Source organism: Eubalaena glacialis, chromosome 12 (genome assembly GCF_028564815.1).
Source record: "Eubalaena glacialis isolate mEubGla1 chromosome 12, mEubGla1.1.hap2.+ XY, whole genome shotgun sequence".
In the NCBI taxonomy this organism is placed as follows: Eukaryota; Metazoa; Chordata; class Mammalia; order Artiodactyla; family Balaenidae; genus Eubalaena; species Eubalaena glacialis.
Genome location: NC_083727.1, coordinates 32,665,520 through 32,809,698, shown reverse-complemented (window position 1 = coordinate 32,809,698; position 144,179 = coordinate 32,665,520). Strand labels below are relative to the sequence as shown.

At 39.0% G+C, this 144,179-nt stretch overlaps 1 protein-coding gene across 1 annotated transcript; it reads left to right on the top strand.

The window, feature by feature from the left end:
- Nucleotides 1-65,104: 65,104 nt before the first annotated feature.
- Nucleotides 65,105-135,253, top strand: TMEM200A (transmembrane protein 200A). The gene is made up of 2 exons (XM_061207347.1): nucleotides 65,105-65,993; nucleotides 133,694-135,253. Exon 2 carries the CDS (start codon nucleotides 133,710-133,712, stop codon nucleotides 135,183-135,185), a length of 1,476 nt encoding a protein of 491 aa, XP_061063330.1. The 5' UTR covers nucleotides 65,105-65,993; nucleotides 133,694-133,709; the 3' UTR covers nucleotides 135,186-135,253.
- Nucleotides 135,254-144,179: the final 8,926 nt, after the last annotated feature.

Genomic DNA, 144,179 nt, shown 5'->3' with positions numbered 1-144,179 from the left:
CCCACCTGATCCTTCCTTTGGCTTTTGAGTCCTTGATATCAAGTATCTGTCCCTGACACTCTTTCTCTTCATCCCTTCCCTTCCTTGACATTATCTGCTCCCAGATGACTCTTTATGGCATGGGGAAAAGACACATGGATTAGTGCCAGAGTCTCTTGTTGCCCTGCATCTGTTCTTCATATTGGCTCTCTATAGAGGAAATCTAATCATGTCACTCTTCTGCTTGAAATCCTTCAAGGGCATTCAATTGTCTTTAGGATAAAATCTAAGCTTCTTGGCATGGAATTAAAATGAATTTACATCATGCATCCCTAAAGTTTGACCATTTCCCCATGTTCAGCTTGTGCTTTTATTGAATGGACCTACTTACAGATCACCAAATAATCCATGTTCCCTTAAGTCTTTGTGCACTTACAAATGCTGTGTCCTCTGCCTGGAACAGTACTCCTGTGCCTCTTTAGCAAATTTTTCTTCTCCCCACTCCTCAGGAAAGTCTTCTCTGATGGAGGCTTATTTTCACACACTTATCGCATTCATACAGCCATACTTGTGTCTACTTATACACACACACACACGCACGCACAGCCTTTACCTTCCTCTTTGCCCTAATGTTGGCTTCTATACCTGGGGAAATGGCCTTGTTTTCCAGCCTTACAGAGGTTGCAGCAGCTTTAAAGAGATTTGACAGATGGAGAACAAAGAGAAGCAGAAATTCTCCCACTACCAGCACCTATTAAATGCTGGATACATGTTATAAAGAAAAAGTTTTAAATGCATAGTTGAGCATACAAGGAAGAACAGACTACTCTGGTGGCAGAGTGAAGTGTGTGAGACCACGAGCTACTGTGGCTGCCCTGAGGTATTCCTGGTCTCCGTAATCCAGAGTCTCAGAGTTTAACATCCTCAGAGGGACAGAAATTGAAGCTTTGTATTCAAAGGAAGAAGGGGATTGAAATTGAGACCTTTGAATAAATATTGGACCCTCAAAGTACTAAATCTCAGGAAAACTCTCAGAGAAAGAGTATTCTTTTTTTTTTTTTAATTAATTAATTAATTTATTTATTTTTTATTTTTGGGTGTGTTGGGTCTTCGTTTATGTGCGAGGGCTTTCTCTAGTTGCGGCAAGCGGGGGCCACGCTTCATCGCGGTGCGCGGGCCTCTCACTGTCGCGGCCTCTCTTGTTGCGGAGCACAGGCTCCAGACGCGCAGGCTCAGTAGTTGTGGCTCACGGGCCCAGTTGCTCCGCGGCATGTGGGATCTTCCCAGACCAGGGCTCGAACCCGTGTCCCCTGCATTGGCAGGCAGATTCTCAACCACTGCGCCACCAGGGAAGCCCAGAGTATTCTTTTAAAAAAAAAAAAAAAAAAAAAAAAAATCCACACATTGGTGTAGAAAGAAGATAAAGAAGCTGAAACGAAAGAGAATTTTCTGCGACGCCAAACCCTAAACTTGCATTTCATGCAGGGTTAGGGTTCAAAATAATATTTCTCACAAAGCTTGGAACTCTCAAAGGAAAGAAGTTTGCATAAAAATTGGAGCCAGCAGGGTGGTACCCTTGGGGGCACCTGGAAGAAAGAAGCAAATGCAAAACTGCTCTAGAGACAATCCTCAACCCATGCTATAGAGATACAATTCATCTTGAGCAAAAGACAGCAGATGCCACAATGAGGAGTGCTGAAACCCCAAGAATTTCAGCTCCTGGAACACTCAGGTAGAACCTATAAAATAAGTTTGTTTGAAAAGGATATAGCAAAACCTGTGGAATATAAATCCTAAGAAAACAAGAGGGCACCATGAAAAATGGCACATTTGTAAAAGAAGAAATAGAATTTCTAGGAAAAAAAGTCAATAGGTACACTAGATAGAAAATAAAATACAACTAAAAAGAGGATTAGTGAACAGAGAGTTAGATTGGAGAACATTACACAGACTATAGTACTGAGAGATAAAGAATTGGAAAACAGAAAGGAGAAATTAGGAGACGGATGAGAACACCAGATGGTAGGAGTTGTAGGAGATGATTGAGAGAAAGAGAGAGGAAAAGTGTTGAAGTAATGACTGAGAGTTTTCCAGAACTGGTGAAAGATATGAATCCTTTGATTAAAGAAACACTATGAGTCATGAGCAGGTTAAATAAATGTAAATCATACCTGAAACCTTATTGTAAAACTGTAGAAAACCATAGACAAAGAGAGGATCTTGAAGTGATCACAGAGACAGGATATATTATTTAAAAAGAAACAAAACTTATTCTGGCACAAACTTTCAAGAGCAAGAATAAAAGCTAAAAGACAATGGTATTTTAGAATACCATTTTTAAAAAGAATATATATATATATTCTTTTTTCTGATTTTTTTCCATTATAGGTTATTACAAGATTTTGAATATAGTATCCTGTGCTATAGAATTATTAATTTTAGTCCCTGTTTAATCAAGTATATATGTTAACAATTTCAACATAATTAAATAATAAAAAATTGATTGTATAATATCTAAATGCTTAGAGGATAAAAAGGAATAAAGATACCTTGGTCAATATTATAGAAGGCAGGGAAAGATAAAAGAATTTTAAAGGAAAGAAAAAGAATGAGAAGATAGAGATAAACCTCCCAAATTTCATTAATCACAAGAAATATCAAAATTCTCCAGGTAAAGGACAGAGGCTATAAATTGGGTTTTAAACATCCAATAAAATTCTCTTTATAAGGGAACATAAATATATTGATGCTGAATAATTCAATGTAAAAGGATGAAAAAAAGGAGACCAGGTAAATAATAATCATAAATAAGTTAGTGTTGCTATATTAATATAAAAAATGCACTTTGAGGGGAAAAGCATTATGAGGGATAAAGATGTTTACTACACATTGGTATATTTCAGGTCACAAGTAAGTAATAACATTTCAAAATATATATGCCTCCACAACATATACAGAGAACATTTTACACAATTAGAAGGAGAAATGGGCAAACCCACAATTATACTGGGAAGTAAATGCTCCTTATTCCACAGTAGCAGACATGTGAAATCTCTTTATTTGCAGCTCTGTAATAGGAATGTAGGAACAACTGCCCCAAGTCAAGGAAATAGATAGCTAACCTGTGGTTTATTTCTACATTAAATTAGCATTCAGCGGTTGAAAACGGACTAGATCTCATGGATAACAGAGATGGTTCTCTAAAACATGACACAAGATGACAAAAGATAGTTGAAAAATATCACATACAGTATGATGCCAAGTGGAGATATGAGTTGGTTATGTGGACAATGGAACTTGGAGATGAGATTTGGGTTGGAATAGTATAAGGTTGACAGTTGTCTGCATTTATCTCTTTAAAGCATGAGAAAGCATAAACTTGTCAAGGAGAGTTAAGTAGAGAAGGTCCCTAGAGCCAGGCTTCCCAACTTTTACAGAGCAAATTGAGAGGAGGAGACTCAAGCAAATGAAATCCAGAAAAGCAGCCTCACTGATAAGGTAAAGAGAGAGACAAATAAGGAAAGCTCTCTTGTTGCTTGTCCTCACGGCTTCCTGCTTTGAAAGTGGTCCTATGAGGTCACAGGATGCCCAAGGCTACAGTAGCCATTTGGCATCGTGAAGGAGAAAAGCTTGAAGGTGAGAAGTCAGCACACTGGGGATGGTGGATTAGGAGAGAAAGAACTTGACATCACAGAGTCACTTGACTCATCTGGAAACTTACTACCTCTAGAATTCTGTTACATGAGATAAGCATCTATTTTGTAAAGTCACTGCTAGTTATATTTTCTGCAACATGAGGCCAAATGCATCTTATTCTATCCTAGTGGCAATGTAACAATTGCATCTATTTCCTAAATAAAGAAAGTTTGTGTTGAATAAATGTATTAAGCTATTCACTGGGGTTACAGAGATGACTACGACAGTCCCTGGTCCAGGGGAGACATAGTCTAGGAGAGAGAAATTTATGTTTAAAGTAGTAAGAAATAGTAGGGCCTTGAAGGCTTTTGGTCATGGATATAGAATAATAAAGGCTGTGTTCTAGGAACATTAGCTTGGTATCACAATAAAAATGATTGAGCACCTTGTGTGCATACAGGTGTCTATATCACACATTTTATTTCATTCGGACATTATAACAAACCAAGAAGGAAGTCTTGTCTATGTTTTAGGGATGAAGAAACTGAGGGCCATGGAATTTAAATAATTGGCTCAAGACCAGACAGCAATAAGATTGAAGCCAGCCTTCTTCACCTCCAGAGACCAGGCTCTTATCCACTTTCTTTCATGTTACCCTGTCCCTCCTGTGGCACCTGCTGCCTTTAAACTCCTCATTTCATCATCCACACAGGATGGCCTCAAGGGAGGAGGAATGGGAGTCGAGGTGACAGATTAAAGCAGGACAGAGGCAGGTATAGAAAGGGAAAGGAAGGGTCAAGACAGATGGCATCTGTAAGAGGAATAATGAGCCTTAGCGACGGACGTGGGATGGAGGGAGTGAAGCATCCCAGGGACATCAGAGGTCCTTCTCAGTACCCTTCTTCCTTGAAAGAAGACTTAGTATTCCTTGCTTCCATTACTTCACACATTTCTTTACACATGAGAATCTAACTTCTGCCTCAACTATTTTTTTGGAAACTGTTCTCTATATATTCACCCTTTGCCTAAAACATTGAAGATATATACATACATATTTTTTCTTTTTTTTTTTTCTATTCTTCTCGACACATCTTTACTTTCTTTAAATGTTCTTCATAGGTCTCTCCACAAAACTGGATTTATCCCTAGAGAAACTCATTGTCTCTTTTAAAAATCTCTCCATCCTCCACCTTTTGCCTTCCAGAATTATTGGTGGTTGCCTCATATCTTATCTATCTTCTTACTTGGCTCCAATTTTTTTCTTTTGTCCTCTAAATGAGCTCTTGGAATATGTCCTTTACTACAACAATCTTTATCTAGGTTTTGTCTCCTCCTGGAAAACTTCTAAAGAATCCCAACCGTTTGATGCCCTATCTCCATACCTCCTTGCCTATAACTATCACATGGCTTTATATATGTTTATATGTACATGTTTATGTGTACCAATATATGTTTTGTTTAAGGAGTAATTTTTATATTTTTCAGTAGCCTTCATAGTGCCTCGCATTTTTGCATCTAGAAGACTCTCCATTCATTCATTTCTTCACTCATTTGAACAAGTATAAGAATAGGAGGCACAGAAAGGAGAAGAACAGAATAAATAATTATAAAAAGTGTGAAACAGAGAAGAGAAATAAGGTGGTAATCTGAAGATGCTACAGAAATTCATATTCTATTTTTTTTAACCTGATGGCTTAGGCTTATTTGAAAGCCAAGGAGAAGTAGAACATACAAGGGAGAGAAGTAAGCAAAGAGGTAGGTGGGCAGGGCCTCCCTCGAGGAGTGTACAGCTAAAAATTACAGATGTGCAGATTTTTAGTACAGCTAAAAAGTCATGGTGTCTTCAGCTCCAGGTAGGAGGAGCTTCCAGCCATGAGCAGCCAGCGTGTTATAGAAATATTATTGTTTTTATACAAGCCATTTTGTAGACGGTAGATGGGGACTTTTGTATTAGTCAGAGTTCTCCAGAGGGACAGAACTAATAGGAAGGGTGAGGGGGCGGATTTTAAGGCATCAGCTCATGGGATTGTGGGAGCTGGCAAGTTTGAAATTTGCAGGGCAAGCTGGCGGGCTGGAAATTCTGGCAAAAGCTGATGGTCTAGTCCTGATTCTGAAGGCAGAATTTCTTCCTCATCTGGGGCGCTCAGTCTTTTCTATTAAGGCCTTCAACTTCAGTTGGATAAGGCTCACCAGAATATGGAAGGTAATCTGTTTTGACTCAAAGTCTACTGATTTAAACGCTAATCACTTCTAAAAACGACTTTCACAGCAACATGAAAACTGGCATTTGACCAAAAACTGGGTACCGTAGCCTAGCCAAGAGATATAAAATTCACCATCACAGGATGGAAGCCGAGGAACCAGGGGAAGGTTTAGCTCTGGATAGGAGAAGGGTCAGCTCCTCCAATGTAAATGGGAAATGAGGATGTGTACTGATGTGGGGTTAGGGAGTTCGCATCAGATGGCTTCTATTTTGCTATGAAGTAGTTGAGATCTGGGATTGGAGGAAGGGACTGAAGGTTTGAAGGTAGTAGATCGGGTTTGCAAAATTCAATGAAGTAAGTGGGAGAGTGAGTTTCCAAGTGAAATATATTGCTGAGCAGAACTAAGGGCTGGTAATCACAATCTTATGTGTGGTACAGTCTTCTTAATAAATACTCATGGCATAACTATTTCACAGAAGATGACATATTTATGAGTGTTTACACCGTGTTGCTCTTTCTGCTGGCAAACACCACTCTTCAGTTAAGTACTCTGCACTATAATCTCTTATTCCATCTATTAGACCTAAGTAGTGTCAAGGTCTGCTTCTTTGGCGACCTTATTATTGTTTGCCTTGTAACACTAGGCGTATAATAAATATTAAAATTTAATATTTTAAACAGGTGACATGGTGTATCAGCTTAAGGAGAAGGATGCAACTATCGGCACTATTTAAATGCTAGAAGTATTTTATAGGCTTTTAGCATAGACCCACTGCCCTGTAACTCAATACTAATACACTCCTCTTGCCATCTTTCAAAGGACAAGCTTACATACTGTGTAATAGGCACTCCATAAGTATTTAAATAAACAAATGAAGATATTAGTTTTCTGGATTCTATTTTCTACATCTTTGCCTTTTTGCATATCATGCCCCAGAAACTGGCTAGGAGGCAAAGTATATCTAAAGCTTTTGATTCAGTGTTCTCTTCTGCCTCTGTCTGAATTATCTGGTAAGTGGTACTTGTTTATTCGAGAGGTAGTGTGAGGTAGAGGAAATATTTTTAAACCATGGAGTAGGAAGACCTAGGTAGGTGGTGGAAAACTCAAATCCCTACAGAAATATAACACATCTGCTGCAGCCAGACATAACACATCTGCGGGCAGATCTTGTAATCTTTGACTCACGTTTTAGTTCAGGCTTTATTACTTACTAGTGCTATGATTTAGAGAAGTAATTCACCTTCTGCTGGCTTCATTTTCTTTATCTGTAACATGTTAATATTACTTGTTTTACCTAGGGCATACGGTTATAGTGCGGGTTAAATACAATTATATAACACAACTTTCAGGTTATAACAATACACATCTATTAGTTCAAGACAGAGAGAGAGATTGATTATAAGGAATTGGCTCATGCATTTATGAAGGCTGGCAAGTCTGAAATCTGTAGAGCAGCCTGGCAGCGTGGAAACTCGAAGAGTTGATGTTGCAGTCCTGAGTCTCATACCTGCAGGTTGGAAACTCACACACGGTTTCTACGTTGCAGTCTTGAGGCAGAATTCCTTTTTCTTCGGGAAACCTCTGTCTTTGCTCTTTGGGCCTTCAACTGATTAGATAAGGCCCACCCACATTATGGGTGATAATCTGCTTTACTTAAAGTGTACTGATTTAAATGTTAGTTACATCTAAAAATTACCTTCACAGCAACATTTAGACTGGTGTCTGACCAAACAACGGTGTACAATAGCCCAGCCAGGTTGACACACCAAATTAATCATCACAATACAGCGCTACAACTAATACTTGGCTCTTGAGTTAAGTTGCTTAGATTTAATTCTAGTGTCACCTTTTGGGGGCTGAGTTCCCTTGAGCAAATACTGTATTCTCTCTGTAAGTCACTCTCCTTTCCTGTTAAAGCACCTTACAGGGTTGTTATGAGATTAGATGATACACATAATGTGTTCAGAATAGGGTAGCACAGACTAAATGTGCAGGAAATTATGGCTATTATTATTAAACATACATCACTATTACCACTGTTTTTTAAAAATATTTATTTATTTATTTTTGTCTACTCTTCTTTGCGGTGCGCCGGCTTCTCATTGTGGTGGCTTCTCTTGTTGCGGAGCATGGGCTCTAGACACGCGGACTTCAGTAGTTTGTGGCACTCGGGCTCAGTAGTTGTGGCGCACGGGCTTAGTTGCTCCGTGGCATGTGGGATCTTCCCAGACCAGGGCTCGAACCCGTGTCCCCTGCATTGGAAGGCAGATTCTTAACCACTGCGCCACCCAGGAAGCCCATCACTGTTTTAAAATATAGAAATATACCAATACAAAACTCTGAAATGGAAAATAATATTTCACGTTTATTAATCCTATTGCTTTCCTTCCCCAGTAACCAATCATCCTAGATTTATTGGAACAATCAAAATTTCAATATTCTGCTCTAATATCTCCTTTAGCACACTCTGTTTTTCAGAACTTTCATTCTGATGTTTGGCTTACAAAATATTTGTGCTATAAAAAACAATTGACCTTTATAAGATGGTAGTTAAGCCTGGCTACTCAGACTCATGGTTTATTCTATAGTTTAATAGAGAACCAGCAAATTAGTTAGCCATCTGCCAGATAAGAAGCCTCATTGCTTTGTAGGCAGTATCTTAGTAATTGATTCTTAATTTCATGCAAAGTTATTCATTAATTTTTTGCCATAAGCTCAGAGGGTTATAGTTTATTTATTTCTCTGCATCTGAACATACCAGCATCATCTAAAACAATTTATTGATATGTGATTTTATTTGCTAATACTCATGTGGATTTACCATTTCCAACTCTTATTGGTTTTTCAGAGTTACTTAATTAACTTTGAGATTTCCTTCTGTCACATAAGTGTATATTCAATAAGTTCCCCATTCCATTAGAGTAACTGTATGTAGGCAGATCTATGGATTCTTAATGTGTCTCTAAACCAGTTCTCTTTAGATGAAAAATAATTTAGCTTAGAAAAAGAAACTAGAAATTAAGAAAGGAATTCAAAATTTTAAAAGGTCAGTTAAATGACCCTTATTATTAGAACTAATCTAATACTTACCTGTTTTTGAGAAAAAACTTTAACATGGATTTACTAAGTTATGAATGAATAAGAAGTCATTTTCTGTTGCACTTACAGAACTGAGATCAAGAACTGGCCACCAAGGAAGGCTATCACAGGCTGGCAGTGAGTTGGCAATGCCACTCTGACCCAGGGCCTGGATCCTGGATTTTATGTTTAGAGCCTCAATTTCATCAGGTCCTCAGTCGACTTGATTCTCAGGAACAACCCTTAAAAATCAAGCTCATAAATGATTGCTATATAATTTAGAACGCTGGTTTATCTATTTACACTGGAGGCTGTTTCTATCGAAAGATTAATCTAAGGTACTGTCCTCTTCTGGTATCAAAGTCCCTGAAAACCTGAATTAGCATTTAATATATTTAGAGAATCCACGGTTAGGGTAAAAGGACGTGGATAGTCGCATCTATGTTAGAGGAGCAGTTTAGTTTTATGTTATGACCCATCTCTATTTCCTTGGTGTGATGGGTTGAAAAGTATTTTGAGACAACATTTGATGCCAGTGAAAAAAGAATGCTATGCTTGAACGACAGTGCCTTACATCTGGCCAAGATTTCTGGTGTGAGCCGAGCGTGCCATGTATCTGTCAACTTTGATCTAAGCTATTTTTTTTTAAACATCTTTATTGGAGTATAATTGCTTCACAATGGTGTGCCAGCTGCCACCTTACAACAAAGTGAATCAGCTATACATATACACATATCCCCATATCTCCTCTCTCTTGTGTCTCCCTCCCACCCTCCCTATCCCACCCCTCTAGGTGGTCACAAAGCACTGAGCTGATCCCTGTGCTATGTGGCTGCTTCCCACTAGCCATCTATTTTACATTTGGTAGTGTATATATGTCAATGCCACTCGCTCACTTCGTCCCAGCTTACCCTTCCCCCTCCCCATGTCCTCAAGTCCATTCTCTACATCTGCATCTTTGTTCCTGTCCTGTCCCTAAGTTTTTCAGAACCTTTTTTTTTTTAGATTCCACATGTATGTGTTAGCATACGGTATTTGTTTTTCTCTTTCTGACTTACTTCACTCTGTATGACAGGCTCCAGGTCCATCCACCTCACTACAAATAACTCAATTTCATTTCTTTTTATGGCTGAGTAATATTCCATTGTATATATGTGCCACATCTTCTTTATCCATTCATCTGTCGATGGACACTTAGGTTGCTTCCATGTCCTGGCTACTGTAAATACAGCTGCAATGAACATTGTGGTACATGACTCTTTTTGAATTATGGTTTTCTTAGGGTATATGCCCAGTAGTGGGATTACTGGGTCATATGGTAGTTCTATTTTTAGTTTTTTAAGGAACCTCCATACTGTTCTCCATAGTGGCTATATCAATTTACATTCCCACCAACAGTGCAAGAGGGCTCCCTTTTCTCCACACCCTCTCCAGCATTTATTGTTTGTAGATTTTTGGATGATGGTCATTCTGACTGATGTGAGGTGATACCTCATTGTAGTTTTGATTTGCATTTCTCTAATGATTAGTGATGTTGAGCATCCTTTCATGTGTTTGTTGGCAATCTGTATATCTTCTTTGGAGAAATGTCTATTTAGGTCTTCTGCCCATTTTTGGATTGGGTTGTTTGTTTTTTTGATATTGAGCTGCATGAGCTGCTTGTAAATTTTGGAGATTAATCCTTTGTCAGTTGCAAATATTTTCTCCCATTCTGAGGGTTGTCTTTTAGTCTTGTTTATGGTTTCCTTTGCTGTGCAAAAGCTTTTAAGTTTCATTGATCTAAGCTATTGAAAATGGCTCCCAAATATCCTCGACCCATAATAAAATGCCCCACTCTACTCATTTCACTCTAGTCATTAGAATGCAGATATCTTCCAGATGCATTGCCCGTTTCCCTTAGGCAAATATTGAAAAAAATCTTATTATCCAACTAAGTACTCTCTTTCACAGAAAACAATATGACCACATTTTTCTGGCAGGTGACAATATCCTTAAGTAGGATATAGTTTTCTTTAGTTATATCAGAGTCCTAAGAATAGCCCAGAATTGTGATGTTTCCATGGTCTCCATAAACAACATTTAAAAAATCACATTCTTTAAAGATTAATATATGATATAGACATATTATTAATTCAATGTGGATTGACTCTGTCATTAGAAGTGAGTTTGCTCTAACCAAGTTTAAGGATACTCCATGCCTCCTTATGCGGACAACTTGTTTTCAGTGCTTCATACTACAAAAGACTTCATAGTTTGTCTCTTAAGTCTCCCAACTTTCCTGGATAAGGATTGAATTTGTTTTCCCTAAGTTTTCTGCTAGGTAGACAAGGAGAGAAGCTCACAGCCTCGGCTTTGAGTTTGGCTGAGCATGGTTTGGCTTCAAGACTGACCAGAAGAGGGCAGGCAACCTCTTGGGTTGCCTTAATTTAAATGATCTTTCATATTCTGTAAGGAACACAGATTTCACTCCCAAGACATTTTTTTGGGGGGGGCGGGAGTAGACATTGAGGGATACGGATTTGAAGACCTGGTGTGTAAGAGTAAACTATTTATTTTTAAGTTGGAGTTCATTTTTTTTTTAAAGAAACTGACTGCTTAAGAGAATACTTTTTTTCTTTTTGGTGTTTCAATTGGGATTAGCCTAAAGATGACATATAATATATATACACTAGACTTCAAAAGGGTTTACACATTCTGCATGACTCTAGAAATTACTTCAGAGAGTTGTGAATAAATTTTTCTTCAGGGTATTTCAGGCTAATCTAAGAAAATCTTTGCCTGAACAGTCCTTTGTGTGTATTTTTTCAGAAAGAATTCTACTCTGTCTCCAGTTATTAATGTTTATTTCTTTTGTGAAGTTCTTTAGATGCTTCAAAAAGAAAGATTAATGATTAAGTACCAAGGTAGAATGTTATTATTCCTTTTTCATTCGTACATTGCATTTTCTAATAACATATTAATCATTATTATTACATATTTATTAATGTTTCTACTTCCAAGAATTTATTTTCATTTTTCCGATGACATTTATTTTTCAATATGACTGTGAGGATGGTCTCAAAATTATATAACTCCCTGATTTTTGGTTCTTCAGAAGATTGTACACTTTTGAGTATCCTGACTGTCCCAAACATCTCCAAGTCCTTCATCTCTAAGGTCAATTTTCTCTTCCATATCTAACAAACACAGTCCAATCATTCATCTAGATTCTTTGCAGGTAGTTCATCTCTTGTTACTGGAGTTTTTTCCTTTCATATTTTTGAGCTCCGAGAATATTTAATTTTCCCATAAATCCTTCTGATTATTGTGTACCTACATTAGTTTCAATTAAAATGTTTTCAGCTTCAACCAGCATGAAATCCAACCTAAACTGGGCTCAAAAAAGTAAGGGATGTGTTGACTCATATCAGACTATCTCCAGAGTAAGGCATGTCTCAGAGCCAGTTGTTTGATGAGAAGGACTGAGTTCTTGCTGTCTTTCCCCACTACATCCTCTGGATCAATTTCATCCCAAATTTTTCTTGTGATCATAGGATGGGGGTTGATAACAATTGAAACTACAGAGTGCCATTTTCAACCCTAGGAAGAAGGATGTTAACATTTTATAGCTTTCTCTTAAGAAGCAAGACACTTCTTTCCCAGGAGCCTATAGCAAAACTCTCCTCACTTCTCATTGGTATAAACTGGCTAAAGCATTTCCACCAACAACCTCCAGCAGGGAAGATAAAATAAACGTAATGGGCGCATATTAATCAGTGAGTCTTGCTGCCTCCCCCAGCCCCTGCCTCAGACAGAAAATGGATACTGAGCAGTCAATCATTCCACAGCATGCTGCTATGGACTAATGTTCTAGGCTTTTCTACTGGTTTCCACTTACTACATTATACCTACTTTCCCCGACTGCCGCTACTTCTCTCTCTGCTTGGCCCTGGCCATGGACACAACAACAAGCTTAGTTATCCCCTACATAGGCATTCAGTGAAGACATTAGCAGACTACTGCTTGGGTAATAAAACTTAATACTATCATATATTACTGTTCCTGGAGCTGATCAACTCAGTGCCATCCCTGCCCATTGAACATTACTGTCTTTAATACCTTTCTTGTCTTCATCATCTGGGGAAGCATGTCTCCTCCAAGGAGGGGTCCTTTTCACTTTGTCTTCTTTCCCAAAGTCAAAAACCACAAAATTCTGTCTTTCAGGTCACATTCGGGGTGGGGGGAGGAAAAGGTACACTTATACCATATACGGCCATTGACATCCAAATTAATATTTTAAGTTTGATCTCTCTGTTGTGTTCTGAGCTAAAGCAGCCAATGTCTATTTTAATGGAGCCACTGTCTCCATTTAGATAGCTAATGAGCAACTCAAACTTGACATGGCCGAAAGTGAACTCTTGATTGCTTCTCAACCCTACACTTTTCCTCCCTCAGACATCTTCATAAATAGAAAGACAATTTCTTATTTATAGAACCCCATTTATCCAGTTGAAGAAGCCCAAAATCAAAGTAGAATCATATAAGTTTGTTTTTTCTTTTTCTTCCACACACACATGCAGTTTGTCAGCAAGTTCTATTGGCCATATAGGCAAAAACATATCTTGAATCTGTCTACTTCTCTTTTCTTCACTGCTACTACCCGAGTCAAAAATTCCATCATTATTCACCTAACTTGCCTCTAAACCATTCTCCCAGTTTTCACTTTCGCACCTATACAATTAATTGAACAAACAATGGCCTAGTGAGCTTTGAAAACCATGTGTAAAATCATGTCACTTCTCTCCTGAATATACTCTAGATTTTAATTCTTACTATTTATATGTGTTGCAACTATACACTCCCAGTTTCTGTCCAGCTTTTCATCTTCTAAAAATGTTTTGATAACATAAAACTTTAATTTTAAAGTGGTTGAATATATCCATATTTTCCATTAAAGTTTGTCATCTCTGTTTTTGCTTAACAAATTCTAACTTGACTGTCTTAGCATAGTTCTCCATATTTTCTCCTGAACATTCTTAATGTTTTCCCTTTCAAATTTAAGTTTTTAAACCTCCTGGGATGGATTTTTGTGTATCATGTGAGTTACATATCAATTTTCTTTTTTCGACTCCCTCTTGCAAGAGCACCGGAACCACAACTAACTGCTGAACAATCATCAACAGGAAGACACTGGAACTCACCAAAAAAGATACCCCACATCCAAAGACAAAGGAGAAGACACAATGAGACGGTAGGAAGGGCGCAATCACAGCAAAATCAAATCCCATAACTGCTGGGTGGGTGACTCACAAACTGGAGAACACTTATACCACAGAAGTCCACCCACTGGAGTGAAGGCTCTGAGCCCCACATCAGGCTTCCCAACCTGGGGGTCCGGCAATGGGAGGAGGAATTCCTAGAGAATCAGACTATGAAGGCTAGCGGGATCTGATTGCAGGACTTCAACAGGACTGGGGGAAACAGAGACTCCACTCTTGGAAGGCACACACAAAGTAGTGTGCGCATCGGGACCCAGGGGAAGGAGCAGTGACCCCATAGGAGACTGAACCAGAACTACCTGCTAGTGTTGGAGGGTCTCCTGCAGCGGTGGCTGTGTCTTACTGTGAGGACAAGGACACTGGCAGCAGAAGTTCTGGGAAGTACTCCTTGGCATGAGCCCTCCCAGAGTCTGCCACTAGTGCCACCAAAGAGCCTAGGTAGGCTCCAGTGTTGGGTCACCTCAGGCCAAACAACCAACAGGGAGGGAACCCAACCCCACCCATCAGCAGACAAACAGATTAAAGCTTTACTGAGCTCTGCCCACAAGAGCAACAGCCAGCTCTACCCACCACCAATCCCTCCCATCAGGAAACTTGCACAAGCCTCTTAGATAGCCTCATCCACCAGAGGGCAGACAGCAGAAGCAAGAAGAATGACAATCCTGCAGCCTGTGGACAAAAAACCACATTCAAAGAAAGATAGACAAGATGAAAAGGCAGAGGGCTATGTACCAGATGAAAAAACAAGGTAGAACCCAAGAAAAAAAACTAAATGAAGTGGACATAGGCAACGTTCCAGAAAAAGAATTCAGAATAATGATAGTGAAAATGATCCAGGACCTTGGAAAAAGAATGGAGGCAAAGATCGAGAAGATGCAAGAAATGTTTAACAAAGACCTAGAAGAATTAAAGAACAAGCAAACAGAGATGAACAATACAATAACGGAAATGAAAAATGTGCTACAAGGGATCAATAGCAGAATAACTGAGGCAGAAGAACGGATAAGAGACCTGGAAGACAGAATGGTGGAATTCACTGCTGCAGAACAGAATAAAGAAAAAAGAATGAAAAGAAATGAAGACAGCCTAAGAGACCTCTGGGACAACATTAAATGCAACAACATTCGCATTATAGCAGTCCCAGAAGGAGAAGAGAGAGAGAAAGGACCAGAGAAAATATTTGAAGAGATTAGAGTCAAAAAATTCCTTAACATGGGAAAGGAAATAGCCACCCAAGTCCAGGAAGTGCAGAGAGTCCCAGGCAGGGTAAACCCAAGGAGAAACATGCCAAGACACACAGTAATCAAACTGACAAAAATTAAAGCCAAAGAAAAATTATTGAAAGCAGCAAGGGAAAAACGACAGATAACACACAAGGGAACTCCCATAAAAATAACAGCTGATTTATCAGCAGAAACTCTACAAGCCAGAAGGGAGTGGCATGACATATTTAAGGTGATGAAAGGGAAGAACTTACAACCAAGAAAACTCTATCCGGCAAGGATCTCATTCAGATTTGATGGAGAAAGCAAAAGCTATACAGACAAGCAAAAGCTAAGAGAATTCAGCACCACCAAACCAGCTCTACAACAAATGCTAAAGGAACTTCTCTAAGTGGGAAACACAAGAGAAGAAAAGGACCTACAAAAACAAACCCAAAACAATTAAGAAAATGGTAGTAGGTACATACATATCAATAATTACCTTAAACGTGAATGGATTAAATGCTCCAACCAAAAGACACAGGCCCACTGAATGGATACAAAAACAAGACCCATATATATGCTGTCTACAAGAGACCCACTTCAGACCTAGGGACACATACAGACTGAAAGGGAGGGGATGGAAAAAGATATTCCATGCAAATGGAAACCAAAATAAAGCTGCAGTAGCAATACTCAGAGAAAATAGACTTTAAAATAAAGAATGTTACAAGAGACAAGGAAGGACACTACATAATGACCAAGGGATCAACCCAAGAAGAAGTTATAACAATTATTAATATATATGCACCCAACATAGGAGCACCTCAATACATAAGGCAACTGCTAACAGCTCTAAAAGAGGAAATCGACAGTAACACAATAATAGTGGGGGACTTTAACACCTCACTTACGCCAATGGACAGATCATCCAAAATGAAAATTAATAAGGAAACACAACCTTTAAATGACACAATAGACCAGATAGATTTAATTGATATTTATAGGACATTCCATCCAAAAGCAGCAGATTACACTTTCTTCTCAAGTGCGCACAGAACATTCTGCAGGATAGATCATATCTTGGGTCACAAATCAAGCCTCAATAAATTTAAGAAAATTGAAATCATATCAAGCATCTTTTCTGACCACAATGCTATGAGATTAGAAATCAATTACAGGGAAAAAAATGTAAAAAGCACAAACACATGGAGGGTAAACAATACGTTACTAAATAACTAAGAAATCACTAAAGAAATCAAAGAGGAAATTTAAAAATACCTAGAAACAAAGGACAATGAAAGCACAATGACCCAAAACCTATGGGAAGTAGCAAAGGCAGTTCTAAGAGGGAATTTTATAGCTATACAAGCCTACCTCAAGAAACAAGAAAAATCTCAAATAAACAATCTAACCTTACACCTAAAGGAACTAGAGAAAGAAGAACAAAGAAAACCCTAAGTTAGTAGAAGGAAAGAAATCATAAAGATCAGAGCAGAAATAAATGAAATAGAAACAAAGACAACAATAGGAAAGATCAAGAAAACTAAAAGCTGGTTCTTTGAGAAGATAAACAAAATTGATAAACCATTAGCCAGACACATCAAGAAAAAGAGGGAGAGGACTCAAATCAATAAAATTAGAAATGAAAAAGGAGAAGTTACAACAGACACCGCAGAAATACAAAGCATTCGCAGAGACTACTACAAGCATCTCTATGCCAATAAAATGGACAACCTGGAAGAAACGGACAAATGCTTAGAAAGGTATAACCTTCCAAGACTGAACCAGGAAGAAACAGAAAATATGAACAGACTAATCACAGGTAATGAAATTGAAACTGTGATTAAAAATCTTCCAACAAACAAAAGTCCAGGACCAGATGGCTTCACAGGTGAATTCTATCAAACATTTAGAGAAGAGCTAATGCCCATCCTTCTCAAACTCTTCCAAAAAATTGCAGAGGAAGGAACACTCCCAAACTCATTCTATGAGGCCACCATCACCCTGATACCAAAACCAGACAAAGATACTACAAAAAAAGAAAATTACAGTCCAATATCACTGATGAATATAGATGCAAAAATCCTCAACAAAATACTAGTAAACAGATTCCAACAACACATTAAAAGGATCATACACATTGATCAAGTGGGATTTATCCCAGGGATGCAAGGATTCTTCAATATACGCAAATCAATCAATATGATACACCATATTAACAAATTGAAGAAGAAAAACCATATGATCATCTCAATAGATGCAGGAAAAGCTTTTGACAAAATTCAACACCCATTTATGATAAAAGCTCTCCAGAAAGTGGGCATAGAGGGAACCTACCTTAACATAATAAAGGTCATATATGACAAACCCACAGCAAACATTATTCTCAATGGTGAAAAACTGAAAGCATTTCCTCTAAGATCAGGAACAAGACAAGGATGTCCACTCTCACCATTATTATTCAACATAGTTTGGAAGTCCTAGCTGCGGCAATCAGAGAAGAAAAAGAAATAAAAGGAATCCAAATTGGAAATGTGGAAGTAAAACTGTCACTGTCTGCAGATGACATGATATTATACGTAGAGAATCCTAAAGATGCCACCAGAAAACTACTAGAGCTAATCAATGAATTTGGTAAAGTAGCAGGATACAAAATTAATGCACAGAAATCTCTTGCATTCCTATACACTAGTGATAAAATATCTGAAAGAGAATTTAAAGAATCACTCCCATTTACCATTGCAACAAAAAGAATAAAATACCTAGGAATAAACTTACCTAAGGAGAGAAAAGACCTGTATGCAGAAAACTATAAGACACTGATGAGATGGAGAGATATACCATGTTCTTGGATTGGAAGAATCAACATTGTGAAAATGACTATACTATCCAAAGCAATCTACAGATTCAATGCAATACCTATCAAATTACCAATGGCATTTTTTACAGAACTAGAACAAAAAATCTGAAAATCTGTATGGAGACCCAAAGACCCCGCATAGCCTAAGTGGTCTTGAGTGAAAAAAACGGAGCTGGAGGAATCAGACTCCCTGACTTCAGACTATGCTACAGAGCTACAGTAATCAAGACAATACAGTACTGGCACAAAAACAGAAATACAGATCAATGCAACAGGAGAGAAAGCCCAGAGATAAACCCATGCACCTATGGTCAACTAATCTATGACAAAGGAGGCAAGGATATACAATGGAGAAAAGACAGCCTCTCCAATAAGTGGTGCTGGGAAAACTGGACAGCTACATGTAAAAGAATGAAATTAGACCACTCCCTAACACCATACACAAATATAAACTCAAAATGGATTAAAGACCTAAATGTAAGACCAAACACTATAAAACTCGTAGAGGAAAACATAGGAAGAACACTCTTTGACATAAATCACAGCAAGATCTTTTTTGATCCACCTCCTAGAGTAATGGAAATGAAAACAAAAATAAACAAATGGGACCTAATGCAACTTAAAATCTTTTGCACAGCAAGGGAAACTACAAACAAGAAGAAAAGGGGGGCTTCCCTGGTGGTGCAGTGGTTGAGAATCTGCCTGCTAATGCAGGGGACACGGGTTCGAGCCTTGGTCTGGGAAGATCCCACATGCTGTGGAGCAACTGGGCCTGTGAGCCACAACTACTGAGCCTGAGCGTCTGGAGCCTGTGCTCCGCAACAAGAGAGGCCACGATAGTGAGAGGCCCGTGCACCGCGATGAAGAGTGGCCCCCGCTTGCCGCAACTGGAGAAAGCTCTCGCACAGAAACGAAGACCCAACACAGTCAAAAATAATTAAATAAATTAAAAAAACAAAAACAAAAAAAAAACAAGACGAAAAGACAACCCTCAGAATGGGAGAAAATATTTGCAGATGAAGCAACTGACAAAGGATTAATCTCCAAAATTTACAAGCAGCTCATGCAGCTCTATATCAAAAAACCAAACAACCCAATCCTAAAATGGGCAGAAGACCTAAATAGACATTTCTCCAAAGAAGATATACAGATTACCAACAAACACCTGAAAGGATGCTCAACATCACTAATCATTAAAGAAATGCAAATCAAAACTACAATGAGGTATCACCTCATACCAGTTAGAAAGGGCATCATCAGAAAATCTACAAACAACAAATGCTGGAGAGGGTGTGGAGAAAAGGGAACCCTCTTGCAATGTTGGTGGAATGTAAATTCATACAGCCACTATGGAGAACAGTATGGAGGTTCCTTAAAAAACTAAAAATAGAAGCACCATACAACCCAGGAATCCCCCTACTCTGGGCATATACCCAGAGAAAACCATAATTCAAAAAGACACATGCACCCCAATGTTCATTGCAGCACGATTTACAATAGCAAGGACATGGAAGCAGCCTAAATGCCCATCGACAGACGAATGGATAAAGAAGATGTGGTACATATATACAATGGACTATTACTCAGCCATAAAAAGGAACGAAATTGAGTCATTTGTAGAGATGGGGATGGATCTAGAGACTGTCATACAGAGTGAAGTAAGTCAGTAAGAGAAAAACAAATATCGTATATTAACGCATATATGTGGAACCTAGAAATATGGTACAGATGAACCAGTTTGCAGGGCAGAAATTGAGACACAGATGTAGAGAAGAAACGTAGGGACACCAAAGAGGGAAAGCGGCGGGTGGGGGGTGGTGGTGGTGGTGGGATGAATTGGGAGATTGGGATTTACATATATCCACTAATATGTATAACATGGATAACTAATAAGAACTGGCTGTATAAAAAAATAAATAAATAAAATTCAAAGAAAAAATAATGAAAAAAAATTTTTTCTTTTTTCCCACGTGGTTACACAATTGTTCTGTCAACATTATTGAATATTCCCTTATTTCCCCTCTGATCTAAAATGCTAAATTTGTTCATAAATCAAGTTTCCATAAATGTGTGGATTAGTGGTAGGGGCTCTCTTTTTAGTTCCTCAGCCAAATTCTCTATCTCTGTGCTAATATAATATTTATATCTTAATTAATAGACCTTTATACATTTTACTGCAGTTAAAGCAAATCTCCCCGACTTATTCTTTTGCCTCAGAAGAATTTTGGCTCTTCTCAGGACTCTTTGATCTTCAGTGCATAGAATCACCTTGCAAAGTTCCACACACAAAAAAATCATGCTGAAGTTTTAATTGGAATTCCATCCAAACTTTAAGTCAATGAGAGTAAAATTGATATATGTTTTTGATTATGTTGAATCTTTCTTTCCAAGAACATGGTATGTTGATCTATTTATTCAGGCATTTAAAAATATCTTTCAATAAAATTTTATTATTTTTCTACAGTGCTTACACATTTTTATAGTTTTTTTTTTGGTTGCCATCATAAATAGTAAAATTGCATTGTCTCTTTGTTGCTGGTGTAAAAAAATAAATAAGTCTTGTTTTCAGCAACTCTGGTAAACTCTTAATCCTAATAATTTTTCTATAGCTTCTTGGGTTTTCTGAGTAGACAATTAACTATATCATCCATGTCATCTAAATAATGACAGTATTCATTCCTTATTTTCAATACTCTATCCTTTTACTTGCCTTATTTTCCTGACTGTGATCTCTAGAAAAATGTTAAATAGAAATTGTGATAGTGGGAATCATTGTGACTACTTTAGAATCCTGATTCTAAAGAGAAGGTTTATAGCATTTCAACATTAAGAAAAATGATAGCTATGTAGGCCTTTGTAGATTCCCTTTATCAGGTTACAGATATCCCTTCTATTCCTAGTTAGATAACAATTTTAACCATGAATGGATACTAAATTCCATTAAACGTTTTTCCTGAGTCTATAAAGAAGATCATATGGTTTTTCTACTTTCGGATATTACTGGTGTGGAATGTGTTGATTGATCAGCCCATATTCAACCAACCTTGAAATTTTGGAATTAACACAACTTGGCAATCACATATTATCTTTTTAAATACATTGCTAAATTGATTTGCTAATTTTTTTTTAGAACCTTTGCACTCATACAAAAATGTTTAATTCTTTCTCAAACTATTCTTGGATGATTTAAGCACTAAGTCAGTATTCAAGCAGGAGAATACAGGACTATTCTAGATATTTCAAGAAGTGGAAACATAATATAGGGAATTAAATTCGTTACAAAGTTATTGGGTGGGTTAGAGGAGCACAAAAGGAAAAACTAGTTACTCAACGATACTTAGTACCTATGATTGCTATGATTCTGAGGCTGCTGCAGTTGAAAGGGAGTTGACAAATCACAACCCACTCTTATAGGTGGCTGCCACTGCCCAGCTGAAGCTGCCATTGCTGGAGGAACTGCCAGAAATGAGAAATCACTTCATTTTTCTCATCTTTCAATCTCTTGTCAGTGCCTCAAATCAGCAGAAATTAACAGAAAGCCAGATGACAAGGAGACTATGAGATATAGTTTGCAAGCTTCTAACCCTGAGAAAAGTATAAAGGGCAAGTACTGAGTAGAGGGAGAACATTATCCAAAACAGGTATCAAGATTCATACTAACCTCATAAAATGAGCCAGGAAATGTTCTTTCTTCTATTCTCTGGAAGAGTTCATTGAATATTTGGTAGAACTAGCTGATACCATCTGAGCTTGTTTCTTTTTTGTAAAGATTCGAAACTACTGATTAAGTTTTAACTACGGATTCACTACTGGGGTTCTATTTCTATAATGTGACAAAGGATATGCATGATCTAACTATTGATCTGACTTTCTCACTTTCTCTGTCTCCTAACTTCTTTGAATTATCTTAATCTATTTTCCCTGTATTTTCTGTGCTTTTGAACACACTTTCATGTATCTAAAATATTTTGTAATATTTATAAAATCACAAAGCCCAAATTTTATACACATATCTAAACTTACACATGCAGTGAAAAAGGAAGCATTGACTGACTATGAGAGACCGTATATGGGGTGAATACAGCTGTGAGCAGGGCTGGCTTCATGCACATGTGAACTGTGCATTGCACAGAGCCCCATGTTTGAAGGGCCCAGTCTTGGTTTATTGCTCTGCTGTTGCTGTCTTGAAATTCTTAATTTTTGAAGGTGGTGAGTATTGGTGAGTATTGGAGGATAGGTTTGGAGTTAAGCTTTCTTTTTTGTTTTTGTATTTTTCTGTTTTTGGTAATTGCTAAAAAGTATTCAATAACCATGAAAATAAGTATTCTTCTAAGGCCTTATTAAAAATATAACTCAAATATTCTTTAAGGGAGGAATTAGAGTATTAATTTAGGAAACCCAGGTTTACAATTTAACGAGGGAAAAATGGCTTAATATTCAGTTGGATTGTTCCACAAACAGTGGGAAGAACAGAGAATTTACTTTTGAAAACTGAATAACTGTGATCCTCAATGTATTTTTGTAGGATTTTATTACAGAGTTAATTTAGGTCATTTGGCTGTTAATGATTAGTCCACAAGTTAGAATAAGTTTTAAATAGCTTTGGTTATAAAATTAAGTAAGCCAATACTTTATTTAATTTGATCATTCTAATCAATTTTTAAAATATGAGTAGACAGATGCTGGCCTAAAAGGGCTTAGCATCTATCAAATATGAACTAGTTGTTTAGAAATGAAGATCTGTAAAAAGTCCATTTCCACATTGCCAATTGAGACCTGTACTTTCATAATGTATTTTGACATTGACATAAGTGGCTGACCATGAGGGAGATGAGTTTCATCTCATAGGGAGCCAAGGGCTTCCCATCCAATATTTTAAATTTAAGTTTTTAGGGAACAAAGAATTTGTTGAGTTATATGTGATAAATTCCTAGGAGAAGAATGTGAGAAGTCTCATATTCTGCTCCACATTAGGCCTCTCCAGGCAAACAAGGTTTTGTTTGGTTTTTACTTTATTCCTTTGGGTTTGCTTGGTTTAGCTCTATGCTAGTCTTGATCAAACTAGGAACTGGAGTGCATGACCAACAAATTCCTGGGGAGTCTCCTTCAGAAAGTGAAGATAAAGTCCCAGAGGATTTTGAGATGTCTATAAATTCTGGAAAGGGCCAAGAGGCCTTCTTTCCATCTCAGCTTCCTTGATTCGGCAAGTTCAAAGATTCATGCTACTTTATATATATATATATATATATACACACACACATACATATATATATATAGTAGAAAAGGTCCTAGGAGAGAAATTTCATCTGTAAACTGACCTGGAAGGATTCCAAGATCCCAATTTTGATGGTGCCAGAGCATACCTTGTAAAAGATATAGGTAGATTAAATTTGGGGGCTGGTGGGTAGGTCCTAGATAACTAGATTAAGACTCTGGAACAAGAGAATGATACTGTCTGCTTCAAATCAAGGCAAAAATTCCTTTTCAAAGAAGCAGAGTTACTCTGATGTAAAAGAAAATCAAGGTGCTGAAAATTCTTCCTAGATACTGATTCACAATGGCCATTTGACCTAGATCCAAGTAAAGATGTCCCAATGTACTTGGGAGAGAAATTTGTGAGGCTATCTTTCAGGAGAAAAATACCAATATTAATATTAGAATAGCCAACATTTATTGAGAAATTAAAATGAGTATATGTTGTTCTTTACATGTTATAATTCTTAATTCTCTTAATAACTCTTGAAACAGATATAACTATTATCTTTATTTTAATGATGAAGAATCATAGGCTTAGAGAGTTTAAATAACTTTACAAAATTAGTGAGTGGCAAAATCAAGACTCATATTCTAATCTCTGGTGGTAAGACTTGGCTACTACTACAGCAGTCTTTTTATGTAATTTTGACCTCAGTGGGAAGAGATCCTTCTGCAAATCCACTGAAGGAGGGTCAGAGTATTTTAAGCACTGTGGTCACCAATGGGCAGATGCAGGTGGAGTACTTGATATCCTGCCTGGCATTTTGTAAACTGTCAGAAAATATTATTTCTTATGATACAGGAAATTAGAATGTGAGGGATAAGAGGTTAGGTGTGAGATTCTAAATTCTGGGTTTGTAACCCAGCTTGCTGTGTGACTTTCAGAAAGTTTCACATTTCTTACTTGTAAAATAGGGACAATAGTATTCTCCATTTTGTAGGGTTGTTGTGGTCATCAGAGAAGTTGGTGCTAGTGTTAGCACTCTGCCTGGCACACACACACACGCACAAATGCTCAAGAAATGGTAGCTATTGTTGTTGAATGTTGTTGTTGTTTCTTTTAATATTGGAGCTACAAAGTCAGTGTTAGTGCTTTTAAGATCGTTGACATCAGAAGCCACAGAGTCAATAAATCAGACCGAGAGGCACAGGTGAAGTCCTCACAAGCAGCTAGGCTATAGCTCACGTAGCCACCAGGCAGTGGAATTGAAACAGAGTAGCAAGAAATCTAAAAGTCACCAAGAAGTATGAGCTTCCTGGCACCCTCCCAGAGGAAGGAGGAGACTCATGGAATTTGGGGCACCAATTATTGTGTGGAGTGGGGAGTCAGAATCCAGACCGTTTTCACGGCCATCGTGTGTGTTACGACGTCCTTGCTTGTTCTCTTCTAAGCTCCTGTACCATTGGAAAGTAAAAGCTCCATACCTGACTCCTTTTTAATTGTATACTTCACCCTTCCCAGTTTTCTCCTTCCGACTCAGAAAGCAATCACCTAATAATATCATATGAGGAGAAAAACCTTTCTGCAATTTAAAATTGCACGTAATTCTGTTGTTCAATTAAGATAATACCGTTTCTGAGCATAACCTCCTGTCCTAAATTGAAACCCTAAATAGGCTGCAGACATATAGAAAAATGAGAGTAGTGTACCCATAGTTTCTCTCTTCTTCTTTTTTTATTAAACATCTTTATTGGAGTATAATTGCTTTACAATGGTGTGTTAGTTTCTGCTTTATAACACAGTGAATCAGCTATACATATACATGTGTCCCCATATCTCCTCCCTCTAGCATCTCCCTCCCACCTTCCCTATCCCACCTTTCTAGGTGGTCACAAGGCATCGCGCTGATCTCCGTGTGCTATGTGGCTACTTCCCACTAGCTAGCTATTTTACATTTGGTAGTATATATATGTCCATGCCACTCTCTCACTTCGTCCCAGCTTACCATTCTCCCTCCCCATGTCCTCAGGTCCATTCGCTACATCTGCATCTTTATTCCTGTGCTGCCCCTAGGTTTTCCAGAAACTTTTTTTCTGTTTTGTTTTTTTTTTTTAGATTCCACATACATGTGGAATACAGTATTTGTTTTTCTCTTTCTGACTTACTTCACTCTGTATGACAGACTCTAGGTCCATCCACCTTACTACAAATAACTCAATTTCATTTCTTTTTATGGCTGAGTAATATTCCATTGTATATATGTGCCACATCTTCTTTATCCATTCATCTGTCGATGGACACTTAGGTTGCTTCCATGTCCTGGCTACTGTAAATACAGCTGCAATGAACATTGTGGTACATGACTCTGTTTGAATTATGGTTTTCTCAGGGTATATGCCCAGTAGTGGGATTGCTGGGTCGTATGGTACTTCTATTTTTAGTTTTTTAAGGAACCTCCGTACTCTTCTCCATAGTGGCTGTATCAATTTACATTCCCACCAACAGTGCAAGAGGGTTTCCTTTTCTCCACACCCTCTCCAGCATTTATTGTTTGTAGATTTTTTGATGATGGCCATTCTGACCGGTGTGAGGTGATACCTCATTGTAGTTTTGATTTGCATTTCTCTAATGATTAGTGACGTTGAGCATTCTTTCATGTGTTTGTTGGCAATCTGTATATCTTTTTTGGAGAAATGTCTATTTAGGTCTTCTGCCCATTTTAGGATTGGGTTGTTTGTTTTTTTGATTTTGAGCTGCATGAGCTCCTTGTAAATTTTGGAGATTAATCCTTTGTCAGTTGCTTCATTTGCAACCACTTTCTCCCATTCTGAGGGTTGTCTTTTCGTCTGGTTTATGGTTTCTTTTGCTGTGCAAAAGCTTTGAAGTTTCATTGGGTCCCATTTGTTTATTTTTGTTTTTATTTCCATTTCTCTAGGAGGTGAGTCAAAAAGGATCTTGCTGTGATTTATGTCAGAGAGTGTTCTGCCTATGTTTTCCTCTAAGAGTTTTATAGTGTCTGGTCTTACATTTAGGTCTTTAATCCATTTGGAGTTTATTTTTGTGTATGGTGTTAGGGAGTGTTCTAATTTCATTCTTTTACATGTAGCTGTCCAGTTTTCCCAGCACCACTTATTGAAGAGGCTGTCTTTTCTCCATTGTATATCCTTGCCTCCTTTGTCATAGATTAGTTGACCATAGGTGCATGGGTTTATCTCTGGGCTTTCTCTCCTGTTGCATTGATCTATATTTCTGTTTTTGTGCCAGTACCATACTTTCTTGATTACTGTAGCTTTGTAGTATAGTGTGAAGTCCAGGAGCCTGATTCCTCCAGCTCCATTTTTCCTTCTCAATATTGTTTTGGCTATTTGGAGTCTTTTGTGTTTCCATACAAATTGTGAAATTTTTTGTTCTAGTTCTGTGAAAAATGCCAGTGGTAGTTTGATAAGGATTGTATTGAAGGTGTAGATTGCTTTGGGTAGTATAGCCATTTTTACAATGTTGATTCTTCCAATCCAAGAACATGGTATATCTCTCCATCTGTTTGTATCACCTTTAATTTCTTTCATCAGTGTCTTATAGTTTTCTGCATACAGGTTTTTTTTCTCCTTAGGTAGGTTTATTCCTAGGTATTTTATTCTTTTTGTTGCAGTGGTAAATGGGAGTGCTTCCTTAATTTCTATTTCAGATTTTTCATCATTACTGTACAGGAATGCAAGAGATTTCTGTGCATTAATTTTGTATCTTGCTACTTTACCAAATTCATTGATTAGGTCTAGTAGTTTTCTGGTAGCATCTTTAGGATTCTCCATGTATAGTATCATGTCATCTGCAAACAGTGACAGCTTTACTTCTTCTTTTCCAGTTTGGATTCCTTTTATTTCTTTTTCTCCCTGATTGCTATGGCTAAAACTTCCAAAACTACGTTGAATAATAGTGGTGGGAGTGGACAACCTTGTCTTTTTCCTGATCTTAGAGGAAATGGTTTCAGTTTTTCACCTTTAGAACAATGTTGGCTGCGTTTGTCATATATTGCCTTTATTATGTTGAGGTAAGTTCCCTCTATGCCTACTTTCTGGAGGGTTTTTTATCATAAATAGGTGTTGACTTTTGTCGAAATCTTTCTCTGCATCTATTGAGATGATCATATGGTTTTTCTCCTTCAATTTGTTAATATGTTTTATCACATTTATTGATATGCGTATATTGAAGAATCCTTGCATTCCTGGGATAAACCCCACTTGATCATGGTGTATGATCCTTTTAATGTGCTGTTGGATTCTGTTTGCTAGTATTTTGTTGAGGATTTTTGCATCTATGTTCATCAGCGATATTGGCCTGTAGTTTTCTTTCTTTGTGACATCTTTGTCTGGTTTTGCTATCAGGGTGATTGTGGCTTTGTAGAATGAGTTTGGGAGTGTTCCTCCCTCTGCTATATTTTGGAAGAGTTTGAGAAGGATAGGTGTTAGCTCTTCTCTAAATGTTTGATAGAATTTGCCTGTGAAGCCATCTGGTCCTAGGCTTTTGTTTGTTGGAAGATTTTTAATCACAGTCTCAATTTCAGTGCTTGTGATTGGTCTGTTTATATTTTCTCTTTCTTCCTGGCTAAGTCTCGGAAGGCTGTGCTTTTCTAAGAATCTGACCATTTCTTCCAGGTTGTCCATTTTATTGGCATAGAGTTGCTTGTAGTAATCTCTCATGATCCTTTGTATTTCTGCAGTGTGAGTTGTTACTTCTTCTTTTTCATTTCTAATTCTATTGATGTGAGTCTTCTCCCTGTTTTTCTTGACGAGTCTGGCTAATGGTTTATCAATTTTGTTTATCTTCCAAAGAATCAGCTTTTAGTTTTATCGATGTTTGCTATTGTTTCCTTTATTTTTTTTCATTTATTTCTGATCTGATTTTTATGATTTCTTTCCTTCTGCTAACTTTAGGGTTTTTTGTTCTTATTTCTCTAATTGCTTTAGGTGTAAGGTTAGGTTGTTTATTTGAGATGTTTCCTATTTCTTGAGGTAGGATTGTATTGCTATAAACTTCCCCCTTAGAACTGCTTTTGCTGCATCCCATAGGTTTTGGGTCATCGTGTTTTCATTGTCCTTTGTTTCTAGGTATTTTTTGATTTCCTCTTTGATTTCTTCAGTGATCTCTTGGTTATTAAGTAGTGTATTGTTTAGCCTCCATGTGTTTGTATTTTTTACATTTTTTTTTCCTGTAATTGATATCAAGTCTCATAGAGTTGTGGTTGGAAAATATACTTGATACAATTTCAATTTTCTTAAATTTACCAAGGCTTGATTTGTCACCCAAGATATGATCTATCCTGGAGAATGTTCCATGAGCACTTGAGAAGAAAGTGTATTCTGTTGTTTTTGGATGGAATGTCCTAAAAATATTAATTAAGTCCATCTTCTTTTATGTATAATTTAAAGCTTGTGTTTCCTTATTTATTTTCATTTTGGATGATCTGTCCATTGGTGAAAGTGGGGTGTTAAAATCCCCTACTATGATTGTGTTACTGTCGATTTCCCCTTTTATGGCTCTTAGCATTTGCCTTATGTATTGAGGTGCTACTATGTTGGGTGCATGATTATTTACAATTGTTATATCTTCTTCTTGGATTGATCTCTTGATCATTATGTAGTCTCCTTCTTTGTCTCTTGTAATAGTGTTTGTTTTAAAGTCTATTTTGTCTTATATGAGAATTGCTACTCCAGCTTTCTTTTGATTTCCATTTGCATGGAATATCTTTTTCCATCCCCTCACTTTAAGTCTGTGTGTGTCCCTAGATCTGAAGTGGGTCACTTGTAGATAGCATATATATGGGTCTTGTTTTTGTATCCATTCAGCCAGTCTATGTCTTTTGGTTGGAGCATTTAATCCATTTACATCTAAGGTAATTATTGATATGTATGTTCCTATTACCATTTTCTTAATAGTTTTGGGTTTGTTATTGTAGGTCTTTTCCTTCTCTTGTGTTTCCTGCTTAGAGAAGTTCCTTTAGTATTTGTTGTAAAGATGGTTTGGTGCTGAATTCTCTTAGCTTTTGCTTGTGTGTAAAGGTTTTAATTTCTCCGTCCAATCTGAATGAGATCCTTGCTGGGTAGAGTAATCTTGGTTGTAGTTTTTTCCCTTTCATCACTTTAAATATGTCCTACCACTCCCTTCTGGCTTGCAGAGTTTCTGCTGAAAAATCAGCTGTTAACCTTATGGGGATTCCCTTGTATGTTATTTGTTGTTTTTCCCTTGCTGCTTTTAATATTTTTTCTTTGTATTTAATTTTTTATAGTTTGATTAATATATGTCTTGGCATGTTTCTCCCTGGATTTATCCTGTATGGGACTCTCTGTGCCTCCTGGACTTGACTATTTCCTTTCCCATATTAGGGAAGTTTTCAACTATAATCTCTTCAAATATTTTCTCAGTCCCTTTCTTTTTCTCTTCTTCTTCTGGGACCCCTATAATTTGAATGTAGGTGTGTTTAATGTTTTCCCAAAGGTCTCTGAGACTGTCCTCAATTCTTGTCATTCTTTTCTTTTTTATTCTGCTCTGTGGTAGTTATTTCCACTATTCTATCTTCCAGGTCACTTATCCGTTCTTCTGCCTCAGTTATTCTGCTATTGATTCCTCGTAGAGAATTTTAAATTTCATTTATTGTGTTGTTCATTATTGTTTGTTTGCTCTTTAGTTCTTCTAGGTCCTTGTTAAACGTTTCTTGTATTTTCTCCATTCTATTTCCAAGATTTTGGATCATCTTTACTATCATTACTCTGAATTCTTTTTCAGGTGGACTGCCTATTTCCTCTTCATTTGTTTGGTCTGGTGGCTTTTCCCCTTGCTCCTTTATCTGCTGTGTGTTTCTCTGTCTTCTCATTTTGCTTAACTTACTGTGTTTGGGGTCTCCTTTTTGTAGGCTGCAGGTTCGTAGTTCCCATTGTTTTTGGTGTCTGCCCCCAGTGGCTAAGGTTGGTTCAATGGGTTCTGTAGGCTTCCTGGTGGAGGGGACTGGTGCCTGTGTTCTTGTGGATGAGGTTGGATCTTGTCTTACTGGTGGGCAGGACTGCATCCCGTGGTGCGTTTTGGGGTGTCTGTGACCTTACTATGATTTTAGGCAGCCTCTCTGCTAATGGGTGGGATTGTGTTCCTGTCTTTCTAGTTGTTTGGCCTAGGGTGTCCAGCACTGTAGCTTGCTGGTCGTTGAGTGGAGCTGGGTCTTAGTGTTGAGATGGAGATCTCTGGGAGAGCTTTCGCCATTTGATATTACATGGAGCCAGGAGGTATCTGGTGGACCAATGTCTTGAACTCAGCTCTCCCACCTCAGAGGCACAGGCCTGACCCCTGGCTGGAGCACCAAGACACTGTTAGCCACATGGCTCAGAAGAAATGGGAGAAAAAAAGAAAAAAGAAAGAAAGAAAGAAAGAAAGAAAGGAAGGAAGAAAGAAAAGAAAGTTATAAAAAAATTAATAAAAATTAAAAAATTAAAAAGTAAAAAAAAAAGAAGATAGAGAGAAAGAAAGAAGAGAGCAACCAAACCAAAAATCAAATCCACCAATGATAACAAGCGCTGAAAACTATATTAAAAAAAAAACCCCAAAAATGGCCCGACTGAGCCCTAGGATAAATGGTAAAAGCAAAGCTATACAGACAAAATTATACAAAGAGGCATACACACACACACTCACAAAAAAAGAAAAAGGAAAAAATATATATACTATTTATATTAAAAAAAGAAAGGAAAAGAGCATCCAAATCAATAAACAAATCTACCAGTGTTAATAAACGCTAAATTCTAAACTAAGATAAACATAAAACCAGAAACAAATTTGATGCAGAAAGCAAACCCCAAGTCTACAGTTGCTCCCAAAGTCCACCACCTCAATTTGGGATGATTCGTTGTCTATTCAGGTATTCAACAGATGCAGGCACATCAAGTTGTTTGTGGAGCTTTAATCCGCTGCTCCTGAGGCTGCTGGGAGAGATTTCCCTTTCTCTTCTTTGTTTGCACAGCTCCTGGGGTTCAGCTTTGGATTTGGCCCCGTCTCTGCGTGTAGGTTGCCTGAGGGCATCTGTTCTTTGTTCAGACTGGACGGGGTTAAAGGAGCAGCTGCTTCGGGGGCTCTGGCTCACTCAGGCCCGGGGGAGGGAGGGGTACGGAATGCGGGGTGAGCCTGCGGCGGCAGAGGCCGGCATGACATTGCACCAGCCTGAGACGCGCCGTGCGTTCTCCCGGGGAAGTTGTCCCTGGATCACGGGACCCTAGCAGTGGCGGGCTGCACAGGCTCCCGGGAGGGGTGGTGTGGATAGTGACCTGTGCTTGCACACAGGCTTCATAGTGGCTGCAGCAGCAGCCTTAGCATCTCATGCCTGTCTCTGGTGTCCGCGCTGATAGCCGCAGCTTGCACCCGTCTCTGGAGCTCGTTTAGGTGGTGCTCTGAATCCCCTCTCCTCATGCACCCGGAAACAATGGTCTCTTGCCTCTTAGGCAAGTCCAGACTTTTTCCCAGACTCCCTCCTGGCCAGCTGTGGCGCACTAGCCCCCTTCAGGCTGTGTTCACGCCGCCAGCCCCAGTCCTCTCCCTGGGATCCGACCGAAGCCCGAGCCTCAGCTCCCAGCCCCCGCCCCGGCGGGTGAGCAGACAAGCCTCTCGGGCTGGTGAGTGCTGCTCAGCACCGATCCTCTGTGTGGGAATCTCTCCGCTTTGCCCTCCGCACCCCCGTTGCTGCGCTCTCCTCTGTGGCTCTGAAGCTTCCCCCCCGCCACCTCCCATCTCTGCCAGTGAAGGGGCTTCCTAGTGTGTGGAAACCTTTTCCTCCTTCACAGCTCCCTCCCAGAGGTGCAGGTCCCGTCCCTATTCTTTTGTCTCTGTTTTTTCTTTTTTTCTTTTGCCCTACCCAGGTACGTGGGGAGTTTCTTGCCTTTTGGGAGGTCTGAGGTCTTCTGCCAGCGTTCAGTAGGTGTTCTGTGGGAGTTGTTCCACATGTAGATGTATTTCTGATGTATTTGTGGGGAGGAAGGTGATCTCCACGTCTTACTCTTCTGCCGTCTTGAAGGTCTGCCCCTGTCTTCTTCTATTAGGGAATAACATTCTATGAGAGTTTTCTGGCAGGCCTTTCCACGTGAGTCACAGAATCAGGTTCAGTGTGTTTCTAAGAAGGTAAAACACCATCACCATAATTGCCTCCCTACCTTTATAAATATTGGAACTTCTTTAATATGAATGTAATCTTAGTAAAACCTATATTGCCTTTTGAGAAGACTTCATTTCATATGCAAAGCATTTTAGAACCCTTCATGGGTAGAATTTGTTTTAGTAGAAATATTTCATATATTTTATCTCATTATTGGCCAAAGGAATGATTTATTTTACAAGGTTAATTATCTTTGTTTTCTAAAAATACTTGTTGGTTAATAAAACTATTTAAATTCTTTTTGTTTAAAAATTAAGTCACAATATACCACACTGTAACAAAATTCTTATACATTGTATATACATAGTTCTGGTTTTGATCTAGGGAACACAATTTCCTTGAATGTTATAGTTTTCTATTCTATTTTAGTATTATAATTTTTCCTGGCAATAAATAATGTGCTTCTATTGAATTCAAAATTACAGTAAATGTGCTCTGTGCAGATAATGTAACACGTGTAAATTCCCAAGCCCTACAATTGTAGATTGCATATCTCAAAGGCTTAAGGAATTCTGAATTCTATTGCAAAAGTAATGAGCTGAAGATTGATTGCAAATGTGTATCTGTTAAGACAGCCACTAAGTTTTTCTACTGCTTTGGATAGATCTGAGCATGAGGCATTCAAAAGCTACAACAATGTTTTGGATTTAGCAGGTTTAGATCTTTAAAAAATAAACTAAAATCATAGCTAATACTCTTCTCCCAGGGATTGAGAAGGGAGAGTCGGTCAGTGGTAAACCCAATGGTAGGTACTAGTCAGGAGTACCTTAGGTATATGATCTCACATGGAGCAGTGCAGGGAGGATGGAATAAAGGCTGAAGCAGAGCCAGGAAACCCTGACAAAGAACCACACATTCTGTGCTCCATCTCACCTCTCCTGCCAAATCACACAGCTACAGAGAGGAGGAGCTATATTTAAAAAGGAAAACCAATAGAATAAGCAAACAGAATCGACCTCCTCCCCATTCTTCTGTTTTTCATACTTTCAGAAGTGATGTTAGAATTATTTGAATCGAATCTTTTCTTGTAACTGAGTCTTTTCTACCGTGAGTATTGATTTTATTCATCCAGCTACCAAAAGGGTGTTTTATTTAATTGTCAGAATCACAACATATTAGCGGTGGAAGTTTATTTAGAAATCATTTACATTTGATTAAAGATGCATTTGACAAGACATGAGGGAACTGGGGCTTGGAGAAGCTATGTGCTCAGCCAAAGGCCAGAGGGACCCATACCAGATCTGCAACATGAACTGCAGAATTTGCATTTCTATCAAGTTCCCAGTCATTGGAGATGCTGTTGATCTGGGGACCACACTTTGAAAATCACTGCCTTGGTACAGAGTTTCTCAAACTCAGCACTATGGACATTTTATGCCACATAATACCTCGTTGTGTGGGGCTGACCTGTGCATTTGTAGGATGCTTAGCAGCATCCCTGGCTTCTACCACTAAGATGCCAGTACCAAACATGTCTCCAGACATAGCCAAAAGTCCCCAAAGGGGCAAATCATCCTGGACTGAGAACCACTGGCTACCTTATGTTTTTCTGTCCCCTGCCTGGAAAAGAAAAGCCCAGCTATAAGCAACCTGGGAGACAACGGGAGCCTTGAGAGTCTTACCATTCAGTTAGGACATTCAGTTAAGACATTCTGTTTAATTCCCTTATTTTTGGTTTTGCCTTTCATCAATACCAACACACTTTCCATTTTCAACTGTAAGTCTCTCCAAAGATAAATCTCTTCAGTAGAGGTAGAAAAGGGCCAGACTCTTGGAGAGGGAACCTGGGGGTCTAACTGACTCTCACACAAACTTTCTACTTATCCTCCAGGTTGCAGTTTTGCTCTCAAGTTCTGCTTTCAGAAATATCTACTGTCTCTAGAATTTGTACCTTTCTGAGGTTTAGCAGAGCTAAGCAACTTTCTCTCTGGCAAGCTCACGGTTCCGTTATCTCTGATCTGCTGAATCAATTACTTTTCATCCCTCTGCTTCCCTGAGCCCAAAGTTTTGTTGACATCTTTCATCTGCTGTTATCTGTTCTTCCATTCTTTTTGTTTTTGTAGATTTATGCCCTTTTATGCATTTATTTTCATTTTGCAGTATTACAAAGGATCGACAGTAAATGCGTGTGTTTAATTCACTCTGTATAACCAGAATTCCCAGCTGCTTTTTTGATATTAGCTTTTGGTGAGAGGGAGGGTGGAAAGGGCATAAAAGTATGTGAATTGGGGCGGTATTATTAATGATTTTGCTTAAAGATGAAGAAAAGAAATTTAAAGGTACAAAATACATTCTTTTCACATTTTTTTGGCCTAAAGCACTTAGTGTTATCATCTGTTCAATAAAAACAGCATTCGAAGTGGAAAATATAGGCCTTATGATATTCTGAAATGGCGAAACCCAAAGAGCAAATATCTTTGAGCAAGACAATATTTATTAAAAACCTTTTATAAATTTCAAATATACACCTATGTTAGGCTATAATTCCTCGTTTAAGAATATAAAGATTAAAAATAGACAAATTGGACCTAATGCAACTTAAAAGCTTTTGCACAGCAAAGGAAACTACAAACAAGATGAAAAGACATATAGCAGGTCTTCAAGAAATACTTGTATGTATGTTCAGCGAGCTCTAATTCTTCTTGGGAAGATGCTTGTGGACTGACCACCAATTCATCTACATCTGGACCATTACTTTCCCATCAACATTTCAAGGTTCTAGGAAGAGGTTGTACTCTGCCACTGTCTTCTTTCTCCCATTCCCTTGTCATCTCATTGCTTACAGTTGCTAGGGAAAATGACAACCCATAGAAACAGTAAGAACAGTAAGGCAGACGGTAGCTGTGAGGTTTTTAGTTGTTTTTCTGGGGTTTTATCTTGTTCCTTCACCTTGTACAAAGTCCTCTGCTTTTTCATTTTGTCTATCGTTCTGTGAATAGAAACCAGCCATGAAATCAATGTCATAAGGCTAGTAGCAACATAATGAAAAGACAACCCTCAGAATGGGAGAAAATATTTGCAAATGAATCAATGGACAAAGGATTAATCTCCAAAATATATAAACAGCTCATGCAGCTCAATATTAAAAAAACAAACAACCCAATCAAAAAATAAGCAGAAGAGCTAAATAGACATTTCTCCAAAGAAGACATACTGATGGCCAAGAAACACATGAAAAGCTGCTCAACATCACTAATTATTAGAGAAATGCAAATCAAAACTACAATGAGGTATCACCTCACACCAGTTAGAAAGGGCATCATCAGAAAATCCACAAACAACAAATGCTGGAGAGGGTGTGGAGAAAAGGGAACCCTCTTGCACTGTTGGTGGGAATGTAAATTGATACAGCCACTATGGAGAACAGTATGGAGGTTCCTCAAAAAACTAAATAGAATTACCATATGACCCAGCAATCCCACTACTGGGCATATACCCAGAGAAAACCATAATTCAAAAAGACACATGCACCCCAATGTTCATTGCAGCACTATTTACAATAGCCAGGTCATGGAAGCAGCCTAAATGCCCATCGACAGACGAATGGATAAAGACGATGTGGTACATATATACAATGGAATATTACTCAGCTGTAAAAAGGAACGAAATTGGGTCATATGTAGAGACATGGATGGATCTAGAGACTGTCATACAGAGTGAAGTAAGTGAGAAAGAGAAAAACAAATATCGTATATTAACGCATATATGTGGAACCTAGACAAATGGTACAGATGAACTTGTTTGCAGGGCAGAAATAGAGACACAGTTGTAGAGAACAAACATATGGACACCAAGGGGGGAAAGTGGCAGGGTGGTGGTGCTGGTGTGATGAATTGAGAGATTGGGATTGACATATATACACTAATATGTATAAAGTGGATAACTAATAAGAACCTGCTGTATAAAAAATAAAATAAAATAAAATTCAAAAAAAAAAAAAAGACACTGTTAAAAAAAAAAAAGAAGACTCCTTGAACCTGTGACTGCAGATGGATCAACATAACTGGAAAGTGTTCATTCAAAGTACATTATGGGATGAATGATTTTGTGAACAAGCTGGAAATCTAACAACCACTCATGATATCATTTCTATATTCAAAGGAGTTTTGTATTCCAAGCAATTAATGTATAAACAGAAATTGTAAAGAAGTGTGGGCTTGAGATACTTGAATTACAATTTGTCAATCATGGCGGCTGCTGCTAAGACCCACTAGGTGGCAGTGTGTTCGTGATTTGCTGGTAAACACAGAAAATGGAATAACTAGAGTTGAATCTCAAGCTACTATTTCTTTCTGACATTTATAAGTTTACAATAGAAAATGTTCCCGGAATAGTAGATGGAAAGTCAAACAATGACTATCATGCCAACAGCCATTGACATATGAAATAAAACTGTTTTACAAGTAGTTAACAATGAAGCATTTTATAAAAGTCAAAACAGCAAAGAATGTTGCCTGCTATGTTCTTTAGTGATTCTTCTGATAGATGAATGTTAGACATATCTGAAATATAGACAGGTGAGAGAATAGGATGATGAGTACCTCTTTGCCAACCGTTACAAAAGCCAGGTTGCCTAGCTGTGCCTAGCAGGCTTCAAGGGTTTTTTGTCCCCAGGCCACACTTCCTCTTTATCAATCCACATTCCCTGTTTCCTTTCGAAATGCTATTGGAGACAAATCCCTGACAAGTCACTTCATCTGACTATTTTACTTCATTCTCTCCATTTGCATTTCTCTGAAGTTATGTACAAAGACACTCTAACATTTTGCACTGTTAATTTTCTCTATTCCTTTCTGTTTCTGGGACCACTACTTAACTAGCTAGCTGTGTGACCTTGGACAAATTACTTAACCCCTCTGAGCCTCATTTTCTTTATCTGTAAAATAGGATAGCAATAGTACTAACTTCATAGGATTGTTGTAGGGCTTACATGAGTTAATATGAGCGCTTAAAATAGTGGGGCACATGGTAAACACCACACAATAGTTTGTTCCCCAACTGTTACTGAATCAAACTTGGGTCTGCTTGCCCGATGTACAGTAAAGCCAATCTACTGACACCAGGTTGTGTTGAAGGAAAGTACAGTGCATATTGCAGGACTAAGCAAGGAGAATGGACAGCTCATGCTCAAAGGACCTAAACTCCACAATAGCTTTCTGGGAAGGGTTTTTAAAGGCAAGATGAGGGAGCTCCTTCTCAAGGGCTATAGATAATATACTGAGCCATATCCTTGCATTGTTTTGCAGATACTAAAACCCCCACCAGGTGGAAGAAGTTAGCTGCATGCTTACCATAAGCACATAGACCCCAGACTGGTTGGAACCAGAAGGTTGATGATGTTGACTCCAGAAATATCACCTAGTTGCCTCACCACCAACCAGTCAGAAGAATGTCCACAAGCTGATCACAAGCCTTGCAGGGTCCTGCTCAGTTTCACAACCAGAACATAAGGGAAAAGGGGAAAAAAACTGCATTCTTGTTCCCTTCTATTTGTGCCTTATAAGTGCTGGATATGCAGCATATGCTCAATAAATACTTAAATCAATGAATGAATAAATGAATGGCTAAAATATGATGGTGCATGTGAGATACACAAGGGAGGACTTAATAAATACAATCTGGCATTTAACTTTGGAATCTTTTTATGAATATATTATTCTTGCATGATTTTTAAAAATATTATTTATTAATTTATTATTTATTTATTTATTTTTGGATGCGCTGGGTCTTAGTTGCAGCATGCAGGATCTTCGTTGCAGCATGCGGCTTGTTAGTTGTGGCATGTGAACTCTTAGGTGCGGCATGCATGTGGGATCTAGTTCCCTGACCAGGGATTGAACCCGGGCCCCCTGCATTGGGAGCACAGAGTCTTAACCACTGGACCACCAGGGAAGTCCCTTTTGTGATTAAAAAATAGAACATTTTAAAATGTTTTTTTTTAACATTTAAAATATTGTAAAATATTTTTTTACATTTTATATAGATCAAATGTTATTAAACATTAGGATAATAGCTAAGAAAGATTAGTTGAATCCCAAAATATTGATTTAGTAGACTTTATTAGTTAGAAACTAATTTTGAGATAATTAGGTGAACTCTCTCAAAACAAGGCCTTTAAATTCAATAAATTTTTTTTTCCTTTTTAACCCATATTGCTGCCCCAATCTGGCAAAAGCCATAAGTATGATGAGTATGTTAAGTGTGGTTGATTTTATTGTTTAAACATATATGTGAGGAATACTCTTGGCATCTTATGTTTTTGTATGGTTGTATCCATTTATGGAGTATCGAAACATAATTAATTTTGGAACTGGCTTCTTTATCATAAAAGTATAAAATTTTATTCTTGGATCTGTCTTAGACTGTTTCAAATTATGAAGCACTTTCTGGATGTTTGCACCAATTTACTGTGGCTTTCCTCTTCCTTGAAACTCTCTTCCCTTGAGGAAACTAGGTTAAAACTCTGCTTATCAGGAAAATTAGGCTTGGAGGAAGACAAATGATCTTTTAAATATATCAAGTAAATTCCTTAGTTCAAAAGATTTGAACATTATTCTTGAAAATAACTGGAACTAAAATAACAAAAGTTACATTTTGGAGAAAATTTCTTGGAACAGAAAAATGTTAATTCATGCATAAAACTTGCCCAGACGCCATCACCTAATCTGGTCTGGGTGCAGCCTTCACACAAGAACTAATCCTTTCCTTGTGTCTCACACCGGAACACAACCTGGCAAGCTTGCCAAGGAGTTAGGGCGTCTTGTGGGGTTTTTTTGTTTTTTGTTTTTTTTACCATTTTAAATGATAATCTTGCCATTTTTATTGAGTATCTTTTTATTGCCATAAATATCAGTGTAGCATTAAATGAAATTTTGCAGGTGCGATTCGGCCCTGGAGAATTGTATCCATTTGCAAACAAAAGCTGTACCAAGCAGGTTTTTAGTTTAGCAGAAATCTCACTGCTGTTCATTTAGAATTTATATATTTCTTTGTATTCTTGGCGTAGTTCAGTACTGAGATTAAACCTTAAATGTCATGGTTGAAGTGCCTCAAATTCAATGTGTCCTTTATGGAATTTGTCATTGCCCTTCTCCTTTCCAGTATTACTGATTTCAGGGAATGCACCTGAAATCTATCCAGTTGTCCATTCAGAAATCCAGAAACCAGGCTGCATTGCTTTTACTTGCTCGCTTCCACATTTCTCAGGCACCTAATCCTTGAGTTTGTCTCTTGTGTGTCTCCCCTGTGTGACTGCAGCTGCCGCGTGGGCAGGGACTTGGTCTATGAACTCAGAGAGGCTATCACAGTCCCTGATGCTCAATAAATATTTGAGGAATGAATGAATGATGAACATTTATCTAATCTATTCCCTCTTCTCCATTTCTGCCATATTGACCCTAGTTTCAGCATTCACCATAGTCTTATCTGGATTATTGTAATAACCTCTAATTTGGACTCTCTGACTCTATTCACATCTCGTTGCATCTGCCTTAAGTCTAGCCTCTTCTTTCCTTACTCCTGACCTTATCTTATTAACTTAAATAGTATTGAGCTGGCTATAGCTCTTATATACCCTCATATTTCTTGCCTCTATGACTTTACCCATGATGTTTCTCTCTCTAGAAATGCTTGGTTATTTTTTTTTATTTGCAAACTTGGTCACACGCATTGCTCAGTCCATGTGACAAACTTCCCAGTAATTCTTTTCTGCAGTTCCAGCTTTTATTAAATGTCCCTTTTCTTTTGTCCCATTGTACCTTGTGCATTTCTCTAACTGAATAGATGTCTTATAGTCTATTTTTGCCTTTAGCTGCATTTCCCTAACTAACTGAATACACATATTATAGTCTATTTTTCTGTTTATCTGTCTGGCTTTCCTTCTATGCTCCTTTTGGGTGGGAATTCTCTCTTAGGCATTGTAATAAGTTCAGTGGTACACAAAAGTCAGTCCATAAATGTTCATTAATTTGAAATGTAGGTATTTTTCTTTTTGTGGAATGAATAAACAGGAATTTAACATTGTTCCTAATTTTAAATGTGTCTACCATATCTTAAGGCCACTGAGTACATTGTATACGTTGTGCACTGCACAACTCAAGGGGTGCGTACTAGTGCCATAGATTATAATGTGAATGTCCACTCTACCCCCCCTTGAATTGTATGTAAACTATACAAGTTACCCAACTACAGGCAGTCGCCCTGATGGAGACAGAGGAAACAATGCAGCAACTATAATTAACTGCAAGATGATTATATTTTAAACTGAAATTTACTTTGGGTTTTTAAATATCAGATCTATATTCACTAAACAAATAATTTGGTGATAATTTTTCTGATACTGTCTCTTTTCATAGGAAAACATTTGTCTTAACACGATCTATTTCCTTCCAGTATGCACCTCATAAATTGTGAAATGTTTTACCTTTCTTTCCTGGACCATAGTCTCATTTCTTTGATTGAATTTGCAACCCCTGGAACATAAAGTTTGTATAAAGGGACAGATATAAGCCAATTGATTTCACTATGAAAAATAAACATTGGCTTGTAAAATAGTTATTTCCATCAAACGAATCAGTCAGAATTAGAACATTATTTTTTTAATCAGAAGATAAGGAGTTGATTCTAAAAAAGCTGCCAGTAGAAAGATATTACCTTCCTCCAGATTCTAGAATTAGACTTAGTAATTGAATTTATCATTAAATTTCAAATTTATAGCTTTAAAAGAGACATTACTTTTCTCTAGGAAATAGAAAAGCTTAACTCTTAGAGAATTTAGGACTAAAAAACATGAAATTCCATATTTAGTAGCTAGCAAATTATAAATTAATGGACAATAAACCAGATAGCTATTTCAAGAAAATAAATTTAGTAAAAATAGCCATTAAACTTGTGCATCAAGAAAGTATCAAAATAAAAACTGGATAAATGGTCAACTTGGCATAAGGCCTAGTGCAGACTTATTAAATGAACAGTTGGTATTTATAATCTGTATGGAACAGATACAGATATTAATATTTATAACAACCACCATATTGAGGGTTATATAACAAGCACTCTGCTCCATGTTATGTACTTTTAATTTTGTCATTTTAATACTCAAAAGAATTTATAAGATAAAGATGATTACAATGTCCATATTATGATGGAGAAAACATATGTGTGGAGAGGTAAATAAATAAAATAAGGAAGAATTGAATGAAAAATTAATCAAAAGGTAAATATTTTCAAATCGACAGTTAACATTAACGAGCCCATCATTGTCTATCCTTAGAAATGAGGTTAAATATAGACAAGCCAAGGAGGCTATAACTCTCCACATATGGTCCATTCAGCCCCTGTCTGTCCCTGCCTGTCTTCTATCCACTTTCTGAGTTTTCCACAGAAACTGAGCTTCGAAATTCACCTGCAGTTCATGTTGCAGATCTGGTATGGGTCCCTGGAAGTAGACTCATGGGCCAATTGACTGGTACCCTTCCCACAATTGCTACTAGTAGGCCTAACTGTGGGAAGGACTCATGCCCAATTCTGACTCATATTACAGGACCTTCTGGGCCTGGAGCTATGTGCCCTGAACCCTGACTGCTGGCTACAGCCAAACGGTCTGGCCCTTGCCAACACTCACTTCCTGGTGGGCTGAACTCTGTCTCCTACCTAGAGGCACTGACTGGGGTTCTACTTTAGTCCCAAATTCCCTTTTTCCCCCACCTCTCGTAGGATCCAGATGCTGTCACTTACGTGTCCTCAATGCCCAGGAAATACTGATTCCACACATCATCTAAAAGAGTAGACCTGGATATTCACATTAGCCCAGAAGGGAACTGAGTTTGCCAAGTCATCTTGGACTTTGAGCTTTTTACTACCAGACAACTACACACAAGATCAACCCCAAAGCAAGTTTGGTCCTCTCAGTTTCTATCCAGCATACTTCCAACTCACCTCCCTCAGCCCACCATGCTGCTGCTAGGATCACAGAATGCCTTGAGGCCAAACCTGCTTAGCCAATAACAATCCTCGAACCTTGAAAATATTTTTCATTTGTTCCAGTCATCCAAATATTGACCCAGTTTGCTAGAACTCTCTATTCATGGCATCTATCTATTGTCAACTTTAAGGAATACTCAGGATAAAACATGGAAAATCATTTGGGATCCCAAGTAGATGGACATAATGTAGAGACATTTAAGTGGAGAGAAAATAAGTAAAGTTTAAGAGTACAAAGGAGAGATGGTAGATTTGCCAAGATCAGGTTGATAGTTTCAGAGGGAAATTAGAACATAAGAGATTGATTTGAGGTGGGCACATTTATATGTATTGATCACTGGATTAACCACTTCTGTTTTCTGTTTTTAATCAGGTAGACCATATCTTTAACAATTGTCTTTGGTATGGTGGCTGCTATCATTACCACTGCCTTGTTTATAATAGCTAAATAGATGGCACCAACAACAAATCTCAAAAAAAATGTCTGGTAGAGTTTAGCACTACTGATTAGGCTTGCTTCTATTACTGAAACTACATTCATTTTGGGGAACAATGACATCTGCCTGACATCTTTACCAACCACTTTCAGATACACAGCACCCAAAGTGAGGTCCTAAAGGGTGGTAGAATGAAACAGCCCAGTGACTCTGTTAAATGTGTGAACAATGAATAATTGCAGGATAATACATCTCATGTATCATGGAGTAAGGATAGTTATCTAAAAGTTAGATAGCCCCAGAGAATGGGAGGATATTGCCTGGGCTTGAGATGGATGCAAGAAGGGGACTTGTAGGATATGGGGACGTAATATAAGGATGAAATGACATGTTAGGGTATTGGTGTAGTATTGGCATGGTATTGGAATGCAGTTAAAATGGCTATATTTTGTATTAAAAACTTTCCACTTAAACAGTATTTATGAGTTTATGTTGCTACCAAAGTTTTAATCTACATAACCAATCAAGAAATTACCAATATCAGGACTTCAATAGGGTAGAAAACAGTGAGATTCAGTCATGTAGCTATGTTTTTAAGGATGGTTTACAGCTTAGAAGAGGGAAAGGGAAAAAATTTGTTATGTGAATAAAGTGTTCATGTGCATCTGCTATGGTCTGAATGTTTGTGTCCCCCCCAAATTCATATGTTGAAATCTCAGTGCCCTGTGTGATATTAGTAGGTATGGCCTTTGAGAGGTGCTTAAATCATGAGGGCAAAGCCCTTATGAGTGGAATTACTGCTCTTATGAAAGAGGCTCCAGAGAGATATATTGACTCTTCCACCACATGAGGACACAGTGAAACTGCACTGATTAGGAATCTGAAGGCGGACCCTCACCTAACCATGCTGGTGCCGTAATCTTGGACTCCCAGCCTCCAGAACTGTGAACAATAAATTCCTATTGTTTTCAAGCTGGTCAGTCTTGGTATTTTATTACAGCAGCCCAAAGGGACCAAGATGGCTTCCATGACCACTGAGTTGGGGGAACATACAAATATTTTACTGAGCAAGTGCAGTTAAAGTGGGAGAATTATGTAATAGATACTCCCAAGCTAAAAGAACTTAAAAAAAAAGCCAGAACTAAAAAATCCAGAAATTGGAAGTGACAAGTGAGAAGATGGAGGAAGAGGATTTGGGGGTACCAGATTTCATTGGTGGAAAGGGTAGATTTAAAATGTCTTAGGCTCTCTTCCTAGTGAACTGGATAGGTGTTGGCTCTGAGGGTGCTACCTGCTCCTTCAATCAGGCTTGGAAGAACTGGGAAAAGAAACTGCTCTGAAATATCAACATCAAAATCTCTGTCACTTATGTAACCTCCAGATTACTGGGTACCAGAATTATTTCCCTGCACTCTTTCTCCCTCTTAAGAGTATGAAAATAAGATTATTTGTTGAGGGGCTTCCCTGGTGGCGCAGTGGTTGAGAATCTGCCTGCCAATGCAGGGGACACAGATTTGATCCCTGGTCCAGGATGATCCCACATGCCACGGAGAAACTGGGCCCGTGCGCCACAACTGCTGAGCCTGTGCTCTGGAGCTCGCGAGCCACAGCTACTGGGCCTGCGTGCCACAACTACTGAAGCCTGCTCACCTAGAGCCCGTGCTCCGCAACAAGAGAAGCCACCACAATGAGAAGCCCGCGCACGGCAAGGAAGAGTAGCCCCAGCAACTAGAGAAAGCCCCCGCGCAGCAGTCAAAAATAAATAAAATAAATAAACTTATTTTAAAAAAAGAAAGTTTATTTGTTGACATTGATGCTGAAAAAAATTAACACAATATGGATGAGTTCAGCTATCTGCAGAAGTCATTTAAAAGGATAGGATATTTCTTAGAATATGAGCTGAAGTAAAAGGGAATAGAAATCAAATTAAGCCATGATTGAATATGAAACATATTTGTAACTCAATCAAAGATATTGACATATTCAATCAATGAGCAGGAAAAAATTGGGTTTTCGTGGAGACTCTAAATAACGATATCACCAGTTGTTTCTATTAAAATCAGAACCATGAGACTGCTGTCTACTGTCATCATTAAAATCCAACATTGTTTTGGATTTTCTGTCTGATGCAATAATACAAGTAAGGCAAAGAAGACATACAACAATGATAAAGGAAAAGATGATATTACTAATATTACATCCAGAAAAATGATTGTATAATAGAAAATTCAAGAGAATTTACTTTAAAAAGTCTTAGACTTGATGAGAGAATTCTTGAGAGTGGCTGGATACAAAATAATTATACAAAATTCATTAGTTTTTACTATGTACCAATACTAACCAACTAAAAAATAAAATGGTAAAATGAAAGATCCACTTATAGTAGCAAAAGCAAGTCATGAAATGACTAGAAATAATTTAACCAGAAATGTGAGGCCGTATAACCATATAGTTTTGGAATATCTACCATTCCCTTATTCAATAAGTCTTTACTGAGTGCCTGCTATTCATTAGGCAACTATTTCAGGCCCTGGGAAATGGAGTGAGGAGCAAGTCAAAGAAAGCTCCTGATATCATGACAGGGGGTGATTGTTGTATGTGTATACACATGTGTATGTGTTTACAGCTTTACATGGTGTGGCAAAGTATGTCCTCTCCTAGCATGTGACATTTGAGACAAGACCTGAACATCAAGGTGAAGTAGGGCCTGCAATGATTAGGGGCCAATCCTGCCAGGTGGAGAAAATAGCAAGAGCAAAGACCTACAGGTTAAAAAAGTTTAGCAAGCTTAAGAAATGGGAAAAAAAAGGAAACAAACACCAGGGGAAGAGTGGATGGGGATGAAGTTGCAGAGATTGTCAGGAGTAGATCACAAAGCCTTGACAGTGATGTGACCTGATTTATGCTTTAAAGTATGTGGAGGGTGGTTTATGGGGATGTCAAAGTGGAAGCAAGAAACCAGTTAGGGGGCTCCTGCAGTAGCCAAGACAAAATATGATGATGATTGGGTTAGGATGGTACTGGTAGAAATGGAGCAAAGTTGCCAGTTTGGGGGTAATTTTTTAGGAGATAGAATTGACAGAATGTGAGAATTCAGAGGTGGAAGGGGAAGGAGGGGACAATGAAGTACAGCTCCTAATTTTTTTGTTTTGAGTGACTGAGGCTGTAGAAGGTGGCGCTATTTACTGAGAAGGAAAAGACTGGGTAAAAAACACTTTTTGGGGGAAAGCAGGAGTTACATTTTGGACATGTTAAGTTTGAGAGATATATTACATATCCAAATGAAGATGTCAATCCCTAGATCTTGCTGAAGGTTTTCAGCACTAAAAAATATTTTAATGTATATTTGTTGCATGCAAAAGAGTATTTGCTATGCATGTGTAAGTTATGAAATATACATAATAAAAGGAAGCCTTGTGCTCTTACTGCCCACTTGAGATCTAGACTTTAGAACTTGATCTCAACCACCCACACCCTTGCGCACTCTTCTCTGATCCCATTGCTTCGCCTCCTCCCCAAAAGTAACCAAGATTCTGAAGTGTGTGTTGTAGCCTAAGATGAATTAGTGATCTAATGCATCCTAACCCCTTCCCACCTGATAGTTTCGTGAGTGACTACTAGCCATTATATTGTTAAATAGACCTGGATCAACTAGCAATTCTAATGGAAGCCCAGTATAATTTAGCATAGAATTTTGAGTAAACTTATATTTAATTCAAGTACACCGTGAAAAGGGGACATTATGACAGATTATAAACAACAGGAAGATGAGTTTGAATAAAGCTTCCATATGCACTTGACTCATGTTTGAGTCACATCCAGTACTGTAGAGCAGGGGTGATTCAGTCTATAAACTCTGGTGGCAGGAAATATCACCTATTTCTTATTTTAAATTCATATAAAATCTATTCTAAGCTCCCATACAGACAGAGGAGAAATTCAGTCTTAGTCATTAAGGCTGCATGAGAATCAAGGAAGTGTATGTGGTACTGACAAACTGAGAGAAGACTGTTTCATCTCCAGTTTGCCGTGGTCATCTTATCCTCATGGTTTACGCCCATGTGCTCTGTTTCTATGCCACACAGAGGCTGCAAAGCCTATGCTTGAGGCCCAGCCACAATGGGACCAGAGGACAGCCAGACCCCCTGTGGAGCTGCCACTTCTCTGGGGCTCTGAGATGGAGCTACACTCAGGTTCTTGCACACAAATCTCCATTCTTTTCCTTCTGTGTTGAAATCTTTCCACCTCCCTCTGTTAACCTCAAAGGCACTGCTTTCTCTTTCATCTATCCTTGGAGGACTTATCATAATAACGTCAAGGAGTTTAGTCTTTTACAAAAGCTAGGAAAGTTCTCTTTTTTTTGTTTAATTTTTTAAAAAAATTTATTTATTTATCTTTGGCTGATTGGGTCTTCATTGCTGCTTGCGGGCTTTCTCTAGTTGCGGCGAGTGGGGACTACTCTTCATTGCGGTGCACGGGCTTCTCGTTGTGGTGGCTTCTCTTGTTTTGCAGCATGGGCTCAGTAGTTGTGGTTCACGGGCTCTAGAGTGCAGGCTCAGTAGTTGTGGTGTACGGGCTTAGTTGCTCTGCAGCATGTGGAATCTTCCTGGACCAGGGATCGAACCGGTGGCCCCTGCATTGGCAGGCAGATTCTCAACCACTGCGCCACCAGGGAAGTCCCTAGGAAAGTTCTCTGATTTCAAGTAGCTTCTGCTTTCCAACCTGCCACACATATCCTCTGAGTCCAGGGAGCATAGCCTTGAAACTGGCAGTAGGAGAAAAGGGGAGGAGGGAAACACATTTAAACAAATTACTATCTCAGTGAATAATCCTGCAACACTTCTACATAATGCATGGGCATGTCATTAAAGAAAATGTTTTAGGGACTTCTCTGGTGGCGCAGTGGTTAAGAATCCGCCCGACAATGCAGGGGACATGGGTTCGAGCCCTGGTCCAGGAAGATCTCATATGCCGCAGAGCAACTAAGCCTGTGCACCACAACTACTGAGCCTGCGCTCTAGAGCCCTCGAGCCACAACTACTGAAGCCCATGCTTCTAGAGCCCGTGCTCCGCAACAAGAGAAACCACTGCAATGAGAAGCCCGCACATGGCAAGGAAGAGTAGCCCCTGCTCGCCGCAACTAGAGAAAGCCCACGCGCAGCAGTGTAGACCCATAGCAGCCAAAAATAAATAAATAAATAATAGTATGTTAACTTAAAAAAAAAAAAAGAAAATGTTTTAAAAAGAAAAGGAAGAAGAAGAAAAAAAAGAAAGACGGTGGCCTACATGGCCCTGGATTTTGATTTTGTGTGATTCTCTACTGAGGAAATGTGGATGCTCCGTCTAGTTCATCTCTTCTATTTTATGGATGAGATGACTAAGTTCCAGAAGCAACATGGTGTGGAAGAAACAGCAAAGGCTTTGCAATAAGCAAAAGTAAGTTAGTTTTCTAATTCTGTTACTTATTAGTTCAATGATCTTGGGCAAGTTATACAGTCTCTCTGAGGTTTAACTTCTTCATCTGCAAAACGGGGATCATTGTACCTACCTTACAGAGTTGTTGGGCGATTTAAAGAGCTTATATGCACACATGGTATCTTACCTCAGTTACTGGCACATAGAAGACATTCAACAATGCTAGCTTCTCCCGTCTTGCTCAAAGCCATATATGCAATGTGTGGCAGATCCAGAATGAAAGCCCAGTTCCCCTACTCCCAGAGCATATTGCACCATCAGTGTGGTCATTGGAGAAACGCAGTGACATGTCGACAACCAAGCCATATTAACAGTAGACAAGTCTGTTACCAGCAGAAAGGCAGTATGCATGCTCAGTGTAAAAAGGACATCATGTCGTCTATCACTCAACCCTTTTTATTTAAAAGATTCATAACATTTTCGAAAATGCCTGGCAACGCCAATCACCTTTGTCTCTGAGCTGTAGGCGACGGGCCAAGGCCCGACAGTAGCAAAGGGTCAGGTCTCCAGCTGCTAGTTTTCTCAGGTTGGCTTTCGTATTCTCACAGTCGAGCCAAGTGGTCAGCAAGCAGTTGATTAGCAGCCTTTGTTATGTTCTGGGGGGAATGGAAAGGAGGCCAAGGTTATGAGTTCTCGCCCCTCATGGGCAGGTATATTCCAAATGGGGAAAATAATGTACCAAGACTGATGAGTCCAGCCCTGAACCTGACCGAGCAACTCTCCAATATGTGTGACCTGTCACCAAGACAAACATATCAGGGAAGGTGATGGCTCAGCCCAAGCCAATCACCACCAAGGAGACAATTCCATTAGTGAAACTTCCTGAGAGAGGACCATCACCTACAGCCTGCTAGTAAAGAACAGTGTGCTGATTACATGTTATAGACTTTTAAGCAAACCAGATACACAATCATTAATTCATTTATTCACTCAAACATTATCCAACCTGGGGCTTCGTAACCAACATTATCAACAAAGACCTCGTCTTAGTAGATTTCTATGCTTCAGGTATTAAACTGAAAGTTAACATTTTTTAATATAATTTATTAAGGACTTTACATGAATTATCTCTTTAATAATTAAAAAAAAAACTTTGAAATATTTTCTAGTATCCCAGCTTTACAGAGGTTGAAAGTGAGGTTCAGGTTGCTAGGGTCACACACAGCGGTAGAGCTGGGATTTGAATCCTGATTTGTCTATATTTAATCACTGTATCATACTGTTTTCAAGGGCTACCACCCAGTACATAGGACTGTTTCTGGGAAATTTTCATTCTTAACGAAGGAGGAAAACTAATTACAATTATAGAGGATATACCAGGTGAGTGGAAGTAACATTTTTGATAACTGATTCTGTATTTGTGTATTTTCCATAAGTAAAACAGGTATCTCACAGTGATTTCTGTTCAGAAATATTCAGAGGAAAAATTCACCACGTTTTCCTACATGCTGCAAAGTAGTAGTCTTATGCGAACACTTATCATAATACAGTCATTTCCTACCTGAAAATGTAGTAATCAATCTTGCTACAGCAGGTAGTGTTCCATAAGTGCTTTAAAATGCAAGTGTATTGAATCCTAAGCTGGAAAACTTATTCTCTAAAATGCTGGTCATTGTCAAGTTAGAGTTGCACCTAAAAATTCAGCTGTTCACATTAATAATGGTGGAGCAACTGCCATCACTGTGCACATCTGTATATTGTGCCCAAACGTCTGACAAAAAAGCTCTTTGATGATTCTTTGAGTCTCTATGCCAGAGGGAAAGATAATTGTCATAAATTGGGACGCTTTTAGGGGGAGGTAGCACTTCATGGTACTTATGTCACAATCTGGATGTGCAATGCACTCTTTTTCAAATCTCAACCCCTATGTGCAAGTTAAGGAACTTACACCTTGCTAGACAATCCTGTGATGGACTTTGCACTGGATTGGTTTCCAGCCACCTCAGATGTGAGGCACTGTTTATACTCCTGAAGGGTTTATATGTGTTATGACTGAGCTATAAAGTCCTGAACGTACATTATAATAAACCTCAGCTAGACCATCAGGTGCTTAACACCACCAGCAAAGACCATCAGACTAGCTTGAAGCAAACCATAAGTGGGCACTGTTGACTTTCAGTGCCACCAGCATTCACCACCTGCCACTTGCACTGAGGACACTTGGGCACCTGAATCCACAATTATACTTTCTCCTTTCCAAACCCATCACTCAGAAAATAGGACTTCTAAGAATTAATTCACACTGTTAGCTTCTGCAGCAGGTTGTTGGGTGTAGAAGAAAGAATATTACTAGTTTGGATATTTGTCCCAATTCAATGTAAGATGTTGGCCTTTCCCATCCAAATATTCTACATAATTTTCTAAGTCTATTTCTCTCATTTTACCTGATCAAATTTATCCTCCTAATGTAGTCCCTCAAAAGTCAGAAGACTCTTAATACCTTGAAAGCTCCCCCATAGGACTTAATATGTGATAAAGTAGAGGAGATATTTTGTAAATATAATCTTATTCTCCACTAAACTTATTGAGGGTGTCGGACCATGACTTATACCTCAGTATGTACCCTATCTTTAATGCAGAGATGGTCAAACAATATGTGTTCAATAATACTTTATTTGTTATCTATTGCTGCTATAACAAATCACCACATAGTAGTTTAAACAACACAAATTTATTATCTTATAATTCTGGAGGGCAGAAGTCCAAAATGAGTTTGCCTGGGCTAAAGTAAAGGTATTGACAGGGCTGGTTCCTTCTGGAGACTCTAGAGGAAAATCAGTTTCCTTGCCTTTTCCAACATTTCTTGGCTTGTAGCCCCTTCCATCTTCAAAGCCAGAAGCATAGCATCTTCGAATTTCTCTCTGACTCTCAATCTCTTATCCTCTCTTTCACTTACAAGGACACTGTGATTACATTGGGTTTACCTGGATAATCCAGGATAAAGTCCCCACATCAAGGCCAGCTAATAAGTAACCTTAACTCCATCACAACCTTAATGCTTCATTACTATGTAACATAATATATTCACAGTTTCTAGGGCATTGGGGCATGGATATCTTTAAGGAGCCATTACTCTGCTGACCACAAACGCTAATCATTTAAGTAAAAATAAGAAGGGTTAAGGTAAAATCAGGATGGATTCTCCAAACCTCATCTTTTAATTCTACAAGAATTCCTAGGAATCTCTAAAAAAAAAAAAAAAAAAAAGAAGAAGAAGAAGAAGAAGAAGAAAATACTAGATACAATCAAATTTGATATTCTGATCATATTTATATAATCTTGAGACTTTTTTCCACAAACACCTTAGTTTCCTGCTATTGTAGCCAGCCATCTGGCATCTGTTATGATTAAGTTCAAGGTTATGTTGCTTCAAATTGTGTTCAATCTCTTCTTGAAACTTTTTTCTTTCTGATGATGTTTAATTTCCCTGATGCAGTCAAGCCTCCAGACAAGGTGTGTTATCTTTGAGTGAAATCTGTCTGGAAGCAAAAACTGATGCCAGAAGCATTAAAAGGTTTCCAATATATTTGGACCACACAAAGTTTTAGGTGCCTCTAATGATTGAGCTTTACTGACATTAGATTCCACAGACTCTCAGTGTTAAGGTTTGTTTGTGTATTGTTTGACGGTTTGCTGTCAAGAAATAAAGAAAAGCTAAGTGGTAATAACTAATATGGTCTGTCACTCTACCTTGCTTTAACACCAGCATTCGTCAACTAATTGACAACGTAGTCTATTCTATGGACAATGCAAAATGGTCAAACATGAATGACTTTTAGAATAAAGATGCAGTAGGAATGCCTAGTTCTTGCTTTTAATTCAGATTTTAGTTTTGTTTATTTGTTGTTTATTTTCTCACTTAAGAACCTACTGAGGGGCTTCCCTGGTGGCGCAGTGGTTGAGAGTCTGCCTGCCAATGCAGGGGACACCGGTTCGAGCCCTGGTCTGGGAAGATCCCACATGCCGCGGAGCAGCTGGGCCCGTGAGCCACAATTACTGAGCCTGCGCGTCTGGAGCCTGTGCTCCGCAGCAAGAGAGGCCGCGACAGTGAGAGGCCCGCGCACCGCGATGAAGAGTGGCCCCCGCTTGCCACAACTAGAGAAAGCCCTCGCCCAGAAACGAAGACCCAACACAGCCAAAAATAAATAAATAATTAAATAATTAAAAAAAAAAAAAAAAGAACCTACTGAGACTTGTTAAATAAGAAATGGAATAAAATCAGGCTTCACTTGCCTCAAAAACAAATGAAGTCCATTGAAGCCCACTCTGGCTTAAAAATTCCATTGACAAGTAGATTATAAATACAGGTGAATGAGGATATTCTGGGGCTGTAGATTCCATGACCCAGGCGATAGGGGTGTGTCTGTAGTCAGAGCTTTGCGTCGGTGTGGCGTGACTTTCATCTGTCCATGAACAAGGACCCGGAGGGCGTCTTGGCATTGGTGCACTACATGTGGTGTTGATGGCAGCACGTGTGAGTGGGAAGTTGTTGGTATCATAGCACCTTGTTAAACACACTGAAGCATGCTCTTTTGGGAGCCTTTCAGGAAATAAATGGTGAAAGGATGGCATTTCATTATGTCTTCTCTACTTTTTCTAAGCCTACTGACTGGCTGAAAGATTAAAATGCATAATTATGTGCTTTCTACACCCAAACACCTTCACAAATTCAGCTCAATAAATTTTAACTATTCATAAACTATTCTAATGGATTAAACTTGGCAGGGAAGTAGTTCTTACAAAGCAAAGACATAGGCATGTCTCTTGACCTTGACATAAAACCTTGACCTAGCCTTTGGACAGGGGTTCTTAACCTCAGGTTTATGGATAACTGAATGATCCTAAAGGATATCAGGCCAACTGTGAATTCTCTCTAAGCATAGGAAAACATTTTGGATATGATTGCATGTGTATTTTTCTGGGATGAGAAACCACAGCTCTCATTTGATCCTCAAATGGCTCTCTGTGTCTAATAAATCATAAGGAAGAAAATAAAATGTTTAAGAATCAGAGATTTAGAATCTGTTTTTCAACAAAACATTGCTTACAAACCTCAGAAAAAAATGGTTTTAGAATCCATAATGGGCAGTTTTGGGCTATCATGCATAAACTGAGCAGCCGCTTCGGAAAATTAATATGAAAACACAAAAATGTAATTGCTAAGCAACCTGTGCATTAAGCATCATTTTCAATTAATTTTAGCTAAGAATTGGGCTATTAATTTTAATATCTTACAATCACATTTATAATTAATTGAAGTTAATCGCTTTAAAACTCACTTTAGAGGCTCTGCAAACCATAGCATGTTTTGATTTTTGCAAGGATTTCTCTTTTTAAAAATAGGAAACCCCATATCATCTTGACAGAGTCCCACAATACTGGAAATGTATGGATCTTTTTCTTTAATGACAGCTTAAAACGTGAGACTCTATCGTTCAAAAATAAAAAAGAAAATTATTTAACCCAATTCTTAATCAATATAACGTTTCGCATGTAACTCAATATTTTAGTTGATTTTTAACTGTTCTTGATCTACTCTGAGAAGCTAACTAGCTTTCTTGAAAGGTAGCAGTAACAAAATTATTAAAATGTTATAAAGTTATCAAAGTCTTTATCTCTAGTATGTAAAAGAAAAGGAAGTGTTGACAATGTTTTGGTAAGCAGTGTAGCTGGTGAACCTAGAAAATTCAGACCATGTTGGAGGGCCTTGATTCAAAGCTACTAGGAACAAAACCTGACTCTTCTAGAATGGAATCAAATAAGAAATTTTAGAAAACTTCTGGAAGAAGACAACTTTTTGGAAAAGATGATGGAATTTAATTACTTTGGGGATTATTGTTATTGATTTTTATGTACTTTGGGTTTTTTGTGTAATTTCGTATTGAATCTGGCATAAAAGGCTATTTCAGGGATGCATTATCAACAGCTCTCAGAATCTTGTCAAATAAACTTTTTACTTAGAAAAGATTTCATTTCACTGAACATTCATTCTCCCTGACATCCCTCGAGTCAGCCCCAAATCTCCACAGCCTGGGGTCTTAAATGAATTGCCTGTATTATAAGTCATGACCAAGAGATGAAAGGATGCTTTCTAGTCACACAGAACTTCGTTGGAAAGTTTTGGCCAGCGCAAAAATAACATGCCAATGTATGGGTGGAGAAATAATTAATAAAAGGCAGGTCTCAGCAGTATTGTTGCAAAGCTAAATGTATCCTATAGCCCTAATTCTCCAGTATTGTCCTGTTTCAAACATTGTCCACATGTTCCTCTCCTAGGGGTCAGAGGATGAATGCTGATTCACTACGAGGAGAGTTCAGTGTCAAGGGCAAAGGACAGTAGCACAGTAGGATCTGGGCAAGTTAGAGGCTGGGAGTTCTGAGGGAAATAGCAGGAGACAAAGTGCCAGTCAGTCCAAGAAGAAATCACTGACAAAGAGTAATGGACACCTCTTCACCTCAGTAAATCCCCTGAGAGAGGACCTTGCTGGAGTCCCCAAGCCAAGAGGCAACCCTCAGGGAGGAAACTATTTCTGGTTTTTGTTTTCCTTGTCTTATTAACAATTTATTTTTCTTATTATAGAGTAGCAAATGTTCATTGTAGAAAATTTGGTCATACATATATAAGTGTATCCCTAACCAGTAAGAACAACTACTGACATTTTGTTATTTTTCCTCCCAGTGGTTTGCTACGTGTCTATTGCTTTCCATCCATGTGTTTGCACACTGACAAAATCCCAAAATCTAATTGGTAATCCAACTTTATTCGTTTAATGTGTTATGTGTAAATATTTCTCCAGAGACACTTGTTTCTGACTCTCCCTGGTTCTGATAGGCAGTCCCTCCCCACTGACACCCCACCCCCCATATATACATATACTTTTCTAAATTATCTGATTTTTAAAAAAAAATATATATATTTATTTATTTTGGCTGTGCTGGGTCTCAGTTGCAGCATGCGGGATCTTCATTGCGGCATGTGGGATCTTTAGTTGTGGCATGTGGGATTATCTGATTTGTTTTTTAAGAGAAAAGTTGAGTATTATCTTCACAAAACCAAAAACAGGAAGGAAAGGAAGGGGAAAGGAAAAGGGGAAAGAAAAGACAGGGGCTGGTGCGGGGAGAGAGAGAGAGAGAGAGAGAGGGAGAGAGGGAGAGAGACTGTGTTAGTTTTACTTTGGCCTAGGAAATGTTCTTTCTGCCATTTCAGGACACCTGCCCCCGCTATGCCCAACTCACCCCCTCCATCTCTTCTGTCAATATTTCTGCACCCTTTCTTTGAGCCCCAAACACAGAACAGTACACAAGTGGAGGAAAGGGGGACCATTTATTGACCTAATATTGTGCTATGAATAAATTTCTGTCAAATTAACCAGTCAATTTGCTCTAAACCCCTTAAGGTGGGGCAATGATCAAGTGGCCCAATAGCTAATGAGCACTTAATGAATGAGTGCTGAATTGAGGTGAATGTTTTGAGCTGGGAGAGGGCAGGGAAAGGTGGAAGAAGCCTGAAGGCAACAGGAAGGCATTAGGTGCCTGCATGGAAGTGGAGCTAGTAGGGTCCCACTCAAGGGAGAGAGGTGTTGTAAAAGGGGGCCTCGGGATGAAAAAGACAAAATTGCAAAACCTCACCATCTCTTTTCATCAATCAATCAGGAATGAGCATACGCTGCCATCCACTGAGGCATTTCCTGTCTGGCAGCTGTGGAAACCACTCCTCCGCTTCTGCTGCCTGGGAGGGTGTTCCGCATCCTGAAAGGGGTGCTTTGCATGGAGCAGGAAGAGCTGTGTTAGTGTAGATTGAACTGTATTCGCATTGGTGTGTAAGAATCCCCTAGACTAAGACAAGCCTTAGGCAAAATCATGAGGGAGGCTGGTTTTGAGGAGGTGGGGATAGGGAGAGAATCCAGGTCTCCAGAAAGCCCCTCAGAGACAGCAGCATTCAGAGCGCTTTCAAGACCTTGTACCTGGCACATGGCAAGCTCTCGGCACATGTTCTTCGAACGAGTAAACACGGAAAGCGAGCTTTAAGCTCCCTCCCAGCAGGGAAGTGAGAATTCATCAGCTGTCCCCAACTGGCATAAAAGAAGTTGGGCTGCTTGACTTCACATATGAGCGCAGGGAGCTCAAGAATAAAAAAAAACCCCAAAAACAGGGAACCGACCCTCATAACTGGGACTAGAAAATTCTCAGTATCTGTCCTGGGTCATGGATCGTGCCCTGTTCCCAAGTTGAATGTTAGGACAACATGTAAGGCAGTTCTATTAGTGTCCTGAGAGGGGTTATAGAGAAGTCTAGAAAGGTCCAAAAACACACTAGGCTGCTATGGCAAGCTGAATATTTTGTATCTTATCTTTCTGTAAGAGGCAGCCATAGAAGTTTTTAGGCAAGAAAATGACCTGATTAAAAATTAATGTGGTCATTTTGAGAAAGAAAGGAAGGTCAACTCCAGTTAAGGAGCTATGTTAATGAACAAAGATATTAAGTCTTTATGAGTAAAAGTCCATTAAAATGGACTTAGATTAAAACTCAAGTGTGACTCACAACTTAAGGAGTTTGAATTGAAACCTCTTCACTTTATGACTTTTCTTACTATAAATAGAACCCTCACCCTTGCCAATAGTAACCACCAATTCTCATATTTATGATTACAAATTACTTCCAATGAAAAGGGCCCCAACTACCCATCCTTTCAACACCAATGCTAATGTAAAATCAAGGATAAGGCAATATAGCTGCACTTAAAGATCATCGAAGAATATGAAAATTTCTTCTCAGAACTTATCATTGCAAGATGTCTGGGATCTTCATGCTCACTGAGTTAGAAATTAGACATTTTGAAGAGTAGACTTTTATTTTCAGTGGAACACATGGTTTCTGTGAGCAGCAAAGAAAGTATACACTGCTCTAGGGAGACATGTGTAACAGCATGTCTTCATTCTGAGATTCTTAGAGCTTTGATATTAATGGGTCTCAGCCAAAAGGATCAATTGTGATATAGCTTATGTATTTTTGGTTTATAATTGTATTTTTGGTTTCTAATTGTTGAAAAACTGTACTGTGGGAGGTGGTTGAAACATTTGTTTTCCATTTCCTCATGTTTCTATGGGTAAAAAGCATAGTCAGGTACTGGAGTACATACTTTTCTCTTGACTCCCTTTGGGGTCTCTGATGGACAGGAAAATTGTATTCTTGTTCTAGGCCTGACATTTATTAGGTGTCAGAATCTGGGCAAGTTAAACTCTTTGTTCCAACATTCCAGTGTGTATCTTCTCTCTCAAGGTTAAAAAAGTAATTTCAAATTCTCTATTGGGTAATTAATCAATCTGTGAAGGAAAACCTTCTGGCACACTATACACTTAAACACTGTAAAAGAGCATTGTTCATGATTATATTTGGTAAACTTTGTGAAAGCACTGTTTTCAATTTTTTGTTGGCACTTGTCAACTTTCGTTTAAGTAATTAATGAGGAAGCCTATAGGAAGACAAAAGAGCTGATTTGACAAACGCTTGAAGAATGGGGACTTATCTTGTCAGTAGGAAAAGAAATTCTACATTTCCTATTCACTGGTATATGGCCAGTGAATAGGATTAATTTCTCTAAAAGCAATAATGTATCACTTTGTTTTTTTAAAAATTATTTGATGGTTGCTAATCAAATATACTACAGCAAAAAGTTGCATTCTCCCATAGAAGCAGAAGAGTATAAGTAGATAATGTTCTTGCTAGCAAGATAGCAGAAAATCAGGCAACCATTACCTTGCCTTTTTCCACATTTTGAAGTAAATTATTTTTTCACACATCTAAAAGAAAGAAATACAATGAAGCTGCAGATTGATTGCATTTGCTAAAGATTCCTTGGGACTTTCTTTTAGATACAACGAATGTTCAGGACGCTTTCAATTCAGTTTGAAGATCTCAGGAAGAATTTCAGAAATTTTGTATTTTAGATGATGAATTATAAGGTGAAACCTGGTTCTTAAATTTGTGGTTGCTTGTATATGTCAGTTTTGGAGAAAAACTCTGAAAATATGAAGGTGAACTTCCTAAATCTGTCATTATAAGTAAGATCCATCCTGTTGCTAGGTCCAGAGTTACAGAGGAGAGAAATGTCTCCAAGGTTGTTGTTGTCATTTTTTGAATGTTCATTATAAAAGTAACATGATGTCACTATAAAACAATTAAAAAAAACAAAATTGTATAAAATAAAAATTAGAAGAATCCTCTCACTGTTTAATTTTATTCCCCATTGGTAGTTTCTGCTAATATTTTAGTATATATCCTTCCATGCCTTACACACGCACAGACACACACACACACACACACTTTTTAGCAAAGATGGGATCACACTATTCAAGTTGTTCTACAACTTCTTTTCTCACTTAACAGTGTCTCTTTGACATCTACCCACATCACTGGTTATAGATCTCTTCTGTTTAATGCTGCATGGTATTCCATTGTATGAACATCATAATTTAACTAGTGATGAGCACAGGGTGATTTCCAGTTTTCACTGAGAGACAGTTAACATAGTTCTTGACAGCCCAGACTCTGGCAGCAGGCTGCATGGGCTCATAAGCCCAGTTCCTCCACTTACTAACTTATGCAAATTACTTAACTTCCTAGTTCTCAGTTATTTCAGCTGTAAAATGGGAAGAAATTAGCACTTACTCTAGAAAGTTGTTGTGAAGAGTTAATAAGTATAAAATGCTTAAATAGTGCCTTCCTCACAGTAAGTACTATGTGAAGGTTCACCATGATATTTTTGTTGCTAGGGACAATACTGCAATCTATTGCTTTCATATATATATCTGAATTTTAACTCTTGAACAGATCATATGTTTTTAAGGACACAGAATTAGGCTGTGGTGAAAATAGCCAATGAACTCTTAGCCTTCATTTCTTATGTAGCAGAAATAGTATGAATGGAAAAGGCAATACATTGCTCTGTTCATGGAACACCAGTGCTAGAAACCATAAATAAAGACATTTATTTTCTGAATTTCTCCAATTTATCCCTATTTCCAAAGTCCTAGTTCAGTCCATCATCTTCCCTTACCTGGGCTGTTACAAAAATGTTCTAACATCTTTGCCTGCCTGCATGTGAGTCCCCCATCCCTTCCAACCAACCTCTACCACTGCTGCCAAAGGGACATTTTAATGTTCCTTAATTTCTCGAGGTTAAAATGTAAACTCTTTGACCTGGAATGCAAGGCCCTTTGTGAGCTTGTCCCTGCCTATCTCTCCAAACTCCTTTTTACAGCTCTGGCTTACTTCCATACTCCAGCCACACTGGCTTTACCAACACACCTCTGAATGTACCACACTGTTTCATCCTCTGGAAATTGCATGCACAGTCCTCCTTCTTTGAATTCTGTACCCCCTTTGTCGATCTTTTGAAGCCTCCTTTTCTTTTAAGACCAGGATCTTGTATCTCCATATCTTTGATATCTCCTTTGAACTATAGCTTCTGAAAGGATTTCTGATGACGTTAACTTTATATCACCATTTCCTACCGTAATTAGGCACTTTTCACACTGCAACTATATGCTTATGGAAGTGCCAAACATACCAGGCCACAAATATGAAGAAAAGAGCTCGAACTCTGATTTTTATAAGATCCTAACTGAATATAATGTTCAATACATTATGTGAATGCTTTCTGAATTAATGAATGAACAATCTAACACTGAAGCTCTACGTATTTTATCATAAGGCTGTTTCCTTAGGTGTGGAGGCATGGTAAGGCTGGGGAAATGCATAGACTTCCAGGGATATGTTGAAATCTCTCAATCGCCTGAGGATTTTAAAACAGCCTTTCACTAGTCATGTTTTACAAGTGTTGAATAAGCACTGAATAGGAATAGGAAGACTTGGGTTCTGATCATGGTCGTACCACTCTCTGGTTATATGATCCTGAGACAGGCACTTACCCTGTGTTCATAAATTTAAAAATGAGGGAGCTGAAAGGAATGACAGCTAAGGTATTTTAAAGGTTGCTCTCCAGCAACTTTAAAAACTGAATGTAGTGCCTAAAAGAAGATTTGACCTGCTCAAGTTCATTACAGCTCATTCCCTTATAGAAACAGGTGCTTTCAGATCAGCAATGGCACAATAAGCAGAGATCCTAAGTGTCAAAACTCATCAAATGACTATTGTAATAGAACAGATGATCAGGTTTGACATTTCTTTTGAAAAATGAATATTTCAACATTTCCTAATGTTCTAAAATAAATGTGGGAAAGGGTACTCCCAGGGCTTCTAAATAGCACAGTTAAAGCTGCATTCTATTTTACCAACATCATGGCTTAATTAAGGTCTATACATAAGTGTAAATGATTACTGTTTACAAAGTCAGCTGTGTGAGGTACAGATTTCCGTAGGTAGTATAATTAAGACTTCCAGATATTTATAAACATTTTTTATTTCAAAATGACAAGTCATCTTGTACTAAATTAATAAAAAAGAGCTTATATAACTGTCAAGGAAGACATTATCTTTCTTTACCCCAGATCATAAATTATGGGTGGAATATTCATTACCTCAAAAGGGAAACCCTGAATTCATTTAGCAGTCACACCCCATTCCCTCTCCCACAGATCCTGGTAACCACTAAACTGCTTCCTATATCCAAGGCTTTATCTTTTCTGGATATTTCATATAAAAGGAATCATACAACATGTGGAAAAAATTAAATTATGGGTGGAGAAACACTAAACTGAAAGATTTGGTAGGTTTTAAATTTTTGTTTTATTGCATATTATTAATTTAATGTGTATGTGATGTGCTATTGATTTGATTGAGCAGGAACTGGTGATTAAACTTTTTTACAATAAGTTTTCACCATGCCTGACAATGTTATGTAAAGAGGGCCTCCCTCCTGGTTAGAGGATGTAGCATTCACACAATGGTTGAGAGACATGTTGAACATCTGCTATGTACCAGGCTACTATTTTATTATCATTGAGTCATTAAAACAGCATCATAAGGACATACTATAATTATTGACACTTTATGAATGAGAACGATGAAGCTCAGAATGGTCAGTACAAGTTGTTTGATTCAAAGGCTATGCTCTCTGGGTAACACCACACGACCATCACCAAATAAAATGTAGCTAAAAGGGCAACATTTGGGGTATGCCTCTGGAGGGGCCTGAATTGAGGGGGGATATAAGCAGAGAACTAGGGAAGTCACAAGGCAATGAGAATTGTGTCCTTGTGCAACACTTCTCAAATTTCAACAAGCAGACTAGTCACTTGAGGATGTTGTTAATTGCAGAATATCATTCAGTAGGTTTGGGCTGGGATTGAGATCCTGCTATTCTAACAACTCCTCAGTGATGCCAATGTCGCCGAACCTCAGACCACACTTTGAGTAGCCAGGTGTTAATGCGCCTTGACTGGTTCAGTACCATGGACAGTAGAACAGGTGGGCCACCACCACCATCTTCTCTGCCATTTCTCTCAAACCTCTAATATCTTCTGTGGGTAGATTCTTGTAACAAAACACACAGTCAGAAATTTTTAAAGTACTTCTTGGATTGCTAGCAGCTATGTGGTGATCCTTCCCTTTATATAAGTAGGTACAAATCTGTCCAGAGGAAAGAACTGGGGTTTTAGAAGGGAGAGAGGGTGCATTTTAAAAGTATATGCCACTAGTGCTACTCAGGTAGAAAGAATCTAATCAGGTTTATTATCAAATAGGGAATTCATAAAATATTTAAGTAATATTATCAGCCTCAACATTATAAAATATCTATTTGAGATATCTAAGTTGCACATTTGATGAACAGAAACTAGCAACATCTTTCTGCTGCTAAATCTACTCAACTATTAGCCAGTTGTACATAATGAGAGAGAAAAATTTTAAATATGGCAAAATGCTACTCAAAATAACAGTGAAATTAAAATGATTTAAAATTTTTATTTTAAATGTATTTCTGCTACCTTTTACTTTCTTCTGGATTCTTTCCACCTAATTCCATATTTTAACGATGAGCTCAGACAGATAATTTTCTTTGACTTTGTCCTTCTTTACCCCTTACTTTGAAACAGCAACTCTGGGTGCCGGCAAAGCTTCCTCAGGGGATTTATGACTATCAATCTATTTCACAGCTGGAACAAAGCAATTCAGATAAGAGTCTGGCAAACAATTCTATTTGTTTGCCATTAAAGATATTTTTATTTTCTGGTTGAGGAATATTTTTCTTAGGTTTGGAGATGCTATGGGCTACATTTATGGCAAAAGCAGATGACTACCATCCCACATAAACCTTCTAATAAGCCTTCCCTTAGCCTTGTTACAGGATCTACTTAGGAATACTTGTTCTTTTTCATTTTAATATATGTTTTCAAAATGAATTCATTCAAAATGTTTTGCCATCCATCAGGCTTATATTTGTAGTGTACCAAGAATGAAAATGTTGAACTTCATATTTCAACATTTTTTCTCAAGTCAATTCTTGATTCCAGAGGAAGAGTCTTCTTTCTTACTATGTTAATAGCATTAAAACAAGTTTGTGGTGTGTGTGTGTGTGTGTAATTAAATATGTGTTGAGGAACTGTGTCACAGGTGAAAAGAGTCTTACATGTATTATTTCATTTAATTTGTGCAAAAATACTTTGAAATAGGTTTGTTCCTACTTAAGGGATGGGAGAAATGAAGTTTCAAGTCCTTCTGTAGTACGTAGTTGAGCTTGAATTATAGGGAATGTTCTCTTCCCACTATGCACTCTTGTAAGATGGGTTTGTTCTAGTGGAAATTTACACATCTCAGAAGGACACTGCAAAAAATATTATATGTGAAGTGCAGTGCAGCTTGATGGTGAGAGCTTCCATCCATTACCTCAAAAGAAGATATGGAGCTAAATTCAAAATCCATTACTGGCATGGTATTTTTGCTGCGCTTTTCCCAGATGGAGGGATACTGGTCATTAGCAGAGATTAAATAATTTACCTGAGTTTGAGCACTCAATGCCAGGGAAGAATTTATAACTAATATCTTGGGAGTTGCTTGGTCTACTGAATTGCAGATAATCCTCTATTTATAGAATATTTTACCCCGTTTTTTCTGAGACTAATAGTAATTATTTTTAACAGAAATGTAAATAATTCCCCTTTTGTGATCTTATGTAGTCCATTTTTCTGCTTCTTTTTTGAAATCTAAGTTCAGAAATGAATCATCAATATTTGTCGCCAAAAGAATGTGCTTATTCCTTATTTCATGGCCTTCATCTTTGAGGGAAGCTCAGTCTTTCACTGTGTAACAAGGCTAGATGACCATTTAAAATGTGTCACTACTTGTCTTAGGATGTCATGTTCCTGATGGACACCATAAGCCCATTCTTCATTTCCTAGGAAGCTACTGAACACAATCAGGAGATATCCTCTCTCAGGAGCTTTACAGAGAAATGTGGTTTCAAGATATTTTGTCATAAAATGTAGAGGCTACAACTAGAAGGAAGGCACCATGGAATCACACTCCTTTAATAGGATGCCTGGACAAATGTGTAAGAACACCTAAGTGAGTTGAGCAGTTGGGTGTGGGCTAAAGATTATAGAAACAGGTGGGGCAAAAATAAAACCACAGATGGTTTACAGGGGTGACTCATTTCTCCACCCCCTTCCAACTTCCAACCCCTTTAGTTTTTAGTTTTGTTTTTAACATTTCGATTGTGAAATTTTTACTAAAAGTGCCAAATATCCAAGTTCTTCTAGTCGAGACAGGAAGATTGTACCAAAGAAATCCATTTCTACAGCAGTCTCTCTTCACCGCCATATCTGATTTCCAAGATTTTTTTTAATGTTAAAGTTTTGCATGGAATTCTATTCTCTCTCTCTCTCCCTCTCGCATACATTTTCCACATCCAGAAACAAACCCTTCTTGAAAATGAGATCATCAGATTGCACATTGAAAGACACAAATACACTGCACTAGAATGCCATACTTGCCCTCTAGTTACCAGCTCAAATACATTCAGGAGACACATAGGTACAACCCACTCCCTGCGCTGGGGGATTGTATGCTCTGTACATGCCAGGGTTGTGGTTGGAATATCTGGTAATCCAGAGTTTTACATAAAACTTTATTTACTGAATTGACCGGCATATATACAATCATCAGTTCTGTCTCTGCGGAATAGGAGGTAACTATCATTAACATTTTACTCTATGAATAGGGCACAGTCCCCACTCACAGGATGTTTGGGGGCAAGGAGGATTAACCTACACCCCTCCTTGACTGTGATGTTTGGAGTTGAACCTAAGCACTGCTCATCGAAGCCCTCAACGATCCGGTTCGCCCTCGTCCTCCCTGCCCATGACCCTCGCCCCCGAGCCGCTCTCCCGGAGCCCCTTTCCGGGCTAGATCTGGTGGGCGCTCCAGAGCGGTGTAGATAGCGGACGTTCGCGGTGTCCGCTCCGCGCGGGGTTTGGCTCCGCTTGTGCAGCGCCCGCGCAGCCCGCCAGGGGGACCCCGACCCGCCCAGGCGGCGTCTGATAAGAAAGAGTCCGAGGGGCGTGGAGCCAGGGTCCTGCAGCGCCTGCTCCGGGAAAACCGGGAATCAGCCGCGTCTTCTCCGCTCCTCCGGGGGCTGGCAGGACCCCGGCTCCGAGACCGGGGGTTCCAGCGAGAGGCTCGCCCCGAGGGTGGGAGTGTCCGTTTCCACTCTCTGGCCTTCCAGCCCGGAGAAGAGCTCCTGGAAGCGGGTATTTTGTTCTCAAAGATAGGTTTTTGTCTGCGGTGATTCCCTGTTCTGGAAGTGCAACTTTGCGGCCGCGGCACGGGTCTTGGGGGCTGGGGGTCCTGGAGGGAGAAGATTGGATTTTGTCTGCATCCTCGAGGAGGAGGCTGGCGGCGAGATTGGGGGCGGCCGGGCCGGGGGAGTTCCCACGGGTCGTGGACGGCGTGGCCACGCTCCTGGTAGCCCGCCCGGCCCCCTGCACCCCGTCCCCAGCCTCCTCTTCGGCGCTTGGGGCGTGAGGTTTGGTGGGCATCTTTCGGGAGCCGAGCGGAAAACTTTTCCCTTCCCAGCCCCGGTCCCTTTTGTCTTTCTTGCGCGGCGGCGGCGACGACTGAGCAGCGATTCCCTGTCCCCTGCCCGGCTCACCGCGCCGGGTGACCTCCGAGGGCGGGAGCGCTCGGACTCCGTGCGCCCTACGGCTGCGGCCGGCGTCCCGGCGACCCACGGCGGGCACACACAGCGACGCGCCCCCCGCCCAGAGGCCGCCGCCGCCACTCCCCTCCGCCGGCCCGCACCCCTCGCCGCCCGCCCCCTCGCCTGACTCATCCGCCTGCCGTGGCAGCGCCGCGCCCGCTGCCCGAGCCCCGCCGGGATGGGGAGGGAGACCGCGGCTGCCCGCGGCTGCCGAGCTTCCTGCTGACGCCCCCGACCCCGCCGCCTCCTTCGCTCGGCTCCGGAGGCGCCCGACGTCCCACCAGCTCCGGGAGTGAGAGCCGCGACAGGCGACCGGACCCCCGAGGCCCCGAGCTCAGGACAGGTGAGGGGGAAGGAAAGGGTGCTGCCGGCGGTGGGGAGGTGGGTGGGCAGTCGGTGCAGTTGAAACGGGGCGCTGCTTTATTCCCCCTCCCCCGCCCCGCTTGGGACCCCGGAGTCAGGGTAAACACTGTCTCCTGAAGTTTGGGAAATAAACCAAGCCCGCCGTCAGTTCCGGACTCCCCAGTCCTCAGAGCGCAAGAGGAGCCGTGCGGGGCAGCCTCCCGGAACCCGGAGCCTTGGAGCGCCTGGCTGGGTTTCTCCAAGCTACACCCTCCTTTGTCTCCGTTCCAGAGAGTCAGCATTCTCTGTAAAGATGTCCACAGCGTAATTTATAGTAGTCCTTGGCAAGAGCAAAGTGTGGTCAGGGTTTTCTAAAGCAATATCTGTATGTGGTAGTATCTTCGTAGGCGAAATGGAGACGCGAAGCAATTGTTTGCCAAGTTCAGCACTATTCTTCTCCCTATGGAGTCTGTCCTTAAGAGAAAGGGCTGAGGGTTTGAAAGATTTTCTCCATTAATCATTCTTTTGCTATAATTAATTGCCCAAGCCAGCATTTCACATTTTGTACGTACAAGCTCTCTGTGTGTATTTACTGCCGCTAGATTTCGACTGAGAAGTATGTGTATGTGTGTGTGAGGTGATATTTGTAATAAGAACAGTTCACTATTTCAGTACCAGTTTCAGGCATTGGTAATGCCAGAAAGTCAGATGCTTCACATTTATGTAATTTACTCATTGAAGTCAGACCAAGTACACCTTAGTCTGGTGTTGGACTAAGTATGTTGGGCTAAAGTGTCTCTTACCCGGATTTTTCTTCTAAAGACCTTCGGAAGTACTTGTGGACAACTGTATATACAGAAAACATTTCAAGAATCAACAACTATTCTTATTTGTCAGTAAGAATATCGAACTCTTAGGTTTTGCTGTCAAACCGAGTTCTGAGATACACTTTCTGTAGTGCTTTATGAATAAATTATTACCAGCTCCTATGAAAGCTATTTACTTTGCTGGTTTGTCATGTCTTGTGTTATGGAAACACTTATAAAATGACCTTCAAGTTTGTTATTTGGCTGCTGATACTCGAATATATTACCATTTTGTAAAAAGTAGGCTAAATTTCAAAACTTCTCAAATCTTTATTTTTCCACTACTTTTTCCCCATACAGAAGCATCTGCTTTAGTTTCATGCTTTTCAAACAGCTTAAGTGAAGAATAGGCATTCTTCTTAACAGAAAGTAATGCTTCTATTAAGTAGAAACTATAGTTAAATGCTTTAGTAATGTTATGAGATATTTTTTACTCAAAGTATATATACTGAAGGGTTAGGAATTATTTTCTCTAATGAAGTCCTACTACAGAGCTCATAATTGTGAGATGATTTAAGTATAATTTGTAACCCTGGTTATAATTAGCTTTGTATCCTAGGCTGGGGAATCTTTCAGTGAAACAGAGTTGTGTGGGGAGCTTCTGTATGCAATTCCCAGGCAGCTGGCACATAGAGATTTACCTGTTGCTTCTGAGTCAGGTCCAGAGAAACACATGTAGTATTCCAAAGGCACCCATAAGCAGAATGGATTCTTCAGGAAAGATCATTGTAAAGAATGATGGCTGCACTTGTATTCCAACTTGGAGGAATTATTAGTGAAGCTTTTGAATCTTCCCAGAGTTAGATCGCTATACTTGGACTTTCGTAGTTTCAGAATTTTGACAACAGCTCATTGGACAGAGAAAGATAACTACTGACATACAGGGGGAGTGGATTTGAACGGTTTGTTTAAATTCTCTTATCCCCATGATAATTCTCAGCATAAAGGAAAAGAAATTCATTTTAATTTAGGAAAATAGATAAGAACAAAAATAAAAGCAGATGTCACTTTTTACATTTCTTAAACAAAATTAGTAGAAGATAAAATAGTCTTCATGGTAATGCATATTACTTATCAATAGAATGTACAGTCTAAAAGAGGAGGCAGTTTTAAAATAAATTTCATTTAGTGTTGCTCTCCCTAAATGGGAGACTGCATGGGGAGTTCGGTCAAGCAGAACACATTGGCAAAAAGAACTTGCGTAGAGATGGAAAAAACAAATCTGCAGTGAGATGGACCCCTCATTTTATGATGGAAGATATGATTTGCAGTTTTATCAAGTGTATTCATTTCAGGACTTAAGATATGTTTTGTCTGCTAAGGTCTGATATGTGCCCAAGCATTCAGAAAACATGGGTGAACCCTTGTTATGGTGCCAGGCTTGCTGAAGGACAGCAAAGTAGCCTCTCCTATGGGAGCTTACAGGCTGGCGGGGAGGGGACTGGAAAATGTGCCATAGATCGCTGAGCACCTGGAATAGTCCTTGAGCATCAGGGGACTGGTTCACACTGGGGAGCAGGATGGTGGATTTCCAAGGACACTGGATGGGGAGTTGGAAAACCCAAGTTGTTGTCCTGGCTGAGACACTAATGATGTGGCCCTGGGTATGTTTCTAGGCTTTTCTGAGCCTCTCTGCTTTCATCGACAGACCAAGGACTTTGGACTGTGATCTTTTCATCCTCTTTTTAGAATGCTGCCTGATGAGGAGAAATCAGGATGAGGTGTGGGTGGTGGTGGGGTGGTGAGTAGAGTTTGGGTTGGGGGAAGACGGGCTGGAGAAGACAGGCTGTGCTGGACACAGGGAAAGAATAATGACCATGATAATAGAAGGTCGAGGAGATCCGACCTGGGGCATCTGGCCCATCATTGATTATATGAGTTTAAAATACATAACAAAGTAATAAATAGCAACATTCACTTAGTACTTGATGGTTTTTGATGAATTTTCACACATAATGCCAATTGATTTTCATTACAACCACAAGAGTTTATTCAAGCAGAAAGGTGGTGAAACCAGGAGTAATTTCTCAAAGCACGTTTGCACCAGTACACTCCATTGCCTTTCTGTAGAAACAGGAAAAGCTAGAACACACTTCGGAAACCCTGTGTAAATGGGAGAGAGATATAAGGGTGGCATCAGATTTTAGTGGGGTTTCAAATTTCTGAGTAAAAATTTAGGTTACATTCTGGAAGATAAGAATCTCCAATTGTGAGATCAAGACCTGACACATCTGGAATTCTGATTGTTAATCTTTAGTTTGATTACTCCTGTTCTGGGCTTCCTCCTCATCTCATCTCCCTCCCCAACCCCAGCAGGAGTTCTGGTGATTTGATTATTACAGTCATTGATAAGACTTTTCCAAGAGTTTTGAGTGCAATTGGAAAAAGGAAATTCTCATATAAAGGTGGAGATTCTTGGACCATTGTACTGTTAATTAATGGGATATGTTCCAATAGGAAATTGTGCTTTGGAAACTGTCAACAGAGGTGAAATTACACAAAAGTTCATGGGAATGTGAGCAAAGTGTGAAGATGTGGATCTGTGCATTCCTTCCTACAGTGCCCTTGTCACTCTGCTCCAAGCACTAAAGGGGGGTCAAGTGCACTAAAGGGGGTCAAGTCCCCTCCCCCTCCCCCTGTGTTCCTGTGGAAGGGAGCTGATCAGGATTCATCTGGTTATACACTCGAGGGACCTACATTTAACTGCGTTCGGCAGAAAAAGTAGATTTATTGGCTCATGTGACTGGAAAGTCCAAACGTGGACTTTGCTTTAGTCATGGCTAGAACCCAGAGCCTCACATGACTTTGTTAAGGTTCTTTCTCTCTCTCCCCATTTCTCAGCTTCTCTTCTTTCTGAATCAGCTTCATTCTGAGGCCTCTTTCTACGTGCTAAGAAAGGTGACCATTGGTAGTTCCAAACCTGCATCCTTGGGCTTTTGATCCATAGGAAAGAGAGGTCTTGTCTCTTCCAGGTCCCATTTATAGAAATCTCCTGAAAGGGCTATGGTTGGCCCTGCTATGGAGGTCATTGAATCAGTCTCTGTGTCCAGCAGAGAGCGCTACTGTGATAGTCTTGGACTGGATCATGTGCCCAACCCTGTATATATGTGATGCTAGTGGTGGGATGGGGAAAAGGAGACCGGTAGAGGCACCATGATTGACATGATCTTCTATTAAGATCGTATAGATCTCCCAAGACAATGAGGCTGCCAATCAAAAACAACATGTCTATTATTGCGGAGAATTGCCCCCTCCATTTTGAGACAGCCACTTGCACAACGATGTGAAGTTTGCACATGGAAGCAACTCAGGTGACCACGGCCATGCAAATTCCAGAAGTGGGACCTTCCTCCCAGCCAAGGCAAAGCTAGGTGATGAAATAATTCCCTCCATGTCTAGACTTTGCTAAGAGGACCCAGAATATTGTTGAATGAGGAGCCCACCATTTATCCATGTCCATGTGCTTTTAGCAAATACCCCTGTGCCTTATTTCCAGCCTAGGGATTTTATTTCCAGAAGCCCTGGTCTTCTAGGGATCATTTGATTAGAGACCCCTACTTTGGGCATTATGAGATTAGAGACCCAGTGACACAGTGACAGTTTGAACAAGGAAGTAAAGTGATGAACACAGAACTATTGTTTATACAAGTTTATTGAGTTTGTGGGAAATGGGCAGAGGGGAGGCAGCAGGCACAGATTAGGGTTACCACTTAGGAGACCTAAGGTAATAGGTCCCAAATTAGAATATTGGCATGTGCGAGCAACATTATTAAGGTCTGGTGAGGATGAAGGAGCATCTGTGTTGACAAAAACATTGGTAGGATGAAACAGATCAAGGGGAACCAAACCAGGAAGGTAGGCTGGGCCAGTAGGTGAAGTGGCTGGGTGTTATAGGTAGATTCATAGCAACTGGACTGTATCGAAAGGAGGCCTGTGGCCACCACGTGTCCTAGGGGCAAAACCTTTATATGTGTAGCACTGACATTTATTAAAGACCTACCTAGTATGCCAAGTCCCATGTTAAATGCTTTACATTCATTATGTTATTGAAATCTCATAAAAGCCCTCTACTGTGAGAAAGCTGAAAGTTAGGGAGGTAAATAAGTTGCTCAAGGTTATGTGGTCATTAAGTGGTAGACCCGGGATTCAAACCCTGGCAGTCGGAAACAAAAGCCTGTGCTTAAACTATGCAACACCACCTCTCAAGGTCAAGGTCAGAATCTAGTATATCAGGCCAAATTGAAGGATGGACCCCAAATTGGGCCTCCCAGTAGGCAACCAGAGTGCCAGAAGTGCAGGTCAGACAGAGGGGATGGAATAGAGGCTATCAGGGTGAAGGTGTAGAGCATTCGTGCTCAGCGGCAAGCTGGACAAGAGTGCCACAGGAAGAATAGAACAGGCGTAGATTCTTGGTTTGGGGTTTGGGTACAGGGAGGAAAGTGAGTGGGGGCAGCATCAGGAAGTTGAATAGGTGGGCAGATCAATAGAACTAGAGCTTGATGGTTAATCTGAGAACAGGAACTCTGCCATCTGCCCTGCGTTAAATATCCTTCGTGGTGTAAGTCAATAAGAATACGGCATGGGCAGCTCCTTAGAGAGAGACAGAGTTCTATTAGTTGTCAGGCACTCTTAGGGGAAAAAAGAGTTAACATTTGTAGAGCATCTGCCATGTGCCTTAGATATATAATCTCACCAAGTCTTCATTAGACTCCTGGGAGGAGATATATTTCGGCTTTTTTTTTTTTTTTTTTTTTTTTTGAGCAAGGAAATGAAGGCTTAGAGAAGTTAAATTACTTGCCTGAGCTCCTGGAGCCAGACTGGAAAATGAAGGAGCTGTCATGGAAACCAAGATATACCTGTATCTCCACCCCATCCTGGATCTTCAGGGAGTCATCCTGGTCCTGGCAGGGCAAGGTCAATTTCAAGTCTGGGCCATAGACATGGGGAAGTCAACAGGGGTGTATGGTTGGGAAGGGAGATCGTGAGTGAACGTTTAGACATCTGAATGTGAGCTGAGAGCAGGTCACCTGAACAGCGTTGTCCAGCAGGACTGTATCCGGCTTTGGCAGAAAACTTAATAACTTAGTAGGTTTTCCCCCCTCAGTGCAGGATCGCTATCATCATGCAGGATAGATACGTCAGCAAGTCAGATGTTTGGAGGGCTTAATTTTAGTCACTGACTTCAGTTGAAGAGAAGGGACCTCTGCCAGCTGCCATGGCCTGAATTTACCTTTATACACAAAGGTACTTTTCCGAGAAATATGATAAATAAGAAATAGATACATACATGGAGAGAGTTGGAGAGAGAGGAAGAGCATTAGCACATACTGAATGTAGCAGGTATGTGGAATACACTCCAGCTATAAAGGTCTATACTTGAAGATGCTCTAAATGAAACTATTTACTGATGAAATATGAGTGATATATCATTCCCCAACAAATGCAAGGTCAAATTGGTCTCTGTAAATTTATGACTGGATGTAGATGTTCGCTGTGTGCAGTGAACTGTGTATACATATGATAAGAAGAAGGGGAATGAAAAGGTAAGTGAAAAGAAATATTTGAGACATAGTTTTGAGAATTCATAGCCTATTTGGGGAGGTAAGACAACCATGCGTGAACTTTTAAAGCAGCACAATGGAATAATATGATTTCAGAATTGGCAGGATCTTTCAGAGAGTAATCAGGATCACAGTGTTAGCCAGTATTATGAAATACAAACTGAATAGTAGCAGATGAACATAAATGTTATGGAAACTAAAAGGAGTGGGACCATCTGAAACGTGGAAGGCTGATCAGGGGAAGCTTCTGGGAGTTCTGATAAGTATGCGCAGAAAGAAGAGACAAGCGTATTCCAGGTAGGATGACTAAACTTCTCAATGAGCCAGAGACCACTGGGAAATGACTTGTAGTTGAACAGGTTGGGTTTGCTATTTGTTACAGTGAGGGAAAAGGTACACCACAGGAAAACATGGGGTGTCGCAGTAAAAGGGTGTTAGAAATGCGTGATTATAGGATTTGGTCTTGTAAGTGATTCGGGAGAGGGTTTAAAGAAGCAGGACTTTGCTCTGCATTGAAGCAGGGATAATGCTATGAGTTTGTATCTTAATAAGTCTTATCTAGAAGGAGCAAGACTAAAGAAGCTGACATTATAATTGGCAAAGATGCAGCAAATACTCATTAGCCAGATTAGGGGAATATTGGTCATTTTGGGATAATATTTGTGTTTTTGTTTGGGTTCAGATAGGATTACACAGTGGTCTTGTTTCTGTCCTGATTCATCACGGTCACAGAGTGGCCTCGTCTGGTGTGGATGCTCTGTGAAATCATTTCCATCCAACAGGAGAACCCCAGGGCCAGCTCCCGAACGTCAGGTCTACTGTGCTCTTTCATAAACTGGAAATTATATTCCAAAGTGTGTCTGATTTCATGCACCAACTGAGATTCCCATTACAATATGATCCTGTTAGTGAATTCTTCTCTTGGAGTTATTGAGGTGATTTTCTTCCTATTTTGTAAAATTTTATTTAATAGCATTTATTAAGTTCCCACTGTTTACCAGGTACCCTGTTAGATTCTGGGGAGGTCAGGATGACAAGGGTCTCAAGAATCTCATAATCTAATGAGAGAACTGCATGCAAGCCAGTGACTATGATGCCTTGAAATAAAGCTGGTAGAGATATGAGAATAGGTAAAGAAGAATAGGGGCTCCTGGGATGAAAGTGATGCTGAGAAAGAGTAGGCTCTTTTACAAACAGCGAGCTAATCACAGAGGTGCTGATAGGTTGGCAGCTGCTAAGGTATGTTTGCAGTTTTGAGAATCAGCATCTTTGGGCTGAAATGCAGTATGAATCGAAAGATTCTCAGTCCTTTCTCTAAGATCTTGGTATAGAAGAGGCATGCATTTTTGGCTCACTTGGCAAAGCACGTATCAGATCAGCTCAGTGCAAGTATGAGAACATACATGTGCAAGTATTTGTGATACAGTAGACTTAGCATTTCTGAAGGGGTGTTATTATTTCTAATAAAAGCAATACATGCTTCTAATGAAAACTTTGGAAAATACAGTAACTATAAAAAAAATCAGGGAGAAAATCTGTCTATAATCCCATGACTCAAAAGCACCCATAACAGTTTGGCATTTTTCTTCCCCTTTATATTTAATGAAGTTTTTCCATAGTTAATAACATATTACAATGTGCTCTGTTTGCTTAACCTTGTGTCCTAAATATTTTCCAGCTTCTCGGCAAGCTTTATTAATGTTGTATAATATTTGATTGTATGATTTACCGTAATTTATTAACTATTCCCTTAAGATTGGACTGTTAGGCTGTTTCCAAATAACTGGTCTTATAACTGTCATTTTGATGAAATCTTTGTTCATATTTCAGATTACTTCTTTAAGCAAGATCCATGGAAAAGTAATTCCTGGGTCAAAGAGTATAAATATTTTAAGACCTTTGGTACTTAATGCCAGACTGATTTTCAGAATAAGTGAACTTGTGATTGACAGTGCAGGGGAATCCGCTTCCCCCTCATCGTGCCTGCCCTAGGGGTTTATTTATTTTTTTCTTAAATGAGAAAAGCTACCATTTCAAAATGAGTAACAGTTACGCCAACTGCTGATTTTGTTCCTTTGTACCAAAACCTCTCTTTTAGAGTGGAGGTTGGTCAAATGTTGTGATGAACCACTCGATTTAAAAAAACTTACTCACAAAGTGGTCCTGAATATTCAGATAGGGACCCATGACAGAGAGAAAATTAGCTTGTGAATGACTTTTTAAAAAAATTAATTAATTAATTAATTAATTTATGGCTGTGTTGGGTCTTCGTTTCTGTGCGAGGGCTTTCTCTAGTTGCGGCAAGCGGGGGCCACTCTTCATCGCGGTGCGCGGGCTTCTCATTATCGCGGCCTCTCTTGTTGCGGAGCACAGGCTCCAGATGCGCAGGCTCAGCAGTTGTGGCTCACGGGCCTGGTTGCTCCGCGGCATGTGGGATCTTCCCAGACCAGGGCTCGAACCCGAGTCCCCTGCATTGGCGGGCAGATTCTCAACCACTGCGCCACCAGGGAAGCCGGTGAATGACTTTTTAAAGCCAATGACAGGCAGGCACATCGTGCGAGGGCACACTTCAGACCGGTGTGGAGAACCTGCGAGTGAAGGTGATGCTGGACAAAGGCCCCACTTTTTGGAGCAAACGCTCTGCCAGCCTCGCCTCTGTAGCTTGGCAGTCAGGTCCTCGCAGTCCTGGAATTGTGGAACATTTGGAACTGTTGCGCTCGTGGTCCCTACACCGTTTGAAGGGGCTGTCACCCAGGGAGCATGGTCTGTTTCGTTCAGGGCTGTGCTCTCAGCAGGCGACCCAGGAGCAGTTAGTGCTGATGGGTAGAATTTGAGGTCGGCTGTGCCCTAAGGTAGGATGTGAACACCTGAGGGATAGCTCCTTCCCGAGGCCCTCTGCCCTCTTAGTCACTGATCCCGCCAAAACGAGCCAAACAAAGATTCTGAATTTGGAACCTTCTGGTTTTACCCCCTTTTCCAAAGACAAGCCAACCATATCGAAGTGTCCAGTTTTCAGAGAGATAAACCTTGCCTTATTCCACAAGAAGGAGGAACTTGGAGTTTATTCAGACCTCGGTAGGGTATTTATTGCCCCAAAACATTGCTTGAGACTACAAAGGAACTGTTGAACTTTACCATAGCAGTCAATTTGAGGTGGTTTTTGAGTGCCTGTTTCAATGTTTCCACAACTGCTCTTTTGCTGCAGAAATAATTCACAACTACAATAAAAATACTTCTGGTTTTCTTCTAAAAGTTGGAGAATATTATTATAGTGTTATGACTCCATTTTCTTCTGTGGATCTCAGTCAATAATTTTGAGCAAAATTATTTTCATTCATTTGTTCACCAAATCATTATTTACTGAGATTCATTCAGTAGTTGCTGTTGAATTATATTTATGACCCATTTTGTCAAATGTTAGGTGTGCCTTACACCATGATAGTGTAGAAAACCAGGTAGGAAAGTATGACCTATACATTTATTATTTGCTCTCTGATGAAACATATAAAAGTTCTCATATCATCATGCATAACGTAGTAAATGCAAGCTCTGTAGGAAGTTCATTCTTTAATAATTGAATCAATAAATGTTATGTGCCGGGAGCTGGGGATAGGGTAAAGATCAAAAGAAAGGTTGTGGTGGAGTGTACATCCTAAATGAGGAAGACAAGTCAGTTTCAGGAAGTAGAAAGTCCTATGAGAAAAGGAAGGAACCGGATGTAACAGAGTGCCTGGGGTTCTGTAGATCAGAAGGTCAGGAAAGACCTCTCTGGGCTTGTCATTTGAACTAAGACCAGCCTTGCATATTGGGGAGGGGAGGTAGGCTTTATTTTCAGGGCACTGGGAAGCCATTAGAAGGTTTTTCTTCTGGAGCATGATGTTTGAGGTCATTTATTAAAAATAGTGGTTGAGGTTTAGAATGCTAAGCAATATTGTGATGATGGTGTTGGAGCCGGGAACAAAAGCAACGTTCGCGTTAGAAACTCCCTGTGTAGTTCTGCTCAAGATGTGCCCTACATCATTACGTGGCTGAAGGCATCCCATAAATAGTATATCCACCTTCAAAGGGTTTTTAATATGACTACAAATATTCTATATTAATATAAGTATAGTTCTGTCCATAAAATATAAACGGCTTAGTCAGTCCACTGTGAAGTTTTTATGTAAAGCTTATATTTTTTTAACTGTGCCTAGCATAGTGACTTGTGTATTGTATGCATTCAGTAAATGTTTGCTGAATTAATTATATTGAATCTTCTATACTGTCAGTAAAATATCACCCTACGATATAAAATCACATTTAAGACAGAGTACTTTTATGAAAAGACCAAATCATTTCTTAGAAAAAAATTTAGATAAAATTTAGGTAAAATGTTAACTGTACTCTGAATATTAATAATAATTTTCAATTATAGTCAAAATTAAAAGTTGAAATATTGAAAATAAAAATCTAATACACAGCTATAATTATCTTCTTTATATGCAGTATAGGTGGAAGTCTCTGGAAAGTTCATATGTTAGATAAAGGTTTCATTAGCATCAATTGGTTTTATCACACTCTATGTAACACATGTGGAAATTCCTTATTTTATGAGTCTCCCAATCGTTGAACCAACCTCTATTCAGAACTCTTCTGCCAACACCGGCGTAGTGGAATATAGATGATAATAGCATATAATTAGTGATGTTTGTGAAGCTCATTGTCTTCCGGGAGACCGAGTTCAAAATATACTTATTGAGTCATCAGACATTTATGGAGAGTGGGCCAAGTGCCATCCACTGTGGTCAGTTCTGGAAGTTAACAGGCTTCTCGCGAGGAACTCACAGTGCAGAGAGCAATCTGGTACGAACTTAGAGCAAGGGTGAGAGTTTTGAAAGATGATCTTTGGGTCTCCCTGAGTCTATGCTTGGGGAAAGGAGATGGTAGTGAGTGAAACTGTGCATTATTTCACAGAAGCCTTCAATGTGGAATTTGGTTAGGTTTTTTTTTTTAAAAGACAGATTACAAAAAGAAGACAAAGATAAAAAAGGCAGCACGTGCCATCCATCTTTCGGTAACAAGGCCACCTGCGTCCCGATTCTCATTTCTACTGATATGACCCTGGGGGTTCCCCAGCTGCCAGTGACTCGGTGTTCATTTGGCAGGAGACCCAGGGACTGGCAACATCCCCCTGCCTCCCCCAACACACAACCCCATGAACCCTGCCCCCTTGGCTCACCAGCCTTGGGGTCTAGGGACCTAAGCTCCCCCTCCACGTCCTCATGGGCACCACTCCTCCAGACCTTCATATACTCCTGCAGCTTTAGATCTGCTGTCTTCTCGGTTGCTAATAGAGCATCACTTATTCATTGCTTTATTCATTCACTCATTCAATAAATATTTTCTGAGTACCTACTAATTTAGGCACTAGATGTATAACAGGAAACAAAATGAAGTTCCTCAGGAGACAGACGATACATGTATACTTTCTTGTGACAAGTAATATGAAGAATGAAGCACAGCTCAGGGACGGAGAGCGCTGGGATGGGGGTAGTGTGGCCTAGTCACGGAAAGCCCCTGTGATTAGGTCTGATGTTTGAGCAGAGACCTGAATGAAAGGGAGGGAAGGACTCATTAGAAGGTCTGGGGGAGAGGCGAGTGCCAGGCAGAGAGCAGGAAGTGCAAAGGCCGGAGGAAGCAGCAGGAGAGGTGGGGGTTGGCTTGGAATGTTTGAATAGCAAAGAGGCCAGTGTGATTAAAACAGAGCAGGGGCTTACAGAGGGCCTTGGGGCCACGAGGGAACTTTGGACTTTACTCTGAGTAGCATAAGAGGCATCTGCCAGGATCCTAACCTACAGTGGGGGCTTTGCTGGGCCCAGTCCTCGTGGTCATTAACTAGTCTCAGAAGGGAATATGCAGCGAGTGGAGGCCTGGGTGTTCTGCCTCATCACCTGTAGGCCCTACCTGATGGGCCTGAACTCCAGTTCAGGATTCTCAGAAGTGATGTGATCAAATGAAAGTGACACTGATAAAGACTTTGAAGCAAGAATAACCCAGAGAATTCCAAAGGAGATGTTTTACTTTGGGTGTGAGCAAAATTTTGCTGTGGAGTGGAAACTGTGCATTCACCGATTCAGAGTGTGAGAGCCATGAGGAGACTTTTTCATACAACAGTAAGAAATCTGAAGTCTGGAGAAGCAGTCCGCTTTTGCTAAAGTTCACTTACTAAGTATTAGGTGCAGATACAGGATTAAAATCCAGGCCTTTCTCCTCCTGATCTTGGCTCTTGAAGAATGGGGTGACATACATGGGTTAAGGGAGAGAAACACTGTGAAATTTGGCCAGAGATTAGCTACCTAATAAGAACCAGGACTGTCAGGGTTAATGGCTTGGAGCATGCCCAGAAAACCTCCTTAAATATCAGCATTCATTTGGTCGAGAGATGATCATGGAGCAACTGCTGTGTGTGTGGTGCAGGGGGAGCAGCGAGCTGTGTTCACAGGGTGCACATGGAGCTTACGCTCTAGTAACGGGGGCAAAAACTTACGTCATAAATAATAAGTGTGGGACTTCCCTGGTGGCACAGTGGTTAAGAATCTGCCTGCCAATGCAGGGGACATGGGTTCAAGCCCTGGTCCGGGAAGATCCCACATGCCGCGGAGCAACTAAGCACGTGTGCCACAACTACTGAGCCTGTGCTCTAGAGCCCGTGAGCCACAACTACTGAGCCCGCGTGCCACAACTACTGAAGCCTGTGTGCCTTGAGCCCGTGCTCCACAACAAGAGGAGCCACTGCAATTAGAAGCCCATGCACCGCAACGAAGAGTAGCCCCCGCTCGCCTCAACTAGAGAAAGCCCGCGCACAGCAAAGAAGACCCAACACGGCCAAAAATAAATAAATAAATAAAATTAATTTATATTAAAAAAAATAAGTGTGATTCGTGGCATAAAGACACACAGGTTGCTAGGAGAGAGGGTCGTACGTCAGAGGGTCAGTGAAGGCTCCCCTGAGAAATGTCTTGTAAGATGCAGAGACGAGAGGAGCTTGTCTGGAGAAGATGCTTGCCAGAAAGGAAAACCCAAGCAGGGAGGTTGAGGAAGGAAGGAGTTGGGTTGGTTTTGAAGGACAGAAAGCAAGCCCTGTTATTGGTCAAAGTGAGCAGGGGAGAGACGGTGGAAGGAAAAGCTGTAAGCTGGGCCAGCCATTATGCAGTGCCCTGAGGGAAATGGTAAGGGTTTGATACTTGATCCAAAGAGCAGGCTTTGAAGAAAAGAGGAATGACATGAACTGATTTGCATTTAGGTATCATGCTAGGAGTTTCCTGGTGAAGGAGTTGGAAGAAGCAAGAATGCATAAAGGAAGAGATAACAGGGCCTTCGATCGCGTGGTGGCAGTGATGTTCGAGAGAAGTGGACAAAGTAAAGACAGGTTTTGAAGGCAGAACCAACAGACGTTGGTAACTGAGAGCATGTGGGAAAATGTGGGCCAGGATCCTCCAAGATTTTAGCATGGATGGTGGTAGAATTCATACAGGTGAGGAAGACTTTTCCTAAGTTCCGTTCATGAGTTCAGTTTTGGACATGTTACATTTGAGTTGCAGGTGAGATATCCCAGGGGAAAGGGGAAGTAGGCTTTTGGACAGATGGGTGTGGAGCTCAGATGATAAATTTAGAATGGAGACGTAAATTTGAGAGTCCTTAACTTGTAGTTGGTAATAAAGTCATGGAGAGAATAGAGACCAAACAAAGAAGGTGACTTAGGAGCATGCTTTGGGGATTTCCACATTTAAGGGTGGTTAGAGAAACATACAGAGAAGTAGCAACCCTGGAGGTAGGAGAAAAGCCAAGGGTGTGATGCCATTCATGAAAAGTACGTGGTATTAGCAAGAAAGCTTTGTTTGCCTGCTCTGTACTGAGCCCTTTCTGAAGATTTAGGTTCAATTTCTTTCTCCAATTAAACTTACAAGTGCAACGGTGATGTAGTTTAACCTATAAACTTTTGGGTGAAATGGAATTAGAAATTGCTGAAAATCTTTTTTTGAATTCCATGTCATAGTTGTTGATGCTAAATTAGAACAGAATAAATGCACGAATCATACCTTCACAAAAAAATCATGATAGAATAGCATATCTGAAGGTCATTTTCATTATCATGCTGGTTACTCATCTATTCCTACTATCAGTTCCACTGCTGCCTTCCAATTTGGTAGGTCTTTGAACTTTTTAAAGCATTTGCATATACACTTCTTATTTAAATTTTTTTTTAAATTTTTAATTTATTTTTAAAATTTTATTTATTTATTTTTTAAAAGATTTATTTATTATTTATTTATTTTATTTATTTTTGGCTGCATCGGGTCTTAGTTGCAGCATGCGGGAGCTTTGTTGTGGCATGTAGGATCTTTCACCATGGCACGCAGGTTTCTCTCTAGTTGCGGCGTGCGGGCTTCTCTCTAGTTGTGGTGCACGGGTTTTTCTCTTCTCTGGTTGTGGCACGTAGGCTCCAGGGCGCGTGGGCTTTGTAGTTGTGGCGTGTGGGTTCCAGAGTGCGTGGGCTCTGTAGTTTGCAGCAGGCAGGCTCTCTAGTTGAGGTGCGTGATCTCAGTAGTTGTGGCACACAGGCTTAGTTGCCCTGCAGCATGTGGGATCTTAGTTCCCTGACCAGGGATCAGATCCACATCCCCTGCATTGTAAGGTGGATTCTTTACCACTGGACTACCAGGGAAGTCCCCATATATACTTTTTAAAAATTGAGACATAATTGATGTATAATATATTAGTTTCAGGTGTACAACATAATGATTTAATATATGTATGTATTGTGAAATGCTTACCACAATAAGTCTACTTAAATTAACATCCATCAAATTAACGCATAGTTACAATTTTTTTTTCTTGTGATGAGACTTTTTGAGATCTACTCTCAGCTACTTTCAAATATACAATACAGTATTATTAACTATAGTCAACATGCTGTACATTACATTCCCCAGGACTTATTTATTTTATAACTTTATTTTAAAGCATTACTAGGTCATATGTTATCTATGTGACAGGCATTTTAAAGCTATTTTCTTTTCCAGGACACTATAAGGAAAGTATATAATTTAAAAGAGAGTTGCTTGGATAGCTAGCAGAAGACTCAGAGGATTACCCTGGCTCTTATTACAATTGCATCTTAGCTCATTAAAATTGAAGAGAAAAGACACCTGTTATTTGAGGTTGCCTTTAGCCTCCCCACTTGGGAGCTTAGCTTAGCCCATTCTGTGTGTGACAGTGGACCCTGAGGGAGCATCACATCCTTGTTCTTGTATTTTCCTACAGGAAAAGACACAGTGGAAAGTCACCAGTAGTACATGAAACTAATGTGCAAAAATAAAAATCATCCTTGTGTGCGCATTGTCAAATTAGAGGGGATTAACTACATTTACATTTTCTCTAATCTTCTAATGTAGTCTTTTCATTTTTTAATATTTTTCGTCATATTAAAAGATTATTTAAGATTCAGGAATAACCTTATTTATAGTATGAAGTTATCAAATCACTTAATAGTGCTATTATGTCCATAGTACTTAAGTTATGATTGAAAAGTATATAATAAAAAACTCTCCTGGACTTTGAGTCCTTTGGGAGTTTGCACCTTGCTGCCCAGGGTCCCCTGTGTCAATGAGAATCCTCCAGACCTCCTTTGGCACCTTTCTTTTGTTATTTGAATGCTTAGAAGGTGAGCTTACCACTGGTTTTATCCGTCCTGGCATAAGTGTCCATCAGTTACATAAGACCTTCACAGCGATGTGTCCTAAGAAGTAGTGCCAGATACTGCTGGCTATATTTGATGATCCGTCTTCTTGCTTGCTCCCAACCAAAAAACAATTTTTTTTTTTTTTCCAAATCTGTGCCTCTGCGTGAACCATTTCTGAAGATAACCTTTGAGGAGAGAGGTGGGGCCGTTTTCCTGTTCAGAGAGGACTTTTTATAACTAGTCGTGGAAGTTGACTTCCCGGTGGATAACTATGTCTGGTGTAGAAGATGAATGAGAAATAACTGTCAGCCCTGGATTACTGTGCTGGGGACTCCAGTAACTTCTCTGCAAGTGCAGTTCTTTTAGGATGTCAGCCATCTTTCTGTACAACTGCAGTACATTGAATGACTGTCCCTAAGCTGCCTTGTGCTATGTCAGACACACATTATAGCATGATATTATTCCTGCAGAGTGGGAGAAAGCCTTTTTTTTTTTTCTTTTCTGTCGAGGTGCACATATAAAAAGCAGTTTGTGGAAAGAGGCAGAGTGCCATTTTAAAATTTAAGTGTAGGCACCAAAAAGGTTTATATGGGTCTTATCCTTTAGCTCTATAGTTTAGCCGATGAGATTTGAGGAATTGCTAATTAAAGGTTAACTTTTGAAAGGCTAGTTCCCGGACCTGCTGGACCATCTCTGAGTGGGATCCCATCTCTTACCTGCATTTTCTCTTCCATTCATTCCAGAATCCCTATCACCTGGCTGTCTAGCTGAAGTGGCTCCCCTTCAAAGATACTTTTTAAATATAGAGTCAACTTTTGATTATCTGGGCTATTTATGATTTAAGTGAGATTTTGTTTGAAAAAAAGAGTCCCATTGCCAGGGATAATTTGAAAATCACTGGAGAATTCGAGCTTTACACCCTAAAAGCTGTGTGATCTTGGTCAAGTTACTTAACCTCTCTGAGCCTTAGTTCACTCTCCCTAGCGTGGGACAGCATGACCTCCTTGGAAGCATGGTTGGGTTATAAAAGGTCATGTAAGTAAAGGGTCTGGCACAGTGTGAGGCACGAAGTGGAAACAGTATGAGGCAGCAAGTCTGGGCGTCCTGTCATTCCAGAACATAGCCAGAGGGGGAGTGTTCAATGACAGTAGATAATCTAGTCCTTTTCTTGGCCTTTTTCTCCAGTGGCTCCCACCACCATGCTTTTGTTTTGCGCACACAGTCTGTGGGATACAACTGTTATCTCTGCCTGTTACCTAAGATGAAATCCTTTCTCCTGGGAGAGTTGGTTGCACTTTCCTGCACCTCTGAGATGCTTTGCTCATGCCAGCAGTTAAGCCTGATCCACGAAGAGTGACTTCTCTACCTTCTGTCTCTGTTCTAGACTGAAGTGTATAAGTAGTAAAAGTGGACCTAATGCCTCCCTCAGGACAACAAAAAGAGTTGAATGGAGAGTGGAAGGGGAATTATTTTTTTCCATTGGTGGTGGTACCACCAGGAATGTTACCAAAAAATAGAACCACTTCAGCTTTTTGGAGACCAGTGGACAGGGGTCTCAAGAAAGGCAGCAGCCCCACGAGCAGTAGGGGTATGGGATGAAGAGATACAAACTAACTACTATGCATAACATAGATAAGCAACCAGGATATACTGTATAGCACGGGGAGTTATAGCCATTATCTTGTAATGAAACTAATTCTGAAACTAATAAAATATTGTAAATCAGCTATACTGCAATAAAAAAACAAAAGAAGTACCTCCTCCCCACCCCCAGAAAGGTTCTTTCTCTGTCTTCTTGGGGCAGGGGCAAGGTAGATGCACCAAGCAGCCAAGTTTCTGCTCCTAAGTTTGCTAAGTTCCTGCTATTAAGTTTCTTCTGTGACCAGGCTCCTCTAGACACCTGCTCTGGCCCCCTAGGGACTCCATACCGGAAGCAAACCCTCTTACCTGATGAATGGTGTGAGCTCCTTATGGCCAGTTGTGGTGTTCTATTATGTTTAAGACTCCTCTCTAATTTCTGAATTGTCAAATTCAGTTGAATTAAAACAGCAGCTCTGAGGGGTTTTTGAACCCCTGTAGTAGCATCAGGTGGGATAGGGTCACCTTGGTTGACGGGCAGGTCTTATCAAGCCAAAGGTATTAACTAGTTCAGAGGAAGAGCTACCCTAGACTTAGTAGCTTTCTTCTCTTTTTTGAAAAAAAGAGTCTCATTGCCAGGGATAATTTGAAAATCACTGGAGAATTCGAGCTTTACACCCTAAAAGCTGTGTGATCTTGGTCAGGTTACTTAACCGCTCTGAGCCCTAGTTCACTCTCCCTAGCGTGGGACAGCATGACTTCCTTGGAAGCATGGTTGGGTTATAAAAGGTCATGTAAGTAAAGGGTCTGCACAGTGTGAGGCACGAAGTGGAAACAGTATAAGACAGCAAGTCTGGGCATCCTGGCATTCCAAAACATAGCCAGATGGGGAGTGTTAAATGACAATAGAAAATCCAGTCCTTTTCTTGGCCTTTTTCATTTTGATGTTTTGAAACATCCATGAAGGTATCTTAATAAAACTGAAAGTTGAACACTTGAATGCCTGACAGTGACAAATAATCAGCTTCCCAAACATAGTTCATAACTCAGCTGTGTATCTAGATATTACTTTCTGGTCTCTCTGAAAATACTGATCAATAAAGTATGAGCTGTCAGGCTCAAAACCCAATAAGTGTCTTCAGTTTCAATTTTTAATGTTTTAGTAAATCACATTTGGTTGGCATAGAGATAAAAATGAATATCAGAAAGTGGTGAATACTGTCTTCATTATGAGTACAGAGGATTATCATTCTCTTTTAAAAATTTTCTGAATAATTCTGACAAATATTAAAACTTTGAAGGCCAATGGACCCAAAGAATTTTACAGGAATAATATATTCAAATAATATGAAAAAAGAAGAAATCATTTCTTAAGTACTTTCTCAACATTGTAAGTTGTTTTTATTGGTACTTTATAAAAAGTAAATTTATTCTTTATTTTTTTTTTAGTTTATTATAAACATTTGTCATGGTACTGAAGTTTTGATAAACATACCTTTCTAAAGGCTGCAATGTGGTCTGCTACCAACGTTTTTAAATTATAGTTTTTAATTAATTAAAAAGGAAATATTGATTCTTGTGATATTTAAAACTTTCCTTTGCAATTTCTTTGCAATCTTGGGAAAGAAAAGCATGTTTTTCAGATGTATCATTGGATATTTTGGAATTTTTTTAATGAAGCTTAACATTTAAAGTGAAGATCAGATCACACTTGTTAACTTGTCAAGGGGCAGATAACTATCCCCGAAAGTTTTCTGAAGGAATTTTTTTCTCTTAGAAGCTTCATGGTGTCAGACACTTTGGGATTATTTTTGCTTTTCTTCTAATATTACAACAGTTAACATTTGGAGTACATTTATTATCTTTTCGTAAAAGGATTTATCTTTATTAGCATCTCATCCAGTGGTAGAGAGAAACACAGCAAGACTGTCAGGTTTAATACAATCTTTTGGATATAAATATGGAAGAAAGTAGTCAGAAAAAAGTCTTTATCTAGAAAGGGGATTTTCTTTGTTAACATTTTGCTCCATGCATGCATTTTGGGGGAATTTTCAGTTATGGAGACCACATGATAAAACTTTTAATTTCTTATAGCCTGAAGCTACTGCAAGGTCTGATGGGGACCAGGGCTCCTTACTGGGACTCTGTGCCTGGAGGTGAGTGAGCGACAGTGTGGGATGACATCAGGGCCTTGGAGGACGTTGTTGCCTGGAAGGTGGCTTTTTATGATTATTTTTATTATCTGTTTATTCTTTCAGGGATCTAACAGAGTTCCTTTAAATTCCTAACAGTTTATTGTCAGGGATTTGGCAGGCCATTTCTTTTGTTAACCTGATTATATAAAGCAGTTGTCTTACTTTGCCAAATCAAAGCTTCTCCAGTAAATACTTTTAATGCACAATAAAGATAGGCCGCTACTCTGGTGAAACACTCACTGTAAAAAAGTTTGCAGACCATTTTGTTGAGGAGGCTCTTTAGCAGGATTGTGCCTCATTCCTCCAGGTCTTTGCTCTCCACCCAAATCCCCAAAAGAAAATGCGCTTAATTAGAAGCTCATTGTCGAAAAGAAAAATTAATTTCTCTGCACTTCTGTGATTTTAAAACTACATTATGTTCTGCTTGGAATGAAAGGAGGTCTATAACCTTGCAACCACTGATCTTGCCTGTCATTTTCCTTTCTGAAAACCTGTTCTAAGAGTCTGAGCCTCAACTAACTCATAACGCTATATAATCTCACATTATTATAAATAAACCATAAGAAGAATTTTCAGCTGAGTTTTTCGCGGCGACCTTTTGCCCTTTGGTCGTGCTTTGAAATGCAAAATGAACAGTTGAGAATATTATCCTTCAGTTGAGAAAGAAACTCCTGTTTTTCTGAAATCATATTGATGTTCTAAGGAAAATTGTTAATATATTTGTGAGCAAAGGGCTCTTAGATTTACATTATCTGGAATTTTCCTGTATTCTTTATTTCACTCATGTGTATGTATCCGGGTTTTTGTTTTTGTTTTTTTAATTTATTTATCTTTGGCTGTGTTGGGTCTTCGTTTCTGCGCGAGGGCTTTCTCCAGTTGCGGCGAGCGGGGGCCACTCTTCATCGCGGTGCGCGGGCCTCTCACTATCGCGGCCTCTCCCGTTACGGAGCACAGGCTCCAGACGCGCAGGCTCAGCAGTTGTGGCTCACGGGCCCAGTTGCACTGCGGCATGTGGGATCTTCCCAGACCAGGGCTCGAACCCGTGTCCCCTGCATTGGCGGGCAGATTCTTAACCACTGCGCCACCAGGGAAGCCCCTGTATCTGGGTTTATACAGCAACTGTATAGTCGTTGGGAAAAATATAAAGTATGGAAAAGTATTTCACCCTTTAGAGCAGAAAAGAAACCATAGGTCTTTAAAAGCTACTCTAGGTCATTGGCATTGAAACACTTTTTCTCCCACCTCCCCACAGCCAAAAAAAAAAAAAAAAAAAAAAAAACCAAAAAGAAGAAGAAGAAAGAAAGAAAAAAGAAACTAGTAAAAATGTAATCTCAGCAGGTATGACCTTGGAACATTTTATAGTAAATTTGCTTTGCAAATTTTGCTTTGTTATTTTAAAATTTGTGCTCAAAAGTCAGTATTCCTTTTTCTTCCGCAGCGGCAGTTGAAAGCCAGATCCTTTTATAGATTTCCCTGCAGGACTCCCAGGCACTCCCTCACTGAGAACCTATTTCTAAATCGGAAACCTTTCAGCTGTGTTGAAGGCAGTCTCACATCATGGCTCATTCATCAATAATCCTCTGATGCTATTAAAGTGAGTGGGTAGGAGAAGGCCCTTTAATTATCAATTCTAGGAGGATGTGACCTTTATGATCCATTCTAGCTCTATCATCTTGTGATAGTATGTCTTCCTTATGTGAAGTTGGTGGTGCAAGACTCTGAAATGCACGAAAAGAAAGGAGGGGTTACCTGTCTGTAACTGTCCCCCAGCCCTATTGTGTTTATCATAAAAATATCAATCACATAACAACATTAAAGGCCTTTGGGAAAATTCCCATAATTCCTTTGTAGCAGAAAGGCTGTTTTGTTTGGGTAGGGTTTTAAAAGGATAGATCATTGGGTGTGGTCTTATGAGTGTGGTCATGTGGACTCAACCACATGACTTTTCAAGTTTGTTTACAAATGGTTGAGCCAAGGAGACTCAAATCTGTAGAGGGAACTCTAGACCAAAATCATGGTACAGTTTCCATACCCTTAACTGTGTTTCCCTGGAACAGTTATAGGTGAGGCTCTTTGGCTACTGGATTTGGGAATATTTAGGTTTAAACTTTTTTGTTTTAGAGATTTTCTGATATATTCATTGTTTTGTATATTTATTAGGTTTAAATTTTCTGACTAGACTGACTCAGAGTCCTGTCCAATTGTTTTCTCTTTGGAAGTTTCAAAAATTCTGTTTACCTTTGTGAAAGTAAGAAAGAATGCAAAGATGTGAAGGGTAGGTATTCCAGTGTCACAGAAAATTGAAAATTTACAGTTAGTTTCCACTTCTCAGGATAATTTTCCTTTCACAGGTGGACATTTTCATAAGGAGTATATGGGAGTGGAAGGAAGAAAGGCAAGTTCCACCCAGGAAAGAGGAGAGTGAAATTTTAAATGTCAGTAACATCCTTATACTGTACACTAGTGGAGATCATCATGTCCACTTCAGTAATCTCCAAATGAAGAGGCCGTGAGGGAGTTGATGTTTAGGTGAGCAATAAGGCCTGATTAAGATTTTGCAAAATGTGAAAGGAACTAGGATTATTCTGGAAAAGAGAAAGTTTATATTAATAGCTTTCAAATGTAAGAATCAGATACCTCCCTCTTTAGGGAAAAAACAATTCAAAAGGAAAGTGCTTAAATTACAACATTAGGAAAGTAGCTATATAGACACTTCCTAAGTTGATAACCTGCAGAATGAATGATCAAGAGAGGTATTATACCTGTCCTTAGGGAGAATGGGACCTATTTTCAGAGTATGACAATTCATTGCTTAGATAAGTTCAGTGTCTGTTGATGTTACATGTGCATTCTTGATTATGTGTGTTTTCACTCCCCAATCTAAACTCATATAGCCCTATTTTTTCTACTTCTGATAAGGTGATTGATTTAGTGAGTGGCATAATTAGATAACCATGCTTTCTCAATCTTGTCACTAGAAACAATGACTATTAATTTTTATGTACGTAAGTACATATTTGATTTTTTAAAATAATTCAGTACTTAAAAAATATGTGCATCAATCAATTATAAACACTAAAATCACTAAGACTGAAAAAAGGAAGCATTTCAGTATCCTTACAGAAAGCATATTTATTGCAGTTTATGTGAATTACATCAACCTCTGCAGGTATGTGTGCTTACAAAATCATATAACTCATGGCACTCACTGAATGGCGGTAATTTTAACACTGATCATTACGTTTAAGGAGAAGACAAGAAAACTTATTAAAAAAGCAACTGCTCATCATTAATCTAATAAAGGTAAATTGAAATTAAATATAAAATAAACATAATATGAAAATACTACTATATTCTAGCTTCGTTATGTTTAGATAATTAGATAAGCCAATGATATTTTCATGGCCTGTCAACAAATTAGAACCTTAGGATATAATTTTAGGTTATAACTATAGATTGTTGGATTTGGCTAGACAATAGAAGACCTTCTAATATAGTCCTCTGATTTTACATATGAGAGAACAAAGATTTAGAATTAGGATCCAGTCATACTGCAAGATATTAGTGGGATATTAGTGGAAGCAGGAAGCAGATTGGGAAGGGCCTGAGGGGGTCTCCTGATTCTCAGCCCAGGGCATGTTCTACTGTAGTGCACTGTCCAGAATGCCAGGTGTAGACTTTGAAAAGGGCAGTGAAGGCACATGCTGGGAATAATGATGAGCAGAGTAGATATATCAGTGCTTGTACCATTAGGGGAAGAGGGAGGCGTGAGCCTGCAGAAAAGGATTAAGGAAAGCTAAGAGTAGGGACTTTGATTCACCAAGCCAGCTCCACTGTACATGACCCCTGTGAAAGGTGGCCTTTCCAAATAGAAAGGTAAATATTGCTTTAGAACTTGAACTTCATCTTTCTGTGAGGGAAAACGCCTCACATTTGTTAGTATGTACTCTGTGTACCTTGCTAGGTACTTTGTCCATACCTTCTCACTTGATTCTCACTGCACCATGTGAGGTAACAAGTGTGCATCTAAGAATATTCTAGAAAAGTGAAGGAACTTGTCCTTGGTTGCTCATCGAGTAAGGGGTCTGTCACTGGAGCTTTTGCTCCTTGGACATTATGTTGCCTCCCTCAACCCACAACTGTATCATCATCTTATAAAAAATTGAAAGTAAATGTTATATACTTGAGAGTAATATATAAGGTTAATGTGGATCCCGGGGCCCTCCACCAAAAATTTTTGAATATGATAGGAGGAAAGCAGTGATACAACTCCAGAATTTTGAGAAACCATTACTTTTAGATATAGGAGATCACAGCCAGATTTTAACACCATCAATAGATTCTGATGATTCACTGAATTTCAGATTGTCTCAGAAATTTCAAACTTTCTCAGTAAAATTTCCAGGTTAGTTGTGCTAAGTAAAGGACATATGTTCAGACTTCTGTGGGCTCATTACATGGGCCCACTTTGTCACAATACAGCTATAAATTCTCCACCCAGTTCTTTGTTAATATGCTTCCTTAGGAAGGTTTAACCAGGTAAAAATTGCTCATATTGACAATTGAGTTACTAATAAAAGTTTTTCTGCTTACAAGTACATTAAGCACACCTCAAGAACGGCCAGAAGTGTTTTGATTTCTTGGATGTTCTGGTTAACTAAAAATTACTCTGAATGCTTTATCAGTTTCCAAAAAAACAGTATGAAAAATTAAACGCCCAACAGCCTTCAGACTATTTTTGACTATATAATTTAATTTTTCTTTGATTATAAAATTTCAGCCCTGATAGACATGATTATAAATCATACAATTTTATTTATTTTATCTCAGTTGTTTGGATTCTTGAGAAACGAGATCTTATTATACCTCTCAGTCATCCAGTTATTTTTTTTCTTTTTCTTTTACTTTCTTTTACTTTATTTTCATTGAAGTATAGGTAATTTATAATGTTGTGATCGTTTCAGGTGTATACAGCAAAGTGTTTCAGTTATACATATATATATTTATTCCTTTTCAGATTCTTTTCCATTATAGGTTATTACAAGATATTGAGTATGGTTCCCTGTGCTATACAGTAGGTCCTTGTTGTTTATCTATTTTATGTGTAGTAGTGTGTATCTGCTAATCCTGAACTCCTAATCTATCCCTGTCCCCAACCCCCCAGTCATCTAGTTTTAACCAAGAAGCATTCTGAAGTTCTTCACTGTAGCTGAATAGCAAACTTGACTGAGTCCCATTTTGGTGAAATGACGGGTGCCTTTTGCCATGTCGGGTGAGTGGGAGCTGCATTCTGCAGGGTGCTATCGTGCAGAGGGCAGGAGGAGCAGAGGGTGACATCGGCGTTTGGAGCAGCACCGCCACTTTCTGTGTGGTCTCAAGTATGTCATTTGATCTCAGTGAGCCATTAATGAATTGACAAAGTGAGGCTAGTACTACCTGCTTCACTGGATTACTCTGAGGTTTAAATGATAAAGTATGTGAAAAAGCTTGCTAAGTTAGCATTCTTTATACCCTTAAGAGTGTGAGCCCTGCCTTTCTTATGAATATTTCTCCTCCATATCATGGGGGGAATTGCACTGCATATAGTAGGTGCTTAATAAATGCTGATAATGGATTGGGACTGTGAAAAAAATACTGCTCAGCAAGGAACACGGGTCCACTAAGATCAGATATCCACTCATTTCCTGGCAGATTCCTTCTGCTGGAATCCACTCCAATGTTGAGGTTGCTCTGATCCTCCAAGGCAGCCTTGAGTGTTTGGTCCGTCTGCCCTGGACTTTGCTCTCCTTCATTAGAGCAGGATTTCCCAACCTTCCCACTATTGATTGTTTGGACCAGATAATCCTTTGTTGTGGAAGGTCGTCCTGTGCATTTTAGGATGTTTAGTCACATCTGCCAGGAACTTCAGCGTTAAGAGCAGACCAAGTTGAACAGTAAAAAATACCTCCTGACATTGCCTCTTGTCGTCTGGGGACAAAGTTGCCAGCAGTTGAGAATCACTGTATACAGCAGTCATGCAGCATCGCTGGATTTGTATGTAATAATCAGCTTGCCTCTGCCTTCTCCCAACCAGACTGCCAGCCCCTAGGAGGCTGCACTGTGTCTTTCTCTGAGCCTCAGCTCCCACACAGGGCAGAGGTGCATTGAATATGGAAAGAAAAGGAAAAGGCACTTAAAGAACTAATCAGTTATAGTAACTGTGTTGGTTCATTATATGAATTTTTTGTTTTCTTCTGGACCAAAAGGGCAAGGACCCGCCATAATCTCAAGTCTCTTTTCTGAAACCATTAGTGCTACCACCTTCTTCTCAATCTTCCTTTCCCCCATGCCCTGATCGTTGACAGAATTATGCAGTGTGTTCACTCAAAGCGGCATTGAATACTTGAGACTTTAGGCTTCAAGGTCCAGGCAGAGATCAAAGGCGCCTCTTTCGCTCCACCTCTTTTTTTAAACTTTATGACACTTTCTGCACCCAGGCTCCAAATACCACCTGTACCCTGAAGATTCCTAAACATGTATCTTTAGCTTAGAACCTCCCTATGAATTCCAGAATCATGTTTCCTAGCCCTACTAGAGATCTTCTCTTATATATTTCACAAACTCTGGAAACAAAAACCCAACGTGTATCCAGTTGAACTCATGATCTTACTTCCTTGCCCCTTTTCAACTTCCTTCAGGATTCTTTATCCCAGGGACTGGTGCAGGGCTCTGGAGTCAGAATCTTCCTTTGTTCTTTGATAACTCAGTGACCTTGGGCATATTATTTCTCCTCTTGTTGCCTCGTTGCCCTCCTCTGTCAAACGGATGCCGATCTTCCAGGGTTATTGTGAAGATCAAATTAAGTAATGCGTGTAAATCACTTAGAAAATATTGCCTGGCCTGCTTAATAAATGGTAGATGTTGTTATTGTCCAAAAACATGCCTTCACCAGGTACCTGAGAACCATCCTTACTCCTTCGCTCACCATTTCGCTGGTCCCACCCAGCAAATCCCTACAAATCCCTTTTGTTAATCCCACCTGTCATTTCAGTTCAGTGTGGCCCATTCTTATCCATTTTAAGTGCAATGGCTGCAGTGAAGGCTTTGGTCCTTTCTTGCTTAGGTTGTTACAGCAGTCCTTAAAACCAGCCTTTCTGCCTCTAGTTTCACCTTCAGCCTATCTGTTCGTAGTCTTGCTTCCTGGGTGGAGATACTCCTTAGTGTTTCCCATTGCCTTTATAATGAAGGTCAGCCTCTCAAGCATGACGTAGATGGCCCTTGGTGACCTGCTTACCTTTTAGGCTTACCATGGGTAATATCCCAACATGCTTTAGCAATCAGACCCTAACATGCCAGATTCACTCATGCTTCTATGCCTATGCCATCTGTCCCCTCCTCCTTGTTTCTTCTCTTTTGTTAAGCTAACATCTATTCATCTTTAAGTCAAAGTTCCATTGTCTCTTCATCTTAGAAGCAGTACTTGACCACCCTTTGCTGAAATAATTTCTCCACTATGTGCCTGTGCTCTTACCATAGTAACACTCTGCATTGGTATCTTCTGGCACTTACTATGATGACTTATGTTTCTTGATTGTGTTTCCCACTAAATTGTGAATTTTTTTTTTTTTTTTTTTTTTTTGGCCTTGCCACACAGCTTGTGGGATCTTGGTTCCCCGACCAGGGATGGAACCTGAGCCCTCAGCAGTGAAAGCACGGAGTCCTAACCACTGGACCGCCAGGGAATTCCCTAAATTGTCAGTTTTTGACATTGCATCCATTTTGATTTCTCATTCATTTTGGTTTCTCTAGTGAGTAGCTCATTTCTTGGCACATAATAAGGTGACGACTATAAATAACTACTATTTATAGTTGAGTAAAGCTAGGATTCCATAAGATTGAGTCAGGCAGCGTAGACTTACAAAACTGCAGGAACAAAATTGAATCAGAATAAATTGACAGAAGTAACCAGCAAAATTTGGAATGAAGAAACCATGTAGGTATCTCTATTGGATAGAATCCAGTGGTCAGTAGATACAGAAGCTGAAAGCTGAGATCAAGTTAGAAGTCTTAACTGAGAAAGCTCATCTGTAATAGATAATAGAGGGAGGAATTCCAAAGGGTCTGGGTGTTAAGGCGTGCTGCCTTCTTTTACTGTCGCTGAGCGTGAGGGAGAAACACCAGAAGGAAAAGTGAATCAATGCTTATAATAGAGTGCTATTTTAAAAGGTACACACCTAGTGTTATGGCAACAGAGATGAAGTAATTTTGCAACAAATGGAGTCATTGCCTGGGGGCCAGAAATGACCAGCTCAAACATCAAAGGCACATGTGCAGTGGGCAGATGTTTTACAGCAGTTTCAAGCCTCCAGTGCCAGTAACGGCTGTGTATAAAGAGCCTGATCAAAGATGGTGTTCAGCGGGCCACAATGCCTTGGGATCACATGGCCCGAGCCACAAAAGGTACCAGTGTTTTGTCATTTTCTGCCTAAGCGTTTTTAGACTAGTTCGCTGCTAAAAGCAGTAGTCTCAAGAGTCCTTTTTCAGGAAGATCGTTTTTCAGGCCTGACATACAAAGCGGGGAAACATGGTGTACAGCTTTCTCAACATTAAGGAGATGACCAAAATATCATTTAGTGACATCGCTAATTATTTTAACCCATGATTCCATCGAAGGAACCATGTTGTTTTCTGGTTGGGCAAAGGAACACATTTCTTTGTTGTTCAAATATGTGCCTTTTATAAATTACATTTGAAAAACCTCTAGTCATGTTTTATCGTTTGAAATGTCATCTCATTTTCTCAGGAAGGATTTCTCTTCCTCTTTTTGATTTGACATATGGAACAGCATATGTTGCCCTTCAATTAGAGTAATGAACAAGTTTCCACGCCCGTTATTTGTACATTGCTTTGTCACTGAGGTGAAATAGCAGTGAATCGCACCCCTGGTTGTATTTAAGGGATTCAGTAAACTGTATTTGTGAGTCAGCTGTTAGAGTTTGATGTCAATATTCATCCATTTCTGAAAAACCTTATACCAACCCCAGGAGATTTGGGTCTCGACTGCTCTGTGTGGAAAACGCCAACACCTTTCCTCTAAACCCAGCCGAGAATCTGTAAGCCTGGGACTGCTTCAAGGGAAATGCAGAACTGATGCGCAAGAAAGACCTTTTATCAAGGCTTGATCTGATTTTGCTGTTTCACAACTGTCACACTGAAATTCCCTTCCCTTCCTGCAGAAGGGAATACTTACTTCTGCCAGCAGGTTCCTGCCAGGAGCTGGAATGCATCCCTGTAAATACTCAGAGTAGCGGGGGTGGAAGAGCTTTCTTCTCTCCCCGCGCTGCTTCTGCTTCTGGCAAAGGTTTGGGTATTGGCAGGGGCGCCCCGCCTCTGCACAGTCTGCTCTTGGAGGTGGGGAATTCCTCTTACTTCCAATTACCAGTTTCTTTACACGTGGGAGGACATTTTTGGGCACGGATTAGCCTCTTCGCTTCATGTCTGGCTGACAGTGCCCTTGCTGATTTATTTTTTGGCATTTGTTATGCATTTGTTAAGATGTCAAATGGTACATACAGAGCATTGGAGTGAAGGCTGGATTTACATTCTGGAGCTTCCAGTAGGCATGGGATGTTAGAAGTTCTCTCTTTGGAATGAAAGTTACAGTACTGGGTAAATAGAGGGTAGTGGGTGTGATTTACTTGCCTTCTCGCAGAAGTCTCAAGACCCTTTAGTGAACAGTGGATCACAGAATCCCAAGCTTGTAAGTGGGTCAGGATTTGAAAGTTCATGCGATCTGTTGCCACGTGATCTATTGCCTTCGTTGAGGCTGAGAACGCTTAAGTGACTTACCTATGGCCACCCAGCTGGCCCGTGCTAGAACCTACGCCAGAATACTGGTCTTTTCTCTTTGTCTTGCATTATTTTCACTGTATCTCAATGCTTTGAAAGTAGTGAGCACTCAGTACCTTTTATTAGGTGTATTGAATACCTTCATTGTTGTTTCTGCATATAGGATGAAAAAAAAAACCCTCATCCCTTTCCCCACCAAAACAATCCTGACTAGCTGCATAGCCATACTAGATGGATTGGCTATAATTGCAGCTAGATTGAGTTGCCTGGAAAAAGGGTCATTTCAGTAGTTTTCCCTTCTCCCAAGTGGTTGGAACCCTTAGTTGAAATGCCAGCCAGCTGAAACATGTCAAAATCAATCTGTAATTTTGGAGCCGTTCCAATCACCTGCCCTGGACAGTCTGTTCCATTATACTATCTGAAACATTAATAGCACATTTGTGAAGGCATACTCAGGAAAAACAGATCTCACAAATTTTTTCTTCAGAGGGAATGATTACATAAACAACTAATTTGAGTGAAAGTAGCTCAGAAAATATTTCAGATTCTGGCTGAGAATCTTAAATGCTTAATTAAGTAATTTTTACAAAGCTCTTATGAAACCTGGTATTAGGAAGTGATTTTTTTAAAATAAAAGGTTAATAAACTATATATCTGTTCATAACAATTGCTTTTAAATTCACTGGTCAGCTGGGAAAGGTTTCACTGGTAGTGATGTTAGAAGAGGCTCGCCACTCATTTCCTTGGCTGGATTGTGTTATGTATTCAAGAAGGTTACTAGCTGGATCAAAGTCTGATTGAATTTTTTTTTAAAACACTGATCTTCTGACTTGTAGTGTAGTGCCCTTTACCTTAGAGCCCATGATTTTATTTTATTTTATTTATTTATTTACTTTGGCCACTCCATGCAGCATGTGGAATCTTAGTTCTCTGACCAGGGACCGAACTCACGCCCCCTGTGTTGGAAGCACGGAGTCGTAACCACTGGACTGCCAGGGAAATCCCCTGATTGAATTTAAAGCAAATGCTACATATAATGGTAGTTAAAATATAGAGACCATAATGGTGTGGTCTTTTTTGACGGTAGTTCTAAAAAGGGCAGCGATATCAATTTTGTGATGGTGCCCTTAGTGGCTAAAACTTAACACTTTAACGTCTTCATCTTCCTCCCTGGACTAAGTATGAAAATGCTAATAAGGGACATTTGGTGTTGAAATCATTTTCAAACAAAAGTATCAGACATACTTTAATTATGAACTTGTGTGCAAAATCTATACGGTTTACATTTTAAGGGGCCTTAAAAATATCAGCGAAAGCTTTAAAAAACGTTCTCCACTCTCAGACTTTATATTCATTAGTGTTTCTGACATTTATGGACATGGGGCCAGCAATTTCTTACACATGGTGTTCTGCAGATACTGGCAGGTGATAATATTAAAAGATTTTAAAAATTTAAGGAAAATCTTTTGCACTAACTTTTTGTCTATGTATTTTCTAAAATTTACTTTATTGAAATATAGTTGATTTACAATGTTGTGTTAGTTTCAGGTGTACAGCAAAGTGATTCAGTTATACACATCTATACATTCTTTTTCATAATGGTTTATCACAGGATATTGAATATAGTTCCTTGTGCTATACAGTAGGACCTTGTTTGTTTATCCATTCTATATAGAGTAGTTTGCATCTACTAATCCCAAACTCCCACTCCCTCCCTCCCCCACCTCCCTTGGCAACCACAAATCTGTTCTATAGGTCTGTGAGTCTGTTTCTGTTTCGTAGATAAGTTCATTTGTGTCATATTTTAGATTCCACATATAAGTGATATCATATGGTATTTGTCTTTCTCTTTCTGACTTCACTTAGTATGATAATCTCTAGGTCCATCCATGTTGCTGCAAATGGCATTATTTCATTCTTTTTTATGGCTGAGTAGTATTCCATTGTATATATGTACCACATCTTCTTTATCCATTCATCTGTCAATGGACATTTAGGTTGTTTCCATGTCTTGGCTATTGTATTATTTATGTATTTTTGTTTGCTTATATCTTTATTGGAATTTTGAGAAAATCCTCAGACATTTTGGGCTTTGACCAGTTTTTTTTTTGAACTAAGAATATTCCAAATTGGTGAGATAAAAGTTATAAAAAAATCAAATTTCCCAAGAGGAAATGAGGGAGTTGGTTTTTGAGACTGTTGTTGTTGGTTTTGTGAAAATAATACTCAACTTTTCTCTTAAAAAACAAATCAGATAATTTAGAAAAGTATAAAGAAATAAATACAAGTCAGTGCAACCTTCATACTCCAAATCTGCAGTGGCTTAATTTCATATTATTTCTGTCACTGGCAGCCTTGCTTCTCTCTTTCTATCTCTAGGTGCAGCTGCACCAGGTAAAAACATTTGGGAAAAGCACATGGATGGAACATTCTGTCTTGCATTCCTCACACTAATGGTCCCCCCCATGCTGAGAGGTATCTGACATGTGACTGCATTAGTGATCACTAATTACTACTTTGAATTCTGTTGATAAATGTAACAGAACATTCACAATAATTAATTTCTGATGACAGCAGATCACAGATTTCCTTTCCCATTGTTCAGACAGAATGCATGACCAAAGAAGATATCGCCCCCTTACCAAGCAAATTCTAGATATGTAGAATAATGGAGTCTTCTTTGTTATTGTTATTATTTTGATAAATGGTGTCCAGACATAGTTCTCTCTTTTTTTACCTTTGAGGAAATTTTTTCCTTCTAACTTACATTGGTGATCGCTTATATGATCACAGTGTTATTGGAAGAAGCAAATTGTATGTTTAATATTATAAAATTTTGAAAAAGAAATGTGTAATCTTTGATAGCTTGTATTTTTAAATGCAAAAGCATGAATCATTCTATGATTTTTGAGTGAATCATTCTTTTATTTAAAATTTAATTAATTAATTTATTTATTGGCTGTGTTGGGTCTTCATTGCTGCACGCGGGCTTTCTCTAGTTGTGGCGAGCAGGGGCTACTCTTTGTTGCAGTGCGTGGGCTTCTCATTGTGGTGGCTTCTCTTGTTGCGGAGCACAGGCTCTAGGCATGTGGGCTTCAGTAGTTGTGGCTCGCGGGCACTAGAGCGCAGGCTCGGTAGTTGTGGAGCATGGGCTTAGTTGCTCCACGGCATGAAGGATCTTCCTGGACCAGGGCTCGAACCCGTGTCCCCTGCATTGGCAGGCGGATTCTCAACCACTGTGCCACCAGGGAAGCCCGAATCATTCTTATTACGGAAGCTTTGAAGAATTGCTTTACTTAAATCCACTACTGCAGCAGTTTGTTTTGATTTCTTCCTACCATTCACTTTCCATTAGTTGATTTGGTGTCATGGTAGGAGAGTCATTTCAAGAAGGAGAAATTATGTGCATCACATCCTTGTGAACAGTCACTCACCTCTGACAGCTGGATTGCTCAGGGCTGCTGGAGACAGTGCCGCAACCTTGCACATCGCTGCCCTTACACAGTCGTGGTCTCCAGCCCCGGGTGTGCTTTCAGTACTGCTCAGAGGTCCTCTTGGGAGCCTCTTGTCCTCTTCCTATGCCAGCTCATACTGCCCTCCCCAGGTTTCCTCACCCACTGCTTCCTGGTCCAGATGACAGACTTGCTTACCACCTCACTGGACCACAGCCTCTCCATGTATTGGACAGACCCATATGAAATTGCCAATGTTTGACTGGTTTTGACTTGCAAAGTCACCAGTTGCATCTGCCTCAAGCTAATGTGTGCTTCTTTTCATATTTTCATCCTCTGTCATTCCCTGACTTCTAATAAGGAATAGATGACCCTCTTTTCCAAGGTTCATTCATCCATCTCAGGAACCCATAAATCGTTGCTCTTCTGGGACCCACCTCCAACAGTTATCCTTGTCTTTTCATAACTTCCAGTTCTAACTTTCACCTTGGATCCTTTCCATTAATATATAATATAGCCAAGTCATTTCTGTCCTTTTATTTGATTTTGAAAACTATATACAACATACCACATGTATAAAGGAGAAATATAAAATGTATGTGCAGTTTAAAGATTAACAGTATAACACACACAACCTAGCTTAAAACTAGACCCTTTCCAATACATCTGAACCACTTGTGTGCTCTGATCCTCTTCCTTCTCTCCCTCAAACAATATCCTAAATTTTATATTATTTTCTCCCTTTTCTTTATTGTTTAATCACATGTGTATGTATCTCTTAAATATCTTTTTGCATCTGAAAATGCTTAAACATATTTTAAGTACCTTCTGAATAACAGTGATAGAAGCAAAATTAATTGGAAAAAATCTTATCGAATGTTTCCTTTTATCCAGGGATTCAATTCACTTTGGAATGTGACAGGTATCAAGATTGTGAAATATGACACATGTTTGGCATCAGGATTAATAACTTCTTCTCATTTGGGCCAGGATCTTACTATAGTAGGATTGCTGTGCTTAAGAGATATATTTTGTCTGCATTAGCAAGGATTATTAAAATAATGATCTAGGTAATTCAAAACCAAAACGTTTGTTGCCTAAATTATCTCTATTCAAATAATTATCTCAATAATTTAACATCAATTACACCTTTACATGAAGATACTCTTTACATCTATGTACACCTATGTACATGAAGATACCTATGTACATGAAGATACTCGATTTGGCCAATCTCATAAATGCCTACGATGTTTAAAACACTGATTCGGGCTGTAAGAAACCCAGCGATGAATAGGAGAGATAGCCCTCAAGTTGCCACCAATCTAGAGGAGAAAAAACCCAAAGTAGACAAATAATTTATATTGCAAATCAGCCTACAAATGGCATTTAAGAAACAGAAAAGGTATATAAAGTTTCATGTGAAAAGGGAGCTTGACTCTCACAAACTTCGAGACTTAATTTTCTTTTGAAGCAGATTTAAGACTACATCTCAGACCTGATTTTTGAATTTTCTGTCCTCTATCCTTTTATTTTTATGTAACAACTGTGTTGATGTATTACTTACATATCGTCGGTATTCTAACACTTGTCATAAATTCAGTTCATTCATCAAACTTGTGTGGGTACTTACTATGCTCCACTACAAACTGCAGGCATACAAAGCTTGATAAGATGTGGTTGAGAAGTTCAGAGCAGTAAGGAGATAGATGTGGAAACCGTGGGGTGGAGAGTGGGGGAAGGATTAGGAGTTTGGGATTAGCAGATTCAAACTATTATACTTAGGATGGATAAACAACAAGGTCCAACTGTATAGCACAGGGAGCTACACTCAATATCCTGTGATAAACCATAATGGAAAATAATATGAAAAAAGAATACATATATGTATAACTGAATCACTTTGCTGTACAGCAGAAATTAAACACAACACTGTAAATCAATTATACTTCAATAAAATTTTAAAAAAAGAGACCGTATTCCTAGTACAGTATAAGTGCCCCAGTGTACACAATACTGTAGTGACCCAGTGGAGAGAGGCAGGCGGGAGCTCTGATTAGATCAGGTTGCACAGGCTTCAGGACCCAGTGGGGCTCTTAAAGGATGAATAGAAACTTACCAGAGGGACACAGAAGGGGAGTGTTCCAGGTTTTCTGCCCAGGTGGACATTTTTCATGGATTTTTCTCCAACTACACCTGGGGCTGGCGAAAGTCTATGACAGACCTCTTCCCAGACGTTTTGATTAGTTCTAGCCTTGCTCTGGTCTCCACCCTGCATCCTCGGATCCCGACCTCCTATTTCTTACCTACTTTCCTCGAATTCTGACTCTAGGTTCTGGATGCCTCCAGAGCCCAGAATGGATTTGTCAGGTGTTGCGGCTTAGATGGGGTTGGGGAATCAGACACAACAGGAAAGAAAGGAGCGTGTGAAGAGTCAGAGAAGCAAAACTGGCATGCAGCATGTGGGGCATGAGTAAATACGCCTGGCTGGAGCATAGGTAGGATGCTTATGAAGAAGAGGTGGAAATGGAGTTGACCAGAAAAAGCAGGGTCCAGATCCTGAAAGAACATATGTGCTTTGCTGAGGAGCTTGGACATTATTAGTTCGAAATGGGAGAACCCTGAAAGGCTTTCAAATAGCAGAATGACATGAAAGACTTGCGTAGTAAGTATATTCATACTGTTTAGCTAGTTTTATTGTTTCTGCATTGAAGCCGTTGATGAGTTTGCTGTTCTGACCTCCCTTCAGGAGGGAACTGCTGTAGGAGTAGTTAGCCAACAGCCGGCAGGTGCCACGTCTTCTGATCTGCCACAGCCTCCCCTCAGGGCCACACTCTCCATGGGCTGCTCCCAGGGTAATGACTGAGCAGGGCGGGGCCTGGGGCCAGGCCAGTTCTGCCCAACGGGGACTCTTCCAGTGGGTGGTCTGCTTGAGGCTGGGCTGGCAGAGACTTTCTCAGAGCCGTACACATCCGAGCCTCCTCCTATTCAATCCTTCTCCTTCTTTTCATGGGTGCCAGGGGTTTATGATGGTCTCAGGCTTCCTCTATTCCTCTATTCCTGAATCCCTCGCCCTTTATCTGTCAGGTGTTTCCCCCAGTAATCTCTTTTAGTTCTAATTCTGTCTTGACATTGGCTTTCCATAGAAAATGAACTGACAAATGATGCCTCAAAGCCTACTTTTAAATTTTAGTATGTATCTTTATGTGGTTCTTTATACTTTTACTCTCTGAACTAGCATGCTTTCCTTTATATGAAATACACTGTTTTATGAAGTCAGAGGTAATCTTAAATAAATGATCTCAGGACAGTTTGGACTCCCGGGCATGCCAAGCTTCTCCGCACAAGTTTGTCATTACAACTACCTGGGATCTGACAGGCTTCTGAGGAACTAGGGCAGAACTGGCAGCCTTGCTTAGTTCTACTTAGTAATGTATTTCCTACATCCCATCGTGGCAGGATTGGCTCAGGTTCAAAGAGTTGATGAATAGGAAATGCTTCAGACAGAAAGGATTTTTTTCCTGACTGTCATTCTTATAAAGTATTTTGATATCTCATGACTAGCAGGTGGTTAGATAAAAGAGGAAGATAATTCAGCATCTTAAAAGCCCGTGACCTAGCATTTGGGAGGACAGGATTAATTATAGCAAATCACTGTATGATTTTTGAGGCAGTGTTTCTCTCTAGAATATTGTGCCTTATATATGAAAAGCACTTCCTCTCTCTCTCTTTAATAAAAAAATCACTTTAAGTAAAAACAGTGAATCATGTTCTTGAAGTAGGTTGTGATCTTTAAACATGAGAAAAATATGGAAGTTAATTTTTTGTTTTTAGAACGTCTGTCATATTGCAGTTTATATAATATGGCTAACAGCAAAATTGTGCACTACATTTATTTAAAATGAAATGCTAGGTTGAGTATCAAGATTTTTGAAACTAAAATGAATTTGTTTGAGTTAAGTTGTAGAATTGAGCATTATCTAATCTCCTGGGCAGACTTTCAAGTGTTCCTGTGATCAGAGGTCTTTTGTGAATTCTCTGTGAACGGGGATTCCCTGTGTGGTCCAGGATTTAAGGAGGGATTGAGGACCAACCTCATGGTTTTAACTGCACTGCTTTGCTCTCATTTTACACACACAATCTCTTCAGTAAGTGACAACTAAAAGGCTGACAGAAATTCAAATGGATTCAAACTATGCAGAATGATAAAATGTTAAATACCTTTAACATTAACTTTTCCATTAAAAAATATATATCTATTGAGTCCTAATGATCTAACTGGAATTGTGGGCATTATCTAGTAAGTTCTCATTTAAAGAGAATACATAGTAGTTGCTTAAATGTGAAAATAACCATGTGAAGAAAAATCTCCTATTTCTGTGAACTTACTAATAGTGCTAAGAAGTTTATCTGGTGAAAGGATTTTGTGTGATGTAATTTTGCAGTATTAAGACCCATGCACAATTGAGATGTTGCTCCTGTTCATGTGGCATATCCCTTCTTTAAAAAAAGCTAAATGATAATCAGTGAACATGACAAGAGTGATTACTTCAAAAGCCCAAGTGAAATACTGATGAACTTATGTCTTAATTCTGATAAGACTGAATTTTGGGGGCATGACCTTCTTATTCAATTAAAAATAAGTTATTAATCATAAAGATCAGATCAGAAGTAAATGAAAAAGAAATGAAGGAAACAATAGCAAAGATCAATAAAACTAAAAGCTGGTTATTTGAGAAGATAAACAAAATTGATAAACCATTAGCCAGACTCATAAGAAAATAAGGGAGAAGACTCAAATCAATAGAACTAGAAATGAAAAAGGAGAAGTCACAACTGACACTGCAGAAATACAAAGGATCATGAGAGATTAGTTACTACAAGCAACTATATGCCAATAAAATGGACAACCTGGAAGAAATGGACAAATTCTTAGAAAAGCACAGCCTTCCAAGACTGAACCAGGAAGAAATAGAAAATATAAACAGACCAATCATAAGCACTGAAATTGATTAAAAATCTTCCAACAAACAAAAGTCCAGGACCAGATGGCTTCACAGGCGAATTCTATCAAACATTTAGAGAAGAGCTAACACCTATCCTTCTCAAACTCTTCCAAAATATAGCAGAGGGAGGAACACTCTCAAACTCATTCTACGAGGCCACCATCACCCTGATACCAAAACCAGACAAAGATGTCACAAAGAAAGAAAACTACAGGCCAATATCACTGATGAACATAGATGCAAAAATCCTCAACAAAATACTAGCAAACAGAACCCAACAGCACATTAAAAGGATCATACACCATGATCAAGTGGGGTTTATCCCAGGAATGCAAGGATTCTTCAATATATGCAAATCAATCAATGTGATACACCATATTAACAAACTGAACAATAAAAACCATATGATCATCTCAATAGGTGCAGAAAAAGCTTTTGACAAAATGCAACACCCATTTATGATAAAAACCCTCCAGAAACTTAGAGGGAACTTACCTCAACATAATAAAGGCCATATATGACAAACCCACAGCCAACATCGTCCTCAATGGTGAAAAACTGAAACCATTTCCACTAAAATCAGGAACAAGACAAGGTTGCCCACTCTCACCACTATTATTCAACATTGTTTTGGAAGTTTTAGCCACAGGAATCAGAGAAGAAAAAGAAATAAAAGGAATCCAAATCGGAAAAGAAGAAGTAAAGCTGTCACTGTTTTGCAGATGACATGATACTATACACAGAGCATCCTAAAGATGCAACCAGAAAACTACTAGAGCTAATCAATGAATTTGGTAAAGTAGCAAGATACAAAATTAATGCACAGAAATCTCTTGCATTTCTATACACTAATGATGAAAAATCTGAAAGTGAAATTAAGGAAACACTCCCATATACCACTGCAACAAAAAGAATAAAATACCTAGGAATAAACCTACCTGGGGAGACAAAAGACCTGTATGCAGAAAACTGTAAGACACTGATGAAAGAAAGTAAAGATGATACAAACAGAGGGAGAGATATACCATGTTCTTGGATTGGAAGAATCAACATTGTGAAAATGACTATACTACCCAAAGCAATCTACAGATTCAGTGTAATCCCTATGAAACTACCACTGCCATTTTTCACAGAACTAGAACAAAAAATTTCACAATTTGTATGGAAACACAAAAGACCCTGAATAGCTAAAGCAATCTTGAGACAGAAAAACGGAGCTGGATGAATCAGGCTCCCTGATTTCAGACTATACTACAAAGCTACAGTAATCAAGGCAGTATGGTACTGGCACAAAAACAGAAATATAGATCAATGGAACAGGATAGAAAACCCAGAGATAAACCCACGCACATATGGTCACCTTATTTTTGATAAAGGAAGCAAGAATGTACAATGGAGAAAAGACAGCCTCTTCAATAAGTGGTGCTGGGAAAACTGGACAGCTACATCTAACAGAATGAAATTAGAACACTCCCTAACACCATACACAAAAATAAAGTCAAACTGGATTAAAGACCTAAATGTAAGACCAGACACTATAAAATTCTTAGAGGAAAACATAGGCAGAACACTCTATGACATAAATCACAGCAGGATTCTTTTTGACCCACCTCCTAGAGAAATGGAAATAAAACAAAAATAAACAAATGGGATCTAATGAAACTTCAAAGCTTTTGCACAGCAAAGGAAGCCATAAACAAGACGAAAAGACAACCCTTCGAATGGGAGAAAATATTTACAAATGAAGCAACTGACAAAGGATTAATCTCCAAAATTTACAAGCAGCTCATGCAGCTTGATATCAAAAAAACAAACAACCCAATCCAAAAATGGGCAGAAGACCAGAATAGACATTTCTCAAAGAAGATATACAGATTGCCAACAAACACATGAAAGAATACTCAACATCATTAATCATTAGAGAAATGCAAATCAAAACTACAATGAGTTGTCAACTCACACCAGTCAGAATGGCCATCATCAAAAAATCTACAAACAATAAATGCTGGAGAGGGTGTGGAGAAAAGGGAACCCTCTTGCACTGTTGGTGGGAATGTAAATTGATACAACCACTATGGAGAACAGTATGGAGGTTCCTTAAAAAACTAAAAATCGAACCACCATATGACCCAGCAATCCCACTACTGGGCATATACCCTGAGAAAACCATAATTCAAAAGGAGTCATGTACCACAATGTTCTTTGCAGCTCTATTTACAATAGCTAGGACATGGAAGCAACCTAAGTGTCCATTGACAGAAGAATGGATAAAGAAGATGTGGCACATATATACAATGGAATATTACTCAACCATAAAAAGAAACAAAATTGAATTATTTGTAGTGAGGTGGATGGACCTAGAGTCTGTCATACAGAGTGAAGTAAGTCAGAAAGAGAAAAACAAATACCGTATGCTAACACATATATATGGAATCTAAAAACAAAAAAAGTCATGAAGAACCTAGGGGCAGGACGGGAATAAAGACACAGACCTACTAGAGAATGGACTTGAGGACACGGGGAGGGTGAAGGGTAAGCTGAGACAAAGTGAGAGAGTGGCATGGACATATATACACTACCAAATGTAAAACCGATAGCTAATGAGAAGCAGCCGCATAGCACAGGGAGATCAGCTCGGTGCTTTGTTACCACGTGGGATAGGGATGGTGGGAGGGCGGGAGATGCAAGCGGGAAGAGATATGGGGATATATATATATATATATGTATAGCTGATTCACTTTGTCATAAAGCAGAAACTCACACACCATTGTAACCAATTATACTCCAATAAAGATGTTTAAAAAAAAAAAGAATAAGTTATTAGTGATGTCACAGGTCTAGGGAAACCACAGTGGATTGTAGACTTGGCTACTATCGGGAGGCTGCCTTGGTCAAGTGGAATTTTTGGAAAACTCAATATGGCATCTCACATTGACACTCGAGATTTGTTTCAAACCAGTAATTGACTATGTTGGGATGAGTGGATGGGGCACTAAATCAAATCAATGCCATTTTGGGAAGTGTTTATTTTTTTTAAATCTCATGCTTACAGAAATTTTGCAAGTATAGTACAAAGAACATTTTTTCCTAAGCCGCTTGAAAATAACTTATTGGCATGATACCTTCACCTATAATATAACCATCAAATTCAAAACATTCACATTGGTACATTACTACCATCTAATTTTCTGACCCTATTCAAGTTTTGCCAGTTGTCTCTATAACGTAAAGGATCTAGTCCAGAATCATGTGTTGGATTCAGTGGTCATGTCTCTTTAGTCTCCTTCCATCTGGAATGTTTCTTTAGTCTTTGCTAGACTTTCATGATCTTGAAAGGCCAGTTATTGTAAGTTGTCTCTCACTGTGGGTTTGTCTGATGCTTCCTTGTTGTTAGATTCAGGTTTGGTGGGAATATCACAGAAGTGTTGTTGAGGTGGAAAATCACTTCTCCTTTACTGTCTTTAGTTCAGTGTTTGGAGGCCTTTGAATTAAACTGACAAAAAACAGATTAGCGAGAGGAAAGAAAAACAGATTTAATGCATGTATGCACAGGAGTTCTCAAAGAAATGTGACTCAAAGAGGCAGTTAGGATTTGGGGCTTACATACCATCTTAATAGAGAATCAGGAGGGCCAGAGGGATACCTCTGGGAGAGCAAATAACTTCTTAGAAGGGAAGTGGAGAGAAAGGGCACTTAAGGAAAAACAAATGACATTTTGGAAAGATAAATGGGCCTTAGGAGAATAGATAGGATATGTAATAGTTTTGTGACAGTATCTGTTTGGCTGTAGTGCCAACTTCTCTTTCTGAAAGAGAAGATTGGAGTTGTTGCCAGGGATGGGATTTATGACAATTGAATTTTTTGAGTTCTTTTGAGAAGCTCTGCTTTTAGGCAGATAAGGGATTTCAGGAACTCAAATGGCTTTAGCTTAAAATAATTTTTATGCCACAGTGGCTTATTCTGGATCCCTTCATGGCACTGTATTGTGTCATTTGGTGTGTGATTTCAGTTCATCTCATGATAATGATGTTCACTTTGATCCCTTGATAAAGGGGTATGTGCCACTGTAAAGTTTCACGTTGTTTTCCATTTTTAGTTAATAAGTATTTTGTGAGGGGTACTTTGAAGTTATGCCAGTACCTTCCAATTTACACATACGTGAGTTTATATTATTGTGGTCTCATGGTTTAATGGGTTACGATCTGTTACTATCATTTATTTTGATGCTCAGTTATCCCTTATTTGGCCAGTGGGAGCTTATTCAAGCTGGCTTTTATGTTGACACACCCCCATTAATCTTTGAGCATTTCCTTGTTTTTTGGGAGGCACCTGTTGCTCCAAGATCATCTTATACTTTCCCTGCTTTAGCTCTGAAAGTAGCCATTTCTCCCAGAAGCCCTGATTCTTTTTAGTGGAGAATGGTCTTTAGAAACCAAGATCTGGATGACAGGTGTGCTCATTGCTCTCGGGGAGTTGCTGCTGCTCACAGACCCTCTCAGTAGGTACACAGTCTCTCATCACTGCTGCTCCCAACCCACCCCTTGGGGACTCCCTCCTCATTGCCAGTGCTCTGATTCCCTGCACTAGGCTACTGTGCGATAGCACTCCTTCCTCATGCTGCCCAGGTCTCAACACCCACGTCAGGCCACCGTATCCCCTCCCACAGGGAGTCCTAGCTCACCTTGCGCAGGCTCTGATGCCCCGTGCTGGGCCGCAGTCCCAGGTAGAAATGCTCCGTGCTTTGCTTGGGCTCTGAAACTCTGTGGCTAGACACCTCCCAGCCCACAACCCCATGCCCTGCTGTGGGGATGCCTTCTTTCCTCCAGTCAGATTTTGACACCCTGGTTGGAGCTGCCACCCCTCTGAGTGTACATCGTCCTCATCCTAGCCAGACTTTGACACCCCACTCTCTGTCATAATGGCTCCTCTACTCCTGTGTGGATTTCTGCCTTCCTCAGCTCCACCACGTGGCTTCAGGAATGAATTGTTCATGTAGGGGAATAGAGCTCAATGCCATTTTAAAGTGTGGATTTAGAAGTTACCTAACAATCTACCAAAGATCTGTGGTCCTATTTTTTCACCAAGATTCTGGAACATATAATTGAAGAGAAATGATTTCTTGAGACTCCTCGTGTCAATTTTTTTTAAGATTTATTTTTAATGTGAAAATACATATTTTAGTAAGGCAAAGGTTTGATGTTTGATTCTGCATTCAATGAGAAACTAACATATATTTATAGCATATCTTCTCCAAAATATACATGTGCATTAATTACTTAGGAGTAAGTTGTCTGCAGAGGATTTTGTGTCCAAAATCCATGATGAAAATTTCAGAATCCAAGTACCAGCAGTTCCTCATTTACATTCCATCAGGTCTGTACTTTTAAATCAGACAAAAGGTCTAAGGTACTTTCCGTTCTACACATGGGATGTATACTAAGGACCCTGAGTTTATATTTCCAGCCCAGATCTTGACCCTAGAACTACCTTCAAACTCCCTCTGTTTTGGACTACCCTTTAGTCTCAATTGTGCTAAAACTTTGTCATTGAGATGGCTATGAGATATAAAATGCAGATGTCAAGTAGGCATCCCCTATGCTTCATGCTCCTATAGCCAGTGCCTATGTGACATCTCCATTTTGATGTGTCACGGGCATCTCAAACTCAGCATGCCCACACCTGAACTCTTGAATCCTGATACTGCCCTCCACAGCACAAATCTTCTTCTTCTTCTTCTTCCCAGTCTCAGTAAATGGCACAACCATCCCTTCCCCCCGCCCCCGCAAAGCCCCAGCCAGAGATCTGGAAATGTTCTTGGCTCTTCTCCTTTATCCTTTATGTAGAACGGATCAGTGTATTCTGTGGTCTGTTCTGTTCTTTTCAGCACTTCCTGTCTCAAGCCTAGTCCAACCCACCGACATCTCTCGCCTGGTCTACCTCTTACTCCATTCTTGCCACCTTGTGATTCATTATCCTCACAGCTGCCAAAGTGATGTCTGCATATTGGATCATGTCACTAACCTACTTAAACACACTTAACAAATTCCACAATTCTTATGTACACCTGCATGACTAGCCCCCTATTCATCTCTGCAGCCTCACCTTGTGCTATTCACCCCCAAGCACTTGGCCTTCTTTCTGTTCCTGGAACATATCAAACATTTTGCTACCTTAGAACTTTTGAATATCATCTGTCTAAAATATCATTAACTTCCCTATTCCAAATAGAACCTTTGAGTCTTTACACTAGAGCCAAATACTTACTGATGAATGTGATTTGGGGACTAATCTCTGTGCTCTTACATATTATTTATTTTGTACTTGAAGGAGAATCTCAGTGGCAATTAGTATGAAATAATTGTTAAACTTAATTTACTATTAAGAAAACAACAAGAGTCTGCTTCCAACTGCTTCCAAAATAAAAATCTTAATAAAAATCAATGTAATTATGACATTTAAAATGTAAAAAGGAAAAAAAGACACAGTGTCTATAAAATATTCAGTATATGAAACAATTTGAAACCCTGGAAGAAAAGGGAATTCAATGTATTATTGTTACCAAATTATTACTAGTTTAATTTTCACATGACTCATTTCAGTAAAGATGGTGAATTTTTATTAATGGTGTTTGTAAATATTATAATTCCTTACGTGTACGTTGCACAGTCCAGTGTACAAGAATGTGTGCATGCATTGTTTTTCTTGAATTCCAACCTCTTGAGCACAGAGAAGTGACTTGTTGTAGCATCACTTGGCCAAGTCCAGTTCTCTAGACTTCATCTTCATTCAAGAAATGTTATCTGAGAGTATATTGTGCAAGTGCTATGCTAGGAATTTATAAACAAAAATGTTCTCCTAGAGCTACTCCAAAAATGGAGTAGATGCATAATAAACAAGTCAGCCAGCAAATGCATACATGTGGTTGGAGAGTTATTTTTCCTTGCTCATACACACTGTTTTTCTGAAGCCAGGAATGTACTGAACTTCCAAACCAATCTTTGGATTTTAAATACAAAGGAAGGGAAGAGTCAGAGGCTCTTTTGGCATTATTAACGCATAGGAGGTAAATCATTTTATGGCATTATGAAAGATTTTATTGTTTTGTAAATTATTTGGGGGCAGTATAAAAGATTTTATTTTTTTATAGATAATCTATCCATGAGAGCTAAAAGCCCATCCCTACCGCACCATTCAAAATAGAATTCAGTGGAATGTAAGGGCTTGCAAATTTAGCCTCTGAAGAAGTAGGAGCAAGGGGAAGAGAGTCAAGGAGTTAGAGATAGTGGGGGATGTAAAGAACAGAGGTCTAGCCCAAAGGGGGAGGGATTTTTTTCTCCTTCCAAGTGCATGATAAGGTGCCAAGTCAGGAGGATAAGCAGAAGAGAGTAATTCCCCCTGCACCCTGTAGAGACGACAAGATGAAATTGGAAGCTGAAGAGATGAACCACTTAGTATGTGCTTCTCGATTCTGTGTGCTTGACTTACCAACAGCAAGCTTCATTATTAATGAATTGCATCATTACTTGGTGAAGAAGTTAGCTCTTTATAATTTAAAGAAAACTACATGTCAGTAGTTAGAAAAAAGAGAACCAAAATCTTCATAACGTAATAGACCCTTAACTTTTGAAAGGACACTGGGACTCCTTTGAACACCATTTTTATAGTTTACTAAATAATTACAATAAATGTGTCACCCCTTTCCTGCTCATGAGTTCTGTTTCTCTCTACTGAAGTGTCATTAGATGCCTCCTTCCCTGCGGCCCACAAGACAATTTTTAGAGGGTGTCTGAGGTTGTGCCCTTATTTAAAAGAAAACTGCAATCTGATGTGTAAATGAGTTACTGTGCTATATATGTGTAAGGAAGTATTATAGTATTTATAAGCATCATTAGTGAAAATTTATCGTCTTTATTGAAACAAGTCATTTGGAAATTAAACTAGAAATAATTTGGTAACAATAGTACATTGAATTCCCTTTTCTTCCAAGACTTCAAACTGTTTCATATACTGAATATTTTATAGACATTGCTACTTTTTTTCTTTTTGCATTTTAAATGTCATAATTACATTGATTTTTATTAAGACATTTATTTTGGAATCAGGCTTTTTTGGGTTGTTGTTTTCTCAATAGTAAATTAAGTTTAACAATTATTCCATACTAATTGCTACTGAGATTCTTTTTCAAGTTATAAAATAAATAATACTGTAAGAGAACATAAATTAGTTCCAAAATCACATTCATCATGTAGTATTTGACTAGTGTAAAGATTCAAAGATTCTATGTCACTAAGAAAAACAACATTATTATGATTCATAGTCATTAAGCCTCCTGCTTGTTTTATCGATGGATTATATTTTCAGCTTTTGATTTGTGTGTGTGTGTGTGTGTGTGTGTATACATATCATCAGTTAACAGTAAGTCTCTAGGAATGTAAGATCCAATAACATGTTCAAAGCTAAAATTTCCCCTCCAACAGCTTCTCTCTATTTGTTCCTTATTTTTCTAAAAGGTGCCATTATCCACATCCAATTGCTCAAGCCAGCAACTAGGCATCATCTTGACAAGTTTCTCTCCTTTATCTCCCACATCTACTCTAATGCCAGGATCTATTTATTCTGCCTTCTAAACTGCCTTCTCAGTTCTGTCCACTCATTGATCCCATAGCCGCCACCTTCGTTCAGGTTACCATCGTCTCTTACCTGGATTGCCGCAGGGCTTCTTAACTAATCTTCCTAGATCATTTGTACCTCCTTTCCATATGGCAGCAAGAGTCTTATAATAATGCAGATCTGATCCTAGTCTCTTTCTGCATAAAGCCCATTCATCATGTCTCCTAAGATAAAGTTCAAAGCCCTTAATATGATCTATGAAACCTCATGTGATCTTGCCCCTACTACCTTTTCACTCACCTCCTTGCCTGAGCCACATTGTTTCTGTTCATTTCTTTGAGAACCGGCTACTCAACCATTTCAGAGTCCTGGAACGTGCTGTTCTTCCCTCCCTTCTCTACACTGTCTCAGTGTAAAGTCACTTCCTCATACTTCTCAGACTGAGATAGGTCACCTTGATATTCACTTCCATGTCATCCTACATTTTCCCTTCTTAACACATGTCACCTCGATATTCACTTCCATGTCATCCTACGTTTTCCCTTCTTAACACATGTAACTCAGAATTATTTATTCAAAGTCTATCTTTCCCACTCAACAGGTAGATCCAAGGAGGTGAGGATCAAGTTTGAGTTGTTCATCATTTTATCCTTTTTGACATTATACTTACTTTTGACATTATGACAGAGTTCAAAAAACCCAAATAATTAAAATTTGAACACAAGTGGGTAGTGCTTTTTAAAAATTTGTTTGAAAGTATCATCAACAGTCGTGTTTACTCAGATTCAAATTGACTTGGCAATGTATGGGTACATATGGAAAGAATCTTCCAGGTGAAGAAATTTCAATATATTGGTAAGCCCTGAACAAGTGGCCTCTTTATGAGAATGTATGTGGAATGTAAAATCTTGAAGAGATTTATTTTCTTGTAGTCATGCTGCATGTATCTAAACACATAAAAGAGGATCCAGTATACTAACTTTACACTCACTGGAAATTTGCAGACAGATTAAGAGCAGCAAAACAGGAAGTAGACACACACCCCAAACGTCAAAAAACAAGTCAAATAGATGTCATAAAGCCCAAAGCGTATGTATCCTCAAAGCCTTCACTCCAACTTTGCTTGCTCTTAATTTGCACATAGTATCAATAAATCTATTTGCTTGGCTTTCTCATTTCTAAGGCCAAAGCCCCAAACAAGAACTGGACAGGGAAAGACGGTTGCAGGAACCCACTGTTCCCAATGGCAGTGTCGGCTGACAGCAGGGTCATCTCTCCCTCCTCCAGACCTCAGTGGGACCTTACTTGTGTGACAGCACTAACTATATTTGCCTAGTGGCATGATTATGCTTTCAAAAAGTCATTTCCCATTCTTGATCATAAGCTCTTAAGGGGAAACCTTGACTTTTTACAAGACTTTCAGAGTATCACACAAAACCATGTCATAGTTGATAGTCATAATTAAAATAAAGCAAAACAACTCTGAGTCATCAAGAGAAAATTGAATTATGTTTAATATTGTTTGAGGAGCCTGGAATGAAATATTGTATTTTAGAAATGTTTTCATACCTAATAATGGAAATGAAAAGGTTTTCTTCTAAAAGAACTGAATACAAAGTTATTACTTCAATTTTTTAGAGCCACTTATAAACCATGGAGTGTCTCAGAGCTGAAGTTTTACTATTTACTACTCCTAATTCTATTGATGTATAGTTTGCAAACCCTTTAAACAACCTAGCTGAGAGCAACCTATGAAGAAGAGAGGGTAAGTGTTCTCACTTTACAAGTAAAAAACCTGAAGCTATAACATAAATTATTACCTCAAGATTACAGCTATTAAGGACCAGAACTTTTAGTCTTTCTGGATACATTTAGCCATAAAAGCAATGTAGCGTTGTGGTAAAATCACAAGCTTTAGTGTCAGAAACATCTAGATTTGTCTTTCCTTTAGTCACATACGAACTGAGTCACAGTGGGCGATGTGCTTAATCTCTTTAGATGAGGGCAAACTGAGCAATTAGTAGTCATGTGATATATCAGTTTGGCAACGTATGAACTGGAGCCACAAGGGGGAATCTTTGAGGAATCAGCTAATGAATTCCTTTGGGTTTTGAAGCCAGAGGATCAGGTATTAAACAAAAAGACATTTCCTGGTGACACCAACCCTCTGTGTTTTAGTAAGGTATTTTTCAGTCCATCTGACTCTCAACTTCTCTGGGTATAACATTGGAATAACAGTAGTACCTATCTGTATCAGTCAGAATAGGTTATGTGCAGTAACGAAGAGTCCCCAAATCTCAATGATTTAAAACAAGATGTATTTCTTACTCACTCATGTCTGTTGTGGGTTGCCCAGTAGCTCTTTCACATCATCCTTATATGAGAACCTGGGATGATTGTCTTTTTATTATCTGGAAGGTTGTCATTATGGCATTATGATCATTATGGCAAGGGGAAGGGATCACAGCAAATCACACACGGGCTCTTAAAGGTTTTTGCCAGGAAAGGACATACATCTCTTCACTCACATTTGACAGACCAAGGTAAGCCACCTCTCTTGCCTAACTTCATGGAGTTGGGAAAATGAAAACCAACAGTGGGCCTGTGAGCCTGGAAAGAGAACTGAAATATTGATGAACAGCCCTAATGATCACCACTTGGCCCTAGTAGGATTGTCAGGAGGGTTAATTTAGTGAATGTAAAACACTAAGCTTAATGCCTGGTATCTTACAAGAGCTAAGTAAATGTTAGGGATTGTTATGACTTACATTGGTTACAAACTTTATTCATAATGATGATTTGAACCTTATATCAGCTTGCTACATGTAGTGTGTCTTAGGAAAATAGAATTTTTGAAATAGAGCCTGTGTCTGGAAGAAAAATAGAGCTGCATGACTTCCTACCCTTGCATGAGGGAAATGCCTCAGTGTGCTACACAGACACAGCATCAGGACTCAGCTGACTTAGATGTAACAGTAGTCAGTTATTCTTTTCTGTCCAGATGGGAAATTTGTTATTTATAAACTTCTAAATAACAAAGAGGATTGGAATTATACATTTCATGTTATAGAGCCAAGTTCATTATTTTTGAGTGTCCAACCCTGTTTCTGCACATTCCTTTGCACTGTGTTAAGCTGCAAAGCCCTGCTTATGGTTCATAGATTCTTCCAGGTTGATGGTAAGCAAGTCATACTATAGTCAAAGCCATTTAGGCAAAAATAGGTCCTCTTGGTTTTTAGAGTCCTCTTTTGTCTTCCTTTTTCCTTGGGAGGAGACATTTCTCTTGCCTTATTTTTTCACTCTTTTCCGCTAAACAGGAAAGAATCGGTCACTGGGTCATTGTGATGGATGGTTGATTGATTACATTTTACCACAAATGACTTTATGTGTTAGTTGGCACTTTGATCTTAAATGTGTTATTCTGGCCTGTGAGCTTCTCTACAGTGAAGACCCTGTCATCCTTTAGCCTTGGGTCCCCAATGCCCAGAAGCATCTGGAACTTAGTTGGTCTTCATTAACCGTGAATGAAGAACAGAACGACAGTGCAACAAAGGTACAGTCCCCAGTTAAAGGAATTTCAGGTATAAAGAGAGAACAAGGGGACATTTTCTCAGTGCAGGGACCCCTGCAATCCTATGCTAATTATCTTTTTCCTTTCCCTTCATTTCTTTCATCCTCATGGCCGGCAGTGACCACTGGGGAAGCAAGGAGGGGTCTCCCAGATCCTACAGCACTGCTGGACATTGTTGCCTTGAGCCATATTTCTCTAATAACATCATTCCCTTCCCCACCTCCTTCCATCCCTGAAAAAGCGTCCTGTTTTAGAAGAATACAGTCAGCCATCCCCTCCCCACTGTTGCATCGGAGTAAAGACTGGGTCTGTTAAGGAAATTCCTCCATCTCAGTGGCTCTCAAACTTCAGTAGCATCAGCATCACCTAGAGGGCTTGTGAAAACAGATTGCTGAGCCCATCCCCAGGGTTACTGATGCAGTAGGTGGCAGAGGGCCCATGAATTTGCATTTCTAACAAGCTCATGGGTTATACCAATGCTGTGTTACTTTGAGTGGCACTACTCCATCTGAACTCTTCTGGTGCTCCTTCCAGAAGGAGCCCAAATTTTCCAGTGCTAGTTTCTTTCTAGGTACTGGTTTTGCTTCGTTTTTCATGTTGCTTTTGAACTGGTGGAATGTTCCTAATTATTTATCTTTCTGATATCATAATACTTGTCTTCTCTTTTATGTGTCTACCCAAATGTTGTTTTGGTTGTTACGGATTATGAATTCCTATGCATGGGAGCTGTCTCATCCCAGAAGACCTTGTAGAGAGAGAAAGCTGAGGGAGTTGCCTGCCCAGCGCTTATGAAGGCTGTATTTGGTCAGTAAAGGGATGGTTTCCTTGTAGCAAACATTTGGAGCCTTTAACCAACTATTTAAGAAATTCATGAGTTTTTTTTTATTATTATTATACTCCTGGTATCTAGCTAGGTAGCTGGTCAGCCTTTTTGAAATCATTAAAAAGGAATTACTTCAGCTATATTAGTAAGAGATAAAATTAATGTGTCTGCAGTTTTGCACAAGGAGTTTTATCATTTAGTTGACTGCTTCAAGCTTTAATTTCATGGTATTAGCTCTTAAGTTGATCTTGATGTAACAACAGAGTAATTTGACTTTTGAGAATAAAGACACACGTGAGCCTGAAGAAATGAAAGTCCAGATTTTAAGTGATTTTCTGTTTGGGATGTTTATTAATAGATGAGCAAACTAGAAATTACATTAGTTAGACCATAAAATCAGCTCTTTTCCAAATGGCTTATCTGGGTATTTTCTTTATGTATATCTTTTCTCTGTGTATATCTCTAGTTACAACAGGGGCATTTGTGTAGCTCAATAAGTACACTATAAGCAGCTGTGTACATTTTGGTGTCTGTTCTCCAGCCATGTGTGTTTGAGTGTGTGTGTGTGTGTGTGTGTGTAAAATATAAATTTTCAAATAAATGAGATTGCTACTGCATTGTTCTTTTTATATTCAATTAGCATATTTATTGAACATTTCTTCCTGTCATTAAATGATTTTCTACATTTGTAGAACTGACTACATGGTATTCCTTTATTTGAATGTATCATAATTAGTTGATCAAATCATTGTGTTAATGTAATTGAAAGGAAAAAAAATCATGTTGTCAAATTACCCTCTGGAAAGAGAGAAAAAGCTTTTGTATAAACACTAAAAAATAAAAGCTAACAAATAAAAGCCTTTTGCTGACATTTCCTTAGTTTATACTTCTCATCTGATACTTCAGGTGAAAAGTGAAATCTTTAAGCTGATTGGGTTTTAAAATATTATCTATAAGTTTAGGGTAATAGGAGTCAGTTTTTCATATCCTTAGTTTTGGAGCTAGATGGTCAAATCTGTAGCGATAAAAAGATAAAATACCAAAACTTATGCCTCAAAGTAATAAGATATATAAGAAGCTAAATAGATTGAGTGTTGCCATCCGTTACTTGCTTTTGGGGATATTTGATCTTTCTTTTATCTATGTATTGGGTGATGTGGTATTTGGGTATTTGTGGTATTTGGTTTTGTTTTTGGTTTTTTGGTTTTTTTTTTTGAGGAACTTGATTACTTCCCACATACTATCTTGATAATTTTTATGTAAGTGGTTCTTATAAAGGTTAGAAGCTGAACTCATTTTGTCATCACCAACAATTGCAAGTTATTGAGGGCGTGGCACTATGCCGTGCAATTCAGAGATGCATATGATTTCTTTCTTTAAATAATGTATTTTTTCTTTAAATGACACGTTTGTTTTTTCTTTAAATAATGTATTTTTCCTCACTACATCCTAAATTCACGATCGTAAACTCTTCTTTCTCCCCCTCATCTCCTTGTTTTCTCTCAACATTTCCAATTATGCCTCCTTCCCCTAATCCTATTCTGTTAACAAGCAATACGATTGAAGGAGAAATCACATGATTTTAAGCTAAACAGATCTGGACTTGAAATCTTGCTCTTCTACTTCCTGGCTGTGTGGTGTTGAGCAAATTACTTACCCTATCTGAGCCTCAGTGAAATGGTACAGCTTTTCCTCTCTCACAGACTTTTTCTGAAGATTAAATACGATAATATGTATTTTCCTAAAAAAAAAAAATCAGAGCTCAATAAACACTAGTACCCTTCTCATTTTTAATTTTTTATTCTTTTCTCAATTTACATCCTCTCCCCCAAAGTCTCCAGATAAATCATTTGAACTTCTTGGCAGTTCTCTTGGAAAAGATTCAGGATAAAACTTTTTCCCTTCTTTCTGGGATTCATTAGTATTAAAAAGTCACCACTTAACTAACATCTCCTTCGATCTCAGTAGGTCTGTAGACCTTAGTTTAGTCAACTTTGTTCCATTTAAATCTGAATGAATCCTAAAATGACTTTTTAAGCAGGACATAGTCCTCAACTATTTTATGAGAAGGGATTACTATCTGAGGTCACAGGTCCAGCAGAGGAGCTATGATGGTGACTAGTGTCTCCATCAAGCAAGGCTTAAGGATTTTACCACTGAATTCTGCGTTCTGCTTGGGAATTGCTGACAGAAAGTGACACTACTTGGGTCTAAATCTCCAATCAGTCTGACTTCATGCAGGTCCACTTGTGGCTTATCTTCCTTCTGTTTTCTCTGCTGGAAATTCCTCTCTGCCTCTCTGCTTTCCCTCCTCCCTTCTTTTAAGACATCTTAAGGGTCACCTTCTTAATGAAACCTCTCCTGCTCATTCCCTCCCCCACCCCAAGGTCATTATCTCCTTTTGACCTTCTCTGTGCCCCATGAATACTTCCGTCATTGTGCCTAGAACACTTCTTAGTACTTGCTTGTCCCCCTGCTCTAGGCGCTCAGCCCAATAAGAGCACAGAGGATGTCAGATTCACTTCGGAGCTTTGGACATAGTCGGTGTTCAACTGGAAGAATTAGGACTGTTATTTGATTACTTAATTACTTGATTTCATTATCTTATGCAGATTTTAGGAAGAAACGATAGTCCTCTTTATCATTCAAAAAGAAATACAAAAATAATCCAGACTACCTATAAATATATGGTTTAAAGCAAAGGATATTGAAGCTTGAATAAGCTGACTGATTACTTCAATTCTCTATACCATTTTCATTTTGAAAACACAGCCAGTTCTTCAGGAGGTAATGTCATGGCTACAGAAATTGTATAGTCAGAACTGGAGTTGGAAATCTTGTAAGATAGTTACTTACGTACAAATTGCATGTCTTCTTGAACTCTTAGCTCATTGGTATGAGGGGGATGTTGATAACTACTTTTCATAGTTATTGTGAGGATTTAATGAGCCAATATGAGAAAAAGCCAACAAATGTTTGGTTAAACTCCAAAAGGATACAAATAAAATCTGTGGTACAGCATGTAACTACAACCAATCAAAAAAAAAAAAAAAATAGAGTACAGAAGCAAAAATTTACTGCTATAACCCTACTAGTATTTGATTTTGATGGAAAAAAATCAAGATTGAAGGCATTTTAAAACTCAGATTGAAGTCATGTGAATTTATAGGAAAGCTCACCCTTGGCATAAACTCATCTTAAATAAGCCCCAGGGTTGTTAATGCCTTGAAGAAAAGTTCAATGTAAATATACCTTCTTTAGGTTCAGATTAAGCAGAGAAAAAGCACGTATGAGGTAATCCTTGAGTGCAAGGGTGGTCTCCTTCCTGCCACCCCACCCAGCTCCTGCCATAAGGCCCTGCCCAGACAGACCCTCACACTGGGATGACTCATGAGTCTCTGTAGACACTGGGCTGTGCTGCACACAAAGGATGAAACAGGGTAAATGGAGGGGACAGAACAGAGATTTCACTGCAGAGCATGAAAATTAAATAAAATTCAGTCTTGCTCCGTCATCTTTACGGGAGATGAATATAAATCAGGTTAAGTGGAAGACCCCTTTCCGGAGCCCCAGCCCAGTTTCCCTCTCATAATGAAGCTGAAGATCTCTGTCCAGCCTTGGTGGCTGCATGCTTTACGAGAATAATAATTTTGAAGTCGCCAGATAATCTCCATAAGAAACTCATTTGCATAATTGAATCAAAGTTGGAAGGTGAGAGTAACCAAAGGCTCTCAGCAAGGACTGAGCTCTGGGGAAAGAAATCAAGCCACACCCCCTCTGAAAGCCAGAAGGGAGTTGTGTGAATAGGTCAGGATGGCCCAGGCACAGAGAAAGCTGATCAATCCTGATAAAAGATTTGCTTTACAATATACAGCATTATCCTTGAGCATGTTCTAGATTATAAATTGTTTAAAGGCAGATACCAATTCTTAATTCATGCTTTATGTTGCCTTGCACCCAGTAAATGCAAGTGTTGCCCAGGTAGGTAAGAATTGTTTTCTGTGCTTCAAGATTATGATGTACCATAAGTAAATCTTTCGTTCCTGAATTTCTGGTTTACTCTGGTTAGTGATTTTCGCCATTTCGTATTTTTTCAAGTTCTGCATTTTTGCCTCAAAGGCTACATTACACCTGTTTTTAAATTAGCAAGTCCACAGAGTTACCCAAATGTCTAACGGGTTGGTCTACTTTTTATCTTATTTGACAAGTTACAGCATCCTTTTTTTTTTTGCTCTGTATTTAATTAGAGTCCCAAAATAGAAATGAAATAAAAGCAGTGCACGCTCCTTGCAAAAACGTGAATAATTTGGATATGTAGAAAGTGAGCGTTCTGTTAGGTATCCCCCGCAATCCCACTCTTCAAACATAAGCACCGTTAACAGTGAGGTTGCCTCCTGCGTTATTTCAGTGCATATTCAAACACGTCTGTATGTTTGACATCAACAGGCCTGGACTCTTATTTCTGTTGTAAAATCTCAAAAATATGATGTGAAAAATTTTCTTTATTGGTCTATATCAATCATTTTTGATATCTGCATAATATTCTATTAAACAGATGCAGCACAATCTTCTGTTGATGAACCTTAGTTATTTCCAAACTGTTGCCATTACTGTAGCCCTGAATGCATGATTTTACGTGTACTTCTGCAAGTCTTTCTAAAGGATGTCTTCATAGACGTGAAATGGGGGGCGTGGCAAGGGGAATGGACAGTTAAACTTTGGAAAGTCATTCCCAAATTAACCTCAAAAAAGTACCAATTTGTCCTCTCATTGCCAGCTTATTAGAGTTTATTTTCTTACACTTCACCAATAAGGGGCATAATCAATCCCTCTTTTTTTCATTTTTGTCAATTAGTAAGTAAAGTTATAACTTTACTTTTGATATTGCTTTAGTTTGCATTTCTTTGCTTGCTACTGAGTTGCCCTTTTCATTTGTTAACTGGACATTTGTATTTTTTTTCTTTTGTGAATTGACTATTAATGTCTTTTGTCCATTTTTCTCTTGGATTGCTCTCTCTCACAGGAAATTACCAATGAAGCAAACCATTCTAAAGTATAACTGATATTTGAAGCTAAAAATATCTCAAGCATGATCCCCAAATACCCTACCCTTGTAGAAAGTCGTAATGTGCCTGTATAATGTTTTTAGAAACACGGTTTTATCCCCCGTTGATGTTAGGTTAGGTCTCTCTTGAATCATTTTTACTGCTAAGCATTCTTTCCAGTCTTTTTCATATTCCTGACATTTCATACAGTCTATCATTCTTCTCAACTTTTCCCTTATAGCTAATATATTTAGAGTCAGGATTTGTAGAAGATTCAGTCATCCCAGCAACCCCAGTAGGACAATTCCTGTCCTTATATAAATGTTTCTTTAAAAGAAGAGAAGAAAAGAAGTAAGGACCTTTAAGGAAATATACAGGAGTTGTTCACTTTCAGATAGTTAATGTTTGCACTAATAATCCATAATTTTCTCCCCCAATACGTTTCTGCATCTTGTCCTCCACTTTTCCCACCTTTCCCTCTTCCTTCTTTTCTGCCCTTTGCCCATTTTCTCTGTCTTCCTCTCCCTCAGCAGCTCTGAATCAGTTAATTTTGTCTCCTGGAATTCTAGGTAAAAACTCTCAGTTAAAACAGGCACTGATTGGTACTTTTTCAGGGGTGAAACAGTAGGCATTCCCATTCAATAGGAGCGAGGCAAGGATGTCCACGTCATTCCTGTTGTGTACTTGCTTACCTTTGCTCTCTGGGTAGTGGGGGATAGTTAGATAATAGCAATTGTAGGTTTAAAATTGGGAAAGGGGAGGCCAAAATATATCTGGATGACATAATTATCTTTCTAGAACTAAGAGAATGAACTGAAAAGTTTTTTATTTAAGTGAGCGAGTTCAGTAAAGTAGCTTAGTACTAAATTAATGTACAGAAATCAGTAGCCTTCCTACATCCAAACAACAATCACTTAAAGATAGAAATGATACTGACAGAAAACACACCAATGTGCAATAGAAACCCAGTGACAAAATATCCAAGAAATAAAAAGTAACAAAAATTAAGAAAGATCTATGTTTAAAAAAACTATAACATAAAATAAAACTTTTTAGATAAAATGCTGCTGTGGTACAACAACGCCAAGTTTCCCTATAGTTATGTAAAAATTTAGCACGATCCCAATAAAAATACTAACCGGATTTTTAAAAATCAAATTCTAAAGTTCGTAGGCAACATAAAATGTGTAACAATAGACAAGAAACTTTTGACAAAGGAGAATGAGAATGGGCTAATCTTATCAGATATTCAAATATGTATTTTAATACAAATGGTAATTAAATCAGTTTGGTTCTGGCAAACTAATAGACTGATTAATGGAACAGAATGATGTCTTTTTTTTTTGGAATTTTATTTTATTTTTTTATACAGCAGGTTCTTATTATTTATCCATTTTATACATATTAGTGTATATATGTCAGTCCCTTAATATTGATCCATATGCACATGAGATTTGGTATATAGTACTGATATATGAAAGTAATACGTAATGGAAGTAGCATTTCAAACCGAGAAAGGAGTGACTGATTACCTGTCAACAAAGTAGATCCCTATCTCAGTTCTGACACAAAAAGGAATTCCAGATACATCAGAAAATTAAAATGGAAGATAATTGGCATATAAAATTATTAGAAGAAAACATGGGAAAATTTTTAATATAATCTAACATTGAAGAAGGTCTTTCTAATGATTATATGAGGCCATCAATCAACATACTGATAAGGTTAACCGCATACAATTGAAATCTTCTGTTTGGTTAAAGATACAATGAAAAAAAGTACAAATATAAATTAAATATGTTTGCCAGGCATATCACTACCAGAGAGCTGATTTCTTCAGTATATAAACAGCTTGTATAAATCAATTGTGAAAAACCAAATGAGAAAATATTCTCCCCCCTTTCTGGAAATAGCTAGGAGAAATCCAACACTGTGCTTACCTCTGGGAAGGGGAACTAGAGAAAACAGGGGTGGGAGAGACTTCTTCTTCACTTTGTGCTGTTGGGTTTTTACCTTGAGCGCAAGTAATTCCCAAATAGAGAAGAGAAGAGAAACACAGTCTGGCCAACAAATACTTTTTTTTAAACTGGAAGGCTAAAAATATGTTTTCCTCAATTCCCCTTGCAGCCACTAACCTGTACAAATAGGAGAAGAGAGGGAAGAAAATGAAAATAAAAATAGTTACATGCATCCCCACTGCCTCCTGTATTTTTTTTTTCAGTACATTTACCAATAGTAGAGTTTCTCTAAAGGACCTGTGGAATATGTCCCCTAAATGCTAAGGGACTTTTGTATTTCCAAGCTTAATAGATTCTTTTTTAGTGTGAGTTGTGGAGTTTGGTCTTGCCATCCCTCACAAGGCCTCTCTTCATACCACTTTCTATTTTGCCTGAAAGGCACTCCTGCTCAGATTTTACTTAGGGGAAAAAAAAGTAAATTCTCTAGATGGACTTTGAACTATTTCCTAATGTTTTTCTAGGGTTTCAAAAATGCTGTGTAGCTTAGAGCTACTGTCAGTTGGAAAACTTTATAAGAAATGTGATGTACTACCATACTGTTACCGTGGATTAAAAGATGACATGGCTCACTGCTAATTTAGATGGTGTTTTTGCTCTGGTGAGAGGTGGTTCCTTCTTTACAGTAGAGAAGAAGGCAAGACCTTTTGCATCCTTAACGGTATTGGCACAGCTGTGTTACATGCAAAACTGACAGACGTATACAAGATATTGGCTAGAAAGTGGAGCAACTGGGATTGAAACTTCCTACTGCCCTCCAGCTTTTCCCCTTGCCCTATAGGAATCTCAGCATGTGTTTGGATTTTCCAGGCATTTAAAATCACTGGAAAGGACATTACCACTTTCTAGAGTCTCACTTTCCAATATTGTCTTCAAAAACACGGTCACCCTACCTGTAAGTGAAGTTATGAAATATGCTCTCCTGAAGAGGAGAGATCTATATAAAAAGTCCAATTTGTGATTTTAAGTACTTCAGCTCTTTATGCAGGAATATCTCAGCTAACTTCCTGCATCTTAGTAAATTTGTGACTTCTTTAGTGATAGCTTCTTTACACCAATTTCAAGTCGACTTCCTGTCAGGAAGCAAAGTGAACAGGGAGTGTGACAATCCTTCTAAGGACTTGTCCAGATTTGAAGAATTGGGATCCAGGGCGGGGAGTATATTTCTACTTTGGGGAAAGAGGTTCTGATTTCTTCTGTTCCTGCGGAAAATGTCTCCCACTGGCTCTCAGCAGAGTTTTTTCTAACAGCTCATTATGGATCTGTTATTTGGCCTCCTGAAGACTTTTGTGTTCCATGGGCTTCCTGGCTTTTAGCCCTTGGAAAGAAATTGTTCCACGTCATTGTTACACAGCTCATAATTGGTTTAGGCCCATATTTTACAGTTTGTCAGGCTGGCAGGTTATGAAAGCATCAGTAACAAAGAACATATATAGATTTCCAAGTGCATTTTCCGTTCCTAGCATTTTCTGCATGTCTAGGAGGTACTTGACCATAAAATGATATTTTATCTTTAATGACTGGGTATCATGCTGCTAATTATCAAAAAATTCTGTATTTCCCTTTAGTTCTAGCATTCGTGTGGAAGTAGAGCTATACTAAGTATTAAGAAACTGTTCTCTCCATGGTAGGCCAGCAAAGGTCTTCAGAATGTACGTAAAATCATAGCTTAAACTTTTTGTCACAAAATTCACATTTTGTAAATTTTCACTTTATGTCACCCTTTCAGCATCTTCTCTAGTGCTCATATCCCCAACCCATATTCTTCATTTTCAGTCTGTTTTACGTCCAGGTGTCCCAATCGAAACAGAATGGTGCTTGCAGAATTGATCAGGTTACTCAGGCCTATGATTTAATTGCATCACTAAGTAAAAACATCACATGAACTGGTTTGGGTTTTTCTACCTTGTTTTTATTATTGCTATTATTTTTTGACAGAGACAAGTCTCCAAATCTCAACAAATAGAATGAATTGAAAAGAAAATCATGCTTTATTCTTTCTGTAACATATTTCCCACCTGTCTCTCTCTTACATACACTCAACTCTTCTTTGCAACCACCAAATTATTTATGCTTCTGCCACTAAAATACAAAGATGCCACTCAGATAATTTTTGACTCTAAATCCCAGGACAAACTTGCAGTCATAATTTCCTTCCCATGTACAGTGACCCATCATTAATTATTTAACTCAATATATTAAAATATGTTTTTAGTTTGCCTACCTGAGCAATGAAAGGGTTAATAATAATAAACAATGAAGAGTTAATAGCTATTGTTTATTGAGAAATTATTGTAATCAACACTATAGTGAACACTTTATATGCTTCATTTTATCCTCAAGAAGACCTTGAAATCAGACACAGCTGACATCACTGATATAGACCTTAGTTCCCAGACATTGAGCTGTGCTTTGCATTTATCATTTCCTTTGCTTTACAACAACCTTATTGGTACTATCCTCATTTTACAGATGAGGAAACTGAGGCTCCAAAGGTTGAGCCAGTTTTTCAAGGATGGCTATTAAGTGCTTTGTAGGGATTCAAGTCCCCCCAGGTCTTCTGCCCCCAGTGTACTGTATCCTCTGTATTAAAGACGGGTTTTGCCATTTTATACATGAAGAAACTGAGAGGAGAAAAGTTTAAAACAACATGCCCAAGGTTGCATGGCTATCAAGTGATGAAGCAATGGTGTGAACCCCTGTCTTTCTGATTTCAAGGCCCATGTGCAAAACCATTACGCTACACATTAAAAAATGATTTCTGTTCTATTCTTGTTTTTTAAACTTTAATATGATTGAGCTATCTGTCACCCATAGGCATTTTCTCTTTCAACTCTGGTAAAGATATAGATTAGAAATCCTCCTCTAAAAGTTTAAAATGTCTCTACAAGGAAGAAAGTCCTAAAACTGTTCTAGCTTGAACAGAAAATATTTCCATGTGTCACATCTGTGGATACCACATGGGGTTTTAATATAATGCTTTTGTTTGGTCCTGAAGGCATAGATTAATTTTCACTTCCTTTTGGCAGATAGCCTCACTGTCTGGCAACTTTTTAAACCTCGAGATTAGAATAAAAATTCAAAGTATACGTAAGACAATATCAAATATATTTAAAATAATAAGCACACTTCAGCTGAGAAGATGAAGAAAAACTGTAGGGCGAGGACTCTTGTGAAACAGTGAGGAACGAGAATGACTGAGAATCTGCATGGCCAACTCCTGCTGATGCACCAGGTGTCCATGACCTGCTGCTGTTTCTTGGAAGCTTCCCTTGATTCCTCCAGATAGTGTGGAAGAGCATTCTCTAGTATAGCTCCATCAGAGCAATTCATTCATTCTACTTTAAACGTGTACTTTGACTGCTTTCCCACTGGACCCCATACTCCTTGAAATCAAGGACCGGGTCTTATTATCTTTGTGTCCCTAGTTACTAGCATATTTCAGTCATAGTCAAGCCTTCATCAAGGCAGTTCACAGTCAACAAATAAACTTGCTGAGCACTTAACTACATTCCAGGCACTGAGCTAGGCATTGGAAGATAGCATGAAAAATAATACAAAGAGGAATGTCTAACCAAGAATGAACATTGGCCTGGGAGTCTGAAAACTTAAATTCCAATCCTATTCTTTCTGCTAATTCATTGTTAGATCTTAGACAACATTCCTGTTTTTAGCTGGCTAAAAGGAATGTCTGGATTCAAAGTCTTCTAAAGCTTTCAACTCTGCAAGTCTATTTACTTACCATTACCTTAGATATGAGCATGTGAATGCATTTAGAATCACATCTGGTATATAACAGGCTCACGTGTGGTCAGAATAGTAGGTCAGTGTGGTCAGAAGAAGACTTAAGTGTACAGGAATAAACTTCCATGGGGCTGTGAATATTAAAAACTTGTATGGATTAGGGCTATGAAAAGCGAATTCCAGAATGTGCTTAAACTTGTAAAAAGGGTAAAGGACAACAACAATAAGGCTTTTAGAATTATAATCAGAGCAAGAATAGGAGAGGATAAACCTGACAGTTAGATGGGATGGTGTAGAGTGATACGTGATACACAGGCAGAAATCCTCCTAGTCAAGGAGAAAGAGCTTTCAGCTGAAAGGTGTAGAATAAACATGGTCCAGAGGGGAGATGAGCCCAAGGTAGATGAGTAGATGTTAAGTGTGCTTGAAAGAATGCAAGAGTCTGTGTCTGTAGTGAGAAAGGTAGCAAATGAGATTGAATTCCTACTGATGATTTCTGAGCTCTACGACGAGTGGGTACGATGGCAAAGGCCTGGAGATAGCCCAACAGGATCCTGGTTTGCACAGTGAAGAAGCAGGTGTGTTGTGTGAAATTTAAGCTGCTGATCTTTATAGCTGTTGCTAGAAAAATTGTAGCTGATTTATGAACACTGAGAATGAAAAATAGGATGATTGATACGTAGCTAAAAGTTAACTCGAACTAATTTTTTGTTTTGTTTTGTGTTGTTAAGAATATCTGTCTTTTAGCTTGGCATTTGACAAAATCATGATATCTCTTTGGAGAATATGGAAACACTGAGTGTAGCTGACTATCTCGTTAGGCTAGTTGAATGACCTCCTCAAAAAAATAGCTGCTAATCATTATATTCGTTAGGCCAGGACACATATTTTGAGCCCTATATCTACTACAGTACCAGGTATCAGTTTTTACTGATTACATGAATGAATATTTACATAAATTAACAATGTCCACCTAGGAGGAGGTCTCTAGGGGAATACCACAGGGCTTTCTTCAAGTTTCAGAAGTTTGGGTGAAACCTTGGATCCAGAGAGACTGATAAACAAAAACTCTGTGCCCAAGTTAACAAAATGAAATTCAGTGTAGAAAAATTCTTCACTTGGATTTTTGAGGAAATAAGCCCCAGCCCTACCCTATCCAGGATGGTAGAGTAAGGAGGGGAGTCGGGGTGGAGAGTGGTCTGTTCTGAGTCTGCACCTTCATATGCTGAAGGTGATCTAGACAGATGTGAGAGGCCAATGCTCACCCAAGGACGGGTCTTCACCCTCATCTACTCCCCATGAAATGGAAATGGAAGTCAGTTGGTTCATAGCCACAGTTTTAAAGGCAGAAAGCATTCTTTAGGGTCTGGTGTTCTGGCAGAAACAGGAATCAAAATAAGAAAACGGACAGGGAAAGAAGACCTCAAGCAAAAGCAAATTTAGAGCAAATTTAGAGGCCCATCCCCATCTCAAATTCTGTAAGAGCATACGCTCTGGAGCCACCTCTGAGTTGTGTGACCTTAGGCAAGTCACCTAAACTCTCTGAGCCTCAGTTTTCTCATCTGCAAAATAGAGATCATAATGATTGTGTCCACCTCCAGATTTGCTGTGAGAATAAATATGTTCTTATACCTAAAACACTTAGAGTGGTGCCTGACTATGAGCAGTGTGTATTAGCTATTATTACTATTATTGTTATTGTTATTATTAAAACTTAGAAGGATGCTATGATTTGTTACAATAAGAAGACTGTAGTTAATGGGGTCCCTATACTCCAACCCCAGCAAATCACCAGCAAAAAAAAAAGTCGTAATGGGCTTCCCTGGTGGCGCAGTTGTTGAGAATCTGCCTGCCAATGCAGGGGACACGGGTTCAAGCCCTGGTCTGGGAAGATCCCACATGCCGTGGAGTGACTAGGCCCGTGAGCCACAACTACTGAGCCTGCGCATCTGGAGCCTGTGCTCCGCAACAAGAGAGGCCGCGACGGTGAGAGGCCCGCGCACCGCAATGAAGAGTGGCGCCCGCTTGCTGCAACTAGAGAAAGCCCTCGCACAGAAACGGAGACCCAACACAGCCATAAATAAATAAATAAATATTTTTAAAAAAATTATTAAAAAAAATAAAAGTCGTAAAAGTGTAGGATGGAAGAGATGTGGCTTTGCAGCATAAATAAAGACGTAGACTTAAGCTGTTTTTGCATGTACTGAACACATTGGACCAAGCTGACATTGCAGTTTGAAGAAGCTGAGGCCTGTGCATTCACTGCCTCTAGGTTTTATAGTTTCACTGTTTCTTATTGCAAAGCTGCCTTTAGCATCCTCATGTTATTTCCCAATATCAGTCCCTCATTACGGCTTTCCTCTACAAGTTGAGATTAATTTTCCTAAGATGACAACAACTGGGTTTTGCATCTTCCTCCAACTCCATTGAGTGTGAGTGTAGCATTCAAGCATTCGGCAATGACTCCTGTCCCCTCCCAAGACCTGGCCCTCCCCTTCCTCTCTAGCCTCGCCTGGTTCCCTCCCTCAGTGCCATGCTGTGTGCCAAAGGCTGGGCAGAGCTCTGTTCCCCAGCCTTTCTTTTTCTTGACCTTACCCCAAGTGCCATTCGCTTGATTTTTTTACTGTGATAAATGTTAGCATGCTGTTGCCTGCATGAAGCCTACTGTAAAGGTCCTCCCTGATTGAAACTTTTATTTTAGGGGTTACCACATTATGTTTTATGTAGGTGTATGAGCCCCTTCATTAGCTTTCAAGCTCTTTGAAGCAGGGACTGAGTTTGCGCACTTTTGCTTTCCCAACTCAGGGTCAGTTTGGGACCCTGAATCCCCAAAGAGGCTCACTTAGTGTTGAATTGCCTTGACTGGAACTGAGGGACGACACTGACAGCCACCCTGAGCTTGCCGATCCTTGGGCGTGTTGACTCTTAAACGGCCCTTGCTTTTTCTTCCCGTCTCTTCTGACTGGCTTTGCTTGCTCACAAAAGAGCCCAGTCACTCACTGCACTTTTCCACCTTCTCTCCTCATCTGTATTTCTCAAACTATTTTTTTCTCTTCCAGCCCCTTTTCCTCTCTCAGCTTCAGGAATAGAAAATGGCATCACTAGCAGAAAATGTTTTCCCAAGTTGGGGAGGGCTAGGAATGTGTATGGAATGGGAATTCACCGAGGTGGCTTTTAAACCAGATGCGAGTCTTTTGCCCTTGTTTTCATTCTATTCAGAAAGAGTTTAGACAAAATTAGGATCCTGCCTTTATGGAAATAATTGACTTAGATGGCTCCTATGTAATCTAAGCATTTTTTTCAAGAGCTCAAAACTGTTTTTGGTTCAAGAAAATGTAGGTTGACACTAAGCTTTGTTTTAGCCAAGGTTTGGGAAAGGTTCTAAGCTACGGTATGTATACTTTGATAAATTTCACAGACTAGAGCTATGGGTTATAATATGGTTTGTTCTTCCAATATTCAACTACTTTAATCTAACTTACAATTCCAACGAAGGCTGGATTTACTCACCAGCCAGTTCAGCTAGCTAAAACTATAGATACCATCCACGACCCTGTTATTTAAGGACAATTCAAAAATCATAAATAGAAATTCAAAAGGAGAGCTTGATTTTGCAAGACAGAATTCGATGCCATGAAGCAACCCTCTCAGAAATTTGCCAGAGACCTTGTGGGTCTTAAAATATTCTCTGTTTTCTACCAGCCAGATTTGGCAGCTTGAGAGCTATTCATCACAAATAATGACAAATATTTTACCAAGTCACAAAATGTTGCTTTTTAGTTTGGTATTAAATTTGTTCAAATTTTTAACTAGGAAAGTTAGTATAGTAATATTATGATTATATAGCAAATCTCAGGAAAAGTATTACTCCCTTACTGAGCATTTTAGCAAATATCTCTTGACACTAGCTATGTGTAAGGTATTACAGTAAATATTTCTGATAATAAAAATGTGGATTGAACTTGATGTTTGACCACAAGAAGTGGAAGAACTAAGACATTATAATATGGTGAGTGCCATAGAACACTTGCTAAAGTGCTGTGAGGAATGAACTCGTGTAGGAGTTTGCTTAGTGAGTCAGAGAAGGCTTTATAAAGGAAGTGGAATATGAGCTTCAGTGATTAGCCAGATGATAATATGTGAAATATGTGAAAAGGGGGATCTAGACAGATGAAACATTATTCACGGAGTCTCAGAAATAGTATAGTATGGAGTACAGGCAATACGGTTGCGTTTTAGTTTTTGTAAATGAAAGAGAGCAGTTGGCGGTGAAGCTAAATTCAGTAGTTGAATTCATGGATTTGAAATCCCAGATTAAAACTTTGGTAGGTAGTGGGGAATATTTTATCCATTCTTCCACTCTTTAAACAACTTCAGAACTGTATTTTAGGATAATTAATCTGCCCTCAGCGTGTAAGCTTGATTGTGGAGGAAGAGAAATGGAGTTTGGAAGACCGGTTGGGAAGTTATTATAATGGTCTAGTAAGAGTTCATAAGACCTGCACTAGGCTGGGAAGAGCAGGATGGGAATGAAGGGGTAGAATTGAGAGACATTCCATAGTGAAAATTTCTAGGAGTTAGAACCTGATTGGAAGACGAGAGGAAGAAGGAAAGGAGGAGTTAAAGTTAACTATGGAGAGTCAAGCCTGAGAACTGAGAGCATTGAAAAAGTCAGACAAGTCAAGTAGTGTGGGTAGAAGGTGAGTCCAGCTCTGTGTGTTGTGGGATGGAAGGTGAGTTCAGCTTTGCTGGAGGAGCATGAATGTACATATATATGTTCCCCAGTGGAGAGCTGGAAATGTGAAATTGAAACTCAGGCTACAGTTTGAAATACAGACTTGGGACTCATTAGCTTAAAGGAAATGGTGGAAAGCGTGGAAGGGAAAATGAATACCAAGGGGGAGCGTAAAGAGAAGATGGCCAAGGACAGGACACTGGAGGGAAGGTGGTCTACTTTTGGGTGAGAGAAGATGAGCCAAAATCGAAATAGTCAGTGAGGTCAGGGAAGAGCCAGAAGACTTAGTATCATAAAAAGCTGGACAAGAGAGAGTTTCAAGAAAGGAAGTGTCAGGTAATATTTATGGAAACAGAGAAGTGAGGAAGATGAGAATTGAACAGGAGAAATTAAACGTCGTAGGTAAGAGTTCATTGGTGACTTTCACAAGAATGGTCTTAGAACTGTGAGTTGCTAGAATGTATTCTATTTGTAAATCTAGAGTTTGTTTGGGGCCTATTAAGTGTTCTGGATTTTTCTGTTTCTTTAAAATAACAGATAATGAAGGATGATGTGTGTGTGTGAGAGAGAGAGAGAGACAGAGACAGAGAGAAAGAGAGACAGAGACAGAGAATATGTGTATCTTGTGACTAAGGAACTGTTTTATATAATAAGTGATAAAATTATTTAAGTAAAATATACCTTGAGCTCACATTTCATTAATAATAGAAACACCAATTCAGCCAAAAAAGGAAATCTCCAGAATTTTACATTAGTCAATAAACAAAACAATACCCAAATTAAAGACTTATTCCTCGGCCCCATTGCATTACATGAAACAATAACAACAACAATATACAGCCTTGGCCAAAATGTTCGTTCGGGTTTTTCCATAACATCTTATATAAACAATTGCTGAACTGCTGTGCATACCTCAGAACATAGATTGTCATCTTTCTCTCTTCTTTTCAGAATAAAAGACTGAACTATGATAGCAACTGGTGGAGTGATAACTGGCCTGGCCGCCTTGAAGAGGCAAGACTCTGCCAGATCACAGCATCATGTCAACCTCAGCCCGCCGCCTGCTGCCCAGGAGAAGAAACCGGTCAGGCGTCGACCTCGGGCCGATGTCGTGGTTGTTCGCGGCAAGATCCGGCTTTATTCCCCATCTGGTTTCTTCCTCATTTTAGGAGTCCTTATCTCCATTGTAGGAATCGCAATGGCAGTCCTTGGATATTGGCCTCAAAAAGAACGTTTTATCGATGCTGAGACGACATTGTCAACAAACGAAACTCAGGTCATCCGGAGCCAAGGTGGCGTGGTGGTCCGCTTCTTTGAGCAGCATTTGCATTCTGATAACATGAAAATGCTTGGCCCTTTCACAATGGGGATTGGCATTTTCATTTTCATTTGTGCTAACGCCATTCTTCACGAGAACCGGGACAAAGAAACAAAAGTCATACATATGAGGGATATCTATTCCACAGTCATCGACATCCACACGCTAAGAATCAAGGAGCAAAAGCATATGAATGGCATCTACCCTGGTTTAATGGGGGAAACGGAAGTAAAACAGAATGGGAACTCCTGTGCCTCGAGACTGGCAGCAAACACCATTGCTTCTTTTTCAGGTTTTAGGAGCAGTTTTCGGATGGACAGTTCTGTAGAGGAGGATGAGCTGGTGATAAATGAAAGTAAGAGTTTTGGACATCTTATGCCACCTTTGCTCTCTGACAGCTCTAACTCTGTTTGTGGCCTCTATCCACCTCCTTCCCAGACAACTGATGATAAGACCAGTGGCCCTAAGAAATGTGAAACCAAGTCAATTGTGTCATCGTCCATCAGTACTTTTACATTGCCTGTGATCAAACTTAATAATTGCGTTATCGATGAGCCCAGTATAGATAACATCAGTGAGGATGCTGATAACCTCAAAAGTAGGTCGAGGAATTTGTCAATGGAGTCCCTTATGGTCCCTTTGCCCAATACCAGTCAGTCCTTCCAGCCAGTCAGTATGATGCTCCCAAGGAATAATTCCGTTGGGGAGTCACTGTCAAGTCAGTACAAGTCCTCTGTGGCCCTTGGACCTGGGGCTGGACAGCTCTTGTCTCCTGGGGATGCTAGAAGACAGTTTGGGTCCAACACATCCTTGCATTTGCTCTCGTCACATTCGAAATCCTTAGACTTAGACCGGGGTCACTCCACCTTAACCGTTCAGGCAGAACAACGGAAACATCCAAGTTGGCCTCGGTTGGATCGAAGCAACAGCAAAGGATACATGAAACTAGAGAACAAAGAGGACCCGATGGAGAGGCTGCTTGTACCCCAAGCTGCAATCAAGAAAGACTTTACCAATAAGGAGAAGCTTCTTATGATTTCAAGATCTCACAATAATTTGAGTTTTGAACACGATGAGTTTTTGAGTAACAACTTGAAGCGGGGAACTTCTGAAACAAGGTTTTAGTGTTGAAAAAATATCTTATTTTACAAGGCTATATATTCTAAACCTATTTTCACCAGTGTTCCCTTGTTAAAGCCTTGGTTATAAGCCTTTTTAATCAAATGGTTTGTAGTGTATTAGACCTGGCTGCTTAATTCTGTAATGGAGATGGTTATATGTTTGGATTACTTAGAATTGCAGTACTCTATATTACTACATATGAATTTATTTTTTTCCGTTCCCTTGAAAGCATGGGCTCTTTCATTAATACGAATACAAAATACTTCCATCCAAATTAAAGTTCCTACTCTTTACTTTAAAGTTCTTTCATTGATGGTCATATTCATAGAGCAAAGTGTCCAGTGTAGAAAAGGCAGGGTACCAAAGTGTAGACTAGAAGTGCCAAATTCAATGCAAATCTTAGGTGTCATTTTCTGAAAAGTTGCTTTTATATAGGATTGGTTAAATTATTTAAAAGGAAAAAGATCTAGCTTCCGTGCGAGCTAAATAATATGAATTGGTTAAATTGGCTTAGTTCTGAGTAGCTAATTGACAGGAATTGGTTGAGTTGGTTGTGACTAGTACCCTGAGCTCTAGGTAGGTAGTATTTTTTTCAAAATCAGTTCTATTTTAGTGATATTTTATTAAGAAACCATGTATTCAAGAGCCATGGCTGAGAATGCCAGATATTCTTAGGGGTAAATATCAAAATGCTCAGCTATAACTTTAGATATTCAGAATCAAAATTTCTTTGCAACTGACTTGAAAAATGAATGAACCAATTTAGTGTTTAGAAGTGCTATCTTGAAATAATTATATATATGAAGAAAAGATTGACTAATGAATGAAAATACATGCTAGTTAATGCTAACTAGTCTCAGTACCTTTTCCTAGCCGTCTCTCTTATCATCTAATACCCACTCACTCCCACATCCTTGTTTTTCCCCAATATTTTTTAGATCCTGTTATTTGGAATATAATCAGCTAACCTTGACATTTCTTTTATCTTTGCATATCACTAAGTTGGTGGTTGAAGAAAATTTAGTCCTTGATACATTGCCTTGAAATTTACCTTATGCTAGAAAGCCTTATGATAACTCCAAAGACTTTCTTATGGTGTAATAAATATTTTGGATTGTGGTTCTCAGTTATTGAAGATCATAAATATTAAAATGAATTTTCCATCAGAAAATTTTCATGTTTTCCGTTAAGGTAACCTAATTTTAAAAAGTTGTTTAACGGAATACTCAGGAAATTTTACAAGTTTTTCCCAATGCATACCCATTTCTGAACATCAGTATTGCAGTTGTTGTGGAAGAGGAGAAGGACGAGATCTTTGTATCTGTAGCTCCCCACAATTCCACCTTGTATTAGCATCACGAGCTTCCTTGGACTGAGGCACAGTGTTACTTGTTAGAACATCAAGCCTGTGTATTGTAATGGAGTGGGCTTAATACTTTACGATAAAGCATTTAATAAACCTCCAGTCTTAATACAAGTGTGTGTTCTTCATACATTTCTATTATTTTTTGAATAAAATACATTTCTGTTCAAAGTACCATTTTTCAAACTTTCAGATACATTCTACTGAAGGTGCTTGATACCCTAACATCTGCACTGGGTACTCTGGCTTTTTTATTTTGCTTCTGTTAGGTTAAAGAGCTAGGTCCATCCACCTGTTGTATTAAGCTATTTTCATATTTTGTTATTTGGATGTGATGGTTAATCTTACGTGTCAAGTTGACTGGGCTAAGGGATGTCCAGATTTCTAGGTGTGTCTGTTAGGGTGTCTTCCGAAGAGACTAGCATTTGAATTGGTAGAGTAAAGATAATTGCCCTCACCGATGCAGATGGATCTAATCCAATCCACTGAAGGCCTGAACAGGACAAAAAGGCAGAGGAAGGATGAATTCCCTCCCTCTACTTGAGCTGGGGCATCCATTTTCTCCTGCCCTAGGACATCAGTGCTGCTGGTCCTCAGGCCTTTGGACTCAGACTGGGACTGACGCCATTGGCTCCCTTGGTTTTTTGGCCTTAGAGTTTGGGCTAGAACTACCACTTGCTTTCCTGGGCCTCTCTAGCTTGCAGGCAGATGGCAGACAGTAGGATTTCTTGGCTCCAGAGCCAGTCCTTCAAAATAAATATATGTGTGTGTGTGTATATATATATATATATAAATTATCTATCTATCTATCTATCTATCTATCTATCTATCTGTCTATCTATCTAACTGATCTCCTATTGGTTTAGTTTCTCTGGAGAACCCTGACTAATACACTTAGGATGATTTTCACTTAAAATTTCATTGACTTTCAGGAAAATAATCAGATACATAGCATCTAGCAAATGTCAGTGATACTCCCAGATTTGAAAACAATGACTCACAACACCCCTGATGTGACAAATGACTAAAGCCATATAATTTGCTCAGCTCACCCCTGAAAGAGCTCTAGCAATTTGAAGAGGATTAAACAGCATGGGTCTTGGAAGATTTGAATAAAGAAATTGGGAGCTCAAAGCAGAGATTTCTGTTCAGCCTCCACTCCACCAAAATGCCTGAGTTTTTACTTACCAGACAAACCAACTTCATTAAACAATAAATAATTTTCTTATTTTAAATTAATCAAAGACATGTTGCTAAGTAAAATTTTAGACAAATATGAAATAGCTGATGTCGCCGTATTGACTTGATGTAATTCCACCCCAAAGCAATGGAACCTGGAATTTTAGTTAGACTGTATTTTGTACATTTCCCTTAGGCTTTTATAAATATTGCAGATTACTTATAAACTCCATTTCTTCCTCTGGGAAACCCCAGGAATCTGGACCATGAACCAGTTGCCTCTAGTCCAAAGAGTTTCTAAGGCCTGTGGCCTATCTGGGGTATATTAGTTTGCTCAGGCTACCATGCAAAATACCACAGATTGGGTGGCTTAAACAATAGAAATTTATTTTCTCACAGGTCTGAAGTCCAAGATCAAGGTATTTGGCTTGTCCTGAGGCCTGTCTCCTTGGCTTGAAGAAGCTACTGTCTCACTGTGTGTCTCTGGTATATCTTTGCCTAATGACCACACCAGTCATGTTGGATTCAGGCCCTACCCTAGAGGCCTTATTTCACCTTAATTACCTTTTAAAAGGCCCTATCTCCAAATAGGGTTACATTCTGAGGTACAGGGTGTTAGGATTTAAACATACGAATTTGGGGTTGTGCCCATCACATGAGGTGTGCCCTTGAGAAGCAGGAAAGCTGCGTGTTTTTAGCCTGGATTAGGTGACAAGAGCACAGTATGCCCCCAATGGCTTTGCCACCCTAGCTGTGTAGCCTTGAATAAATCACTTCATCTCTGCATTTCAATTAATTCAATTTCAATTAATTTCTTAATTTCAAGCCTCCATTCCTCAAGTGGGAAATGAAATGAGTAAGAACATAAATTATAAAGTCCTTTCTAACTCTAAAAGTCCCAGGTTCTTGGTGCCCTGGGATGAAGATCCATTGGTATAGATTAAGTGGTTTGATGCTCATAGGGCATCGAGGATGGTGCCTGGGTGGGCCCATAGCGAACACTCAACATATGTGAGCTATTACTGTCTGAAAGTGTCACCTAAGAGCTCTTCAAGCTTCACACTGCCCCCACCCTACCCCCCAAGTATACCCCCTGTGGTAGGGTGAATAAAAGTCCTCTAAAAGTGTCCATGTCCCATATGGCAAAATGGACTTGCAACTCTAAGTTAAAGATCTTAAAGTGGGGGAGATTATCCTGGATTATTCAGGTGGGCCCAGTGTAATCACAAAGGTCCTTGTAAGAAGGAGGCAGAGGAGACGATGATGTGACCAAAGCAGTTAGAGAATGGAAGGCTAAGATCCTGGCTTTAAAGATGGAGGGAGGAGCCATGAGCCGAGAAATACAAGGAAGGAAGCTCTAGAAGCTGGTAAAACCAAGGAAATGGATTCTGCCCTCAGCGCCTCTCTAGGAACCAGCCCTGCTGGTTGACCTTGACTTTAGCGCAGTGAAAATGATTTTGGACTTGCGGCCTCTGGAACTGTAAGAGAAGAAATACATGTCGTTTTTTTTTTTTTTTTTTTTTTTTTTTAACATTTGGGTTTTTATTTATTTATTTATTTATTTATGGCTGTGTTGGGTCTTCGTTTCTGTGCGAGGGCTTTCTCTAGTTGCGGCGAGCGGGAGCCACTCTTCATCGCGGTGCGCGGGCCTCTCACTATCACGGCCTCTCTTGTTGCGGAGCACGGGCTCCAGACGCGCAGGCTCAGTAATTGTGGCTCACGGGCCCAGTTGCTCCGCGGCATGTGGGATCTTCCCAGACAGCAGCCATAATGAACTGATATTTTCCCCCAGTCCAGATGAACTGCTTCAGACCCATGAGCCAGTAGTCAGCAGACTCATAATCAGGGTCAAAGGTGTCTATACCAGGTGATGGCAGGTGGCCCAAAGCAGAATATATGGTCAATTTTAGATTTACATTAACACTGATCATCTTAATGTAAGTATAAGCATTTAAACAAAAGTGGTAGAACTTTTTTGAAGCAGGAAATACTGATTTTGATACATAATAAAAAATAGAAAACCCTATAGTTGGCTTAGGAGTAACCATCGATTATAAAAGCTTTCAGGCTCAAATTAGTGTTTCCATCTACATAATTTTAGAAGAAACAGTGGTAATCAGTAAAAATCATTTTTAAAAAAACCATTTTTAGCACAACTTTGTATCAAAGTGGATATTATGCCAGCATTTAACAATTTACTAGATGAAGATAAGTTTTTAGCTACTTGTTTTAGCAGTTCAAATTTAACCCTTTTTAATCATTACAGGAACACACCATGAATAACTAAAAGAAGTAAAATAGGTTCTTAAAAAAATCCACCAGTTTACCAAAATTTTACTTATAGCATTTTAAATATTAAAACGTTGACCTGCCCGGTGGTATATATTCAACTGCTATGGTATTTACATTGTTCAACGATCTTAATCATTTGTTCCCTAAGTAGGAACCGTAAGAGCCATATATTCTGTCTCTTACTTTCAATGAATTGCCCTGTTACCCTTCCCCCACCTTATATGTAATCCTGTTTTAGACTTTATGTCAATAATAGGGTACATAAACTTGATATAGGATCCCCATTTGATGATTTAAGTCCTTTGTGATCTGAATTCAAACTGAAATAATTCAGTTGGTTTCTCTCTATATGCTCTTTCTCCCAGGATGATGGCACCAGGGAAAAAAGGCCCACTTCACTGAAGTGCCTTTTACTCAATAGTTGATGTCATCTTGAAATAGTCATTTAAAAATCAAAGAATGAAATATTGCCATTTGCAGCAACATGGATGAACCTAGAGAATATCATACTAAGTGAAGTAAGTCAGAGAAAGGCAAATGTTATATGATATCACTTATATGTGAAATCTATTAATTTATTTACAAAAGAGAAACAGACACACAGACGTAGAAAACAAACTTATGGTTACCAAAGGGGAAGGCGGGGAGGACAAATTAGGGGTTTGGGATTAACAGATACACACTACTATATATAAAATAAACAAGGACCTACTGTATAGCACTGGGAACTATATCCAATATCTTGTAATAACCTATAATGGAAAAGAATCTGAAAAAAATATATATATATATGAATCACTTTGCTGTACACCTGAAACTAACACAATATTGTAAATGAACTATACTTCAATTAAAAAAAATTTTTTTTAATAATAAAAATCAGGTCTGCCCAAGAATAGGGCTCATTAACATGACAGAATTAGGTCACTCAACCTTTATATGTTAATATAAGTCAATTCCTATTCTTGAAACACATCTCTGGTAAACTTATTTACATTTATGTTTGTTATTTGCTGACAGTATAAGAAAAGAGAAAATAAGTCATAAAGAAGATATAGGAAACCTCTGCACATAGGATCTTGTCATTCTCACTTCAGTTTGGCTATCCCCACAATCTTAAACTTCATGTATACTCTTTCGATTGTTTCCCTCTGCTACTGGTTGATCCAGCACTTGTTTTATACCAGAAATGATTAAGAAAATTACTTTTATTTTTGTCTCTTCCCCTATTAATTCACCATTTAATAGTTTGAGACTCTAATAATTCTCTAGTTCTTTCTCATCACTGAAGAGTATAGACTGTGTCTCCAGGACCATGTATACTCTACAAATTAAATGTAGAGATTTTGTCAGCAGTGCAATGGTTTACAATCTAGACAAGGTCACAATATTTGTGGTACAAATGATAGAATACTTGCTAATAGAAACATGCCAATATGGAATGAAGAATAAGGACATGCGAGCTGACACACAGTGGAACACACAAGGTCATGGCAGAGGCAAGACTTGAATCCAGGACTGTTGATTCCCAGTATCACCATCAATTAAAATCAAACCAAACTTTTTAAAAAAACATTTTTAAAAAACATACATTCAAAATCCAATGAATAGATTTTGGGTTTATTAGGACTGAGAAAAGTATCTAAAATTTCGGACAGAAAATGTAGTTTGAATGCTTCATCATGTCTTAGAAGTGCGTGTGAGGTCATGGGGTGATATACTAGGGGCTGACGTTAGACAAGGCAGAGAGTTTGGAACGAGAATTTTCAATACTTATTTTATAGCTTGATTTCCTGTGTTTGATTTATTAACTATGCAACTCTGCCATGAAAATTATGCCAGTATGCCCTTCTGAGCCATTATATTATCTTTGAACAAGATCTATGGAACTAAAATGAGTCATTTGCACCCATATTCAATAAACCACATGTACTAGAAGGAAGGCAGGAAGACAAGGAGGAGGGAAGGAAGAAGTGTGGGATCTGGGGGCTAGAGAGAGCAGAGAATGCCATATGGTTTTTCTGTTTTGTTTTTTTTTTTTCTGCTTATTGAAAACCCATGCCCAGCAAAAGGCATTCCATTTATACTTTATTTTGGAATAAAACCAAGCTTATAATTTTTAATCACCAAAGCAGTGAGAACATATTCTTAGTTGATTTTAAATACATTTTAGTAGGCATTAACAGTGTTTATTATACAGCTCATTTGAATCAGTCACCCTCAGGTTTAGGGAATTAATCATTGAGGTTGTCAACTAATGAATCATCAATAATTCAAAGCTGCTCGGAGATTATTATTTTAAAAAATGAAATCACTCTTTTCTGCACTCAGATATTTTGTGTTCATTAGGTATATATTTTTCCCTAAAGCATTTCCAAATTCCAAATGTGTTACCTTGTGTTATCAGTTACAATGTTAATAATCTGAGAAGTCACATTAACTTTCCAGCCAGTTAATTGAAGAGTTAAGGAAATGTCTTTCAAAGGCTCTTGCATTTTATGAGTTCGCTATTATAGTCTATTACTATGTCAGGGCATTAAGAGGACATATGAGCAAAAAATATGGAAGACATTTAGAACCTGGATCATATTCAATATAGGCTATAAATAATTGTCCTGTACAGTGTAGCATGCTCCTTATCATTTAACAGAGAGGGAAAAAAATTATCTTATGAAGTAATCTAAGTGAAATATATTCACTTTGGTGTGTGAATACTACATTGTATTTTATATTGGCTAAGAAAATATTCAGCAGCTTACAAAATAAATTTAATGTAAACCATTCTTTTCTTACTCTAGAGTTCTGGCAATGATATACACTAAGAAATTCTGACACAAATTTATTGTATATTTATAAAATTATACCAAAAGAGTCTAGTCCTACAAGTATAGCCTGCTCTCAATTATTTAATTATTTAGTGTTTAATCTGTGGATTATTCACACTCTTCTCTTTCAAGTTTTTACATTTATTTGTATATTTTATAATTTACTTTCATTAACACAATGTTATGGTTATGTTCTCTTTGGGTGATGGGTTAAAGGAGGGGTAACATTGAGTACTGACCATTCTGCAACATAATGATAACACTGCCATGGGTTCACAGTGGAAGCAAAGGAAGAAAATCTGAGAAGGTGCTACAGTGGGGTATTCAAATTATGTATTTTATATTTGTTATTTTTGTTCTTTCACTTCTGTTGCCACAGTCTACCAAGAGTTGACTCTTGGTCAGAATGGAGGTTATTGTCAATTTAGGTATGTCATTGAATTATTTGTATATTGGAAAGTTCAGGAAATTCTGGAACTGATTTTAACAAATTCTTTGTAGACTCTTTTCTCAATATTTCTATTCTTCTAGACTTCAGACTTTATTCATCAAGATGCATCAGGGTCTTGCACAATGCTGGTACATACTGGGCTCCCAGTGGATACTGAGAGAATTAATTTACTTTTTGTTCATGGTGAAAAATATAGGCTGTATTTCATTGCCCTACACTTATGGATGGGTCAGTTCCCAAAAGACCCTATGATAAGAAAGGGAGAACATATGTGGCTGGTTATAAAATTTTAAGTTTTACTAGAATATAAGGCATGGACTGGCCTATAAACCAATTGCTGGAAGATAAAGAAGGAATTAATCCAGTGGTACTCTTGGTCTTTTGATCCTAGAATGAATAAGGAAAGTAATTTCAAAAGCTGTGTATATCTTTTTTAAAACATAGAACATATCAATAGAAAACTATTTTTGTAATGCAAAAGCAATTCAGTAGCTGTAGAGTTGGTCAATGGCCTTTCTGAAACATTAACTTTGTATTATCTTTGTGTCCCATATACCTGCCTTTTAATTTTAATGCCCAAGCCCTATTTGAAATAAAGCAGTTATTTCCATTTCATCAATGAAGCAGTTACCCAGGTATACATAATGTTTCAATTTCATGAATTTATCTGTCAAAATGATCATCTGCGGTTAGTGTTTCTAGAGAGTCGGAGGTTACAATCCATTTACCAAGGTCTTGTGATTGGTATAGCACATCTTCCTCATTCTCCAGTCTCCCAGGAATTCCAACATTACCTGAGCATGCAAATTACATTCATTTCATAGATGTAAACCTGAAATAGAAACTTGCTCTTAATGAAATTTTATACCTATGAGCTAACAGCAGAT

What these genes read in the sequence shown, in the direction of transcription:
- TMEM200A (XM_061207347.1), top strand. Translation starts at nt 133,710, where the DNA reads ATGATAGCAACTGGTGGAGTGATAACTGGCCTGGCCGCCTTGAAGAGG.